Here is a 103,479-nt window from a genome sequence, read left to right on the forward strand (position 1 = left end):
CATCATTATTACAAGAATTTCAAAGATTATTATTAAATGCTTTAGAGATGAAAGTTAAGGAAATCATGGATTTTATTTCTAACAAAAAACCTGTTTCAAAATTTATTTATAACTGTCAAATCCTTAAAAATAACACTTGATTTAACTGATACAGTCACTCAAAATATTAATAATGTCTTATTATTCTCAGAGATGTGGACGGATGATAATCAATAACTGGAAATTCCTAATTTCAATTGCATGGCTAAATTTAAAAGAGAAGAAAATTCTGCTCCAGGAGTTGCAATATATCAAAACAAAAATGACATTACAAAAATATGTGATAACCTCAAAATTTGATATAGCTATGACTACAAGTGAAATAAGTCTACTAACTTCAAATATTACAGATTTTTGATCAGTTACATGTTAACTTGGAAAGTGGCATTGAATTGGTTGTAGCAGTTATATACATTTCACCAAATAAAAAACTGATGAAATAATAATTTTCCTTAAGAGAATACTAGTGGATTATAATGAACAAATTGCTCAATGGATGGGGCACAAACACCATGAATTATGTCAATTTTGCTGATGAAAAATTAAAAGAACTTACATAGTTTCTTTTTGAGATATTCAATTTATCGATGAATAGTCATCGGTGCAAGCTACAACAAAGACAAGCATGGCATAACAATTGGTGCTGTTTTTCCAAGATACTTAAACAAAATAGAGTCTCAAACATTTGTATCCTACTTCAGCTACCATAAACCAATAAATACTAAGATAAACACATTGACAAACTTTATCATTTGTGTATACATAATTTTGCACCATTAATAATTCGTATAATACTGTGTAAGAAGCTTTGCTTCCATTCAAGCACTGACACACTTGCTATTTTTTTTGTATTGCATCTCCTCTGACGTATTGTCTTGCAATTTGGAATTTTTGTTTAATTTTATTATATTACAGGTGAATTAATAAGGAATTATTTTTATTATTCCCAAATTACATTAAAAGATGTCATAGAGAAAAAAATGCAAACACAAACAATCACTGGACGGTGAAGTCAATGGTTCTGATATAACAGCTCAGTAATTCACAAATTATTTATTTCTACAGCAGTAAGGTCTAAAATTATTAATTAAATCAATTAACAACACACTGCAGCATTAATCAGTATAATAACTATAAACCTGAATGATTTGGATAAATCAAAAGTTATTGTGAATAAAAGTATATCAATACAGTTCATTTCTACAGAATTCATAAATAAAAGAGTGTACTGGTCAAAAGAATGAGGTAGTAATACTGAGAATGGATATACTGCTCCCTATAATTAAAATAATATTAATTTTAATGTTTTCCTCATGTTTTGTATTTTAATTATCTGATAAGAAAAATCAGAATGAAAGTAATTTTTTTTTTTTTGTTGGGGGCAAAAAACGCCTGTGCGTTATCATCGCCCAGAATTTTCTTTAATAAAAAGGTAAAATAACTCTAAAATAATAAAACTTAAAAGGTTTTAAATTAATATAAATCATATAATAAAAATTTGTTAAAACAAAAGTCAAAAAATTGAAATAAAAGTCAAAACTAATATCGCAGATGGAATCTTTAAAATATAAAATTTAAAATAATAGAAAAAAACTATATAAAACTTACCTAATTCTGATAGGTTGTGCAAAAGGCTCCCTTCTTGGATAATAAAATTAAAGACATAGAACCAAAAAAAATCAAAATTAAGAGTAAAGGAAAAAATTATCAAAAACTCTTCTAGCATAAAAATATTAAATTTTTTGCAGTAACCTGGTACTACGCAAAAACAGAAACATCTGGTTCAAAATTTCGTTATTATGCAATATACCACGAATGTTTCTGGGAAGATTAAATTTACAACGCAACGCCGCATAACATATGTAGTCTATGAGAATGTGGTGCACAGTCATGCGGCAGTTGCATCATGTGCATAGGGGTGCATGTCCTCCTGACATTAGGTACTCGTGTTTGATCCTCCTATTCCTATACGTAATCAGCAGAGAACTACTTCCTCACGACAAGTTTTTCTGCAAGAGGAGTCCCATGGCAACACTGAATCTTTAATACGTCGACGTTTATTATCAACGGTAGTCGCCCAGTCACTTTGCCACCTTGCTCTCAGTGATTGTTTTACACGATTAATAAAATCAAAGGTAGTACCTTAGGTGGTGAAAGGAGGGTGAATACACGCTTCTTTGGCAGCATAATCTGCTTGTTCATTACCTGGAATCCCTATGTGGCTAGGGACCCACCAAAAACTTACTTATGTGTTGCGATTACTCAACTCAGCAATTGCATTGTAAATTTCAATGACGACAGGATGTTTGAAATAAAAGTTTTCTAATGCCTGGAGAGCACTACACGAGTCACTGCAAATAATAATATTTCTATATTTAGGGTTAATGATATTTAGAGCCTTATTTATAGCGAGAAGTTCAGCGGTGAACACACTCGTAATACCGGGTAGGCCAAACATATAAGTTCTTTCATTGACAACAAAAGCAAAACCAACGGTATCGTCTTGTTTTGATCCATCAGTGTATATCATCACGTTTGGGTTCGTCTTGGTGAGAATACACTGAAACATTTGTCGGAAAACAGTAGGTGGTGGTGATTGTTTATCGTATGTTGTAAGGTCAAATGTAAAATTTACAAGGTTTATTCTCCACGAAGGATATGAACATGGACATGATTGTGTAATAATTTGTAAACATCAATTACCTGTTATGATAGTATTGTACATTTCAATCATTTTTAAAAACTGTAAAATATTTATTAATATACTATTTTTAAGCATTCCTTTTTAATATTGTAAACAAATATATTCTAATCTAAAAAATAAATAAAATGAAGGCATTATAAAAAGTAATTTAAAAACTTAACACAAAGTAAACAAATTATTATAAAACAATTCGCAAATACTCTTTCTACTTTTTAGTTCATCTGGGTATAAGAGTAATTGTTTCTGTTCACTCTCATATGCTGCATGAGAAATAGAATTGTGGATGAGAAATAAAATAAAATGTCACAATATTTCCTAAATCTTTTCATTAAGAATCCCAAAATCTTTCAACTAAAGTTAACTTACCAATACTAACCAGTAGATGAGTTTAGTTTTATTTAGTAAACATAAAATTTAAAATGTATCAGTTGCTACTTCTGCAAGTTAGCAGGGAAAAAATTTTTATTTAGTAAACATAAAATTTAAAATGTATCAGTTGCTACTTCTGCAAGTTAGCAGGGAAAAATTATTGTATAAAAGGATAACCCAACTGTATACATATAACGCTAAACAAGAATACATAACAATATTGTTTATTCAACTGTAATTAAGACTATCAATTAATGAGGACACAAGCAACTTTCAATAATACTTCTTTTTTTTAATTATCTCATGATAGGTTGGTTAACCAGCATTTTACCTACTGTCCTCATCCAGAAAAAAAGGTGATCACTCTTGATAAAGCAGATTCCTTAATTTGAGTGATTAAAAAATCTAATTATTTTAATAAAATATTAGCCACTATAGTCGTATTTCATGTAAATTTAAACTAGGTTTTGTCATTATAAAAATTATTTACTGATACTATAATCTACTACCCATTTGATGGGTTAGTGATGTGTGAAAAAATAAATAAAATTTGAATAAAAATATCATTAGCTCTAAACTAAAAAAAAATCATAAAATAATTTTATACATCTAGAGTATTATCTAACTTTCTGTTAAATAAATTTGACACAGGAATTATAAGGCCCTAAAAATATATGAAAACAAAAGTGATATGTACTTTATTAATATCTCTTCTTATAGAGAAAAACAAAATACTTTAAAAAAACTTTTTTAAGAAAAAAAATTTCTCATAAATGTAGAAAAAAACCATACAAAATATAAATAAAATAACTTAACTTTCAATCTCTGTACATATAACAAATGTACTTATCAGTAAAATGAATTTAATTTCTTAAAAATCTTATTATAAAAATATAAAATGAGGTTAAACTAATTACTCTAACATTAATATTATAACTACACTGTTGTTAAAAATTTATTGTTTTACCAATCAAAAATCCCAAACATGAATGGCTGAAACAGATTAAAAATAAATTTTTTTAATGAAAGAAAAAATAGATAACTAATTTATTCCTTCACATGTTCAGTTTTTAACAGTTAATAAAAATCATGCGTTATGCAAACCTATATAGTTATATAGGTTGCATGCGTTATGCAAACCTATATAGTTATATAGGTTTGCATAACGCACAGGTTACTAACAATACAAATCTCAGCTGAAGCAGAAAACAATGATCATTCACATTGTTCCACAGCATACTTTAAATTATTCATTAAGATTTTAGAATTTAAATGGTTATAAACCCTCTATCTCTTATTGTACTTAATGATAATAGTTATTTCATTGTAAAAATACAAATAAAGTAATAATAATTTAATTATAATAAAGCAAATGGATTAAATTCAATGAGAATAATAAAAATATAAAAGTATGACATATTAGATTAAGAAAGTAAAATGTCAAAAAATATTTTTAACTACATGTTTGCAGCTAGTTCAATAATTATTAAAAAAATGATTGTCACAATATTACATAAGAACACTTCTCATAGGAATGGGCATTAGCATCAAATGTGAGAATATTATTCAGAGTATTAAACATATAGATGCAACAGGAATACAAATGAAAGTATTTTCAGTTTGGGGAGGATGAGTTTTTATGCAGGAAGTATAATTAGAAAGTAAATTCTAAGAATTATACATATATAAAATAATATACACCAACAGATGTATAAAAAAATATATTTCATAAGAATAATAAAAGGTAGCCACAACTTGAAACTTAACGTTTCAGTTATGCCTTAAAAATAAGGCATAAAAATAGTGAAAATTTTGCTTTTAAGCAACACATTTGCTTTTGTCCCAAAAGGTTCAATAAAATTGGACAGTTAGTATTTTATATTATTTGATTGCGTCTATTAAACTTATGTTTTAAGAATTTATAACAGTAAATAATTTTCACTGGTAATCTGTTTATATCTTGTGGAACAAAGATTATTATTTGTTTTGTGGATGTTGGGAATGGCCCTGTTGTATAACTATCATGAAGAAGCAAGAAGGTAAATGAGGAAACACTTTCTGCAAACTTGTTAGAAAATGGTGCTACTTTTTACATTTCAAAACAAAGATAGAAATAATTATGTGACAAGCACAATACCCAAAGCTTAAAAAGACATAATCAAAGGTCTATCTCAAATGGGTATTTCAAATAAAACTGGCATCTTAAATGGTGTAAAAGTAATTTTATTAGACTTTTAGTCGAAATGTCTGTAACAATGCTGTTATTAGTTGGATAAATTATCTCTGTTAATGCTGTAAAACATTCAGTTCCTAAAATTAGACAAGAAGGAATTTTAATAATATCAAAGCCACAATTTTATTATACTTTTAATGACAGAAGCAATATCGGCACACTTTTAAAGAAATGTAACAATTTTTTGAAGAGATTGTTTTCTGTTACTATCACCTCAACTAACCATAGCAATCAAGAATTAATTGAAACATGGTTAAAAAGTTAATTTCTAAATATGATTAAAATAAACGTGGCATATTCCCTCTTTTCCATGCTTTATTTGTTTTTCATCTTACATTTTCTGCAGAGGAACTATTTCAAGTTTAAATAACAATGATCACACAAAGGACAAACATAAATATGATTAAAACATATCCCAAAGTTAGAACCTCCTCTCAATTATGCTGGTATTCATTTCTGTAACTACCAGTTCAGTGATTTAAGGTAATTGGTAGTTTTACAAATGTGCAAAACAAGAAACTAGTGTTCTGTAAAGGAATTTCAATGACAGATTCTTCCCACTGTGTGTAAATTTGTTAATTTATACACAATGATTATCATTTTTTTTTATCAAATCTTTTTTTATTGTTCAATTCAATATTGCATTACCATATATGATGTATTTCTTAGTATTCATTGTAACTAACAAGTCACCAGGGTCATGGGTTTAAGTTTAAGTGACTGTGATGTGGAAAAAATTAAGAATAAATAAATTCAATGTTAAAAATATAGTTTTCTACATTCTTATAATAACGTCATATGTAAAGACTAATACAGGTTCTACAAGTTAATGTACCACATCTTGTTTAAGGTCTAGATTTCTAATATTTGACAATGGGTGAATGAGTTTAATGAAAAAAGTTATACTAAAAGAAGAAACAATTGTTTAACTAACTTGAGAATAGTGATACCACAGTAGAATAATCACTCTCAATCTCAGTGGGATAATCTATGAAATATCCATTATATTTTATGAAAACATAAGATAAAATGTAAATATATAAAATTATATTTTATGAAGTATCCATGAAAATATAATGAAATTGTAAGAGCTGATATACCATGTTTAATAATCTGGTTCCTGCAGAATAGTGAATTATAGATTTAATCACGACTGGTGATTTCATATTGTGGAAACTGCCACTCACAGTAAACTGTCTAATTAATAAAAATATGATGTAATGCTTAAAAAGTAATGCTTAAAGTAAACCACAACAAATGAACAAATGTAGCATTATCAAGATGCATTTGTAGAACAAATGTAGCATTATCAAGATACATTAGTTATATGGGTCAGGTTCAATAAAGGTAAAGTCTAGAATAGTTATGAAAAATACATATTAATGAAAGGTCCATAGCAGATATACGAGGTGCGACAATAAAGTAATGAGACTGATTTTTCTTTGCAAGATGTGGCAACCCTAGAGCTTGCATAGGCACACCATCTTTGACCTTGGTCTATAAGCTACTTCTAGTCCAAGCGGCACATTGATGCAACTGCTCAGTTGTGAGTTGTGCTGTAATAAGTGAACACGTGTTTGTGTCTCTCGTTACAGAAATGAAACCGCAAAATATTGCGCAACGGTATGCCATTTCTTTTTGCGCTAAATTGGGTGAAAATGCGACAACTTATGGTTAGCTTCAGAAGGCTTTTGGAGAGAAGGTTATGTCAAGAGCTCAAGTTTTTCGGTGGCATAAAATTTTTAGTGAAGGCAGAATGAACGTTGAAGATGAAGACCGCAGTGGACAACCATCAACCTCACGGACAGATGTCAACTTGACCAGGGTGCGTGAAATCGTACGATCTGATCGAACATTATCCGTGAAAATGATTGCAGAAGAACTCAACATCAATCGAGAAACGGTTCGTCTAATATTAACTGAAGATCTTGGTATGAGAAAGATTTGTGCAAAAATGGTCCCCAAAAATCTCACACAACAATAGTGAGAAACATGGAAAAATGTGGCAGCCGATCTGTTACAGCAAACGGAAATCAATCCAGATTTGTTGAGCCGTGTTATCACTGGTGATGAAGGTTGGTTTTTTCAATACGATCCAGTGACAAAACACCAAAATTCACAATGGTGCTCAAAGGGATCACCCAGACCAAAAAAAGCTCGCATGTCAAAGTCAAAAGTGAAATGCATGCTTGTGTGTTTCTTCGATTCCAAGGGAATTGTTCATAAAAAGTGGGTGCCTCCTGGACAAACAGTTAACCAATATTTCTACAAAGAAATTTTAGAAAGACTTCGTAAACGAGTTCGTGTCCGTGCCAACATTGCTGATAATTGGATTCTGCATCACGATAATGCGCTATCCCATACTGCTCTGTCAGTACAGCAATTTTTAACCACAAAACAAATTTCTGTACTACCACAGCCACCTTATTCACCAGATATCGCTCCGTGCGACTTTTTTCTATTTCCAAGAGTCAAAATGGCGGTCAAGGGACACCATTTTCAAACAACACAAGATGTCCAAAAAGCTGTCACGAGGGTCTTGGAGGATATTACAGAAGCTGAGTTCCAGAAATGCTACCATCAATGGCAGAAGCGCTGGAATAAGTGTGTGCAATCAGAGGGGAACTACTTTGAAGGAGACAACACTAAACATGACTAAAACGGTAAGCAACATTTTTTTTCACATCAGTCTCATTACTTTATTGTCGCACCTCGTATAGCTTGCTACTCAGCCTAAGTGCTACACAATACGAATGAAGATTTTACTAACTTAATAAGTAGTTTTCTAGTGCATTCATTTATTCTAATAACTGACTAACTGTTCACTAGATCTGAATTAAATTAAGATTTCAATTTTAAAGGTTTTTTTAACTAAAAAAAATGACTTTCAGCAACATTTTTAAAATACCTTAATATATAATATGGAATACATAATAGAACATCACTACATAATATGGAAGTAAACTTAAAAACCCATAGTAACAGAGGTTTATTAAATTATTATTATTACGCCTAACTAGCAAGGATAGAAAAATAAATAAAACACGCTCATACAATAAATAACTGGTATAAATGTTATTTAATAAAAACAAAATAAATAAATAAATATACAAAGAGTATATATAGTATTTAATGATACATTTTTTAAATCTATAAAACTCTATTCCTATATAACAAAAATATTAATATAATATTGGTTCTGAAAATAAACAGATTTATTAGAATATACAATATATTATGTTATGCAATAAAGCAAATTTATAATAAAAAATACATAAAACAGGCTATTAACCCTTTCACTGCCTGCTTCTACGGTGAAATATGGTAATTGAATAATACTTTTTGTGTTTAATTCAATGTAAAAAAAAAATCAATATAATGAAAGCAACAGTATTTGAGAATAAAAATAACATTAAAAATATTTTCATCTTCATTTTCATTCTTTGAGCATTTGTTTAGTTTCAATAACTTTTTAATATGAATATAATTATACTTCTTTCCTACTCATGCACACAAAAACACATCTAATTTAAATTCTCACACAACAAACATAAAAAAACATGCACTTTAACAGTTACAAAATATGCTTTCTTTTTGCCTAAATTCTAGACAGTACAAACATTTTTTTAAATATTTTAGGTAATTCATGTAAGAAAAAATAGGTGAATCATCTATTAAAAAATATCAACAAATCAAATCCAACCTTAGGATTCATATGTACTGGAAGTAAATAGGATTTAACAGATTTTTTAACAAAGATAATTTCTTGGTTCAACATTTTTAAATACGGCAGTAAAAAGGTTAAATATGATACAGGTGTATTATGCATATGACTGGAATAATTATGAATTAATTGCTAACAAAGATTTTATAGCAAAAATTATTTTACAAATATAACAATATACAATACATAAAATATTTTCATGCAATAAACTATGTTCCAACATTTTTTTTTTTTTACTTTTATTGAATTTAAATTGTATTAATATTTTATTTTAATTCAATCATACAATGCTTACTATTCACTGTCGAAATAAAAAAAACAAAGAGAACTTCCTGATTCTAGGAAAAACATTCACTTTTCCTAGACAATAAAGGGGTTCTTTTTTTTTAAAAGAAACATCAATAATTAAATTTACAAAAAAAAGAAGAAAATAATAGATTCATATTTTATACACATTTTATATACATATTATTAAAATGCTGAAAGGTAGTCAATATCAAGATACCAATTTTATTTTATTTTTTAAAGAACAAATATTAAAAATATATTCAATTATTATACTTTTTACCCAATTCTTTTTTTTCTAACTTCACAAATCAAATGTACAAATTAATAATTAGATTAACAAGTCTATACACAGGTTCACCGACAATTTTAGGTATTAATAATAACTTGTGCTACGTATAAAAAAACTCCAGGCCTTGAACATTTATAAAGATTTCATTAAAAAAAGCACATTTACCTGCAAATGTAATACATAATTTTGGCAAATGAAAATCAACTAACATGTTTTTATTTAGCTTAACTTTACATAATATGATACACTGTTTGGATCTAGTGAATCATAGACTAAGAATATTCTGTTCATATACTCCAAGACTGTTTATAAACAAATTGAAATAAAAGAAAATATGATGTGGTTTATTACAATATCATATTATAATCAAATGCTTAATTTCATTAGTAATTTATACTTGTACAAAATGCATTAAAAACAAAAAAAATAAAAATAGAATAAATTGGTTAATGCAACTCGGGTCTGAACCTGTAATTATTAAATTAAACATTATGAGTAAAATTAAGGCAATCAATGGAAGCCTACTTTTTCTTCAATCATAGGAGTAAGTACTGGTTAGAATCAGTTTTAAAGCAATTTTGGTTTTAAATAATTCAAGAACTAGATATGGATATTATTAAATTTGTGTTTTTATTAATTTTTAATGGTATATTATTTTCCATACTTTCATTGAAACAAAAAAAAGAATTCCTTATATAAGACTTTATTTTACTTTATACTGCACCTAATTTACAGATTGCACAAAGAAAAAACAAATCTACAGGTAGTGCACATTAATCTAAGGTGAAGTGTTATGATAATTGTAGACAAACCCATTAAATGTAAACACATGCAAATCAATTAAGGAGAAGAATATTTAAAAGGTATGCAGTGTTTTAACTGATTATTTTTAATTTAGGAACAAGATAATGGCAACTTTAAATATAAATAATCACAGTAGAAAAACAAACACTTAATACATTTTCTGACAATCTGAGCTTCTAATAGAGTAGATGATTTTTGCTGACTGACAGATATGACAGAAAGGTAAACAAAAATCAATCAATTTACCAATGTAATACGACAAGCTTTGTAACTTACACTGTGTATACTGACATACTAGTCTTGGATAGCTAAATATTATCGTTCAGTTTGCATGAATTTTAAAACTGAAAAATTTATTAAAATCCTAAATTATAGATAATGCATTCCCTACCTTCTTTTTAAAAAACAAAATATTACAAAAAACAACAGAATCTACTTAAACAGTTCATAATATTAATCATGAACCTTTAAAATATTTTTAATAAAAAAACTACTGATTATTTTTTTTTATTCTAGATCATTATTAATGATCTATTAATGCATTTTACTTCTAAATCATAATGGTGTCCAGAAGACAATTATCTAGATATATTTACATTAACCTAATAAAATAAATCTGGAAGCAGTTTTATAAACTTCAAAATAAAAAAATTAAATGAAATTTATATCAAAGATCTAACTTTAGGCTATTTTGTAACTGTTTTATTTACACATTAACAGGCATTTCTTAAAAAAATATTAACAATTTTGAAATTGTTTTTTTTTCCAGAATAATTAGGAACATATAAAGTTTAAACCTATATTTATTTTTAAAAAAAGAAAATAAATCTTAGATAATAAAAATAAATGAAAGAAACTAATGACTAGAGGAGTTTTAATAAAAAATCAAATAATATTCTACATTATAACATTAAATATATAATATAATATATCTGTATATAATATTACAGATTACATTAACCATAACCCTTCTTTCCAAGAAGTTGCTTATCAGAATATAAACACAAAGCTACCTGGTTTGTCGATAAATTTAGAGCTATCAAATTACATATGAATGATGGAAAATGGGTCTCCTATGCAATATATAATTCATGAAATAATTTTAAATTCATGAATAAAAAATTGCAAATAACTAGACAGTGGAATTACAATTTTTGTTGAACTACAGTAGTTAAATCAATAATTGCTCAGATTATCAGAATCTTATATTTTTTCTTATTTAATTTGCTGATGACAAAAGAATATTTTTGAAAAGTACAACTAACATTAATTAAAATAAATGCCAGTTATATCTAAATGGAAGATACATGACATTTTTTCACATTCTAATATTCAGAAGTATTACTTATTATTTACACTTTATAAACTTTCTTTCCTCCTGATAAAAGTAATCACTAATACTGAATGGATCTCGTCTCTAGAAATGTCCAACAAAGTTGCAATGAATTAATAAAATACCAAATCACACTATAAACATTTTTCAGTAGTTTGTTGGGTTTTTAATTAAAAAAAAAATTGAAACTGAACTGAAACAACTGTCAACATTTTTCTTTTAGTTTTAATTTTTCAATGTGGAAAGAATACATAAAACATATAGACATACATTACAAAATTAAAAATGTGTTACTGGACCATACTGTAAATTAAGATAAAAATACATACTAACAATAGTTCACATTAAAATTCACAATATCAGGAACACACACAATTGTAAATAACATGTAAGAGGTGCATAAAATTTTAGTTAAATAAATGAGAAAATACAGCATTATAAAAAAATACTTTGATACTAGCTGTTCAAATAACAATAAATTAAATAAAGTAATTAAATAAAAGAAGTTTAAAGAGACAGAAGAAATTATTAACAACAAAGCTACCTCATACAAACAAAATGCAAGTCTACCTAAAATTATTATTATATTTATTCCATTCTTTATATTTCATATAGATTAGAACAAAATAACTGCAACTTCATAAGGCATCTTTCTATAATACTCTTAAGTTAAAAAATGAAGAGCTCAGTATAAATCACAAATTTAATGTGGTTACACATGCATGCACAAACACATGCGTGCACACATTTGAGGGTCATAGATACAAAACTCAATTTCTTTTTTTTTTCAAAATTGACTTAGCAAGTGCTATCTTGCTCGTTGAACTCACCCATCTGATATAAATAAATGTTTCACAATTCACTTTATTTTTAATTACAAAAACTAATTTTTTTCAAAGGTCACATTCTCATAAGAATAATGTCATAAAACTCACAATTTCCACATTTACTGTTAGTAAGGTATTGCATGAGAAATCCAATACGGCTGACCTACTGGAGAATTTTAACATTGTTTCACTGGTATTATTGTGTTGTTTATGAGAGTACTTTGTAAGGAAAACATATTCTTATTTTTTCTGTTTAGCCTCCAGAACTACCGAAAGGTATTACTTCAGAGGATGAATAAAGATGACATGCATGGATGTAAATGAAGTGTAGCTTGTACAGTCTCAGGTTGAACATTCCTGAGATGGTTAATTGAAACCCAACTACCAAAGAACACCGGTATCCAAGATCTAGTATTCAAATCTGATAAAAGTAACTGCCTTTAAAAGGATTTGAACCTTAGAACTCTCAACTTTGAAATCATCTGATTTGCGATGAGTTCACCACTAGACTAGGTGGGTTTGTGTAGAAAACATATTAGTGTAGCTTTAAGATTACCTTTTTCATTTAATAATATATTAACTTTTTCTTTTAATAATATTAAAATGGAACAACTTTATACCATGTAAAGATGGTGAACCAACAAGAAAGAAGAGAAAGACCCACCCAAAAAATTGAAAGAGAAACAAAGGCAAGGTTCTGAGGTAAGTATGCTTAGTTAACTTACTGTGTATCTTTTATTTATAATTGTTATTTACAATATAAAACACTCACTATTTGATTTTGTCAGTGGCTATTCCAGTTATTCCCTTTTGTTAATAATTTAGTTAAGAAGCTGAAACCATCATATAGAAATCAACTTTGTAAATTCCAGTGTCATGAAAAGATCAAAAACGATTACTAACATGCAGCCTGCATTAATGGAAAAAAGAAATGCAGGCAAATCAGAAAAGAAAGAAAATGTTAGACTATTTATTTTTAAAAAAAATTATGGAAGTAATTGAAGGGAAATGGAATCTTTACAACTATACAAGGTGATTATTGATGAAACAGCTGTTGGAGGTAATGATGGTGAAAAGGAAATAATTGAACAATGATTTGAAATACCAGCTTTAACAACACCTAACAACACAGAATAATTCTAATTTTTTTTTCTTTAATTAATGTTGATAAAACAAGTGCCACATTTTAAAAATATAGCTTTACTTATTTAGGTACAGTTATTGATACTCTTTGACTAGTTACTAGTTACTAGTAGTATGTAAAAAAATTACATAAAAAATAATTTATTTTACAAGCGTCACATTGATTGTGTATTATTTGCCGCACAAAACTGACTAGTTGGTTAACATTACATTGTCCAAGATTTTTATAATATTATTTCTGGCAGTATAATTGACACCGGTCTCTTTAAGACCGGTTCAAAATATTAATGCTCTTCAGCATGTAACAGTTGGTTCCTGTAGAATCTGATATTTTTCTTCTCGATTTAGGTAATGAATGATGTTTGAGTGAATGCCACCTCACCTCTGCATCCAATATTATTCAGTTTGTGGATTATCAGTAAATGCAGAAGATTATTCTGCTGTTATCTGACTATTATGTCCTGTGCTATATGAGCCAACTGTTGTTATAACATCACAGTCTTGTTCAGCATTTTGTCTAGATTGTTTCACATTCTGATTAGTTACAACTAGCTGCTGTCCAAATTCAGGGTTTGGTTAGTGACTATCAGCAGTCTACTGAAATTCTCCCTTTTGTTTTTCATGATCAAACACTGTCCAGTTTTACGCAGTGATGGCAAACCAAGTGTGTAAATTTCATTGCATCTGGTTTTTTTAGAATGCAAATTGGCGCATATAAACCAGGTTAGGAAATATAAATTGCCTACAGCTGCCAATTAGATGGTATTTCAAGGAAGTCTATGGAACAATGTCCTTTAATGTTTTCCAAATATACTTCTGTTCTTCAGCTATGTTAACTAATACTGCTTGGCAAGAATTTTTGTAATTTAAATAGTTTGCAACATCATGAGCTTTAAACCAAAATTCATCTGTCATTCTAGAACTCAAGAAATAAATCAAATTGAATATATTGCACTGCATAAACTGTTGGAGGGTACTGATTGGAAAACAGTTTTTGAGCAGGTAAATTTGTCAGGTGCATATGATGTTTTGTCACATATTTAAAAAAAAAAAACATTGTCAATCTGTTTATGTAAAAAGAAAATCATTAGGTATAAAGTTAATAAAAAATTGAAAAAATCACCCATAATATTAGATTATTGAGGCATTTTTATCATTTTTCAAATAATTTAAAAGAGGATATGAATATGTATAAAGATAGTTATTATTTGAATTTATTTAGTGAAAATGAAAGTGATGTTATGAAGCAATGGTTAACTGTTAATAAAATTCTAGGTTTAGAGTCCAAGACTAGGCAAATGAATAAGATACGAGCTTACGAGAAGCCCTGTGATTTTATATCTGATTCTGAAAAAATTGCTGAAGAATTTAATGCATTTTGTATAAGGGTAATTTCTTTATTAAAGAATAATTTACATCATGATATAAATTTTGATGCCGAAGAATTAAAAAGCGTTTTTCCTAGAGTAGAAGTCAAATTCTATTTTCCTTGCACCTAAAGATATTACTGAAATTTCTGGAAAAATAAAATCATTGAATTCAAATAAGAGTCCTAGAATATTATTTTTGGAATCTCAGCATTTTTACTTAAAATCATCTGTAAACACATAGCACCTATTTTAACGTATATTACTAATTTCAGTTTTGAAAATTTCTCCAATTATTGAAGACTGCAGTTGCGATTCCATTATTTAAGAAAGGTGAAGATGCAGATATAAATAATTATAGGCAAATTTCATTACTTTCACGCTTTTAAAAATTATAAAAAAACTTTCAAATTTTTTAGTTAAAACCAATATGGCTTTATTGAAGGTAAATCTACAAAGGATGTCTGTTAAATTTTTTTTTCCAATGTCTTTGACTGATTAAATTTGGGTTCAACTGTTGCTGGAATTTTTGTGAGTATTGTAAAAGCATTTGATTATGTTAACCTAATATATGCTGCAAAAATTTATGATTTTGGTATTATGGATATAGCACTGGACTGGTTTAGAAACTATATATATCAGGTAGAGCGCAATGTGTAAGGGTAAAGAATTATTTGAGTCCATGTTCAGCTATTTCACGTGGTGTGTGACAGGGTTCAGTGCTTGTTCTAATTATGTTTATAATACATATAAATTATCTTTGTTCAGAAAATCCATTTGGACTTTTTTCATGTTTTGCCGATGATACAGCATTGTGTTATTCAGCTAGAAATATCGATGAACTTAGATTTTGAATGCAGAGTGATTTAAAATCATCAAAAACTGTGGTTTGTGGCTAATAGGATGGCACTGAGTACAAAAACTAAATTTATTCATTTTAATTTTAGAAACAAACAGGAACATTTTTGTAATATCTATTATAAGGGTAAAAATTGTCTTCAGAAAAGGGTTGATGGAATTTGTATTCATTGTAAGGATAGAAAAGGTTTCTATTATTAAATATCTGGGTGTTTATATCAATGAGAATTGTACTTGGAAAGAGGATATCAATTTGGTTAAGATGCATGTGTACAAGGCTTTTGTGTAAAATTTATTTTTTAAAGTTTATTTTCTCAGTTTCTGTTCTGAAATTACATTACGCTTTGGTAAACAGTAAATTGCAATATGGAATAAGTGGGTAACTATTGCTCAACAATAAAACCAATTGTGACTAAAAAAAAAAAAAAAAAAAAAAAAAAATAATTAGGGAGATCTGTAGAGTGAGAAGCTGTCAACATACTTTTCTCCTGTTTACAGACCTGGGTATAGTTCTACTTAGTCATCTTTTTATTTTCCATGTTATGCATACTTTCTTCATTAGGGAAGAGCAGACAATTGCAAATTTCCTTGTTTATTTGGTCAGGTTGCGATCAAAGAATATGTTAGTTACATCACAGCAAACTTTGAGGTTTATAAAAGATTTTTTACGTATGCCGCACCAAGCATTTTTCAATAAACTCCCCCTGTACATTACAATTAATTTGAAGGAATTCTTTAAGGAGCTTAAAGTTTGGTTCTTTCTATTTGATGAAGATTTTAAAGATTTCTTGTGGCAGGTTTGAGTTGAATTTAGGAATGCGGGGAATTCATTGTGTGGTAGTCAGGAGCTGAATTTTCTTATAAATTATGGAGTGAGTAATGCTAACTTTATTATTAATTTCTTTTTGTATTTTTTTTCATTTGCCATCTACCTGCTCTTTGAATAGTTCTGAATGTGCTTCAACACAATTTTCTTCATTCATAAAGTATCTAACCACCTTTTTTCACTAATGGCATGACTGCTTATTTTGCTTATTTTTTTATTTAAATGTTAAACTTTTAGCATTATATTGTATATTTTTATTTATGAATACTAGTTGTTATAGAATAATGTATAATAGTTGTACATGTAAATTTTAGTGGAAATAAAGAATTTGAATTTTCAAAAAACTTCCACAGAATTTAAATAAAACACATTGAAAGATGCATTCTTTGACTAAATTTTAAGAATATTTGTTAACAACCCTCCCAAAATCTGAGCTTTATGAACACTTTTCAACAAATAAATTAACGTTTTCATATTGTTTAACTTAGCGACTGCTGTACATTGTTTTTACGTCACACTCAGAATCTCAGCATTTTTTTGCTTAGTCTGAATTTTTTGAAATTTTAATGTGAAAATTACTTCTAAAAAAAATACAAATTACAAAAAAAATTAATTTACTAATAAGACAAAATTATAAAAAGTTACACATACCAAAATTTCTAGATGAAAGTAAAAAAATAGGGAAATTACATACTGACGAATATCTTAAACTGTACTTTCAGAACTAAAATTCACAATTCAAGATTTGTACTGAGCTCTTAACAGACAATTAATAAGGTAGTAATAATAAAAATAACAATAATAATGGCACAAGTTAAATTTACATAACATCAACAAAGAACTCACAAGGATTCCCCATTGCCATCCTGAATGACTGCCTGCTAGCAGAAAGATCATTATCACCTGCTGGTTGTGGAGGTGGTGAAGTAGTAGCTGTGGCACCAGATGATCCACTTGACCGTGAGCCTCCTGATCTACTGCGGGAATTTGATGGTTTTGCAGGCATATCAACACCACTCTCGCTAGCTCCTGAGCTGCCTCCACCACCAACACCACCTGTACCTCCAACAGACTTAACAGGCACAGAAACAGCTGTACATACCCTCGAGTGTTCTGATCCATTGCTGCTACCACCTTAATTAACAAAAAATTAATACACATTAATTAATAAAGTTTCATTTTTACTAGCAATAAAATTCTAAATGAATCTTCAAATTCAAGCAAGGAGAATAGGATTTTATGAATTTAACTTAATTTTGAGATATCAGAATCACACTATCTGTCCCTAATAATTACCTATCTCTTAAGTTTCTTTAAAACTCATTCTGTAAACATCACACTGAAAAAAATTACATGAACATAACGTAGTATTAAAATAACTTTCTTCAGGAAGCACTGGTTACAAATGAACTTTTGTGCTTACTGCTAAACAGTATCTAGTATTCCCAGTATTTTTCCCAAAATAATAACTAAATTTCAAGATCAAGTATTTCTCAAAGATTTTATCAGACACTAAATTAAGTTTAATTTTTACCTTACTAAACATAAACTATTTTCTACTGGTAAATTCCAAAGTATTTAAAATGAAATGTAAAATTTATTAATAAATTACTTTATACTCCTGAGCAAGGTAAACTGTATTACAGCACCTGTAAAGTGCTGCTCCGTGAGACATTCCTGGTATTGTATCTCAACACCAGGTATGTCTAAGGGAACAGCATGTCACAGAAAACGTGTAAAATAAATATAAATGTCAAAGACCACAGTAGAGTTCAAGAAACTGGTCCCTGTGCAAAATCATAACTACATAATTCTGGGTGAAATTTTATTTATTTACTATAAATGCAAGTATTTAAAGTGACTAATGAACAAAGAAATCAAAGTCTTATTACACACATTAGGGTTGTCCTGAAGGAAAACTTTATCAGAGTACATAATGACTCCACCACTGATGCAGTCAGTTACCTTCCTAGAGTATTTCTTTATTAGTCTGACTGAAGTTTTATAGAATCAACATCTATTCAGCTTCAAAAAAAAAAAAGAAAAAAATAACTTCAGTAATAGCATCCACTGAGCTAAAAATGAATAAATTTTAAATTAATTTTGATTAATCAATTTGGCTTTGTACATTTAAATTGTTTTAAAAAAAATTAACAACCACCTATGTTAGGTTTAACTTGAGATACACAAGCAACAGAATGCTATAATAGAATACTGCTTCAAACTGTGATAAATTAAAAATGTAGGAGTTGTTAATGAGGAGATTTTGAAAGTTACAGCAGATGTGAAAATCTAATCCTCAGAAAAAGTAAATTGCATAGGCTACAGTCTTAAAAAAATTAATTGAATTAACATGTATAAATCACAAGAATATAAATTAGAGATAGGCAGCAATATAAAAAAAAAAGCAATAAAACTTCAGAAAAAGGCTATCTAATTTCAAGATCTGAAAAGTTTTCAATTTCAGACAAACATTACCCAAAACTGATCACATTATTTTAACTAATTTAATCACATTTTAATTTATGATCACATAATTTTAACTATATGCTAGTTTCCCTAGTATGAATGTTTGTTATGTGCCACGTAACATAAAATTCCAGTAGAAATCAATTAATCCAGTAATTATGCAGTAGTTATCCAAGATGTATATTGGAACATTATCAAATCATTGTCATGAGGAATTCATGCATTAAACAAATACATTTTAAAAGTAACTGATAAAGAACAAATTCTGAATATTGAACAAAGACAGTGTAGGTGATTTAGGCAATTTGCTAAATTTAAAATGACACAGCTTAGGTAATAACTGACATTCACTCAATCTGCCAAACTGTCTTCAGCTGACATTTAACAAACCATATAGCATCAGATTAAAAAGTATTCTAAAAATTGATTTAAGCACAAGCTTCCTCAGTAACTGACATCAGCTTGTTCATTGTCTGGAAATCCTGCATGGCTGAACTACACAAAAATGACATTAATAAAGATTAGAAAAGAAACTAAACAATTTATTTGTTCCCAGCCAAGAATATCACTTTGACTTTAGCAGTAGTGTACACAAAGTGTGCTTTACAAATTGTTGTGAAGCAACACAATACCAAACTGAGCACACTAGTCCTGGTCTAAAAATTTAAAGGTCTCACAGTAGGAGGCTGCACTTATTGTCAGCATTATTGCAAAATTTTCTACCTACTTCAAAAACTAGGACACATCTGATTCCTGACATCTTGACTGTATAGTTATATCTTGCATTAAAAAAAAGAAAGAAAAATCAGATCATATTTCACAGTGACAGGCATAAATGAAGTTAAGGTCAGACACATGCATGATGATTGCAGTACTGCTGTGACATTCACAAATGATATTTAAGTTCTAAATATGCCATGCATTTACTGACTAGATGTAACCAACAGAAACAGGAGGTAAACTGAAACTTCCACCTGTTTAAAAAGTATTTCAAGGGTTTATGAAATACTTACAATACACACTAACGTCTAGCAACAACAAAATAACAATTTTGCTGTTAAATATATTAATCGACAATAAAATGAACTTTAATTTGAAGAAAATTGAATGCAATACTAAATAAATATACTTATGAATATAAATCTTGTCTTCAATGTATTTTTCAATAATAAAGGAATTCTATTAAATACAAGTTGAATAAATATTTTTGACAACAAGATAAAAAATACTGTACTAAATAAATATGAACAGACAAATACAATTTAAATTTTCATTTAATACCTGAACCACTGTGAACACTTTCTTCCCTATTAAATCCATAACTTGGAGGTTCATTGGTGTAACTAAATGGCATAGGAGCATAACCAGCAGCTGAATGAGGAAGATATGTACCAGAGTATGGCATATGTTGTGGCCAGGTAGGAGGAACTGTACTCCCACCTGGTGGAGGTAATGGTCCCACAGTATCTCTATCCATTGAAACACAATCATCATGCAGCTTCAATGTAGACATTGCTGTTTTAAAACAGAATATACTCTTGTAACATATATATACATTTTACACTTGATGTTAACTACACTGATATTTATAGGTACTATTCTAAAATTCATGTAAAACCTATAAAAATAATATTAAACATTAATTTTTTAATTTACCTTACATTTACTTAAATGATATTGACACCAACATAGACACACTGAGTAATATAGTACATAATATAAATTTGAATACACATTATTACGGTATTGATTCCAGTTATTAATTCCTGTTTGCCATTTTATGACAATTATTAATCCAAATGCGATCCTTTTTACCTGTTAAATCTATTCTTACAGCATAATTTTAAAAAAAAGATCTTTAGTGACATGGATTTGAAACAGAAACAAAAAGTAATTATTAAATCATTTTGTTAACATGTAAATAACAGTTCTTTTCAATAACTAATCTTTGGTGAAGAAAGAAGAAAAACATAGCGATGAAAGAAGTTTTCAAGTGCAATAAGTAAATTGTGTGACATGGTTAAAGATAATGTGTAAAAGTAAGGAAACCATTTTAAAGAAAAAAAAACAGAAGGTAAAAACAGAGCTTCAAACCAACTATAAAACAGATCACCATTGACAGCAGTCATCAAAGAAAATCATAACATACCTCATGATGCAACACTTTTTGGATTCTGAAGCATCAATGTTGGTAAGATTTCTGTGGTTGTAAGTTGTCACGATTATCCACAACCTAGATTGAAAATGGGCTCTACCTCATCAAAAACACCCAGTTTGTGAAAGAATTTGCATGTTTTTTTCAGAATCATAGGCAACATTCCAAATTAGTGGGGCACTTTACAATAATAATGGCACTACACCTCCCAAATACAAAGTTCAACTATAGATCATCATATATATGATTGTCTTTTAAGTTATTAAAGGGTGATTTTACTTGATTCCTTGAGTACACAACAATAAAGAACAACAATCAGTACCTGCATCAAGAAAGAAGCCATGTATAATAAAAAGGTCACACAAGCGAATGATATTTGAAGGCAGAAACTGTCAGCTTGAGGAATGAAAAAATGTGAAGAGATGGATAAAACAATCTGATTTTCCAAGTCAATTGCTCTTAGATAAACACATGCAGATGAGCACACAATGTGCATGACACCAGTAATGCTGGGAGAAGGCCAATTACAAATTATATGTGTTCCAAATTCTTGGGACACAGCACATTTGAAGTTCTCTCACTCTTGACTGACTACCCTGAAGGTATGATAATATACAATATTTTATGTAAAGTTGATGCTTTACTCTGTTTATAAGTTCTAATAAACAACACAACCTGGCCTAGTCATCCACGGATATAAAAAGTTCACTCATTACATGAACAAGAAACACCTACCTAAGAAACACCTAACTACCTTCTAAAGTAACAGAGCTGTACATGCTGTTTATAATAAATATATATTTTATGAGGTGTGTTCAAAAAGTAACGAAAATTTTGAAATTTTACGAGTTGTATTAGTCCGATTCTTGGGATTTTTTGGTTGTATTGGTAAACATGTCTGAAAAGTATAGTATCTGTACACTTTTAGCTATACTGGATGGTTAGTCTGTTGTCAGTTGTCAACAGGATAACACGTGTTTTGGTATGATAGGCAATTTTCTATTTTAATAAATAATGGATCTCCTTCTATGAATCATAAGCCTTGCCGCTGATGAGGGCTCAGTGATACGGAGTAGCTGGACCGAAGGTGCAACCAAATCGGAGAGGCATCTGTTGAGAGCCAGACTAAGGAATGATTCCTGAAAGAGGGCAGCAGCTCTTTCAGTAGTTGTTAAGGGCATAAGTCAGGACGACTTAAACGGCCATATCAACATCACTCGGTCCTCTGAGTACTGCGCAGCTGAAAGCAATGGAAAACTACAGCTGCTTTTTTTCCAAGAAAATGTAGCTCTGCATTTTCATATAGCAATGATGGAGGCACCCTCCTTGATAAAATATTCTGGAGGTAAACTAGCCCTCCGTTCGGATCTCCGGGTGGGGACTACTAAGGAAGGGGTCACCAGAAAATTAAAAAATAACATTCTATGAGTCAGAGTGTGGAATTGGTAGGTTAGAAAATTTAAAGAGGGAAATGGATAAGATAAATGTAGATGTAGTAGGAATTAGCGAGGTTCAGTGGGAAAAGGAAAACGACTTTTGGTCAGTTGATTTTAGAATAATTAACTCAGCTTCAAATAATGGGCAGACAGGAGTAGGTTTCGTAATGAACAAGAAGATAGGGAAGAGAGTAGAGTATTTCAAAATGCATAGCGATAGAATCATTGTAATAAGGATAAAATCAAAACCTAAACCGACAACAATTGTTAACGTCTATATGCCTACAAACGCCCATGATGATGATGAGGTAGAGTGTGTATACAAAGAGATTGATGAAGCAATTAAACACGTAAAAGGAGATGAAAATTTAATAATAGTTGGAGATTGGAATGCAAGCATTGGAAAAGGCAAGGAAGGAAATATAGTGGGTGAATACGGGCTGGGCAAAAGGAATGAAAGAGGGGACCGACTTATAGAGTTTTGCACGAAGTATAATTTAGTAATTGCCAACACCCAATTTAAAAATCATAATAGAAGAATATACACTTGGAAAAAGCCAGGCGATACTGCAAGGTATCAGATAGATTATATCATGGTTAAGCAAAGATTTAGAAATCAACTCGTTGACTGCAAAACTTACCCTGGAGCAGACATTGTTAGCGACCATAATTTGGTGATAATGAAATGTATATTGGGGTTTAAAAACCTAAAGAAGAAAAGATGTCAAGCTAAATCGGTGGAATTTAGAGATGCTTGAAGAGGATGTAAAGAAGATTTCTGAGGAGGACATCGCAAGAGGTCTGAGTAAAAACAAAGTAGAAAATGTAGAAGAAGAATGGGAGAATGTTAAAAAGGAAATTCTTAAATCAGCAGAAGCGAACATAGGCGGAACAAAGAGAACTGATAGAAAACCTTGGATTTCCGACAATATATTGCAGATGATGGATGAATGTAGAAAATATAGAATGCTACTGATGAAGAAAGTAAAAGGAACTATAGACAATTAAGAGATACTATAAACAGGAAATGCAAACTAGCAAAAGAAGAGTGGATTAAAGAAAAGTGTTCAGAAGTGGAAAGAGAAATGAACATTGCTAAAATAAATGGAGCATACAGGAAAGTTAAGGAAAATTTTGGGTTACATAAATTAAAATCTAATAATGTGTTAAACAAAGATGGTACACAGATTTATAATACAAAAGGCAAAGTTGATACATGGGTGGAATACACTGAAGAGTTATATGGAGGAAATGAATTAGAAAATGGTGTTATAGAGGAAGAAGAGGAAGTCGAAGACAATGAAAGGGGAGAAACAATACTGAGATGTGAATTTAAGAGAGCATTAAAAGATTTGAATGGCAGGAAGGCTCCTGGAATACATGGAATACCTGTAGAATTATTGCGCAGTCCAGGTGAGGAAGTGATTCATAGATTATACAAACTGATGTGTATTATTTATGAAAAAGGGGAAGTTCCACCGGACTATAAAAAGAGTGTTATAGTCATGATATCGAAGAAAGCAGGAGCAGATAAATGTGAAGAATACAGAACAATTAGCATAACTAGCCATGCTTCAAAAATCTTAACTAGAATTCTGTACAGAAGAAGTGAGAGGAGAGTGGAAGAAGTGTTAAGAGAAGACCAATTTGGTTTAAGAAAAAGTATAGGGACAAGGGATGCAATTTTTGGCCACAGAATAATATTAGAAGGAAGATTAAAGAAAAACAAACCAAAATACTTGGCATTCATAGACCTAGAAAAGGCATTCGATAACGCAGACTGGAATAAAATGTTGAGCATTTTAAAAAAATTAGGGTTCAAATACAGAGATAGAAGAACGATTGCTAACATTTACAGGAACCAAACAGCAACAGTAATAATGGAAGAACATAAGAAAGAAGCCGTAATAAGAAAGGGAGTCCTTTTTAATCTTTACATAGAACTAGCAATTAATGATGTCAAAGAACAATTTAGATCCGGAGTAACAGTACAAGGTGAAAAGATAAAGATGCTACGATCTGCTGATGATTTAGTAATTCTAGCTGAGAGTAAAAAAGATTTAGAAGAAACAATGAACGGCATGAATGAAGTCCTATGCAAGAAATACTGCATGAACGTAAACAAGAACAAAATGAAAGTAATGAAATATAGTAGAAATAATGAAGATGGACCACTGAATGTGAAAATAGGAAGAGAAAAGATTATGGAGGTAGAAGAACTTTGTTATTTGGGAAGTAGAATTACAAAAGATGGACAAAGCAGGAGTGACATAAAATGCCAAATAGCACAGGCGAAATGAGCTTACAGTCAGAAATATATTTTGTTTACATCAAAAATTAATTTAAATGTCAGCACAGGCGAAATGAGCTTTCAGTCAGAAATATAATTTGTTTACATCAAAAATTAATTTAAATGTCAGGAAAAGATTTTTGAATATATATGTTTGGAGCGTCGCTCCAAGCATATATATTCAAGATATATTCAACATAGATCATCCAAGTTTCACTTCCTTATTTTTCATCGAAGGAAGTGAAATTTGGATGATCAGAGCACCTGAGAAGAAAAGATTAGAAGCTTTTGAAATGTGGTGCTGTAGGAGAATGTTAAAAATCAGATGGGTGACAAATGAAGAGATGTTGCGGCAAATCGATGACGGAAGAAGCATTTGGAAAAATATAGTTAAAAGAAGAGGCAGACTTATAGGTCACATGTTAAGGCATCCTGGAATAGTTGCTTTAATATTAGAGAGTCAAGGAAAAACCTGTAGGCAAGCAACATTTAGAATATGCAAAACAAATTGTTAGGAATGTGGGATGTAGTGGGTATACCAAAATAAAACGACTAGCACTAGATAGGGAATCTTGGAGAGCTGCATCAAACTAGTCAAATGACTGAAGACAAAAAAAAAAATAATGGATCTGAGAATTTGTATTAAATTTTGCTATAAGAATGGATAAAATATAGCAATGTTTTAAAAATCTTAAATATTGCTTTTGGTGAGTCTGCTATGAGTAAAGCAAGTGTTTACGAATGGTGTAAGTGTTTCTAAGGTTATGAAGACGATGAAGATGACGAACGTCTGGCATCCCAGCACATCAACAACCAATGAAAATGTGGATTAAGTACAGAAATGATTATGAATGATCGCCGAATCACAATCAGAGAGGTCGCTGATGATGTTGGGATATTAACCGGCTCATAACAAAATTTTTTTGGATGTTTTGGGTATGAAACATGTGACAGCAAAATTTGTTCCAAAATTGTTGAATTTCAAACAAAAACAGTGGTGAATGGAAGTTGCTCAGGTGTCGCTAAATTAAGTAAATAACGATGCAGAACTACTGAAACATGTCATAAAAGGTGATGAAACATGGGTTTACGAATATATGTTGAAACTAAGGTTCAATCATCCCAGTGGAGGCATTCTGGATCACCAAGACCAAAAAAAGCTAGAGAAGTACGGTCAAATGTGAAGGTTATGCCCACTGTGTTCTTTGATTTTAATGGCCTAGTGCATCATGAGTTCTTGCCAAAAGGTCAAATGATCAAAAAGGAATATTAAATAACGCTGTTTCTGTGAAGCAATCAGAAAAAACCCTGGATTTGTGGCAAAACAATTCATGGCTTTTTCACCACAATAATGCACCTGCTCACACTTCATTGCTGGTTTGTCAATTTTTAGCCAAAAAATAGCACTGTAATGATACCCCAGCTGTCATATTCGCCAGACAAGGCCCAATGTGACTTTTTTCTATTGAATTACAATTTATTTATGTAAGTAGGCATTTACCTGGGTTCACAAATAAGCCAACTCCTCTAGCCTTCTTAATTAAGTCACGAGTAAATTTTATATACGCTTCCTCCTCATTATTAGGTGTCACGATAAATCAGCAGATCAAAATGATTTAAATATACCCCATCCATTCAGATTCCTAATCCTGATTGATTCAATCCATATAATTAATGCAATATCTTGCAATACTCAAGTAAAAATCTTTGGTTAACCAATATCCTCCAGTCCCTTATTTATTTTAACTACCACTCTTTCCATCATGTTTACTTGATTATCTTGAACACTAATAATGCACAATATATCTCATGTCATCATCATAAAAAATATATTATTATGTGAACGCCTGTAGTTATTATATTGATAATAAATAATTCAACTGGCTAAAAATGTTTCCCATGCTAACATGGTTTAAACCTTTCAGTTCATTACTTTTTACAGGAATTATTTTAATAAAAATTATGCATTTAATAACAAATAATAATAATAGTAATAAATATACAAGTTTGTCACATTCAACTTCTGGTACACGAAAAGGCTATAAAAACCACTCTCAGAATTGTTAATAGCTTTCAACAATTCTGTACCACTTCGTCGTTTCTTGGTTACTACTAAATACCTCATGTACTAAATTAACTAGCAATGATCACATAATTTTAATATAATTATTATATAATAATAATATAAGTATTATATATTAATATTATTATTATGGGATGTTAAGAAACAAAAAAACATGCTGAAATTATAATTACCTGATGACAAAAGATCACCAAAAACATAATAACATTGCTCAGAAAATGTAATTTTGTTAACAGTGTGCCTAATGTAACCAGCCTTTAACATATGAGAAGCATATTTTCTTGCATCTCTTCTATCTACAAAGCCATCCACATGTCGATCCAACCAATCTACTACATCAGCACCTAAAAAAACCCAATAAAGATATTACCCATTTAAAATTTCTTAAGTTTAAATTAAAAATTAAAACACGTTACATAAAATAACATGCAATCTGTATGGTTAATAATACCTGCGTAAACTAACTGAACCACAAATGTGAAAGTTATTGGCCACTACTCATTTACAAGAAATTAATTCATCCGTTATATTATACTGGCTGACTGAACTATATATATAGATAATATCTGCATTCAGTGACTGAATGCAATCTGCAGTATAGTAATAAAGCGCAGTAATAAGCACCCAGCAATAACAACTTACTATTATGCACACAATAGTTTTACACATATTTAATTACTTGTATGCATTATAGATTAATTATGTAGAACATTGTACGATATTATTTTATTTATTGTAGAAAGACGTTTCTTTTCTGTTTGTTTATTTCTTAATATAAAGGTACAGTACATTATAAAAATAGAATAAGTAATAAACAATATTCAGTAATAGCCAATATTCATGGCAATAATAACGCTTAAGCCCTCCCCCAGCTTAAAAAATACTGTTTTTCTACACACAAAAAATCTTGTTTGCAACAAAATCTTTTTTTTTTTATTATTTATAGTAAATTTAAAGTATAATGACATACAATCCATAAGTGATATATGAGTAATTAAATTGCCTTCATCTGCTGTACAACTATAAAATTTTTATTTAAAAAAAGTTAAACAAAAAAATGTAATAAAAACTTTGAAACTATTTACTTGCTACTTAACGAACAATCTTCATCATCACTTTTTTGTTGAATTCTTCTCATGAATCTTCATGGCAAATAACCAGCTGCTACTTATTATTTTTTTATTTAGTTGTTCCTAGTATTTCAGTTTACTTCCATTGTTTTGACCATTACGCTTATTTCAGTCTTAAATTTTACTATCTTTCACACTTCATACTTTCTTTTTTAATCTTTTTTCTGTAGTTACATTTTTCATTAAACTCCAAATGTATCTGACAAGGTTTGGATCACAGATATGTGGGAGTTATCCCCTTATCTACTTCACATTGTTAAAATTCATCAATGTTCAAGACTAAGGAGAATCACTTCAAGACAATGTTATGAATTGTTCTCTTCACCATCATTAAAACAATAATATATAGAAAAAAAATATGCAAAACAATTAAAAAGATTATAATTAAAATACGATGTATTGCCAAATGTTAATAATATGAAATAATTTGTATTAACAAGATAAATTAAATATCAAGAGAGAGAAAATTGTCTCTCATTGAATATTACAATAAAAAATAATATTGAAAACTTACCAATAAAAGCATTTGGTATTGTAATTTTAAGCCACATCCTGTCTCTTATTTCTAGTCCAGAATCTGGTCTTGCCATAGCTCTAACAATAGTTGTCATATCCATGTTAACAGTAAGGTGCAATTCTTCAAATGGTCCTAAAAAATATTAATAATGAACAATAAAACATTAGCAAAAACTACAGTCAACAATATAACTGATTATGAATAAACCAAATAAAACTAACCTTAATAACTTATAACAGAAACTTATAAATCTCAGGTTTTTATTTTTTATTTTTTCCATTTGAATTTTTTATACTTTTTCTACAGCATATCAGGAACTAAGACAGAGCAAGTAACTTGTGAATATAAACATAAAACACTAAAGGCAGTAAAATGTTCCAGTAACAAACATCGATCTCCTGGCTTAGCTAACAAGATCGTATTAAGATGTTACTGCTGATGAAGAAATTCATATTGATGAGATTAACAACAATGTGTTTCATTGATAAAATGGAAAAACTGTAAACATACATCAGCAAATAATTTAATCATTAAAATCAATTTTATTGTAAGATCAAGAATATAAAAATATGATCACTAGACAAAGAATAATTTTGTGTCAATTCAATAATGAAAAATAGTTACAATAAGACCGGCATATTAAGCTATATATTGCTTCTCAAAATCTGAAAGAGATGCCTGTCTGAATTTCTAATGCCTAAATCACATTTATTTCCAAATTTTTTTAAGGAAAATTAGTTAAAAAACTTCTTTCTTTGCCTCTAATATGTTTCAGTAACAAGGTTTTATTTAAAGGTGTAATTATATTAATTAATTACAGTACATTGAGGTGTTGATGGCAGAATATTAAAACACAAATTTATACAGAATACACAAAATGCACTGAACTTATACATGTAGACTGAGACCAGAATTGTGAATACACTGCCTGCTGGTTCCAAGTGGACTTACAGTGGAAATCTTGTTTAGTCTATTTCTTTGTGTTTAACTTAAAATTTCAAATTAATAATACTAGGTATGGTTTCTAAAGTCTAGCTGGTAAATCTGTTTGTGAACTTCCTTCCAGTCTGAACAGTTTTTTACATTTTTATTTTGAATAATTTCTGTTAATTACTTGGTTTTAAACTATCAATAGTGAAACAGAACTTTATGAATTTGTTTATAATAATATAAAGATAATGACTTTCGTATTCTGGCATGGTTGGAAGTGGACGAGTCCACACACAGTGAAACTGATGACAAAGCAGAAGTTGTTGAGTTACAAGCAGAAGTTTTTTCTTACACAAATGCTGAGTCCGAACATCAGGGAAGAAAATACAGATTCAGATGAAGAAGATAATCTACAGCGTGCCAACGTCTTGTCACACCAACAAGCTGCAGGTCCACGCTCAAATCAAGGAATGAATAGTAGCGCTGGTAGTCTGCTCTACCATGGTAAGGATGGCATAAGAAATTGAGATGCACGCAATACAGCATTGTCATACCTACCCGAACTGCTACAGAAAATATAGTTACTAAATTTCCAGGCATAAGAAATGTGGCTAAAAGAAAAAATACAATTATGGATAGCTGGAGTTTCTATTTTCTAGATGACATAATTGATGGTTTGCTGCATGAACCGGCAATTGTTTTGCTAATGAGCCACTCATATACACATGGTGTCAGGAATGTACTGCAAACTGACATAACTGAATTGAAGGCTTTCTTGGGCAAACCTTGTTTAGCTGGTGTTAAAGAAGAAGTTAGTCATCTAAATACTGACAAGTTATGGTGCGATGCTGGAATGTGTCCAGAATTCTTTTTAGCTGTAATGTCAAAGAGATGATTTCAAACATTGGTTCAAGCTATATGGTTTGATGAAAAAAATTCTAAAGCTGTTAGAATTTTTGTTGGGATGTTCTGGTCATTTGAAAAGTGGGTATGATGTTTCTAGAATCAGTAATTGATGGCCTCTAACTTTTTTCTTCTCTCTGTTGAACATTGGTTCTATAACTCTCAGATAGTGTTTATATTAAACACACAATAAGCCATGTCAAGATGAAGTTACCTCCTCCAACTGGCAAAATCCCTGATGCAGCTGCACCTCATGAGAAGGGCAGCCATCCTACACCTTCATGTGAGTCTAAAGCAAAAAATATAGTGGGTAGCACAACTTCCCCCACCACTGCCACCAAACCCTCAGCGACTAGATGGGAGATCACGCGTGTCTACTGCCCTGTGCATAAAAAAAAAACCAGATTTACGCAGTATCAATGTGGCAGCTGTTCATTCCCTATATGTAAAGAGCACACAGCAAAGACTGTTCTCACTTGTTTCCAGTGTAATGACCATGTAGAAAATGAATGAAATAAAAAAATCCCTTTCGGCACGCTGGAAGGCAGAGGGCAGATTTCACAGGTGCTAAGTACAGAATAAAAAAGATTTCTACCTTAAAATTAAAAAAAAAAACGTCAAATTTACTCAATACGACAATGGTTGTATGTAAAAGAAAGTTTCACATGTTTAACATATGACAAGCCCCATCTTATAATTCCAGCAACATTTTGGTCATCCCTTGCCGTAAGCGTTGGTTATATCAAAAATTGTTTCAGACAAAAGTTTTAGGCAATGTTTAGAGAACTAACAATCATTTTAAACCGATCTGATACTGTGCCTATTAACAGAGGTATTTTTTTTTTGTCTTCAAAATCCCATTTTCTACCTCCTGGACCAATGTTTGGTGATATCAAAAAACTTTACTTAGATAAGTTTTAGGCCCTTATCCAAAGAATAGTAGGAACTTTAAACGAATTTGATATTTTACTTAATAATAAATTTATAGCAATATTTTTTTTCGAAAAAGCCCCCCATAGTTCGATTTTGCCCATTTATGAACTCTGAGATTTTGGGTCATTTATTTTACGTATAAATTTGGAAGTGATTGGCGCAAAATTACAGCAGTTATGATGTCCCCCAAGAAAGTGTAATATATATAAATATATAAATGCATATATAAAATTTTGAACTGACGGTGGTATTGGGGTTTGCAGGATGTGAAACACGAAGATATGTCAAAATTTTCTGGAAGTCGAATCATGGTACCCATTACAATTGGTAGTTTTCTTATGAAATCTACCTAAATGGAGCATTCAAAATATGTTGCAATACTGATTCAGTCAATGAAATAAATATTTAAATAAACAATAATTATGAATTTTATTAAAGTTTGTTTTTAGATGCCTTAAAATGACACTAATCATTCTGTTTTCATGATTATAAGAACACAATTAATTATGTTATTTTGAAATCTTCTTTAAAATTTTTTAGTATACTATTTCTTTTATATTTATAAATATAAGTATTGTACGATTTAGCCAGTTTACAATTACAGAATATAAGCACTAAAATATAACTTTTTGTCGCACATGAACATAAATAACCTCAAACATGACAAAAAACATCCTAAATATAAGAAAAAATTAAAATTAATTTATTCAGCACAGTAAATATATTACAGGAATTCAACACACAGATTCAAAACATGCAAAATTAATAATAAAAAGTCAAAATGACTTAAAAAACGTAAGTTTTAGAATATAAACATTATATACATACAAAAAAAAAAAAAACATGAACTAATATTCTGTTTATTTTCTAACTAAGAATAGATGCTACCTTGTGAACAAAATATGTACTAATGAAGAGTGGTGTAAGCTTTTAAACAGCACAAAAATTATCTCTGTAGGTAACATAATTCCTAAGGTAATCGCATTTAATTTTCAAGTTTTTGTGGGGAAAAAAGAACATTTCACCACGGCATCATGCAAATAATTTTTTAATAATATTTCTATCCATAATTCTTGGGAAAAAATGATTCAATGAAAAGAGAAAGGTATAAACTATTAACAGAGCAAGTAAAATGGCTTTGTTAAAAATTATTATTTTTTTTTTTCATGGGCAGACTCCCCTCTAATTAGAATTACAGTACCAATAATTACTTAAGACCCTTGAAACATAATAATATACTTACTATCTGTATCTGCAATACTTGAAGAAATGGAAGAACTAGTTGATGTAAGAGTAGTCACTGATGGTGGTCGTAATGGATAAGTCTCCCCTGTACAATAAAGCATATAAAAAGTTCATTTAAAAACTTATTTGAAATAATGAAATATAGCAATATAATTCTGAATTCATTTATCATTCTAAACCAAAATAAATTAACATAAAGCTTGATTACTGTCTAATTATGCATAATTAAAAAACAGAACTAACTTTTAATAAAACAAACAATCCTGGTCCTTAAGTAGATTAAATTCTTACTTAAAATATTTATATGGAGTTTTATCACGTTCATTTGCAAAACAGCTGTGCATTTATAAACTTGACATTAATTTTAAAAAAGGTCAATAAACTTTAATTTCTCTTAACAATTTGTCCGTGGAATTCCTTTCCAGTAAAAATAATAAAAGATTGATACAAGTTTCCAGATTACAAGTTTAGAATTTCAACAAATTGAAATTCTACTACTGAAATGCTTTTGACGAACAAATTTGGTAAGTAACATTTTATTTTAAAAAAAACTGATTTTTAATATGCTGAAAAAAGTTATAATGATTGTACAAATGATTGTAGCAAAGATATTATCAAGCAAAATGTTAAAAATATTTTATCAAAATCAACACAAGCAGTTAGGTGCTCAGCCAAGATATGTTTGGTTGTAAAAATGCTTGTGAAATGTGAGACATACAATTGCTAATTTGGGATGGTTATCAACTTAATGGGGAAAAAAATATGGAAATTAGGTGTACTTGGTTCCTGTAAAGGAAGGACTTCTTAGATAAGTTAATAAAATAGAATAATATCTCCATATCGAAGGTTTACTGTAGCGTTTCTCAACCTTTCAGTATTTGCAACCTAATTTTCATTGTGCACCCCCTTTCATACAATAACAATGTATACAAGTATAATGAATTTTGATGCTAAAGCTACACTATGACCTTAATTACAATCCTTACAAATTACCAAGAATAAATAAATTTATTGATATTTGGCAAGACCATTCTGCTGCATTAACAAAACCAGAATCGATGCCTCTCTATTGCTCTCTATCTTACATCCACCATACTAAACATTTCTGCAATTTTGCGAGAAGAGGTTTCCAATTTGTCTTAAACACTCTGGAACATCTGTGCAAATGTATATACATTTTGCACCTCATTCAATTTCAGCAGTCTCAGTCAAGTCAATCCTTCTATCCTATCAAATCTATCGTAAATGTGTATGTTGTAATTTGTGAGTTAATTGCAATTCACAGTATTAAATATTTATGGCAGTACACTTATACAGAATCATGTATAAATTTTTTATACAGAATCATGGATAAATTATACGATAGTGAAAAATCAACAAGTGCACAGATGAAGGTGGTTCCGAAAATAAAATCAAGTATACTTAAATTTTGGGTTTACCAGTACTGAAGTAAATGAAGAAGAAAGGCCCCTGTGTGTTATTTGCTCAAAGATTTTGTCAGCAGACAGCATGAAACCTAATTAACTAAAAACGACACTTGGAAGCACTTCATAGCGAGTACGTTAACAAACCTAGAGTATTCTTCAAATTAAAATTTAAATCATATGATAAACAAACATAATTTTAAAAAACAAACTTTGTCTGTGAATGAAAAAGTTTTACTTGCCTCTTACAAAGTTTTATACAAAATAATCAGATGTAAAAAGCCTCCACTGATGAAGGAGCTTATTTTGCCGGCTGCAATTGAGATTGAAGAAACTATGTTTGGAGATAATTTTGCCAAACAATTACAGTCCATACCTCTATCTAGTGATACTATTGACTGTCAAGTTGGTGATATAGCTGAAGATGTACAGCATTAGCTTCTTGGGAAGTTGCATGAGAAATTGTTTTCAATTCAGCCTGATTCAGCAACAGATTGCAATAAAGAAGCTCATTTCATTGCCTATGCTCGATTTTGTGATGGTATGTCAGCAGTAGAAGAACTACTTTTCTGCAAATCAATAGAACTCAAAGCAATAGCACTCGCATTATTTGCTATCTTCAATGATTTTATAAAAAAGGCAAACATAGAATGGGAAAATTGAATCAGAATATGCACCGATGGTGCTCGTTCAATATCTGGAAGATTCCAGATTATACAAGCAGTTGTGAAACAAAAACCTCCATTAAATGTTCCATAGCAAAGCTCTACCTTCCAAAGAAATGAGTCCTGGCCTGAATATTGTGCTAATGACAGTTGTAACCGCAGTAAATTATATAAAAATGCGGCCCCTAAAATCAAGAATCTTTTTTGCACTTTGTAGACATGGGTGCACTACATTCAGCATTACTATTTTACTGCGAGGCAAGATGGTTATTACATGGGAAATTTTTGCAACGTGTTCATGAATTAAGAGATGAAATCATCATTTTACTAAAAGAGGAAAACCAACTGGAAGCTGAGAGGTTTTGAGATGGTTTATTTGTGATGGAATTGTGCTATTTGGTTCAACAAATTTGAGAAATTAAATACCTTGAATCGTCAACTCCACGGAGCAAATACACATATGTTGGATACGAGTGATAATGTTAATGCTTTTTGTAGAAAATTGGAATTGTGGAGAATCATTTGGCCATGCTATCAAAGAATTTTAAAAAGTATTTTCTAGCTGACAACTTAGTTGCAAGTTGCAAGTGGGTTAGGGATCAATTTCAAAATACTCAAGGGCTCTCAACTGTCAAAGAAGAAATCTTCATAGACTCCACGGCAAGTGTTGAAATCAAAAGTCAATTTAGTAATAAATCATTCTTGAATTTTGAGCAGGGGTGGATGACGAGTTTTCTGCACTGAAAACAATAGCATTTCGTATACTATAACCATTTTCAACATCCTACCTTTGCGAAACTGAATTTTCTGCAGTGGCTGCATTGAAGACAAAATATAGATTTCAGCTAAATATAGAAAAAGAACTCACAAGTGTCTATTTCTAATATTAAACCTTCCTTCAAAAAACTTTGCTCTGCAACAGGCCCAAGGGAGTCACTAATTATTAAACTAGTTTTTAATTTAGTATTGATAAGTTAATTAAATACATTGTGCAGTACTGATACAATCCTATTTAAAAAGTGTATTATTATCAGTGTAAATGTGTATTTTATTATTTATTATGTCAGAATGTATTTTGTTTTGCTTTCCTTTCAGTAAATTAATAAATCTTTTTAATAATATTTTCTTTTTAATATGCTCGCAGCCCTCCATTTAGTGTTATCACGCTCCCCTACAGGAGCGTACCCCACAGGCTGAGAAACACTGGTTTACTGCAACTCAAATATACACATTATAAGAACACTGTTTACCCATTATACATACAATGTGTTTCAAAATGATCATCAGGATTTTAAAGGTATGTAATAATTTTCAATTTTCACATACATTGATTAATTACACATGAAATGCAAAAGCAACAGTTTTAGTTGTGCACAAGCTCATAACTGTTTCGAGTAACTTTCGCTTGAAAGCGCTAGTAGCAACTCTCCCCCCCCCCCCGCACCCGCCAACAGACAGCATCGTGTGCTTTGCAGCATGCAAAGTGTGAATCTGTAATTATCAATAAATATGTGTTCCGTTTGAAGTTCTTTTGTGTTCCCCCAAGTGACAATAAAATTCACAGATGATACAAACAATTTGAAACCACTGGCTGCTGTAATTCCAAAGGGAAGACTACAGGGACTACTGAGTGTATCCAAAGGCAATGTTGAATGTGTAAGAGTTTTTGTGCATAGTCCTATGAAATCTGTTAGGAACGCTAACTGTGAATTAGCAATTCCAGTGATTGTGTGAAGGGTTTTAAGGAATTCCTTACAACTGCGTCCACATTGTTTACAGCTGTTGCAAGCTCTAAAGCCTACAGATTACAGTTTGTGTGGTAGCTTCACGAATGACATGATAAACCATGATGATGAAGACTTTCTTTATCATGTCGTATTCAGTGATGAATCAATGTTTCATGTTAATAACATGGGTTGTTATTGGGCGCATGGGTGTGTAACACCCATGTTTTTTGTGTGATATCCTGATAATAAGTTTATACGCCATTCTTTTTCGTAAAAGCAAGTTTGTCTGGAATGAACTATCTTGATATGCTACAACTATGACTCTTTCCTTAACTGCAACATGAATCACAGAACTTTATTTGGCAACAAGATGGTGCACCTCCTCACTAGCATAAGGCTGTAGGTGATTAGTTGAATGAAATTCTCCCTGATTGCTGGATTAGGCGCTGGGGAGCAGATGGCAGGACTTGTCTGCCGTGGCCTCAATGTTCATCCGATCTGACCAGTGTGATTTTTTCTTTGGGGGTATATAAAAAGTCAAGTGTACGTGCCACTGTTACCAGTTGACCTACGCGACTTCAGACAGGATTGAAGCAGTACAGGATTGAAGCAGTTATTGCATCAATTATTCCAGACTTACTGATTAAAGTACGGGATGAACTCTCCTATCAACTGGATGTGTGCCATGTGACGAATGGTGCTCACATTGAACACTTATAGGAAAAAACTGTTTAAATTGCTCTTTAATTTCATATATAATTTATGAACATAAGTAAAACTTAATAAATATTAAATAATTAATTTTTTTTGCAGAATAACTATTTTTTGCTAAAAAACTAAGTAAAAAAAAAAAAAAAACAGTTTTAATAATTTACCTTCATATACAGTAACTGTTGTTTTAAGCTTACTACTTGTTAATGACTTTTTTTTTATGGCTCAAACAATGAAGGGTTGTTATTACCGCCCAGACGCTATGCTTTTAACATAAGCAAATAAGTCTCAATGTGTGACAAGAGATAAAAACTAAATAACAATAATAAAACAATTAAAAGTACCAGTCAGAACACACATTATGACAGGCAAATTTAAAACACTAATAGATATATTACATTAATTTATATATTTGAATACAGTTGCATGGCTTTTAGGAAATAATTTAGGAAATAAATAATAATACATTCACTAACATTGTCATATTGTTTCCTAGAATATTTTGGATTTTAGCCCCTAATTTAGATCTCAGCCACAATACCACATAACAGACACAGTCCAAAAGATGTGGTGTACCGTTAGTTAGCAATCACAGCGAACACAAACGGTGTATCAGTCTGTTTCATGAGGTATCCATGAGTATGTTTAGTGTGCCCTATTCGCAAACTGCCAATATAACCTCCTCTCAACAGTTATTGAAAAGGTCTTTGTAAGGTTCTGTATGTGCGTATAAATGAGAGGTTAACCTCACAAAGATTGTTGATGGAGAATCAGTAAAGCTTTCATCCCGGAAAGGGTACGGAGAGGATGCCATACTCCGTGTGATGAATGTGGTAACAACTAGCAGGACGGAATATGTCCTGGGGATTTTCCTGGACATTTCCGGAGCATTTAATAAACTATGGTGGCCTTCTGCTATTTACCAATTCCAAAAAAGAGAATGTACTGTAAGTGAATTGCAAGTTATGCAAAGTTACTTCAGTCATCAGGATGTGTTGCTCCGTGAGGGCGGCCATGAGGTTGGCAAGATGCTGTCTAAAGGGATGTTCCCAGGGCAGCATGTTGGGTCCATTATTGTGGGTAGTGGAGTTTGATTCTCTCCTGCAGCTGAGGTTGCCCAGCGGCAACCTCAGATGTTGCATCGTGGCTTATGCTGACAATGGGCACCTGCTGGTAGAAGGAAGCTCACGGAGGGAGGTTGAACTCCAAGCCAGTCGGGCTTGCAGGATGCTTAAGCTGTGGGGTAATCAACACAAGATGACACTTAGCCCAGGAAAGACCACAATGATGCAACTCAAAAGCCATTTGGCAGTGAGTCGGTGTGTCTCTGTTCCGATGGCAGTCCAGTGTATAAAGTATGTTCACTTTCACAAGTACCTCGGGGTGTTGCTTGATGAGAAACTGCAATTTAAAAAGCACCTTCAATACGTCACGGAGAGAGCCTGCAATACTTTCTTGGATATTTGATGTGTAGTCAATCCTGATTGGAATCTTAACTTAAAACCATGAGCATCCTGTATACAGGCATGTGCGAGGCTATTATGCTATATGCAGCACCTGTTTGGACAGATAGGCTAAAATATAAAAGTTATCGGGACATATTATTAAGGGCTCAACGGTTAATATTGTTAATTGTAACGGGTGGTTACCATACTACTTCAAGGGAGGCAGTCTTGGTAATGGTAGGCATGAAACCGATAAACTAGATTGCATCTGAGAAGCAGCAGCGGTATGTTGCTAAGTAGTCCGGTTAACTTCGGAAAAAGTTTGAAAAATTGAACAACATGGCAATGCCTTGTGGTGGCCAGATGGGATGAGACAGATGTGGGCATTATACGTATGATTTCTCTCCAAATGTTGTTGGTTTGTGGGACGCCTATTGGGTATACCCTATCGTAAAGCACCATTAGCACCTTTTAGGGACAAACTACAGAAATTCTGCCTGGTAGATTCTGGGATGTGTCCTCAGTGTGGACAATTTGACGACACCTACCATGATCTTTATGAATGCTTGAAATACAAGTTAATGCGTAAAGAGACCATCTGTCGGCTTGATCTTATCGGGATGGTGTTGGACCTCCATGTAAACGGGAGAAGCCAGGCCAAATGGGAAATAGTGGAGAGTTTTGTAATGTACTTAGCAAAGGAAAGGATTGCTGAGGGGATCTAAAGCTCTGCTTGGATATCTCTTTTATTCTATTTTTGTTGTTTTGTTTTATAAATTATGTTTTTGCTATTGTTCTTGTACTTTGTTTTATTTTATTTCACTGTTACTGTGTTGTTCCATGTAATATTTTTATGTTTTATGTTGAACTAACTTTTCCCTTCTCGGGTAGGTAATTCAATTCCTTTTTTAGTTAGGTACTTTCAGTCTTGCTTAAGACTCTGTGAGATGTGTTTTGTTTTGAGTTCATTACTAGTAGTAATACTGATGGGAATGTCACTTGTGGCAATCGCATCGGTGGCATCCTGGCTGAGGTGGGCTGGAATATGTTAAAAGCCAAGGTTTCAAAGATGACCTCCAGTAAAGCCCATAAGGACTCGGAACAGAGGGGGTGGTGGAGGGTGTCTTTACCTATGTAGGTCAGGATATTGATGGTAGCATTCCATTCACTCTGCCACTAATCACAAACTACCCTCTTCAGAAAACAGACAAGCGTTCAAAACAATGCAATTTGTGAGATGAGGTTGCAAACAAGCCTCTTTTGTTGCACTATTAGTGTATTCATTGTCTAAGATTGTAATACGGCTGGGATCCAGCAGAAGCTCACAATTGTGTTATGCAGAGTCATTTTTACAACAAGGTGTTTGGAGTATATTTCACTAATCACCTGCAAGAAACCCATGGAATGAACAGACTAATATGTGTCGATAAGTTGGCTAATTATATTTAAGGCCTTATTAGTAGCATACAGCCACAACAAAAACATCGACAATGTTGCCAAGGCCAACATATATGCTCTACTGCCATACTGCCAACCACAACCAACAAAATAATCGTGTTTTTGTATAAACATGAACCATTTGTATAAAAAGACAGTATTACAGAGCTGTCTGTATAAACAATAGAATTAGAACTCAAAATATTTACAACATTACAGAATATTTCTTATAAAATAACCAGATTTGTGTACTTTTTATGATACAGACAATGACTACAGCAATAATTTATGGGATAAGACTGCCACGGGAGGTAATTTAGAGAGAGGGCTGCCTAGGGAGGTAATAACATTGAGTAACAGGAAGAACATGATTAAAATGCATTACACTTGCTAACAAACCTGAGGGACAGTCATGAATTTTAGTAATTAACAAACGTTTGGGCATAAATTAAAATTTTACTACATTTTATTATTTATTTTTAATTAAGACATATAATTATACATAATTGATCAATTTAACTGAACCATATGAATAAATAAAAATAAGCTTTATATTTATAGCTACTTATGCTTTAGCTTTAGGTTATCATAAATCAACTTCACAAGGTTTATTGCAGGTAAATCAATCCAAATTTTTTTATTTAAGAAATTGTTTTGCTATTTGTTTCTAGCTGTTTAAAGTGAATAAAATAAATATATTATAAAATTAACAAATTCAACTAATTTTAAACAGAATAAATCAAAAGCTTACTCCTAAATCATAACCAACTTGGTTTAGAACATTTAATAGTTATCCTCCTTTGTAGAAAAGCAAATTACTAATACTTCTCTTTCTCTATCTCTCCCTCAACTGTAGCAGAATTTGGTTTTCCAAGCAGCACGGTGTAACTACACCATATAATGCTTGCTCATTTAAACATTCATTATATTTTTATTTTATCACCACAATTAATTATATGCAGTATTTTTGCAGATTACTATAAATAAAACATTTTCTTAATTGTTGATTATGATGGAACACCATCTTGTTATAAGATACTGCTCCCTTTGGAAGCAGGTTCAAACAGTTTGTTAATAGAGAAAAGGGTGTACATAATTTCTGTTCACAGTTGATAACAGATTGTTATTAGCAGACCTGTACTAGTTCACTTCTATTAACCATTCATTATTTTCATCCAAAAATTAATTAAACCGCATTTCAACATTTAAATTAAAAAGATTTTTAAATACATAAGATCCAAATATAAAAAATAAACTAGTAAAACTTTAAAAAAAAGTGAATACATCCAAGTACAGATGTTACCAATCTGTTCCATATGTCACAAGTAGTAAATAATTTAAAAGTAAAAATGTTTACTTTATAAACCTACAAGTTCTTTTATACATAAGTAAATTGAAGTTTTATATACATACATACATACATAGCGTGGTTTTGACAGCATGGATAAAACTAGTAATACAATTCACTTGTTTAGGAAATATAAAAACAAAACTAGGTTTGATCATATAAAATGAAAATGAAATTAACATTTTATTACTTTGTTAAGAGATTGTATTATATAACTTGTAAAGAAAAAATTAGGTTTAAATTAATAAATTTTTTTAAGGTAAATTAAGCACACACTAACAAAATTAATTGCATGATCAAGAATATTACAGTTCAATTTTAACTGAATATCTAAATTTTTGAGTTACACTCTAACAATCTCACTAAGCACCACTTTAATTAAAATTTAAAATGTTCACATTAATATCAAAATCACTTTTTTACAGGAATTAAGACTCAGGAGAAAAAGTTTATTTGTTTAGAAATTAAGTTAAAGAAAGTCTAGATATTGAAATGTTATGTGCTAAAATATATTTTAAAACATTTTTCTGTACAACAGAACAAAAATATGCTACATTAAAACATGGCTAATTACAGTGTCCCTTTACTTATGCACCCTTTTTAATTTTTTATGTTATTTTTTTGAATATCTCTATGGAAAGTAACAAAGCTTTTTAAAAAAAAAAAGAATCATTTGAAGAGTTAATATTCATGTAAGAGTAGATTTTATACAATATTAACATTAAACTGGCATTTATACATATCAAACTACAAAACATTTCATAAAAAAATACTCCTAACAAAATTAAAAACCACTACTGAATTCATTAATTTAATATAAGGAAAGACTATCTTAACCCAAACACAGATAAAAGGTTTTTGAATTTAGACCCTATGCGGAGTAGATTATTTTAATATGCTTATAAAACTTATTAAGATTTGTTAATGTTTGAAATCAAGTCACTTAATAACTTTTCTTGTAATGGTGGTATGCGACACAAATTAATAACAATAAAAGAAGAAAATGAATAATATTAATTTAATAAGTTTTTTCACATTTCATCTATGTTTTTTAACTTCACAAATTAAAAAAAAAATATGAACTAAGTTGTCAAAAAAAATATATAAAACAATACTTGGAAATATTTACCTCTGATTGCAGCAGTGTGCGCTACCCAGGCTCCTGGATCAATTGGTCTTACAGGTTCTGTTCGAGGTATAGTGAAATACCCTTTTGGATTTGGATCCCAACATTTGGCAACAACTAATTTAATAGGACTGAAACATACCCAACAATTAATGGAATTAAGTTCCTTTTTGAAACTAAAAATTTTAAAAAATACATAAAAAAAGCACAACATATATGAGGCACATTCATAAAGTAAGGGCCATCAACTTACATTTAAATATTAGCGGGTTTGAACACAGTTTCACGTCATGCAGGGCCATCTATCGGCTATTTATGAAGCCACTGAAGTTCTTGTTTGATTCAGTCATTTACTTGCTGGTTAATACAGATCGCAATGTCTGCGATCTCATTTCTCCCGTCAATTGTGAAGTGTGTGCTGTAATTCAATTTTTGTGTGCAAAAAGATCTTCAGCTGCTGAAATTCATCAGGAGTTGTGCCTAGTGTATGGACCTACAGTAATGAGTGAAAGAAAGGTTAGACAATGGTGTAGAGACTTTAAAAATGGCCACTCAAATGTGCATGATGAAGAGCAGAATGGCAGGCCCAGTATTCAGACCAACTAAAATCATTGAACAAGTGAACCGAAAACTGTGATGTGATTGAGGTGATTTGACAATTAGTGCTCTGGCTGATGAATTTCCGCATGCTGGACATACCTCTATATACACAACAGTCACAGAAAATCTCAGTTATCACAAATTGTGTGCAAAGTAAGTACCGAAAATGCTCACCAACCAACACAAAGAGCAAAGAATGTGCAGTGGACAAGCGTTTTTGGACCGCTATCGACAAGATGGAGATTATTACGAACAATGAGATGTGATATCCTACACCAACGCAGAATTGAAACAAAAACTAATGCAGTGATGATGTTCAAGTTACCCAAAACTGAAAAAGTATAAGCAACCTCCATACTTGAGTCGAAAAATGTTGGCTACAATTTTTTGGGACAAAAAGGGTGTCATTTTGGTTGATTTCACGGAAAGTGGAACAATTACAGTTGACATCTACTGCAAAATGATCACCAAACTGAGATGCGTGATCCAAAATCGACGATGCAGGAAACTGTCATCCAGCGTAATCCTACTTCACGACAACGTACATTCTCACATCACTACCTTAACCAAGAAGAAAATTCAAGATTTTTATTGGAAACTTTTTGACCACCCTACATATAGTCCCAACCTTGCACCTAATGACTACTTCCTCTTCTTGCATATGAAAAAGTGGCTTGGTGGACAACAGTTTGAAAATGACAAGAAGCTTAAGACTGTTGTTGTCAACTGAATCAATTCCCAGGCGGCAAACTTCTATATAGAGGGGATAGAGAAACTGGTGTAGCATTATGAAAAGTGCTTAGAACTGAATGAAATCTCTCCAGGAGGGGCAGAAATCCAGCTTATTTCACTGATTTTCATTAATTCTATGCAGCACACATTTTTTAGGTATACTTAATATAAAAAAGATAACTGTATTAAAATGATGAACTAATATTTCTGATAAAATTTGTTTACTTTTTAAAATAGATGAATAAATTGAAATATAAATTATGACCTAATATTTTATGATAAAATGGTTTTTCTCATAAGTAATTAAGACTGATAATAAATGTTTGGTCCATACAAATTAATAACACATTAAATGAAAGAATCACAGGCAAAGTATAAAACCAGCCAAAACTGTATCCACAATAATATTTTGAAGTAAAATGTAAGTAGTTTTAGCCATTTTATTCTATAAGATTTAAATCAGATGGGAATTCCATGCAGAAAATAAGAAAAAAGCAAGGTTTGCAAGTAAGAATTTTGTTTTGCCCTAAAACTTAAAATGCTTCAAACAGCATTAACCCTATTCATGCATTCTTAACAGGATCAGATGTGGTCTGGTGAACTAAGAGATCATAACAGCATAATGATCTCTGTCAAAGCATAATTATGCTCATCTGGTCTGTGATTACACGTAAAATAAAAAAAATCCTGTTTTATGTATGTATAATAAAACTACCCTCCTCTATGAATCATGAGACCTTGCCGTTGGTGAGGGGGCTTGAGTGCTCAGGGATAGAGAGTAACTGGACTGAAGGTGCAACCATATCGGAGAGGTATCTGTTGAGAGCCAGACTAAGGAATGATTCCTGAAAGAGGGCAGCAGCTCTTTCAGTAGTTGTTAGGGGCGTGAGTCACAATGACTTAAACGGCCATATCAACATCACTCAGTCCTATGAGTACTGCGCAGCTGAAAGCAATGGAAAACTACAGCTGCTCTTTTTCCAAGAAAATGTGGCTCTCTGCATTTTCATATAACAATGATGGAGGCGCCTTCCTTGGTAAAATATTCCGGAGGTAAACTAGTCCCCTGTTCGGATCTCCGAGTGGGGACTACTAAGGAAGGGGTCATCAGAAAATTAAAAAATTACATTGTACGAGTCGGAGCGTGGAATGTTAGAAGCTTAAAAAAGGTTGGTAGGCTAAAAAACTTAAAAAGGGAAATGGATAGGATAAATGTGGATATAGTAGGAATTAGTGAGGTTCGGTGGGAAGAGGAAGGCGACTTTTGGTCAGGTGATTTTAGAGTAATTAACTCAGCTTCAAATAATGGGCAGGTAGGAGTAGGTTTCTTAATGAACAAGAAGATAGGGAAGATAGTAGAGTATTTCAAAATGCATAGCGATAGAATCATTGTAATAAGGATAAAATCAAAACCTAAACCGACAACGATTGTTAACATCTATATGCCTACAAGCGCCCATGATGATGATGAGGTAGAGTGTGTATACAAAGAGATTGATGAAGCAATTAAACACGTAAAAGGAGATGAAAATTTAATAATAGTTGGAGATTGGAATGCAAGCATTGGAAAAGGCAAGGAAGGAAATATAGTGGGGGAATACGGGCTGGGCAAAAGGAATGAAAGAGGGGACCGACTTATAGAGTTTTGCACGAAGTATAATTTAGTAATTGCCAACAACCAATTCAAAAATCATAATAGAAGAATATACACTTGGAAAAAGCCAGGCGATACTGCAAGGTATCAGATAGATTATATCATGGTTAAGCAAAGATTTAGAAATCAACTCATTGACTGCAACACTTACCCTGGAGCAGACATTGATAGCGACCATAATTTGGTGATAATGAAATGTAGATTGGGGTTTAAAAACCTGAAGAAAAGGTGTCAGATGAATCGGTGGAATTTAGAGAAGCTTGAGGAAGAGGAGGTAAAGAAGATTTATGAGGAGGACATCGCAAGAGGTCAGAGTAAAAAAAATAAGGTATAATAAGAGAAAATATAAGAATGCTACTGATGAAGAAAGTAAAAGGCAGAAAGGCTCCTGGAATAGACGGAATACCTGTAGAATTACTGCGCAGTGCAGGTGAGAAAGCAATTCAGAGATTATATAAACTGGTGTGTAATATTTATGAAAAAGGGGAATTTCCGTCAGACTTCAAAAAAAGTGTTATAGTAATGATACCAAAGAAAGCAGGGGCAGATAAATGTGAAGAATACAGAACAATTAGTTTAACTAGTCATGCATCAAAAATCTTAACTAGAATTCTATACAGAAGAATTGAGAGGAGAGTGGAAGAAGTGTTAGGAGAAGACCAATTTGGTTTCAGGAAAAGTATAGGGACAAGGAAGCAATTTTAGGCCTCAGATTAATAGTAGAACGAAGATTAAAGAAAAACAAACCAACATACTTGGCGTTTATAGACCTAGAAAAGGCATTCGATAATGTAGACTGGAATAAAATGTTCAGCATTTTAAAAAAATTAGGGTTCAAATACAGAGATAGAAGAACAATTGCTAACATGTACAGGAACCAAACAGCAACATTAACAATTGAAGAACATAAGAAAGAAGCCGTAATAAGAAAGGGAGTCTGACAAGGATGTTCCCTATCTCCGTTACTTTTTAATCTTTACATGAAACTAGCAGTTAATGATGTTAAAGAACAATTTAGATTCGGAGTAACAGTACAAGGTGAAAAGATAAAGATGCTACGATTTACTGATGATATAGTAATTCTAGCCGAGAGTAAAAAGGATTTAGAAGAAACAATGAATGGCATAGATGAAGCCCTATGCAAGAACTATCGCATAAAAATAAACAAGAACAAAACAAAAGTAATGAAATGTAGTAGAAATAACAAAGATGGACCACATTCAGTGGTCCATCTTTAGATGGGCTCGTCTAGCACAAGCTAGACGAGCCTTCAGTAAGAAATATAATTTGTTTACATCAAAAATTAATTTAAATGTCAGGAAAAGATTTTTGAAAGTGTATGTTTGGAGTGTCGCTTTATATGGAAGTGAAACTTGGACAATCGGAGTATCTGAGAAGAAAAGATTAGAAGCTTTTGAAATGTGGTGCTATAGGAGAATGTTAAAAATCAGATGGGTGGATAAAGTGACAGATGAAGAGGTATTGCGGCAAATAGATGAAGAAAGAAGCATTAGGAAAAAATAGTTAAAAGAACAAAGTATCTGTAAAATTTCACACAAATAAAGAAATTAGATAAATATGAAATTTCAATGTATGACAAAATGTACTTTATTGTTCATGAACATAGTAATTAAAATTAAGAGTTTCAAAATTAAAATATAATTTTTAATATGTATTAAAAACTATAAAAGATGATTATTAATGCAAGTAGAAGTACTTGTATTAAAATTTATTGTTTCATCAAAAACTTATTGTTGTTTATTTTCCTTTGTCTTGTAAAACTTTCTTTATACAGAGCCAAAGTACTTTTATTTTACAATTCTTGACTAATTTTTTTTCATGTTTTCACTTGATTTTAGTCATACTTCACAAATTTCATAAACTCTCTCTTGGCTTTAACAATTTGTTAGACAGTACAGAAAATGATAAAAACCAATTCTAAGATTGTTTTTTATTGGATAAAATAGCTTCACTTTGTCACCCATTTTGTTCTTTTCATTATCAAATTCTTCTTCTTAACTCTTTAACTTCCTTATGTTCAATCTATCAATCTATACCATCTAATATCAATCAGTAGTTTGTTTTTCTATCTTTCTGGTTGTAACTCACATGATCTTCTCCAACTTTTTCCTTTTCCAATTTCAGATAGTTTCTTCATAAAGCACTTTCAAGACATAATGTTTCTTCTTGTTTAAATCATCTTTGGCCACAATTTATCCATAGATTAGGAATTTAAAGTTTTGGACTGTAATTTGTTTAGCAATTGTTTCATGTTCACAATCGTACTGGAATTAAAAAATTCTTTCAACACTTGCTTAATGATAGTTTTTAAAACTCTCTGTACTGTCAAACAATTTATATGAAAAGAAAAATTAATTATACTACAAGAAACAAAAATACAGTATAAATAAAATTTTCATCACATCAAAAGGCAAAAACATATTGGCCAGATGTATGGCCCTAAGAAATCTTACGACATTCGACAATATCGATATATTGTTGCCTAAGATACAAAGTATCTTAGGCAACCCTAAACTTGTATCTTAGGCCCTTACTTTAAACTTCTGACACAATGCCGCATAACAGATACAGTCCACAAGTATGTGGTGTATTGTCAGTTGGCCGTTGCAGCAAACATAAACAGGTGCATCAATCTGAGTCATCATATATCCCAGAGTAGAACTAGTGTGCCCTATTCACAAACGGCAAATAATAACCTCCTCTCAAAAAATACTTTTGTATTATCATCGCCCAAGTACTTTATTTGTTCTACAAAAACTAGACAGTTGAAAATTAATTAAAAACTAAAAACCCGACAGGAACACATCTTCAAAATAAAAAGCCTGTGATGCATGTTAAAAGCAAAATAATACAAAGACCAATCACATTACATATCTCGAAAAAAAAATAAAATAAAAAAAAATCGCAATCAGCATTACAACAAATGTTGTGAATATTTAGAACAAACTACTGTAATTTATATATTTGGATATAAATGGAAGGTTCTAAGAAATCATAAAACAAAAGATGATAACACTTCATTATCCCCAAAATGTTTTGCAAGTTAGCCTCTAGTTTAAACTTGTGACGTAATACCGCATAACAGATACAATCCACAAGGATGTGGTGCATTGTCAGCCAGCAGTCACAGGAGCACAAATTGGTGCATCTGTTTGATTCATCAGATATCCATGAGTGAGTCTAACATGCCCTACTCGCAAATGGCAGATAACCTTCTCTCACTCTCAATGGTTATTTCTGCATGAGAAGCTCCAAAGTGGTTCAGTGTTTTCTAATTGGGTGAAATTTATTGTTCATGGTAAACGTCATAAACTACCTTCTTCAGGAAACAGCCAAGATCGTTAAAGCAACACAACTGGTAAAAGGAGACTGAAAACATGCCTTTTTTGCCGTACTGTCTGCATGCTTATTGCCTGCAACTCTTACATGGCTAGGGATCCAGCAGAAACTCACTGTATTATGACTAGTCATTTGCAAAATAATACACTCAATCTCACAAACAACAGGTTGTCTGGAGAATATGTCACTAATTGCCTGTGAGGTAATCAAGGACTGAGAAAACAAGAACATGTCAAAATTTTGGGCTAACCATGTATATAAGGCCATATTAATGCTATGCATTAATATGGCCATATTTTCATCGCAGAACTGTATGAGTTCTGCGATGAAAATACTGGATGCTGGGAAGGCCAAACATGTATGGGGTTGCCAACTATAAAACCACAACCAATTGAATTAACATTTCCAGAGACATCAGTATAAACTATAACATCAGGATTCATGCTATTTCTAATATTATCAAATTTGTTTAGTACAATAATCGGATTTGTGTTCTTTTTATTATATAAAGATCAAAGTAGTAATTAACCGGACAGTGTCCTCAGCTGGTCAAAGTTTATTACTGATTGCAGCATTCCATTCCCTCTGCCACTTATCACAGACCACACACACTTCAGAAAACCGACAAGATCATTCAAATCACCAAGATTAGTTACAGAAGGCTCTGCAAACAAGGCTCTCTTTTGCCACATATTCAGCGCTCTCACTGCCTGAAATTCCAAAATGGCTGGGGATCCAGCAGAAGCTTACAGTAATATTACGTTGAATCATTTCAGAGATGATAAGACTGTATAACACAGACAACAGGGTGTCTGAAGTACATATCACTAATGGCTTGCAAGGTATTCATGAATACTAGATCGTGGATACCAGTGTTCTTCGGTGATTAGGTTTCAATTAACCACACATTTCAGGAGTAGTTGACCTGAGTTTGTCCAAGACTACAAAATTTACTGTTACAGTTACATTACACTGATAAGTTGCTAATGACTAATTGTTGATGCGACTATAAATAAAAGTATTAAAAAAAAATTAAATCTGAGCAGACAAGTATGTGTCGGAATGGTAGGTGTTAAGTACATTTAAGATCTTGTTAATTGCAAACAGCTCCAAAATTAAAACACTGAATTTTCAAATAATTCATAATCAGCTGAGTAAAGTTAACTAAAATGAGAATTGAAGTCACCTCCAATCAAATAAGAGAATTGGAGTAATATACATACATACATATTTTTAAGTGCTTAGCAAAATAGTCAATAATATTATAATCTGACAAAGAAGATTTTTAGTAAACGACAAAGATGCTACAACATATACAAAAAAATAATTTTCACAAATCAAAATATTTATATTATTAAACCTTTCTTTAATAAGTAATCAACCTCCCAAAAGCCCTATATTTTTACTTTCCCATAAAAAGGGAAAATATTATAATCGGTCCAATTTGGACACAAGTGGTTTTCACCGGATCTTCATGTTTTGACACCTAAGGAACCAAAACAAAAAATAAAATTTCAAGAACACTATTAAAAAGTGTGTAAAACACTTATACTACAGAGAAATAAAAATACCTGGCCAAAACTTCTTTATTATTGCCCAGAATGTGACAAAACTTTTGAGCAATTTAAATTTACGACGAAGGCCGCATAATGTATACAACCCACAAGGATGTGGTGTACAGCCAAGCAGCACGTGCACTGTACGCATACTAATGCATTTTTTCTGACATCGTGTACCCTGAGTAGCTCTCGTACATCCTACTCTCAAATGGCAGAGGACCACTTCCTCTCAGTGAATTTTTCTGTGGGAGGAATTCCACGACAACACAGTATCTTTGACATAGCGAAGTTTGTTACCGACTGTGGCAATTCAGTCATCTTGCCACCTAGCACGAATTGCATGTTTGACATGGTTAATAAAGTCGGATGTATAACACGAATAGTGAAGGATGGTTGACTACAAGCGAATTTAACAGCGGAATCTGCATGTTCATTACCCGGAATCCCCACATGACTAGGGATCCAGCAGAAATTCACTTGTGTGTTGCAATAGCTCAACTTTGTGATTGCATTGTAGATGTCGGTGACAATAAGATGTGTCGAATAAAAATTTTTTAAGGCTTGGAGAGCACTGCACAAATCGCAACAAATAAGGTTATGACGGTACTTAGGGTTAATGATATTCAAACCCTTATGAATAGCATATAGTCCAGGAGTAAAGACACTTGTAAGACCAGGTAGACCAATCATGTAGGTTTGATCATTAACAATAAATGTGTATCCAACGGTACTGTACTATTTCAATTCATTTGTGTATACTACTGTGTCTGGGTTTGTCTTGGAGAGAATATGGTGAATCATTTGCTGAAAGAAAATAAATGGTGATTCTTTATTGTATATTGTGAGGTCACACATAAAATTAATAAGGTTGATTCTCCACGGAGGATACGAACACGGATAAATCGGAAAAATTAAATGTGCGCCAACATCTATAAGGTTTAGTAAACACAGGATATGAATACCTTTTTTTTTCTTCAGTCATTTGACTGGTTTGATGCAGCTCTCAAGATTCCCTATCAAGTGCTAGTCATTTCATTTTGGTATAACCCCTACATCCTACATCCCTAACAATTTGTTTTACTATTCCAAATGTTGCCTGCCTACACAATTTTTTCTTTCTACCTGTCCCTCCAATATTAAAGCAACTATTCCAGGATGCCTTAATATGTGGCCTACAAGTCTGTCTCTTCTTTTAGCTATATTTTTCCAAATGCTTCTTTCTTCATCTATTTGCCACAATACCTCTTCATTTATCACTTTATCCACCCATCTGATTTTTAACATTCTCCTATAGCACCACATTTTAAAAGCTTCCATTCCAATGTTTTCTTCTCAGATACTCCGATTGTCCAAATTTCACTTCCATAAAAAGCGACACTCCAAACATACACTTTCAAAAATCTTTTCCTGAGATTTAAATTAATTTTTTATGTAAACACATTACATTTCTGACTGAAGGCTTGTTTTGCCTATGCTATTCGGCATTTTATATCGCTCCTGCTTCTCCATCTTTAGTAATTCTGCTTCCCAAACAACAAAATTATTCTACCTCCATAATCTTTTCTCCTGCTATTTTCACATTTAGCAGTCCATCTTTGTTATTTCTACTACATTTCATTACTTTCGTTTTGTTCTTGTTTATTTTCATGCGGTAGTTCTTGCGTAGGACTTCATCCGTGCCATTCATTGTTTCTTCTAAATCCTTTTTACTCTCAGCTAGAATTACTATATCATCAGCAAATCATAGCATCTTTATCTTTCCACCTTGTACTGTTACTCCGAATAATAATGAATAATGAATACCTACAGGTGCAATATAACATGGATGGTTATCTTCAAGTCAACAAGGATGCTTTCAACAGGGTTTGATCGAAAGGCACACATGTAGCAAGCCAAAGGAAAGCATGATGTACAGCATCCAGCAATTTAAGCATGGTATTCCATGCTGAAGAGTAGGAGACACAGCCATAATCTAAATGGGAACGAACTAAGGAATAGTAAAAAAAAGCAACACATTTTATTTTTAATTCTTTGATGTGTTTGACCCACCATAAGGCGGCTAACAAAAATTAACCCTAAAAATCTGACATCAGGAGAGATAGCAATTAGCTATCCACTGAGAAAGACTTGCAGAATGTGATAAATGTGCAGAAGATGTTCGTATGGCCTCTTAATCACCTTGTATCTCCAGAACTACTGGAAGATTTTTACCAAACTTTGTCAGATTACTTCTTTTTATATGGGGCAATGATGTTATTAAATTTTCAACTTAAAAGGTCAAGGGCAGTGAGGCTATAGAGTAAGGTCACCCTCAGCATCTCGAGATTTTGACTAATTATGGTCATATTTTTCTTAGGCACAACTGTTAACAATTAATAAATTACAATATTTGCAAAAATAAGTTTTTTCAAAATTGTACCCCCACCCCAAAAAATGCTGTTGTAGTCATCTACTATATTGTGACATCACAAATGAGCAGCAGAATTAAATAAATAAATAATATTTAAGTGTAAAAAAGTAACTCAGTCTGGTTGGTCTCCAACTTGATCGCCTGATTGACTCGGTACCTGGTGCATTAAGATTTGCAGCTACACCAGTCTGCAAACTGTAAAGTGAAATTTGTACTATGTAATTTGTGAAATTACATTAGTTTAGTTAGTGCCAACTGTCACCGCTAGTACCGCCACACCCGCACAAATTAAATTCAGTATGTGTGCTTACTTTAGTTAAAATCATTGAATTAAATAAATGAAAAAATATTATATTTAAATAAAATTATTAGTATTTTAAATTAAGTTGTGGATGTCAGCCATGCATTAGAAACAACCCACAGTTGTAGGACTTTTCTTACACACGGCTTTAACCGCATGATGGGAAAGTCCTACATCTGTGATGTCAGCTTTTTTTAAGATTTTTGTGCACATGAAAGAAGTATCATAATCCATCAGAAAATTGGAAGAAACAAATTTGTTGTAGAGCCAGGTCTCACAAAAACATAACATATAAAATCTTGCAGATTTGTAATTTTCTCACTATCAAATTAGATAAGTCATTAAGTTTTTTAATATACCAAAATCCGAACTTAATGTAATAAAAATTCAAAAAAGAATTAGAGAATCTTCTTCTGAAGCTAATTTGGTTTCTTGAATAATTCAGTAACAGAAGCGGAATAAGGTAACACAACAAGTCATGTTATTTCCAGCCTGTACTGTTCAGTATCATTGATTTTACAGAGGCCTCAGAAATAACAAATCCTCTTTGCACTGATCTCTTGAGATTATCATTATTATCATTAACACCAGACAGAAACCAAAGAGCCTTAGTTTCTTATCTCTTAAAATAAATTATACATGATAAAGTAGGGAGCTCTGTAATGAAAGATATTTCAATTACTCTATGTACTCTTTATTTTTTTATTGAATAAACAAATTTAATAATGATGGAAAAGAGATTTGCTTCGGCAAACCTTATCAGTAAATGTAGTCTTATTATCCTGCATCAAACCACTATCTTTTTAATTTCTTTAAAAATATTCAAAACAATTTTCTTTTTCACTTTAAAGGAAATTTTCAATCTTAATTCCAATAAGAAGCTTTAAAATAATATAGAACCTTCTGACTTAAAAAAACTTTTATTTGATATATTAAAGATTTATTCCTATTTTCCAAGAATGAAATAATTTTCTTACATAACTTTTGATAAATTGACCAGTAACTTATTTAACTCTGTTTTAAAACCTTTTTAAATCTACCAACAAGACAAGACATCCCTCGTTCAACTGTTACAATTATTGGAGATGGACTCAAAATTTAATATTTAAGGTTGTCAAATAAATTTTTTGCATGGGCAAAGGATCTGTTAAAATTATATGAAATACATTTTTATCCAATCCTGTTTTTTCTGCAATCATCCTGACACTTAATCGGCAGTTTTTTGCCATCACAACTTGCACCACTTTCACATTTTCATCGTTTGCTAACAAGACCCTCGCCTTCCAGAACGAGGGTCTTCTTCAACATTTTCTCAGCCCTCTTTGAAAGCTTTGTGCAATTTAAAAACCACAGTTCTCGATAGAATGGCATCTCTATACGCTTTGGTCAAAGAATCAAACGTTTCTGTGGCAGACTTGTTGAGTTTCACATAAAATTTGATAGTGTAACGTTCAATATTTTCTTCCATTACAAACATAACAAGGTTATAAAACACGACCATACACGAACAGCAGTAGCATGCAACTGACTCAACCGATCCAGCTGAAACAAGTATGCATATGCAGCCAACATCACACTACCTATGTCTTATTATACTCATAGACATTTTACATTACCTGTTTGTCTGTAGGAAAATCAGTACACTTACTTTTTGGACAAACCTCGTAAATCACAAATTTAAGTGGGAGGGAGTTAAAGGGCTTCCTAAAAAAAAATAAAAACAGAAAAAAGTTCCACCTCAGATTAAAGTCTTTACTTTAGAAATTAAAAAATCTTCAATCTTGGCCATATCACCCATTATATAACCCATCAATTTCCCAAATACTTACTAATTCTTCAATTTTGACACATCACTAATTTTACAACACAGCTACTTCTCCACTCAAGAAAAATTTACCAAGCCATCACAAGTGAACTTATTCTCAACCTACACTTTATGAAACGTATAGCTTGTTCAATCAAATTAAAATCTAAATGCCCTTAAAAATCCTTCTCTACGCAACCCCAAAATTTTAAATGAAGGAAATCATAAACTTATTATGAAATTACAATAGTTCTAAACTCACCCTGGTTTCTGAACAACTTCTCTTAAAACTCTGACAGCTTCATCATTGGACATATTTTCAAAATTTATGTCATTTACTTGAAGTATCATATCTCCTGGTTCAATACGACCATCCAATGCTACTGCACCTCTGAAAAAAATATCAATATTTAGATGACTTATTTCATATGTAATTAAAAAAGAAAAATTATACTTTCTTAAATGTTATGGATATAATGATAGAGATATATTTAACCTAGGAATAAGCATCATTAATTTAATACTTGCTGCATGTCAGCTGATTGAGTAGAATTGCAGGAACAACAAAGGATATGGCCATATTATTCATTGATATTTAAGTTATGATTCAGGAAGGGAGTTCAAAAACTCAACAAGAACTTTAAAGCGGTCTGTCTGGAGGATCCTCAAAATTATTAAGAATAAGTGTACATATGTTGAAATGGTTTAATATAAAGAGTACAGCTGTGAATTATTCTTATGTTCCAAAGTTTACTACTGAACACTCTGGATCTGAAGTAACCCCAGAGAAAAAAATTCCACACTGATGTCTGTGGGAATATGCTGGCAGCAGACCATCTTCTCCTCTGGAAATTACATGGTCTGGAAACACCACTGACATGGATGCTCTAGCAGCGAAGGTTGTTGCCCCATCCTGGTGGAATTACACCACATTCAAGTCGAGACCTCACAGTGATGCAGTTCAGAAGCAAGGAATTACTTAACATTATTGCATGCTGACGGTGACTATTACCACTTGCCATTTTTTTAAAAAAAACATTAGGGCCTATTATTCCAAAACTTGCCATAGCACAATAGAGAGTTAAAAATGGACTGTGACGAGGACATATGAGGCTGTTGTAGATTCAAATTTCAGAACCTGCAGGATCATTCCATCAGTAAAGAAGAAAATTTTCACAGAATATTACCCAATTAGTTATGTCATGCTCACTTGGCTCCTAATCATTATCATTTTATATGAATGAAAGTTCAATTCCTTCTGCAGAATTCTTCTGAACTGCTGAGGGATAAGCAAAGCGTTACAGTGTACTTCTATTAACCAATGAGGGCACCACATTATTGTCTGCCCTCATGTATGTCAAAAAATGTAGATCATAGAGAATCTACAGATTTAAAATTCCTAGAGCACTCTATGAATGTCAAATCAAAGAAGCAATCAACATAGAAAATAGCATTATTTTAGTTCAATATCTTCACAATAATTAGCTCTTCGGAATGATACAGCCAAAATTTACCCAATGATTTTAGTGGACCAGATATTTTAATTAACATTAGTCATGAAGGACCAATTATAATTTTTTACATAAACTAAAAGAAAAATAATGCACTTATAAAATATATTATCAGTTATCGTTCCTGATATTTCCTTTAACACAAACTAAAATACATACATCAAAATGTACAACAGAGCTACAGTGACAGCCACTTTCCTAATATTATATTATTCATGTCAAAAACATTCCCATCTGACCGAGAGGTAATTCTTACAAAACTGTTGATGGTTTATTCTTGAAATTGAAATTATAACAATAATTTCAGTTATATATAAATTTTATTTATTTCAGTTGTATATTATTTTATTTATCATATAAGATTATCCTGCTTATTAACAAAGTTTATCCTGCTTGTTGATTGTTAACAATAACAAAGTAATTGTTAACAAAAAGTAATTTTTAATTTTTTCCAATTTACGATTTCATTATAGTCTGTAAAATGTATATTTATAATATTTAGTTATAAGCTCCACTTTATCATTATAGGATACAATAATAATAATATATTCCAAAATGTTCTGTAAATAACTGAATGTGGGGTAATCTATTTGATCTAAAATTAATAATTCTTTTAAAAATCAATTCTTTACATAAAAACTCTTCAAGAATAGTTAAGCTTTAGAGGTTTAATAAAATATAACAATAGTAACACAATTAAAAATTACCAGGAATGCATACAAATTATCTGAAGTTCTTTTACTTTGCTGAGCAAAGCCTCCGTGATGTACTTCCCTGCTTCATTATATTAATAACAATGGAAACTAAGTTAGTCTCTGTAACTGGCGCCTGACTCCCACATAACTGTTCTTCACATGTTCACACTGAGAAATCCAATGTTATTAAACTCAATTTTTCCACATACATTTTTTTATATTTCCTAAAAGTATTGAGTTACACATCCCATTTCTTGACAGTTTTTTTCTGTTAGACTAAATTAGTTCAATTGCATTTAAATCTCAGGACAGCAGCCAGAGCACATCATGATTTTCTTTTTAATGACATAACCCACTAGGTAACACATACACTTAGGTTTAATTAAAGAATACCAGCTGAAGTTCAGAAATTTTCATCAAACTTAATTTCATTTTTATGTAACCAACATAATATTTCTTTCTTTCTTTTTTGTGCTGTTTTTTTGCAGCTGGTTTTTTTTACTAAGTATTCTAATGTAGTGCATTATTGAAAATAATCACAAATTTGGGTTTAAAGCTGGAAAGCAGATTTTTAGTTATCCATTTCAAATAACTGCACTGTAATCATTATATAATTCAGTGGAAATTATTATATATTTCCAGGAAATATTACCTGTTCTCTGATCAGCTAATCAACTAATCCCTTTTCTTCACCAGTATGAATTATTATAATGCATTTTCATTTTGTACTCAGAACACAGTGTTCTGCTATAAGAAAACATTTTCTTTTACATAAAAATTGTTCACTATTTGCCTTATAACACATTAGTTAAATCATCCAGGACTGTTATTAACTGTATTTTCTCTGTTCTTTTTTTCATCGAAGAGAATGTAGTATTCTATCTTTGGAGTCCATTTCTAATATACACTGTAATTCTTTGTTGATTCTTAGTGTTTGCCACATTGATATTCTTATAACTTGGGTAGCCCTTTCTTGGGCCTTAGTCACCACAATAATTACATTAATCATTACAGTAATAATTAACTTTAACGAGCAAATTTAACCACACTGTCAACATTTGAAAACTAAGGCAGAAATAAATATTTAAAATAGTCCTATCCATTTGCTATTACTCCTTATTCTGTCTAATTATAAGGCCTAAAGTACACTTCTTTATTAATCACAGAATATATAAATATTGTATAAAATGATTATTAAATGCATAATAAATTATTCTGTGCAAAAAAATAATTATTATAAATAAATAAATGATTTCTTAATTATTATTAATTATAAAATGTTTTAAAGGTAAAATATAATATACATTATTAAATTAAAGACATTATTATTAAAAGTAAAAAGTAGACATTATTAATTTTAAATGTAAGACATTAAATTTAATAAATGAGTAATTACCCTGTATATATAAAATAACTTGCTTGTTTTATTTATAAATTCTGTCTTAGCTAGTTTATGATACAGAAAATTTGAATTAGTCATTCAATGTTATTGGAATGGGATTGTTTGGCTACCCCTGCCATACCTCTCCTCTTATGCAACTGCCAATCTACATGATAACCACTGAACTTTTACCTACAGAGTTATTCACATATAAGGGACAAACATAACACAAATGTAAGAATCTATGAAAATATTTTAAATATTATCCCAATAACAATTTATCATCAAAACGATTTTCATATAATAAAAAAAAATAAAAATAAAACCATAAATAATTTTTCCCTTATTAATTGGAAACAATGTATATAACGCATTGACTTCCATATAAAGAACATAATTTTGCTCTTTACATTAATTCAGGATTTCTTATTCTAATTATTACAATTCTTATACAGGTAAAGCAACTGAATTTCTAGCAGAATTTAAATAAATGAATTTATTTCATTCAAGTTATTTTTTTTTAACATTTAAAACAAAGATTTCCCAGTAGTTCTTACCCTTTCATAATGGAACCTACATAGATTCCACCATCTCCTCCCTTGTTGCTCTGCCCAACAATACTAATACCAAGAAAATTGACAGTATCCATGTTAAGCGTAACAGTAATAATATTTAGTGACATTGTGGAATCAGTAATAGAAGAAAATGAAGATGTTCTTGACATTGCTGGTGGCTGCCGGTGTCTTCGTCGTCGCTGAGGCCTTCTACGTGACCCACCATGCACCCTTGACATTACACTAGAATCTGGAATAAAAGACGAATAAATACATAAAAAACACACTACACGCAGATGTTGAAAATACAAAAAAACCATATCCAACAGAAAAAAGAATAACAAAAAATAAACATACATAGTACAGTTTTTTTGGACACAAGTTCTCAATTTTTTTTAAATTCTAATTTTAGAAATATTCCTAATTACACACAAGTGCATAATGTGTGCGTGTGCATGTGCGTGTGCGTGTGTGTGTGTGTGTGTGTGCATGCGCATGTGTGAGATACTTTAATGACAGCATAATATGGTATAGTCATCAAGTCGTTCGGTAGAATGACACCTTGTCTGATGGCGGAAACACCGAAGACTTATTTACTCTGACCAACTCACAAATCAACATTTCAAAACTTTAAAAATTGTTTAAAATATAAACAAAAATAATAATTTTGAAAAAATAAAAAAAAGCTACATATCGCAGAAATAGATGTTCTTAATGAATAAAGATTTTTTTTTTATAAATATGTAATAACTTTTTTAATTTCACGTTTTTTAATTTGAAAATGTGAAATTTTTATTCTCCTAACCCATTTACAAATTGCATTGCTAGATAGCAGTACTTGATAGTACTAGGTAGCATATACCTGAAATAATAAAATTTAAAAGAGATTATACTACTTTTATATTTTTGCAAAAAAATGAAAAAAAAAAAATTTTCATTCATGAAGATCGAGTACTGTATTCGATGAGAATTTTGAAGTTGTTTTTTCATAAAAATAAGAAGAATCTTATTATTAACAGATGAATAGTTATTGATTAGACTTGATATATCACCCAAACAACCAATTGCATGATTTCAGACTTAGTACATTCTTGCTGTTCTAATTGAGTGGAATCTTTCTCTTTAACTTAGGTTAAATTTTTTCAACTTGATCAGCTACATAATATTAGTTTCATAGGTAATTTGAACTATAATTCTGTTGCTCTAATTCTTAACAATATTAACACAAAACAAAAAAACTTTTTAATAATAGCTTCAGTGCAACATAACCTATCATTTGAAGTTTTTACCTTTGAATAAATAAGTAAATATTAACAATGAGTAATATTTAATGTATTTTAATCAGGTCTATTAGGTTGATACTGTACATAGTATACGTGCAATTCATATTTTTTCAAGTAAAAACTTGGATTATAATTTTAAAAATCAATTTAGTGATATAAGGCTAACTAAAACACATTCTTAAAATAACATAATTATAAAATGAAATACATTCTAGCAAATAACATATAATTTAATTATAAAGTATAATAAATATTTAAAATAACATACAATATGCTTAAAAAATGTCTGAAAATGAATGTAAATTTTACAATTCTAATGGTTTTATAAATAAATAAAGTTGGATAACTTCATAAACGTTTGATAATTTTCATAACAATTTCGGAACACTTTCATGACATACTGCTTAACAGAGAACACCCTAAAAATTTAATCTTCCTCAAAACTTCATTGAAGATGAATTGACTTTTTTTCTGGTATATCTTAAGCATTTGTTAGTCAAATAAATAGAATAAAGTTTTTGATATTTATATTTTAATTTAAAAAAATACTTTTGTGTCTAATTTCAAAATTAGAAAAGCGTTGAAAATTATAATTATCTTGAAAATTATATTTTGATTTCAATACACTTTTCATTTTTTTTTCAGCTCGCATTATTAGCTACATTTTTGCTCCAATTATTTTGCATATGTATTCCCGCAAAGCAGTTGTAAAACTTCTCTGTTTTGTATACGAATTCTTATTTAAGCATAATAATCAATGCTCCAAGATTTTCAGCAGATTCTCGTTGAAGCATTGATATTTTTCTCCAGAATCTTCAAAATTGTTTTTAGTTGAAGCAATCAAATTATACTTGCTCCAGGTTTCAAGAGATCTTGTTTACCAGTTGATTTTATTTTTGATATATTGATAAGGAATTTAAGTGAACAATAATCCATTTTTAAAATGGAGAACAATTTTCTCACTACTATACTACATCATGATGAAAAAAGCACTCTCAATAATCCAGCACTAACGGAAATGCATATCAATCTTTTTAGGTGTTTGATGGAAAAAAAATGTCAATTTTTCTTTTCAGTCCGAACATATGTGGATGGATGACCTTCAAGAATTATTCCTGTATTGAAAGATACTGAATGCATTCAGATTTTATACACACCTGGACATTATGTTTGTTGCTACTATTTATATTTATAACTCGATTAATGCTTGTAAACTGAATACAGAATTGGAATTTTGCTTAAGACACCTCTTTCTACACATTGATTTGAAAACTATAAAATTCCCAAGAGTTCAAAATCAAAATAATTGTATTGACTGCAGAGTTGTTTCTACAGCCTTTGCAGTTTCACATATATGTGGTAATAAGCCTGATAAAGTCAGATATAATCAACCCTATTACTGCGACCACATTTGATTAAGACGTTTCAAACATCTACTATTGAACATTTTCCTCAGGATCCACATTTTTCTATTCAAAAGATCGTTCTGTTAAATGAAGTTTCATGCCAAAGTTGTAAAGCAATCAGTTTGGGTTCTGAGAAAACTTTGATTGAACATAAATTTTCAACTTTTAAACAATCGATAACTCATGATAAATTAAACACAAATGATATCAAATAACATTACGAAACTGAGTTTCCTTCTTTACCATCAGCTCGGTATTTAAGATTTCATGCTGATTTCAAGAATTCTAAAGTGAAACATTTTTAATATCTATTGTTTTACCTGACAATCAAAATTGTTCTGATCGTTTTAATAATTCAAATTGAAAAATGAACTTAAATTGCCTAAAATAAAATCAGCCTCTTTTGCAGGTACTAAACATGTTTTGAGTACCCTAAAATTCATAGCGAAGTAATGAAAAACAAATTTCAGCGAGTCACAAAATTCAATCATTTGATGAACCTGTAAATTCCATGAATATTAATATAGTTGGTGATAAGCAAAGGATTTCTCGGATGACTCTAAAACTGTAAAAATCAAGAGTAGACAAGAAATAGAAGCTAAAAAGCTCCAAAACAGAGAGAAAGCACAAAAATCTTATGATCACCACAAAGAGAAAATTTTATCTGCTAAAAAAAGTAGCATATAACAATCGCAAAGAAAAGGTATTAAAACACAAAAAAAGATACCAAAAATAAATAATTGAAACAGATTCTTTATTAAGCACTTTCAGAATGCAACAAAAAATAGTCATAGGATGGTGATAAAGATCTGTGCAAAACAAATGATTTAAATTTAATAAATCATTGTGAACAATTTTTGCATTCTACAGAATCTATTGGATCGTCACAAAAATTCTTTAATAATCAAAAGAAAAAACAAATGTTTATCAAATTTCTTGGACGACAGTAAAATTGTGGAAGCTAAAAAGCTCCAAAACAAAGAAAAAGGAAGAAAATATTATAATCACCACAAAGAGAAAATTTTATGTACTCGAAAAGCAACATATAACAGTCGAAAGGAAAAGATATTAAATAACAAAAAAAAGCACACCAAAGAAAAGTAACTGAAAACAGAATTTTTAATAAGCATTTTCAAAATTCAACAAAAAATAAAGTTGTATGTCAAAAATATTTCGAAAAAATTAAATATCTGTACTGCAATAGAAAATACAATTGAAGCTGAAACAATAATAAAATGGTGTATGGTAGGTCGAAAGGAATATTTTTGTAGATTAATTAGAACATTACAAACATTGAATGAGAAATCAGAAAAATTTATTGAAAAAGCTACAGTTGCAAGTTTTAATAATATTGAAGAGAAAGTATTAGCCTTATGTGGAGTCTCAAAACATAATGCACCATCTGTAGCTTATTTCATGGACACAGCTTATAGAAATTGTCACATACTATCTATGAATATTTATCCAATTCATCAGGTAGATATTAAAAGGTCGACGTGCTGAATGTGGAAACACATATTTCATACATAGAATGGAAATTCATTCTTTAGGAAAACTGTTGATCATTCAAATAAAATTATTTGAAAAGAATGCAGTATATGTTTACACAAAATAACTGAAACTAAAGGAATAAAATAAGTGTCTAATGTTGCTTGCAAACAATTCCGGAAAAAATATAAAGTTACAAGTGCAATATTTCATCACAGGAGTCAATGAAAGAAGGACATTATAGTAACATGATCAAAATCAGGAAAAATTAGATTGAAGCTAATGATTTATTAATTGCAAAAAACGTTGGCCACGAAATTCCAAAAACGTTTATGTTTTAGTTTTAGAACAAATTTGATTTTTTATTAAATACATGAATACAATCGACAAAGTTATTAGCAAACACACGACAGATACAATTTTTAAAAATATAAAAATAAAGACAGTTTCAATTTAACCAATGAACACAAAACAAAAAAACAGATGATATCCAAACTCCCAAAACAATGAAATTGTTAAGGTATCAGCGAGAGTGTTTGCTGTCAATTGAAAACATCAAAAACCAAAAATCAAAATTCAATAATTTATTTATAGTTTTCAAAAATACATTGTCTGAATCAAAAAAGTACAGATATGTATGAAAGGTGAGATAATAATTATATATTTTTCCTACTTCATTTTCTCAAACAACAATATACATCGTTAATATTTTATTCCAACATATTGAATATTAAATATTCATAAATATTAAATATTTTATTCTTCTAGTAATATTGTAACTAAATGATAGAACTTTTTTAATTCAAAACAAATATGAAATCATCGAGAAATAATTGGAGATAAACTATTTTTTTAAACACTTATACTTAAAAACAGAACTCATATAATAAAAAATTCATCAATTTCCTCAAATATGTTGACTGAAAATGCGAAAAATCTTGCTGGCTCAATTTCATACTTTTAAGAATGAATTTGAATGAAATGTTAGTATTTTACGCTTAACATTATTATTTATCGTTCTATGGAATACATTACGATCTTAAAAATAAGTTCAACTTGTCGTTACGGCAAAAAAAGTCTATAAAAAATTAAAATTAATTTCTGATTTCAATAAAAAGATTACTTAATGAACAGATCAAGTGTTGGTAAACAGTAGGGGCAGTATGGGTCGTTGTAACAATTTAAAGTGAATGTTATACACATTACGTGAACTAATTATCATTTGTAAGTTTCTATTGATATATTTATCATATGTTCCTAATGGTTAAATCACACAATATTAATCAAATGTAATTTTACCTTTAATAAAATGTTTCCTTGATATTTTGAAAATTCAAAGTGACAAAATCATTTCTAATGTCACCTTCAATCTAAAGTATCATACTACCAATACTGCTTCTAATTGTGTATTAATTAGCTAGGAAAAAATTAACTTAGTGAATAAAAAAATTATTAAAACATATTTCAATTTTGAGAATGAAATTTAGCTATTTTGAAATTATAAAACATTTTTTCTAGAATAGAATTAATTTTTGAAACAAAGAAAATTACAAACCGTTAATATTTTTTCAGCTAATAATTATTTTCAATCACTGAATCATTTGATACTGTCATGCATTAAAAATAATACTCAATTTTTTTTTTCATTAATTTTAAACATTGTCAAAAATTCAAGGATAAAAATAAAAAATATGTATATTTTCAAGAAAAATTTGAAAATAATTATATAATTTAAGATGCACATTATTTTGCATGATACTCTCGAATTGAAACAAATGATTTTATACCATTCTTATAAGTGACTAATTACCATTTAGAACTAGAGAATGATTACTCATATGATTTGCATTGGGAATTATCGTCTTTCAAAAGCAAGTAAAGAGGTACAAACAATACTCACTTACGGATCATGAATAATTAGGATTTATGAAATTGTTTAAAGTATGAAATCAGGCTGGCAAGAGTTTTTGCATTTTCAATCAACATATTTGAGAAAATCTGACAAATTTTTTATTATATAATTTGTGTTATTAAGTATATTATATAAAAGTATATAAAAAAATTGTTTATCTCCAATTATTTCTTATTTGTTTTGTATTAAAAAAGTTCTATCATTTATTTAAAATATTACTAAAGGAATAAAATATTTAATATTTATGAATATTTAATATTCAATATATAAGAATAAAATATTTAAGAGTGTATATATTTTTGTTTGAGAAAATGAAGTAGGAAAAATATATAACTATTATTATCTCACCTTTCATACATATCTGTACTTCTTTGATTAGGACAATGTCTTTTTGAAGAACTATAAATAAATTGTTGAATTTTGATTTTCAGTTTTTGATGTTTTTTAATTGACGGCATACTCTCACCGAAACCTTAACAATTAAATTGTTTTGGGAGTTTGCATAGATACATATAACAATTTGCAAAACTTAACAATTGTTTCAAAATACTGCTTAATGCTTCAAAACTAAACATAGTTTGAGAAAACTAATCGATTTAGTCACCCCATCAAAACTTATCATTAACTAGACACCCAATAATTTTACACTTTTTTGGCAACAGAAATACTACTTTCATCAATAAAGGATATCATCATATGTATGTAATTAAAGTAACACTTCTCAAATACTTCTTAAGTATTTTTATTAGATTCTTCCTTATCCAAATTATTTTATTATTATTTTCTTTTATTAGTTTCTATTTGGTACTCACTTAGGTAATATTAGTATTTCAGTACTAGTACTGTTTTATTTGTTTAATTTCTGTTTTCCTTTGTGAACAGAATTACTGTCTACTCTTCTCAATATCTTCCTCAATTACTTTCTGACATTCATTTTCACAACTTATGTTATCACAATTTTTTTAATTCTAAACCCAACTATTAAATATCCTTGATCTCCTTAAAACAAAAGTTATCTGCATATCTTTAGCCTACCCAGCATATTAAGCCTTTTCCATACACTGATCCTTTCATATCTTGTAGAACATTTTTTTATTATATCTTCAATATACAAATAAAAAACATTGAATAGAAATAGCATCAATGCATTACTCCTCTTCCAAGATCAAACTATACAGTTTGTGCATAGTGGTTTTCTGATTCAGGTACAATTATTAAACTGATCTTTTATTTTTCCAATATACTTTGAGGCTTTTTAATACTTCCATTGGTTTATTACGTTTAACAAAGTCGAATGCTTTTCCCATTTCTATAAAACATACATTTATCCTTTACTTCTTTTATGTATCTCTTACCAATAGTTATTACTACAGCCCTATCAATTATGCATTTTCGCCTTATTGAATCCATACTGTTCTTCTGCAATAATTTCTTATTTTTTATTTAGTCTTCTGATCATCAGAATTCACAGAAGAATCTTTTATGAAATGAAATGAAAAGAAATTAATTTAAAAATATTAAATCAACTTTTATTTGCTGTAAACTAATAAAAAAATAATCCTAGCTAAAATATTCTATCATTCAGCTAAACAAACAGGACAATTATCATAAGTCTTTTTATATATGATCGACACTTGCATGCCTTCCTACATCTGTATACCAAAAAGTGATTAAAAATTAAGAAAAATATAACATTAAATTTTTTTTTTTTTTTTTGAAAATAATAATTTAATGGCCTAAAAAAATTACTATATTCTAAAACTTTAAATAATCTAATTACTTAAAACAAACAAAATTCAAAAAGAATTGAAAAATAAATGCAGTAATCATACCATATGAAATATGTTCAAGTTTTAAACTTTAGAAATATATTGTGCTACACAGCAACAGTAGATTAAACATTTTCAAAAGTACTTAATACTCGATTTTCAAACTTTAGTAAAGATAAAATTCTCTTACCTATTTTAAAAACATTTTTTCAGTTACCAATGATAAAAAGATATAAAAAAATTAAATAATACCTTATTTAAATTTATCTTGTTTTACTTGCAGTGGGTACTTAACTATAAGATTTCGTATCTTAAAAGTAAATGCTACAAAAATTTCAAATATTTTAAATGTTCCTTTTAAAATAAAACTGGGATGATAAATAATAAAGAGCACTATCAACATTAAGATATTTTATCTATTTATCTTACTGGTTATACGTAAACATTTTGATTTTGATTACATTTTTATAGTTAAAACGTTTTATGTTATACTGGCCTATCTTACATCCACGTCAAGCTGAATGTTTAAATGTAATTTTAAAGAGCCCTGATAATCAGTAAGATGACATTCACTTTCACTAATGTATTGAATACAACAGTTTATAACATACGCCACCAAAGGTTTTCTCTATCCTCTGTACAATTGTTCAGAAAATTCTACAAATTGATTTACTACACCATTTGAGTTTTACAGAAAATTCATTCACGTGAAATGTGCAACTGTTTTATTTAATCATATCAGAAAAACTCACTTCTAGTAAACAGGATGTGTTAACAAACACAACGGTGGGGATTAGTCTTCTAAATAAACTTATCTTGTGCGTGATCAGCCCCTATGTAATGAAAACTAATTGTTTGATGTGAAGTGACAATATTTGAAGTTACATGTGTTACATATCCATATTGCAATATGTAGCAAATCAATAACGGTTACAGTTAGCTCAATTAGCTGATGCTCAATTTTTTTGACCATTAAAGAAAGAATTTAAAAGATGAATCAATGAGAATTTAAAAGAAAGAAATTTAATAAAGATGAATTTATAGTTCTTACAAGATGGTGCTACATTATATGCTACAAGAATGTCTGCAGGTACTAAATGAATAATGTTGTAAATGGTCAATTTCTCAGAGAGCAACATTAATTAGGCATTAATATTTCAAATATTTTTATGGGGGTTAAAAAAGAAACATTTTAAGAGAAATCAGATTGAACTGTAAAATTGAAAATAATCAATCACTGAGAAAATCAGAACCATAAATGAACAACATTTTGGAATTTGTTTGAAATTTTAAAAATTGAATTCAAGAATTAAAACGTGATGAATAAAAAAGTATGGTAATAAAAATTAAGTAATAAAAGTATGGTAAATGAAACAAACTGCATTAATCTGTATATTTTATCCCCCTCCCCCCACTCTCTCTCTATCTCCCTCTCCCCCCTCACTCTCTCTTGCTGTGTGTGTGTGTGTGTGTGTGTGTGTGTGTGTGTGTGTGTGTGTGTGTATGTGTGTGTGTGTGTGTGTGTGTGTGTGTGTGTGTGTGTGTGTGTGTGTGTGTGTGTGTGTGTGTATGTACAGATTTTTTTTAAGTAATTTTTTTAATACTTTCATTACTCCTAATTCAATCCTACAATTTATGAAGGTGGTTCTGAATTTGAAAATAGTCATATTCTTGTGTCCCACCTATATATTTTTCTGTTTCATTGTTAAAACTTTAATGACAAGAATAGTAAAACAAAGAAAAAATTATCTACTTAGAACAAATCCACTGATAACATAACCCTGTTCATAAATAATATCCCGTTCACAAACACATTCCTGGGGTTATATAAAATCCTGTATTCTAGAGCAATATGTCATTATTTTAAATATTTACATATTTAATTAAACAAATGAAATTGAAATCAATAGCAATAAAATCTGCTAGTAGTACAATGAAAAATTTTAGTACCCGTAAGATGCTGTAGGAGATTAACTGCTAGTTAATTAATCGTTAGGAATTTAATAAAATCTTTACATTCTACTAAAGAAAAAAATATTCCTCAAGACAACTGATATTCATTAACTGATATTCCTCAAGACAACTGATATTCCTCAAGATGATGAAAATGATTTTAATTTATTCAGTCCTTACAAAACTACTGAATAGAACCACTACAATTGTAAAAGTCAACTTATAACAATGGGCAAATGATTTAGGACTTTAACAGTTATATAGGTAAAAGACATGCTGCTGAAACTGTTATTGTAAATAATGGATACAATGTAAGAAAAGCAAGGAGTCAAAAAATGGATGATTTTTATCTTGAAAATGGACTTTATGTTATGAACATCTTTAAAAAAAAGTGAATTTGGAAGTCTATTGATGGCTACAACTAAAAAAAAAAAAAAAAAAAAAAGATTTAAATAACTTAGTACTGTAGTGTCCACCAAAGACTATCAAGACTGAATTAAATAATTTTGTCAAATTAACACCTAAGACTAATAATGTCACAATAAAATATCTAATATAATGTCACATATGATCTTTTAATACAGTTCTATTATCAATAAATCAACTGATTAAAATCTTTCCTTATATGGAATTTCACTAGTATACATACTGAATTTAAGCTTTTTTCAATTTTTCTAATCTTTTTTTTTTGAATTGATTTCTTTTTCCTTCACATAATTTCCTGTATCCTAATATTTTGCAAAATATTTTTTTAATTGATAAAAAATTTTGATGTCTTACACTAAGATTAATAAGGATAGACTACCCAAAGAGCTATGGAGAGTATGTTATAAATTACTTGGAAGGATTAGATAGGAATACAACTACAAAGTAACAAACAAGAGTAAATGGCATCATGTGGTGGAGTTGGCCAGATTGAAATGAACAGGTCGCATTATGAGAATTAAAGACAGTTGAAGGTGAGCTGGTTTAACCTGAGTTAAAATGGCAAGAGAGAGGGAAGCATGAAATATAAAGGAAGAGGCATTTGCCCAGAAGAGGACCTAGTTCCAAAATTATATTTACATAAAAGAAAGATATCAAGTAAATGTAAAAAGTTATGGAAACATATTTACTTGCATTTAAAATGAACAAATTAATCTGTTATTTTATATTTACCAATTAGTCAAGACTTACTTTGGTCGTTCTTAGATAAGCAAGTCACTAAAGTAGGTTTAAGTTTAGCAATAATGGAATAACTCATTTTAATTAAATCAAACCTAATGCAAAAATACAGTTGATACCAAAAGGAATCATCAAAAACAACAGCATAGATGAAAACAATTAAAATTCCAATAACCCTATTTCCTCCAACCACAGTATTTAGCAAATACTGTGGTTTACAATAATGCAGCTGAAATCAGTTAGCTTACAGTAGTGGCCTCCTTCCTTAAGTTCTAATGCAACTTTACCACTAATTTGTTTTAATTTCCATAGAATAAATATTTCAATATTGATAGAACATAAATTGCCAGATAAATCCAGCATAAGTTTTTTTACAAAACTTTTGAGAAACAAAACCCTCAACTATTTATTTATTTTCTTTATAGCACTAAATCTGCCATTACAGTGTATATGTAACTTACCTAATGTATTTCTATCAATAGATAAATTTGTAACACGTCCAGTAGTTGTTGTTATATGACTTGAAGCATCATCATCAGATTCAAGGAAGCTAGTTGTCTCAAGATCAGAACTAACCATTGATGAAGATTCATACACATGCCCCTGACGTCCATGTAACTTTGAATGACCGTTTATTCTATGTCCTACAAAGAAAAATTTAACATTAGAAATTATAATTATACACAATTTAATCTGGTTTATAGTTTAGTTTTAGCCAGATATGTTGTTTACAAAACTGAAAATAATGATAAAATTATAATCTCTTCGGGATTATAATTAAATACCTAATTATTATAAAATGAAACTGTTAAAAAATTCCAACACAAGGGGTATATCATGCTAGTTTAGATACTTACCTGAATTTTCCTTAATTTTGAGATGTATCGATTGAATTTTTTTGGTACTATTATATAGTGTCAATAATAAATTTTTCAAAACATGTGTATTGGAGATAAATAACATGTAAGTATATTGGGTGTAAAAAAAAGGTGTACCTGACTATTAATTTTCAGATTCCATCATTTTCATTTTAGCATCCAGATGGAGATCCCCTCGTTCATTCTGACCTTGCCCCCCATTCTCCTTCTGTCCCGATTTTTTTTTTTTTTTTAAAGAAAAATTAGCCTCTCATGATCAGATTCAGGAATTATTAAATCTGGTATACATGTTTGCATCAACTTTCTAATAAATATAAAATTATGGTATACACATTCATAAATTTCAAAATGCAGCCATATCAATTTTTTTATAATATTCTTAACTGAAAAAAGTTATAAACCATTATAGCTTAATTTTATTACCTAAAATGTAAAACACTAAATGACACCTTTTAATGAGAATTAGTTGACAAAGAACTGAGTTTTACAGATAATTGATGACATAATTTTCAGCCAGATAGGAGCTTCATCACTATTAAAATTATAATTTTAATAAGTATGAATTTTTTCACATTTTAAATGCTAAATAATGTCTAATTACACCTACACCAAACAAACAAACTTCTGAACATTATTTATATTGCAAAATGGTGACCTTTTCACTTATCTAAAAATAATTAAATACATTAAAAGTATTTTATTAACACATAGTTTTTCACATTTTACACAATCTGTTTTTAACAATGATCGAGTGGAGATTATCATTATACGAAAAAAATAGGATTAATTATATTCCATGTAAAAGTTTGGAGTGTAGCTTTATATGGAAATGAAACCTGGACGATCGGAATATTTGAGAAGAAAAGATTAGAAGCTTTTGAAATGTGGTGCTGTAGGAGAATGTTAAAAATAAAATGGGTGGATAAAGTGACAAATGAAGAAGTGTTGCAGCAAATAGATGAAGAAAGAAGCATTTGGAAAAATATAGCTAAAAGAAGAGACAGACTTATAATAGCATCAAGGCATCCTGGAATAGTCTCTTTAATATTGGAGGGACAGGTAAAAGGAAAAAATTGTGTAGGCAGGCAACATTTGGAATATGTATAACAAATTGTTAGGGATGTGGGTTGTAGGGAGTATAACGAATTTCTTCTTGTACTTTTCTCTAGATTTTTCTCAATATGTTTCAACACCCATTTCTCCAGGTTATCATTCTTGCTATCATCATTGTGCGGTCTTCCTTGATTAAGTTCTAGAAGAAAATTTCCTTTTCTCTTAACCCTCATAACTTACAAAAAAAGCTTTTCGCTGGGCAAACTGTAATTAGGAAAGTAAAATGTTCTGCAAACAACCGGCATGTTTAAAATTTGATGCAATCTGCCAGTTCATACATAATATGAAAATATGGCATTCCAACAGAACAATTTTCAAATAGTTAAACACATATACAAAGACTAGTATAAAAACAATTTAATAAAAAAAATTTCAAAAAAAGGTAAAATATGTAAATAGGAACTGATCACTGTGAAACAGATTTTAACTTTTTTCTGCTGTCTGAATGAAAATAGGTGTTTCTTATAGATCTTTTCTCCTGAATTCAAATTTGTTTTCAAAAATATTCTTCATGTAAGGTTTGAGAGAAATAGTAATTTTACTTTTTATTGAATTTAGCAATATTTTTAAAACTAAAGGCTAATAATTTAAAACAATAAAAATAATTGTTTAAATAAAAAATTGTTTTAATAAATTAAAACAATACAGTACTGTTTTCTTTTTGTTATATATGAATTTAAAAAAATTAATTTGTGTAAAAATAGAAATAAAGTTGATTATACTCTTTTTACATTATTTTAAGGTACAGGAATTGAAAAATTTACATCTATAAAACGAACTGGATTTTTTAATTCTACATGCCTAGCTGAATTTATTTCATTCCAAAACCTCCAACCAACCAATAATTGCCTTGGCCTTAGAATGACCATTCTGGTCATTTGCACAATGTTTGAGATTGGTGAAATCTCTCACCATGTTCATCACTAACATCTGCAAGCTTCTTGGAAAAAATCTACATGGCTAGGCAGAAAATATGTTTAAAGACATGTTGCATCCTATATTTTTATATGCCAATTATCTCCTTGTAATTAGGTAGTTTGTGTTTTCCAATGACAACTGATTTAAACGCTTTCCCAGCTTCCCATTCTGTTTCGTGAAGCAACGCATCAAAATTTACATCTTTCATTAGTTCTCTTATCTGAGGCCAAATGAAGATACCTTCCTTGATTTTGGCATCACTCATTTTAGGAAATTTCTACTGCAGGTGTAGGAATCCCCTTTGCTCTTGATTCATGAACTTCACAGTATTTTATCAAACCAAGTTTGATAATGTAGTGGAGGCAAGAATACCTTATGTGGATCTTCAAGTGGTTCATGTAAAATGTTCTTTGTCCCAGGTTCATAGTGTTCACACACAGGCCATTCTTTCACAGTATAATGGGATTTTTTTGCTCTGCTATCAAACTCAGATAGGAAACAGTTATGCTTTGTATAACCAAGCTGCATCCAGCAAGCATTGATCTGACTTAAGTCACCACATATATTCCATTGGCAAATATTATAATTCACAGAAACAAGTAAAAGTTTCACTGTCTCATACAACTCAGTCATATTTATTACATGGAAAACAACCACACTTGGAAGAACATTTCCTATATGAAGTAGAACTCCTTTCAAACTTGCCTTGGAAGTATCTATAAACAATCGTCATTATTCTGGTTTGTTCACATCCCAGAAATTTCATAATTCCATCAATATCTGTGCAAAAGGCCATATATGCTTTGAAGAAAAGAATGGTAGTAAATGTCTTTCATGACCGCAATAAACAGATAGATGTTTTGCCATTTTCCTGCAATAGATGCCATTTCTGTAGTCTGGAAGCTAGGAGCTCTGCTTTCTTTCTAGCTAAGTCAAGATCATGAATAAGAACATTCAGTTCCATTTGAAAAATCAGGTGCAGACCTGATACTGGTGGCAAATAGTCCTCAGTATTTTCAGTAATTTGGTCAGTTTCTAAATTCTCTGATCCTTCACTCTGGAGATCATCTTCTGTTGGCCTTTTTGGAATAGCTAAGGTTTCATGTGATACAGGTTTCGAAGATGACGGTATATTGGGGTATGTGATCAAACATTTTTTTTGGATGTATGACCAGCAACCTGAGTGAGACAAAAGTAACAATCTGAAATGTGATCATGGGGTTCCCTCCAGATCATAGGCACATCAAAAGGTATTGAGCTTCTTTTTCCAGTAAGCCATACTCTAAGGTCATTTGCACAAGTTGAAACACACATATGTGGAGCCCACGGTTTGTCTTGGTCTCCAACTGAGCAACCAAAATAAATTTTATAAGCTTTCTTAATTAATGAAGCCACTGACCTCCTTTGAGATTTCAACATAAATTGTCCACAAATATAACAAAAACCATTGCCGTTATTCACATACTTTCACGAACACATGTTGAAACATATGTCATTCAGTGATAATAATATCAGCTGATGAAGTTGTTATTTTCATCTATCACTCCAGAAGATTCTTTCTATTCTCTAAAACAGAGAACAGAAAGAATAGTATTACCAACATCGCTTTTTATTATTTATTTATAACATTTTGTGAAACATCATTGTGCATCACAGGTATGAATTACAAAAAAAAAAAATATATAAAAATTTATTTCTTGAAACTGAGGGAGAAGAGAATAAAATTTAAGGATTTTTGACATTTAGCAGTTATGTTTTAATTATTTCAGTTGTTTTTCATGAAGCAAAATCATTGTTCCATAGTGTTATTGTTACTAGTACTATCACAACACTACTCAATACAATAACTAATACAATGTAAAACAAATTAACAATAAACATTTATACAACTGTGTTACTGTTAATGCTAAATTTAATTTAATATATTTTATTATTTACACATATCACACAGAAAACAAGATCTCGATATAGTTGAAAAATATGAAATTTGCACACAAAAGTTTGACAAAAGTGACATATTAAATGAACACATCATAGGCTGAATGTATTATTCAATTACATACTCAAAGGGTCTCCTCCTAACCTTTTTAACATAAATACTGCTAATGATAGTGCTAATACCGTTAATAATAGTTAGATTAAAAAAGCCTTTATTAAAAAAAAGAACAATCATCATCACTTAGAAAGTGAGTGGATAACTATTCAGTAATTTTATAATATTGTGTTTTATGAAGCTGTTACATAGTCAATTTCTGATAAATTAAAGTAATTGAGGTCAATCAAATAATTCAGAGGAGCAGTTTGAACATTATTTTGTTAACAAATTTACACACAAGCTATTTTTAGGGGGTAATTTTTAAGTTTAGCTGAGGGAAATTTAATCAAAAAGTGATTTGCTAATAAAATTGGAAAAAAATAATTTGTAAATTTTTATAAACCGATCAAAAGAAAATAAGTATGTATAATGCAAGTAGGGGCAAACATAATAAAGAAAAAGCAATAATACTGGTGAAAAAAAATGGAATTAATAAAACCGATTAAAAGATTACATAACTGCAACATCCCTGATTACTATGATAATCAGATGTAATATTTTCTTTTAGATAAAGATGTACTTGAAAGGAAATATTTATATTTTGATCAGTTCATACACATTATGAGCTAGCATAAGATTGCATTTATAAACTTACCATTATATTTATGATATTTTTCATATTTATCCACATGCGGTCTAGGTTCTTTGTGCATATTATGATGACCTGAAAAGAAATAAACAAGTTATACTGACTGAATAAGATCTTATAAAGGCAAAAACTACTCTTGACCAAATACTTGCATTAAATAACTACATTCATGAGATATTCTTGAAGAATTGAATTATAACCAATCGCTAGCCACTAACATTATTATTTGTAACAAGTTCTTGAAATGTCATGTACTTAATTACAGATCTGAAATGCAACGTTCTAAATACTCCACCACCCACAAACATAATTTTTATAGATAGACATTCCAAACTTGTAACAAGTAGAAATACTTGTGCATTCATTCACAGATGAAAACTACATATGTTATACATTTCAAGTATGCACGCTAAGAATTCTGTCCAGTTTAAAATATTAAATATAAGACATGTGGTATTTTATTAGATGTTTTAAGCTATACCATCAGCTTATTAAGTAGTAAAAAGAAAACAGCTTGGGTTTGGAATTTTTAAAGTCAGATAATGATAAAAAAAATCTGTAAATCAAAAGAATTGATTTAACAAATCAGAAAGTTTTACGCGTAAAACATTAGTTACAGGAAGTTAACCCGAAGATTTTAAAAATTACTTGACAATGAGCAGTGCTATTTTTGGCAATTCATTACAGTTTTTTGGTGAAAAGATATAGAATGAGAACATCCATTTCATAAATTGACTGTTTTACCTTCTTAAATTCTTTATGAAAACTGTTACATATCGCCTGAAATTTTTTTTCATAACAAAATTTTTATCTGCTTTATCAAATACTATTCTTACATTATTCCATAAATTCTTTATACATTGGCATTTTCAAATTACAGTTTTGGTAATATTTAACGACTGCTTTTCATAAACATGGATGCCATCTATAAAGTCGAAATAAACAATTTATGATGAATTCTTTAATGTAGTATTACATACCCAAAATTGAAAGGATATTTTATATTCTCGTGTTTGCATATATGTAATTTAACTCTGTTAATTATAATATTGAAACCACCAAATATTAAGACCAATATTTCTAATCTGTAATGAATTGAGGGATGCCATTCGGAACAAGAATATTTTAATCAAATATAAAAATATTTATGTTCATTTACAAGCTACATTGTCATCTAAGCAAAAAAGGAGAATCTCCATGCACACTACTTTTAAGTACATTCGAAAAATTTTGAGAATTTTTTTTTTACAGCATTTTTTTCTATGTGATAGCATTTAAATCTTTTCTTGCTTAATGTGCGTAATAATTTATTAATTAATGGTTTTACTATTTACTTAAAAAGTTAGGTTGTTAAAGTTATACTTGAGATGAAAACCGAGATAACATTAAAAATATGCAATTCTTGGTCTAGGAAATTCTTTAACTGTTATGTGTTCACTTAATTCAGTTTTGTGGCATTTACTACTACAGTTTATTTATTACAGAAATTCAACAAATAATGAATGAAATTAAGTACAATAGATGTTGAACATTTTATTATTTACTTATTTTATTAATACAACTATTAAATAAAATAAGATATAACCTTTTTCTTTTGAATCTACAGGCCACAAAAACACCTTTGAAGGTGGATTTAAGACTCCTGCATTATATCACATCATCCTTCATTGACAATTACTAAGGGGGATGATTGAAAAAAAAACCACAAAAAAAGGGGTAGGCTGGAGTATTAAAAATAGATTATGGATGATATAAATTCTTTAAGCCAGGAACAACTATAGAGAATGGCTCAAGAGAAAAGGCTCTAGAAACTCTATCTGGTAAAAGAAATCTGAAAAGAGAAACTACTGGGCTTTAATGTAATTTCTATATTTTACTTACAGGAACCACACTTGAGACCAACGTTTTTAGCCAATAACTCGTTACACAAAAAAAAATGTAACTAAGAGTTTTTACAGCTGCAACAAAATTATATTAAATTATACCATATAGTAGCAAAATAATTATTCAGAATCTGTCTAAGTGAAGTTTTAGGTGAACACATCTGTAAAACACAAGGCTATTTTGATATATTTATACAGAGTGCAGCAGAATTGATTAAGCAGTTTTGAGGAGAGAAAAAGTAATGGGAGTATATACAGGAAAAAATTATTTTTTCTAAATTAGCAGTACATACCATTTAATAATCAAATTTTGAAAATAATATCCTCGATATGGCAGCCGTTAACAGTAACACACTCTTGAAGACAATCTGAAGCTTTGTACAGCTCGTTCACACATATTGCGGGGTTTGGCATTAATTTCTTCAATAATCTGCTCCCTTTGCTCTGCAAGAGTGTGAGGGCAACATTTAAACATCTTTTCCTTCATATATTCCCAAAGAATGAAATCCACAAATGCTCAAATAAGGTGACTACGTACGCCATCCAACATTACTCCTCAGAGAGACTAGACATCTGGGATAAATTTCTCTCAATACATTGAGTCAATTTCAGGGTATGTAAGCTGAAGGCCCACCCTGTTACAACCATAAGTCCTTCCAATCCCTCTTCTTCAACAATTTCTGCCATTCTGGGCTACAAAAAAATTTGCACTATTGAGATACAGCACACCATACTGTTTGTTGGTTTAGGGGAATTAACGGTCTTTTGTAAATAATTAAGGGGTTATTTTCAGCCCAGTAATGAAAATTTTACTTATTCACAGACCCACTGAAGTGAAAAGTGCCTCATCGTTACTGAAGAAAGCTGTCTCAGGAGTAACCTGTGCAAGCATTTGCTAATAGATTTTGATGGTTGGCATAGTCTGCTGGGCTCAATCTTGGGATATCATTATTTTCAAGAGTTGAAAATTAGAATTGAAATGCAGAATCCTACTCAAATTGCAATCTGACATCCACATGGCAGCATGCTTTCCAGCAAAACGTGTTAGTGACTGCTGAATTGCTGCTTTGACCAGCTGCTCCTTTTTTTGTTGTTCTGATGGACCTGTGTCAACCAAGTTTACCTCTTTTTAGGGTGATACCAGTTTCCTCCAACTAACAACCCAGGACTGAATTGTATGCAGAAATAGCACTGTTGCGCAGAATGTTGAACCATTGCAGAAAACCTCTTTGCATTGTGGTTACAGATTGGTTTTCAAAATACACGCACATGGCAAAACCACAATGTGCCAATGTAAATCATGTTGGCTACTGAAATGCAGTCACTAACAGAATGGAGGGAGACCACAAGCATCTTTCTTTTTCTTGTTTAGCCTCCAGTAATTAACATTCAGATAATACTTCAGAGGATGAATGAGGATGATATGTGCGAGTGTAAATGACGTGTAGTCTTGTACAGTCTCAAGTTTGACCATTCCTGAGATGTGTGGTTAATTGAAACCCAACCACCAAAGGACACCGGTCTAGTATTCCACGATCTAGTACTCAAACCCGTGTAAAAATAACTGACTTTAGACTTAAAGCTGGAACTCTCGACTTCCAAATCAGCTGATTTAGGAAGTCACGTTTACCACTAGACCAACCTGGTGGGTTGACCACATGCACCTGCCTACCACCACAATCACCCAAGCATTGATCCCCCCACATAACCGCTTAAACAATTCTGCCACACCAAGTATATACAGGATAATATTAAAGTACAGAAATAGCTTCATACTAAATTGAAGGATACTAGGAGGTAGAAACGCATGCAGACCTACATAGTTACAAAATTACTATTTATGGTGTGTGAAATTCATGTCAACCAATCTGGATCTCATCCTAACACAGGGAGACCAAAAAACTGCCACTAATGATGCAAAATCATTAACGGCAATTTTGAACATGTTTGTTGAAGACCCTCATTCATCGATTAGGAAAACTGTTATCCAACATGATATTAGTTATAATACAGTTAAAAAGATTCTGAAAAAAACAATAATTTTCACCTTTACAAGCTACACCTTGGGCTTTTGTCCAAGCTACACCTTTGTCAATTTCCCCTCTGTAGTAATATCTCAAAGACAAAAATATAAAAACCATTTACAGATGCCATTCTATACACGAGTACAGAATTTAATAATGCTTCTTACCTTATGCTTATTATTTTTTAACAGTGCTTTTGAGATTTTTTTATCAAAACCACCTTAGACAGCAGCACATTTATATAATAAATGCAAATAACTTCAGTACGGTACTGTATGTGTGGCTAGCCACAAAATAAAAAATTTTGAATTTTTAACTTCATATTTTTAATATTCTGACTACATATTTTTATATACTGTAATTTTAATGTTTGAATTTAATGTTATTTGAGAAACAAAAGAAAAGTTTAGCTGATGAAGAGGGAAAACCTCAAAAGCGCTATTAAAAAATAATAAGCATAAGGTAAGAAACATTATTAAATTCTGTACTCTTGGTGGTAAACGGTTTTTATGCTTTTGTCTTTGATATATATTATATATATAATATATATACACATACATACACACTAGGGACATTCAATAATCAATGAGATAAATAGATGTAGAGAAAAACCCTTTCATTCAATGACAATGAAATTTTTGAGGATCAAGTTAGAAACCTTGGGAACATATTTAATCAGCTGTTCGATCGTAATACTAACATAAACTCTTTGTTTCAGAATGTCAGCTCTGCTTGAAGCATGTATGCCGAAAGAGCAACATTCAGTGAAAAGATTTCTGCTCTCAGGTATAAAACCATCAGAAATTTACTCAATAATGTTGAAACAGTATGATGAAAAGTGTTTAAACTGTAGTAACATGTATAAGTGGGTGGAATAGTTTATTTCGAGCAAAAAAAATGTGACTGATCTCCACTCTGAAAGACCAGTTGAAGTTTAGACTACCATGCTGCAAAATTGCATAAATGATTTTATTCATGGAAGCAAAATTTCACAAATTGCCAGTTTGTGTAATATTAAGTGTTGGAACCGTGCATTCAATCATTCACGACATGCTGAATTATCGCAAAACGTGTATGAGATGGGTTCCAAAACAGTTGACTGAAGCCCATAGACACTTGGATTCACGTCTGTTCTGAGCTCAAAGAACTTTCTACCAGCCCAGACCTCACCCGATCCGATTTTCATTTGTTTGACCTATTCAAAGACTTTTCATCTGGCAAGAATTTGATGACAGTGAAGCAGTCATAAAAATGGTTCAAACAGCAAGGTAAAGCTTTCTATTCTGCAGGAATCAGAAAGCTCACAGAACTGTAGGATAAGTGTCTAAATGTTGCTGGAGACTATGTTGAAAAGTAGTGAGATAAAGTTTCATTGTCATTATAAATAGTTTTTTCTCTACATCAATTTATCTCATTAATTATTGAACGTCCTTCATATTATATATATAGTATACCAGATGGTCATTTAAAAAGTTACCACATTTATTATTCAACAACTATCAGTCTTGTCGTATTTCTATTTGCAGGCATGTACACCATTCTTGAAGGGAACCTTTTTCAATTACTTTTAAAGGGTGGAACTCACCCCCTCAACACTAAACCTATCCCAACTCAAAAATCTTAAATGGCAATGGCAGTATTTAAATACATTAATTGACAACCTGAAAAAAATAACAAATTCTGGTGAAAAGAAAATTAAAATCCACCCATCCCTTTGATCAGTAAGTACAAAAAACCATTTCGGGTAGTTTATTTTTTAAATTTCAGTCCAACAAAAATAACTTTAAATTTATGCGTATTACTTTTTAAATCATTTGATGAAATAATCATAATACGTGGATTAAAACTATGAAAATTATTTTTTAAATTACAAACACAAAATTTTGCCCATAAATGTTTTTTTTAAATTTTCAAGGGTCAAAAATTTATTTTTTTAAATGAGACTATGTAGCTTGTAACACGTCATTGGAAGGCTCTTTGAATGACGAGTAATTTGATACAAATAAAATAAAAATTGGTTCACTGGTATTGAAGTTGTGATTAAAAATGTGGTACTTTTAGGTTATGTTGAGATACAGTGTTACTGACACAAAGCATTAGATCTGAAATCATCTGTTCTTCTTAATTAATACACATCTCTACCTCTTCTCAACCAACTGAATTCCGAGTGTAGGTTTATATTTAACCACTGGCCATTAAACAGAATCTTTTCAGATGCCATTTAAAAGCAGTTATTGGCTAATATAAAAAAAAATCATGGCGTTTGAGATAAACTCCAAGAAAACAGATAAAAACCTTTAAATTTTTCAATGGTAACTTTTTGTTAAAATTTCACCACGAAAAAATTAATTGCAATTTGGAATATTCCTCTTTTAATATAAGAGAATAATTAGGGAATGTAAGTAAGAACACGACATGTTAATGGCTGCTTGATACACACAGTTGTAATGTGCTGGACGATGGGGGTCACCATTTCCTGATGCCGGAAAAGTATTTAATATATCTAAATAAGAATTTAAAAAATACTTTATTAATAACATAATCTTAATTCAGTTACAAAAATACAATTCTCTGAAATTTTGTGCAATTTTTCCTAGTTTTCCTGATTTTTTTTCTAACAATTCCTGACTTTTTCTGACTAAATTTATATTTCCTGACTTTTACTGCCTGTAGGAACAATGTTAGTAGGAATGAAATGAAAAGTTTTATCTTACTGGACTTTAAATCACAATGAGAACAGCACTGAGTATTATACTTTCCAAATAAAAGCAACAGTCCCAACAAAGAAAACAGTTAAATAAGTATCTTATAGATCCAGCGTACTGGTAATTAAGAAAAACTGACTTTCAAAAACTAAAATATTTTTTTAACTCTTAATGGCATAAGTATTGATTAGATACATAAAACAAAACTATATTACTCCACTTTAAAACCAGTGTAAACAACTAGCCGGTCAAGGTGCTCTGCCCCTGGACACTCAATGCATTCGTATCCTCATGTCTGTAAAAATATTAAGTATTTTACAGAAATATTTTAAGAAAAGAGATATTAGTGCATAGAGAATATTTTCTGAACATTTTGGTGTTTTTATATTTAAAATAGGTTTGAGCGATAGCGAGATATATAATTTAATAGTTCTTAATAGAAATATAATGTCTAATGCTATCCATATTGATAACAGGGAGTTGGCTTCTTCATTTAGTCTTGTGTGTAAGTTGGTGTGAGATTGTGTTAGCTGCCGGTCCAGCTGCTGATATTTACTATTGGCACAGAGTGGACCATGTGATACAGTGGCTAGATGCATGCCAAAAACTCTATCCTGCTAAATAAAAAATATTTTTTTTGCTGCTAAATATTAACTAATAATCCTTTCTTTAATAAATAAAATTAATAAAACTGCAAATGTAAGATACAAATAAAAATAATATATACACTTAGAAATTAAATTAAATAATCTGTAAATTAATTGACAACAGACTCCTACTAACGGGAGAGAGTCTGTTGAGAAAGAGTCGCCAGGCGAATGCACACAGCGCACCAAAATTGGTCAATCAAATTCTGACACCGTAGTGCTGTATTGTCATCGAAGTTACATACGTGTACCAAATTTCATTGATTTTCATACGATAGATCAAAAGATATAGCAGTTGCAAGATTTGATTATTCCTAAAGAGAGTTAAATAAAAACTTTTAAAAAAAATTTACACCAAAAAAGTAATATTCTTATAATAAAACTCAATTACTGAAAAATATGAAAAAAAAACATTGTGATTATTTACATTGCAAAATGATAAAAGTTTGAAATACTAAAAACTTGAGAAAAATTCAGAAGTTCAAATTTTAGTAAAAGTTCAAAGATTATAAAAATTTGAATTACTAATAAGCAGTACCTGGCCTTGAACTAATAATCGATTCAGTTTCAGTACATGTGAGGTCATCTGGAGGATTTGTGCGAGGAATGTGCGTAGAATTAACCAATCTGAAAATTACACAACTATCATATTATAAAAATATCATTTGTATAATTTTGTCAACTACAATTAGTGATCATAAAAGTTATTTAAAAATAAAAGCTTTCTGAAATAAACTAAACAAAATTTTAATAAATACAATATTTATAATATATAAATGATGTGATATTTATATTCAAAATGTTTTCAGTCATCTCTTTTTAATCTTCAGCGACTACAGCTGTACTCTCAAAAATTAAATAAATCAATACACAATTAATAAATCAATATTCTCAACCTCATTATAAAAGGTGAAGGTTACAAAAGGTGTGAAAAACAAACTTTCAGAATATGCAAAATCCATGAGAGATGATTTATAACATCTCAAATCACTCAAGAAAGCAACTGGTTTTAGAAGAATGATTGAGAAATTACTCATTACTTTACGTAACCTGAAAATCAATAAAAGAACTGCAAAACTATAAATAATAATTGACTATAGATAATAATAAACTTGTTTCAATAATTGAAAAATCCGAAGACAATGTGGACATATTCACAAAACCTTACACTCATGCACACACACACACACACACACACACACACACACACACACACCACACACACACACGCACACACCACACGCACACACGCACACACACACACACACACACACACACACACACACACACACACACACACACACACACACACACACGCACACACCACACGCACACACACACACACACACACACACACACACACACACACACACACACACACACACACACACACACACACACACACACACACACACACACACACACACACACACACACACACACACACACACACACACACACACACACACACACACACACACACACACACACACACACACACACACACACACACACTGTTCTACCATTGGTCAAACAGAACACTTCTCTTCAATCACTAAATTTTTTTTAAACGGTAAATATTTGAGTACAAAATAAAATATCTTATCTTATTGTTACTTCATTACGCACTGATTGCTTTAATTTGTTAACATATTTATTACTTCATCTACTGGAACAGCAGGAATTTCTTCACTCTGCAGAATTATAGTACTGATGTAGTTTCTTCTGTTTAAGATGTTTTTCTTCCTAAACATCATGGAAGATTTTATAATGTTTTTGATAGTATAATTTCCCTCTCCCATCAACTTGCCTTCTCATGTTAGTTAATATGACCTATAACTGGCCAGTTAGCTATGTCCTGGAACACCTTTCTGAATCATTATTCAATCTGTAAGCATTACTGCATCAGTCCAAACAATTTCAAGGAGCATGTTATACTTACATTCAGGACTCAAAAGATCAAAGATTCAGAAGGTAAATTTTATAGTATAGTATGTCTTTACCGTTTTACAATATTTTCTATTGTTCTTCTATTCTTTATCAAACCATTCTTTATAAATAAAGATCTCATAAAAGAAACCTTTTTTATATAAATAAAGAAGTTTTCATTGATAAAAATTTTCACATTTTTTTTCTAAAACTGCTCATTGCTAAATTTTAAACTAAATGATTTGGTTTTCATGAAAAATGATAATTTCATTAATTTCAAAATTAAGTCTTTTTCACAATGATTTAATTTTATCCTTATGTAAACAACTAGAAAAATTCTGCTTTACAGATTCCTAGAAATTTATTTTTATTTAGTAATCATTTCTATTTCAAATACTTCAAAGACTATTATTTAAATTTCAAATCAGCTCGACCTAATCAACAATTTTATTTTCAGTTCATTATACTTTTATTTTATTCACAAAGTTTCACTTGATCAAAAAATGTGATTTACTCAGAGCTACTAAAACTTTAACATGATACATCATGCATCATACTATAAAACTGATGAAATGAATAATGCAAAGTACATTTTCCATTACAGTTTTATTAATATAAATAATGGAAAACCTTATTTCATATCAATTTTATATTTTATGCATTGCATATATGATGATATTTTAGTTAAGGAAACAAACCACATATTTCAATGGAAGGCTTAACAAAATTAGGTGATTGAGACGTTGTCTTAGAGGATAAAACAACATACCAACTTTATAATTTATATCTCTATCACTAGTACCTATTAGGTAAATAATTGCTTTATCAACCTGTCATTTGGCTACCTCTTTAACCATTAGGTTGCACAATCTGAACTACAAACATGAAGAACATTTATAAGAACAATTAAAATTAATACAGAATATATTTTAAGCATATATTAATTTTACTTTTTAAAAATGAAGTGTTTACAAAGGTACACAAAGAAAGTTTTACACTGTTTACAAAGATTTTTATTTAATATTCATATCATATTTTTTTTTTATTTTTTAACGAGCTTTTTCCCAATCATAGTATTTTAAAATTCTTTAATTTCTAGTCTATAAGTAATGTAAGTTCATCAATAACCAAAAGGTTCCGATTTTTTAAGTTCAGTCACTCAAAAAATTTTGCCATCTAAAACTGATGATAAAAACACTACACAAATTAAAAAACCATTTCCTTAAATGGTCCATACACCATAAATAACACGTTACTGCAGTAACAAATTATGTTGCAAGCCTAAACCAAAACAAAATTAGTTATAAATTAATACCTATTAATGGGCTAATCATTACACATTTAAAATGTGTTGTGCAACGTCTCTAATATGGCCTTCAATCACACCGCTTCAGTCACTTCATTTAGATCTGAACACGCAGCTAGCACGTAAACATGTCTACAACAATAGCATCTCCCGCCAAGTGTGAAGTGAGTGCGGTAATTCGATTTCTTCAGGCTGAGGGATGTAATGCAGCTGAAATTCATCAATGAATAAGTAATGTGTATGGTGAAACTTCAATGAGTGACAGCAAAGTGCGACAATGGTGCAGGAACTTTAAAGCAGGACGTGCAGATGTTCATGATGCAGGCGGTCAGGGAAGGAAGCAAGTGTCAACCGATGATCTCGTTGAGCGAGTGGATTCGAGAAAATCGTTTCACAATTTCTGTATTAAGTGATTCGTTTCCTGAAATTTCAAGGTCAGCTCTCTACACCATTGTGAGTGAGAGACTTCAGTCTTTCTCCATGACAATGCTCGGCCGCACACTGCAACTGTAACAAAGACAAAGAAGCTCCTGCAGTGTTTTCATTGGGAAGTGTTTGATCACCCACCATACTGCCCAGACTTGGCTCCATCTGATTTTCACCTCTTTGTTCACATGAAACGCTGGCTAGGAGGACAACATTTTGGCACAGACATCGAACTGCAGACCAGTGTAAAATAAGGCTGAAAACACATGCTCCATTCTATTCTATGACGAGGGTATTGGAAAGTTGGTACCACGCTACGACAAATGTCTAAATCAGAGTGGCGACTATGTAGAGAAATAGCGTAACTATGTAAGTACTTGTTACAAATAAAAAAATTTTATTTTCACTGTGGTTTTAATTTCATGACCGATCAGACCTTTAAAAACAAAATAACCCTCAAATGAGACAATACTCTCTTCTTTGAATATTCTGTAAAAAATTCAAGAAAAGGTTTCTATTCCCAAAAATAATAAATTATACCAGAGGTCATCAAATACTAAAGAAAAGGCAAGGTCACCACCTGACAACGATTGAACTAACTCAACTGAAATCTATAAATAAATATTTTCTGCCCAAAATACAATTTTTTTTCTTTAGACATCTGATTGGTTTCATGCAGCTCTCCAAGATTCCCTTTCTAGTGCCAGTCATTTCATTTCAGTATACCCCATACATCCTATATCCCTAATAACCATATTCCAAATGCTGCCTGCCTGCACAATTTTTCTCATCTACCTCTCCCTCCAACATCAAAGCAACTATTCCAGAATGCCTAAAATGTGGCCTGTAAGTCTGTCACTTCTTTAAGCTATATTTTCCAAATGCTTCTTTCTTCATCAATTTGCCACAAAAACCTCTTCATTTGTCACTTTATCCATCCATCTGATTTTAACATTCTCCTAGAGCACCACATTTTTCAAAAGCTTCTAATATTTTCTTCTCAGGTACTCTGATCATCCAAGTTTCACTTCCATATCAAGCTATGCTCAAAACATACTTTCAAAAATGTTTTCCTGATGTTTTAATTAATTTTTGATGTAAGCAAATTATATTTCTGACTGAAAGCTTGTTTTGCCTGTGCTATTCAACATTTTATATAGCTCCTGCTTTGTCCATCTTTAGTAATTCTACTTCCCAAATTAACAAAATTCTTCTACCTCCATAGTCTTTTCTCATCCTATTTTTATATGCAGTGGTCCATCTACTTTATTTCTACTAATTTCATTATTTTAATTTTGTTCTTGTTTATTTTCATATAATAGTTCTTGCATAGGACTTTATCCATGCCATTCATTGTTTCTTCTAATGATTTTTTTACTCTCACAGAATTACTATATCATCAGAAAATTGTAGAATCTTTACCTTTTCACCTTGCACTGTTACTGATCCAAAGATAACCTCATATAACTTGAATCTTACACTCATAAATAATACCTAATAACAAATGTAAAAAAAACAAAAATACTTTTTTACTTTAAAAAAACATCCTTCTTTTGATGAACTAAGCAACCCTAATAAAATAAATAAAAAAATAAAAAACGTGATAAAAAGGATAACCCTACGTTTCTAAAACAAACACATAAATATAGTTACAATTGCAATTGAGTACCCTTATTTTTAATTATCTAATTTTACTTTTTTTTTTTTCTAATTAAGATAATAAGTTATATTTTTGTTGTATGTAGATAACTTGTAGTTTTTATTTACAAATACAAAGCTATCAAAAAGTGTAGTTAACATTAAAAAAAATAAATAAATAAAAATAAAATACTAATTTAATATGCAGTTTCAATTTTTTCTGCTTGGAAATGTAGTCTTCACAACAAAATTCTTGAAAATTATACAACCCATACATAATTTATAGACATTAAAAAACTTATGAAATGAAATGTCTCCAACAAGAACGAATACACAAATATTAGCCAACTTCTTACAGATAAAGAAAGAAAAACCAATTTGAAAGCTTGTAAAAAAAAAAGTAAATAAAAACAAACTACTCAAAAATAAGCAAAAATGGTATACAATACTATTATATGAAAACATTCATAACTACCTAGTTTTTAGCAGGGTTTCTGCATTACAGATGTGTGGTAGGGATAAATGATATACTAACATGATAAAGAAAAATTTTCTAAATCTACAAAAATAATTATGTTACAAAATATAACTCACGGTGGTTCCACAGTTCGCTCCTGTTGTGGTTTATTGTCAGAATGTCCTGCACTCTCAGTACCTTGAGAAGTACCATCTGATACATTACTTCCCTCAGCAGAAACCAACTGAAAAAAAGTCCTTAAAAAAAGTCTTTTAATAAATAAAAAAAAGAAAGAAAGATTTTCTTATAAAGAATTCCTTTAGTTAAAATGCCTTAAAAACCTACTCATTCCGATATATATTTAAAAAAATAAAATAATACTATCCAGAACAGTATAAAACAAATTCAGTTGATAAATCAATTTAACAAAATAAGCAACCTTACATCATATCACTGTTTCTCAATCTTTCAGTATTCATGACCCAATTTTCATCATAATTTTCATCGCCTCCCCACAGGATCATAAGCCATAACAATAATTATGTATTTTGAGTATTTTGACGCTAAAGCTACACTACAACCTTAATTACAAACCTTTCAAATTATCAAGAATAAGTAAATTTATTAATAATTGGCAACACTGACCTGCTGCATTGACAAAACCCTCTCTATTCCTCTCTTATACCCACCATATTGGACATTCTCACAGCTTCACAAGAAGTTCCGATTTGTCTCGAACATTCTGGAACATCTGCACTAACATGTATAAATGCTGCACCTCATTCAATTCCAGCCAGTCTCAGTTGAGTTGATCCTTCTATCGAATCTATGGTGAATGTGTATGTTGTGTAGCATGTTAATTGCAATTCATGGTATTAAGTATTCACAGCAGTAGATTTATAGAGAATCATGGATAAATTTTTACATCAACAAGTGCCACAGTCAAGCATGGTACTAAAAAAATATTCTTAACTACTTAAAATACTTAACTTTTGGGTTTACCTGTACTGAAGTAAATGAAGAAAGGCCCTGTGTGTCAATTGATAAAAACCTTTAGCAGCAGACAGCATGAAACCTAATAAATTTAAACAACGTTTGGAAACACTTCATAATGGGTATGTTAACAAACCCCGAGAATTCCTCAAATTAAAATTAAAATCATATGAAAAACAAACAATTTAAAAAAAAAACTTTTGTGAATGAAAAAGCTTTACTTGCCTCTTACAAAGTTTTATATAAAATAGCCAGATGTAAAACGCCTCACACCATGGGTGAAGAGCTTATTTTGCCAGCTGCAATTGAGATTGTAAAAACTATGTTTGGAGATAATTTTGCAAACAATTGTAGTCCATACCTCTATGAAATGATACTTTTGCCTGTCAAATTGGTGATATAGCTGAAGATGTATAGAATCACCTTTTCAGGAAATTGCGTGATAAAACTTTTTAATTCAGCTTGACATGGCTGGCATTTCCAAAGAAATGAGTCCTGGTCAGAATATTGTGCTAACAAGGCGGTTGTAACCATAGTAAATTATATAAAAATGAGACCCCTAAAATCAAGAATCTTTTCTGCACTTTGTAAAGGTATGGGTACAGTAGATTCAGTGTTACTATATTATTGCGAGGCGAAATGGTTATCACATGGGGAATTTTTACATCTATATGAATTAAAAGATAAAATTTCCATTTTTCTAGAAGAGAAAACAAGTCGAAAAGTTTTGAGATCGTATATTTGTGAAGAAATTGAGCTACTTGGTCAACATATTCAAGAAATTAAATAATACCTTGAATCTTCAACTACACATATGTTGGATACAAGTGATAAAGTTGAATTTTTTGTAGAAAATTGGAATTGTGATGCAGAAATTTAAAGTAAAAAAACCTACAAATGTTCGAAAATGAGGATGAATGTGTTAAAACTTAAAAAGTTGAAGAACATGTGAAAGTTGTTTTTGTAGACATTGAAAATTATTTAGCTATGCCAGCAAAGAATTTTAAAAAGTATTTTCTTATTGATGACAACTTGGTACCAAGTTACAAGTGGGTTAGGGATCCATCTCAAAATACTCCCCGAAAGGCTCTCAACAGCCAAAAAAATCTTCATAGACTTCACGACAAGTGGCAAAATCAAAAGACTATTTAGTAATAATCACTTGAATTTTTGGCAGGGATGGATGAATTTTCTGCACTGAAAGCTATTACTATTCTAAATCTATTCACATACTATTACAATTTTTAACATCCTACCTTTGCAAGACTGGATTTTCTGCAGTGGCTGCTTTGAAGACAAAATATAGATCTCAGGTAAATATAGAAAAAGAACTCAGAATGTTTATTTCTAATATTAAGCCTTCCTTCGAAAAACTTTCCAGGACATACCCAAGAGAGTTGAGTTACTAATAATTATTAAACTTTTTTTTAATTTATTATTGATAAGTTCATTAAATACACTATGCAGTACTGATATAATCCTATTTATAGGTGTATTATATCAGTGTGTAAATGTGTATTTTATTACCTATTATGTCAGAATGTATTTGTTTTCTTTCCTTTCAGTAAATTAATAAATTTTTTTTATATTTTCTTTTCGATATGCTCGTGTCTCCCATTTAGTGTTATCATGACCCCCTAGGGAGATGTACCCCACAGGTAGAGAAACACTGCATCATGTAACTTATAACTAATTAAATTACACAGCCAAAATTATTATATATGCCACTCTCACAACATTAAAAAAAAATTTCAATTAAATTTCTAACATTTACAAAATGAATTACAAACTTTATAAAACAAAAATTAAAAGAAAGTTTATATTATTTTTTAAATTACATTTGTGGGAATCATGCAGCTACCTGCCACAGGTAGTAGTAGTGTTAAACAGGTTTTTTGTAATAGTTGGTAAGGCAATATTAAATGTATTTTCTTTTTTTGAATATTAAATATAAATTACAAATTTCACATCACTGTAAATTCTTATTCTAAGTTAGTAAAATAAAAACAATTGGTTAGATACAATTATATCTATTCTCAAAGAAGTGGTAAAACTAGATTCTGGCTGATTCATTTGCAGCATCTAAAATCCATAAATGAACAAGAATAAATAAGTATCTACTTATCTATTATTTATTTATTTATTCTTGTTACTTTATGGATTTTAGAAATTGGTTAAATAATTACATATTATAGCAATAATTATAAGTTATACTTTACAAATACTTAATTAGAGGATCTAAATATTTTTTTGAAATAAATAGAGATTTGTCTATAACAAATTCTCAAAGCAAAATTTACTTAATGTCAACAAACTGAAACACTGTTGTTTTGTGACTGCAGTAGAACTAATTAATGCTACTATTACTGGATTACAATCATAAACTAAACTTCTACAATAATGTTAATTCATGTAATGAACCTGTAAATGAATGCTAGTTCAGTTTGTACTTTCTCAAAGCTGCTGAAAAAAGATTAAAGGAATACTGCTTCTGATTGAGTGTCAGAAGAGCTAGGATGAACTCTGCAATAATGCAATGCTTATTTGTATCGCCCATGATTACCTGTAATCTTATAGTGTAAAAATAGCAAACTGTAACATCTAATAAAAAACCTGATGTGGACACAACATGACTTCCTTTTACGCCTACTAAATAACATATACACTTCTTTAAATGGAAAAGTACATAACATTTTATTTCATTAATCTGATATTTTTTCATATTTTTTTTATTATTATTCAATTATTAATTATTGTAATTTTTTTTTTCTATCAGAGATCAATTATTAATAAATCAATATATTTAAAAAGAAACAGTTAAATTCGAACTAATGTGCCCTCCCCTTGTAAGATCCAAATACTTCATTAACTAAAATTTTACTTGGCTATAACTCTGGAACAAATGAAAATAAGTACCATTTATGAAATATCGTTGAAAAGCTCTCAATAAAGGCTTATTACTGCAGTTAAGAAAAAGTCTTTTGATCCAGTCAATCGCAATCAGAAGGGGAGGTGCACAACTAGATGTTACAACAGTCCTAAATCCAAAATTTCAACGTCCTACAGCTAATCATTTTTGAGTTCTGCAAGAAACATATGTACATACAGACATCACACCAAAACTAGTCAAAATGGATATTTCCATTGAAATCTGAAAACCAACATTTTTTGCCATCACAATACTTCCTTTACTTCGTACAAGGAAGTAAAAAAGAAAAATGTATAAATACCTCATGACAACTGAAATAAACTAAAAGAAAGAATTGGTAATTAATTTTTAATAATAAATTTATACTTTTAACTACACTAAAAACTCAAGAGTCTATCAAATGATTATATTTTCTAGTTACTAAAGTTACAGTACTTTGGTACTGCTATTACTGCTGTAATATAACACTACACACCATATTTATACTTCACTCACCCAAGATACAACTCTTCCATTAAAACATGGTAAATGTGCATCATCATCAATTATCTCTTCTTTTACAACACTGAAATACAAACATTATTAAACATTAAAAATTCAGACAAACAAAAATAATGTGTTATTCCATCTTAAAAATGAGCATTAATAAATTTATTAATTTTAGAATACTTAAACTTATTTATATATGGTCTTCATATGATGTAAATCAGTGAAACCTGCTCCACCCAATTTGAACTGTTGAAGACACTCATAAAAGTTTACATGATTACTACAATTTTTACCATACTGTTTTAACATCTGAAAGTGAATTTTGACCAGTTTTATATAATCAGAAAATAAAAATCTTATTACACATGTAATCTTCCATGGTACATATTTCAAGTTTAGTCTATTTAATATTCTCTACTTACACTGACAGTCAAAAAAAACTTTTTTTTTTCTCCAAGTGTGATATGATTTCTTGAATTAGTTGTTTGCATACATTACAGATCTGTAAATACAATTTTTTGATCACCCTTAGTTTTAAATAAATTACGCTTCAAAAAAAATTAAGGGAAAATGTAGTTAAAATCTGTAAAATTTATAATTTTGCATGACCATACCTGTGTTAGAATGATTTCACTGATGCTTTTTTTTTAATAAATAGCTTTAGGCACATTCCGAATTAATGTCCAATATTAATCAGCCAGCATCTTAGTATTCCATTTCCCTTTATAGCGGCTTTCCATCAATCAAATGTCTTGGTGGAAATGTTCACCATGTTCATCACTTACATCTCCGAGGTTGTCCGGGAAAAAATTCATTTCTGAGTGGAGGAAATGCATTTTCAAAGACATATTACATCCCATAGCTAGTTATGAAGTAAGAAGAAGTTGATTAACAATATCACAGTAATTGTCGGATTTTTATTTGCTAAGAAATCTTTTGCAAATGTCTTTAAATGAAGCCCACTTCTACATTATTTAACATTGAGTTAAACAAATCATCTTTGACCAACTCTCTTATTTGAGGACCAACAAATATTTCTTCTTTAAATTTTCGTTCACATTCAGAAATTTTTGCCTGATGTACAAAAATCTGGGACTACCGTTCTTCATTGCTTTTACAAAATTTTTTTATTAGTTCTACGGAGAGGAGGTAAAAATATTTTTTGGGTTCAACTAAGGGCTCATGAATAATATTTTTTCCATTTGGAGTTAAGTTGTCTCGTTTGTTCCACTATTTCTTTGGTAACAATGTTTATCCCTAGCTCAGCTGTCCCATTCGCAAAGAAAACGCATTTGCTTAGTATAGCCTAACTGCATGCCAAAGTAAATATAACTTTCAAATTATCACATATGTTCTAGTTATGTTTTTATAATTTATTTTTTTAAGAAATCTTTCATCATGTCATATGTCTCTTTCAAATTATTACCATAAGCAATTTGTATCTAAAGATATTTGTTACCGTTGTGTAGTAGAGCCACTTTTAAATTATACTTTGACAAATCTATGACAAGGCACCAGTCCTCAGGTTTATGAACTTGTCTTCTGTTAAGTGCAACATAAGCTCATCAATATTAGTGAAATAAACCAAATTATTTTCATCAATAAAGTACTGAAAGTTCTTTTTGTTGGCTTTGAAAGCCCAAAAATTTTGTATTTTTTAAAAATAATTCCAACCTTGCAGTTTTTAAATCCCTAACCAAGTCATTTAATTCATCTTGTGATATAAGATGAGGCTTATTGGAAGATAAATCAAAATCATTGTCGTCTTCTTCAATACTGCCCGATTCTTCATCGCTGCTTTCGAAACATACATTCACAGGTGGCTCAGGAACTGGAATAATTTCACTGTGAGGTACAGGCCTGATTGCAGATTGCAATGAAGCATATTTTACAGTATTTTTAGATTTTTTATAAATTTTAGACACACTTGTTAAACAAAAGTAACAATCTGTTACTTGGCCATTTGGTACACCAAATGGCAAAGCCTTCCATGTACCTTTCAGCCATCCTCTTAAATATACAGAACAATTAGTGCATACTATATGAGGAGACCACGTCTTATCCTGATCACCAATTTTACACTGAAAGTACAAATGATATTTGATTTTATGTCAAATTTAGGATTCCACAACATTTACACAATTTCAAGGCATTATGACACTGCACTGTTATACTGAAGACAGCAATATTACTGAACAAAATTAATTCATTCCTAAATTCAGTGCTTAATACAAACAACACAGCTGTGTTTTTCAGCTACATCTTTTGACCTGCACAGACATAATTAATCTTGTCCATGAAGGCTCACTCTTCAATATTACTTATAATGTCATAACATGTGACTATGATATGATTTAATTCTTTGTCTAGTATTGTTTATTTATAGCTTACAAACTACATCAACAAAGTTAAAAGATAAAAAATGAGCTAAAAAAATACAATATAGTAGCTTAAAATGCTAAAACTTTACGATGAAAAACGAAAAAAAATCCTTTAATTAAAATTTAAAAATTTTTAATTTTTTATGAGTTCATATTTGTTTTCAGTATCAAAAGACAGATGAAAATCATATATCGCATGTTAGGTTTGTCTGTTAATGAACTACCATACATGTCTCTCTCACTGTGTGTCTGTATGTGTGTGTATCTGTCTGTGTAAGTATGTGTCTGTGTGTTTGGGGTGGACATCACATGCACACAGTGAATTATATAATGTATGTAATTGTAATAATAAACCACACTCTTCTATATAGACACAAGTGATAAAATTAATAATTTTAAAAACCCATAAAACCATTTTAAGAAACATACCTCCTAGTGGAGCACCCGCCGACAGCTTAAAACCGTAAAACTAACCTAAGAACCTGTTCTGATGTGATACCTACATAATGCAAAAACTATCAGCCCAGCTGTTTTCAACAAACACATCTACTTCAGCGTCCCCTGGTGGCCTTTAACCATAAAACATGTCTATGAATCTGCTCTGAAGTGATACCTATGTAATGCAAAATACCTCACTGAAATCAGTCCAGTAGTTTTTGAGAAAAATGGTAGCATGCGTGTACACAAGCACACACAAAAACACTCACACAACCCCTAAGCCCAATTGCACATACAGTCTCATTTCACCATGAGTAATAAATAATGATTACAGGAAGTTCTCAAAACTTCACAAAACCAATCAAGAAAAAACTGATAGTTTTTTCCAGTATCACTATTCATTTTTCCAAACACTGAATCTGTTTGTAACAGATTAATTTTTTTTGTAAATCCAATATTCAATATTATCCATAATTCAATATTTTTAGTATTAATCCAAAGCCATGCGTCATCAAAGCAAATGAACAAGCGTAGGCTATAGAAAATATAAATTATAGAAGAATAATCTACAGTAAATGAATATCCGTAGGACATCAAGATGACTGAGGAAGTATATTTCAATTCCATTTTCAACATGTAGGGCTGAAATACTAGGCTAGTTAGTTTTTATATTTCAAAGAATATATTTTGCCAGATGCAACAGAAATAAACTGACAATCCTATGGATTTGGGAATCCAAAGGATTTCAAGATTTAGCAGTGAACCGTAGATATAAACTGACTTATCCAGACAGGTGGTTACACCCAAAATAATTCAAGGTTTTGGCATGAGGTATGTGGTAGTGGGAATTATGTAAAATTATGGCCTAACCCTCTGATTCTGATGAATTTGGAAACAATTGAAATTATTCGTCAGAAATGCCTTTCACCCAAGTTACATCCCTCATCCCTCATAAGTTACACAATACCCTCACCTAATATTATGTAATTATTTAATTTACTTTAGTTAGGTTTAAGTCAAGGTTAAGGTTAGGTTAGTTTAGGTAACTATTATTTGTACTAAACTTCATATACCAACATAACCTCACACTAGCTTCACTTGCTAACCATGAACAATTAACCTTAAATATTATATTGGCAGATTGTTAGTCCATAATTACAAACAATAACCCATTACTTGGAAATAATTTACAATACACTACTACAATGCTGAATTTCAAAATTTTTCATGACTGTACTGTGTAATTTACGAGGCACATAACTCGAATGAAAGGCACTATCAATGAATAATTTCAATTGTAATGAATAGCTTAGGTCCTAATTACAGCACATTTCAAATTTCATCAAAATTGGAGGCGAGTCCCTAATTGTTTGAATTCATAATTGTTTCACACAAGCAGCAAATTATACAATTGAAAAGTACCAGCAAAATTACAGAGCTTCTCAAAAGACCAATCTCAAACAAAAGTAATTTTTGTTCAGACCTTAAATAAGCTCTAAAACTGAAAAAGAAAAACAAGAATTAAGAAATATTTTCATTTGAAAAAATGTAATTACTAAATGGCAGTAGTGAATAAATACTATAAATGATTGTAAAAAAAATATTTAATGAAAGCACAAAGCAATAAATTAACCCACACATGATAAAATAAGACAACATATTTCATTTTTCAGCAAGGACAACCACCAGATGACCTATCATTAGTCAATTCTCATAATATTACAACTGAATGTCTGAAAAACATATGGCACATTAATGGGAAAAACTAAGCTTTCAAACCAATTGGAAAGAAACAGTGTATAATTAAATGTATTGCATTAACTAATGAATGGCCAAAACTAAACTCTTCCACTTAAATGACGCACTACAATTTATCATAATGAAGCTTTGGCTAATATAACCATTCTGAATTTGAACTATTCATCAATTTGTTAGCAAACTTGTTCAAAAAAAAAAACATTGTTTTTCAGGCTCGTGTGAAAAATTTATAAATAGATATTTATACTAAGACTGCAAATGGAGAAATATAAGCAGTTTGGCAACTCTAGTAAGATTCTACAATAAAATAACACAAGTTAAGGTTAATTCTCATAATCAAGCATATAGATATAACAAGGCATTCAACCACAGAATGTCATTAAAAAAAGCATTTCACTCTAAAAAAAAGTATTAATAATAAAATTATCAAAAGCACTAAATACACTTTTCTAAAGATGCAAATGACAAGAAACTTATTAAACAACACTTGTTTAACTGTCATTTATGGAAGAACCAGATTTTGATAAGCGTCTGCACTTACTGGAAACTGCAAATTTGATCGAAAATTAACATATTAGTCTACGAATTAACACACTAATTATTCATTATACATATCATAGAAGCAACTTCCTTAAAATGTATAAGAAACATAGAAACAATACTGTTTATCTTACCCAAAATCGTCATCCATAGACTTAAAAAAGTACTTGTAGTTAGGCCGGTTTAAAACATTTTTGAAGTCCGCTAACGTAACTCTTTCAGGCGCGATAGCAAGTTTCACTAGGTAAGGAGTTTCTTCATCATCAATATGATATATTACTTTAGTTTCTTCCATAATTCTACATACAAATAACACCACAACCTAGACAGTAATCACGAATTTCAACATGGAGTCCATCATAACATCAATTAACTACGTAGTACAAAACACCACCTAAATATATGTGTAATTTCTTTCCATTTACCTTTTAAAACTTTTTCACGTAGTTTTTCACTAAATAAATTTTCTCAGAATTAACCCACTCACAAAATACTAGATACTCTCATGGATTGGAACATAAGTTGAGATGCGATTTGTCTTAATTTTGCGGCAAAAAAATCTTAATGTCTGAAATACGAACATGGTATTTCTCAGTCGCTGTATTGTTACTGCACTATCTTAAATTACTAAGTCTAAAAAATGTTTTGTGATATCCCTGTTCCATCAATCATAGTAGCATAATGGTACACCATATTACAGAAACAGAATAATTATAGAAACACGTTTGTTAAAACACAAAACAAATTTACAACTGAAAAGCAAACATTTTCTAATAATATTACAAAACTTTTCTAAATTTTAAGAACTTGCTTTATACTTTTCAGTCATACTTTAATCAAATTATCATCATACACTGAATGAGTTTAATTTGGATTTCAAAAGATATATTGAATCATGCGGAGCCGAGTTAATCATCAAAGCTCTCTCTCAACATACTGCCCGCCAAAAATCATCTGTATATATGACGAAATGTCAAATTCGAAATCGCCATTTTTTTTTATGTCAAATGGCTATCGGATTTGTCATCTGCGACCCCAAAATCCTCGCTTAGCCGTTTCGCAATTTTTAACACCCGCACCCATAATTTCCACCCTTAAATTACTCGGGGATGTTTGCAAAAGTAATGGTGGAATATTATATTGACACCAGACCTTTGTAACTGAAAAATTTTATCAGTCAGCAATGTCAGTTAGTATGATTAAAGATTTTTTACACTGATTTTTTTTTTTATGTTTGTACTCAAATCTTGCAAGTTAAAGAAAAGTAAGTAACAAAAGAAAAACTACAAAATGTGACAACCTGTGGTGTAAATTATGAGTATAATGATAGCAGTGGTATAAATTCATATTTGTTCCATGACTTAATATAAATTTTATAAAAGTATCCATTTGTTATTTTAATTGGTAACTTGACAAGAATCAAAATCACTCACTCATGATGGTCATAATTAGCAAACATCCCAGAGAAACCTGGCATTTACCTTTCTTTTCTTCACCGAGCTAAATATACAGTTGTACAAAAGCATGCCAAACCACCAGGGTACAGTAGACAGTCATTTCTATAAGTTATTACTTCATCCCATCCACGGTAAGGATTAGCTATAACACTGAGAACATTACTACTCTCTAAATAAGGCAAGGTTTGACTGGCGCTTATAAATATATCTCAGAAGATTTATGCCATGACAGACAGAAATACTATAATTAAAAATTAAAAATCTATAAATCCCACTTAATGTGTATAATGCCCTTCTGATCAGCGAGACAGAAAAGGTTATTTAAACAGGTTATAAAAATTATGAATGTAGTATAAACATATTTGCATGTTAATGATTTGTAATGGTCAAAATCTAGGGGGTCACAAAAAGGCAACAAAATTACAAAACTAAAATGAATTCTAGTATACAGTATGTACTGATGTTAACTTAAAACAAGTGCCAGCATTGATAACAGTGACAAATATTTAGACACCAGTGCAATTTGTTTCACTTCAGCATCTACTGAAAATTATCATGGCAGCTGCTTTGAAGAAATGTTTGCACCTTTATCAAGTAACAATTTTGATATTTAATAATTCTTTAAAAAAACCAGTGTGCAATTCTCATATTCTTTTTTGTTATTGAAATTTTCTATTTGTTTTCATGTATATATAGCTGTATTGATTTAAGGAATAGTGCTGAAAGTCTGACTTGCTTCATTTTTCCTTTACCTGTAATAGTAGGTTAGTGTTTACAGGAGTCAACCAAGTATGAATTTAGATTTAAATATTATTTTGAATTAACTGATGGAACGTTATAAATGTGAACCTTCTATTTTAAGATTCTGGCTCAAAATATGTTATCAGAAACTGAAAATACAGGTAGTTTTTAATAAAATATTTTGACAATTTATTCACTTAGTTGATTAGCCGATTCTCACACCCACCCGCTTACATCAATGAAGATATGATGAGTGAGAGTTTAAAGAAAAAAGTTTCAATAATAATATGCAAAAAACTATTAATTTTAATATAGGTTTTATTACAGTATTTTGAGTCAGTAATGGATTTAAAATATTTTGAGCATCTGTATACTTACTGTCATTATCACTGTATCAAGTGTTAATAATCAAGTCTTACGAATTAATTTTAGCACCCAAACTACTGTATTTTAATTTTACTAAAAGTTATTTAAATAAAAATCCTAACAGTGTTTATTGAAATCTGTAACAATTTTTGTTACAGATAATGTAGAAGACGATCCAAATGCGAAGAGCCGAAAGCAGCAAAGAAATATTAATGTCAAAGAACAGTGTAAGCGAAAACGTAATTCTGATAAAGAGTATTTTACTTAAAGGAAAAATAGTTTGTGTGAAAAAATGTAATTCATCATGCCTATGTAAACTGAAGTGCAATGAGAAAATTACTGAAGACCAGAGAAATTCGTCATTTAACATGTTTTACAAATGAGAAATTTTCATGCTCAAAATGCTTACATTTCTGGACTTTGTCATCAGACTTTGCCAAAAAAGCATCGTTCAAGAGATGGTAGCAGAGGTACTAAGTGATTAGTGTCAAGTACTATCTGGAGAGTACTTGTCATCTGATACTAGCAGATGACAATATAAATCACACTATCAGTCACACTATAAAAGAGTTCATAATCCATGTATTGCCTGCCAAATCCAGATAGACAATATCTGCCACAAAATCTGAACATGTGGTTGATGGATAAACTATAACCAAGAATACTGTGCTAGTATTAATGTAAACCAGTGTCTATCGCCGAACTTTTTAATTTAGATTTTAATTTACATTTTTACAGGCCTAATAAAGATACATGTATCAAATGTTATATTTTCAAAATGAAAATGATTCATCTAAAGATAATGAAGAAAAAAGAGCTCTTTAAATCATCAGAGATTTGCATTTTTGCAGAGCAGATCTTACTTAGCAGTCCTAAATTTATAAACATTTACATTTGATTTTCAGAAGGCATTACCCATAATATCTCACACTTCTCAGTGGCATATTGTAAGCACAATATGTATGTTTATAATTTTGGATGCCATGAACTTTCTACAGGCAATGGTTTCATTATGTCTGGGATGAACGTGTAGCCTCAAAAGGGTCTCAAGAAGTAGGTTCCTGCATTGTTAAACATTTACAACAAACAGCCTTCAACAGTGTAAAATGTGTTGCCATGTTTGATTGTTGCAGAGGTCAAAACCAACACATTAAGATTGCGTTAATTTGTGTACATTATGTGCAGCAAGAAATTAATCATAAATTAATAGTGATTTTGATAAGAGTTGAGCAGTTTTCTATATACTCAAATATGTTCCTAACAACTGGTATTCAGCTATTGCTCAGTCAAAGCAAAAGAACCATTTCATGTTGAAGTGGAAGACTTTTCTACTAAAGATCTTTGTAAAGACTTTTTAAAGAAAAATTAATGAGATTAAAAAATTAAAATTAGGTTTTTATGAAAATTGTTTACTCTTTGATAAAACAATATAAACTGTAACACCTTGCAATGGTTCAAAAACTGCTAACATCTCTATTTATTTTTACATTATTGACAATAATTAGAATTTTTGTTTACTTTCTTAATTTTTTCCTTTTTTTTATTAATATTGCTATTGTCAGTGCATTTAAAAAAATGCAAACCATTTCTATTGAATTGGGATAATGTAAAAATAAGTAACAGTAATGTAAACCAATGACAAATAACAGTAATAAAATAACAGCAGATTTGACATAATTAAACAAACAAGTAAAGCAGATCCCTCCTCTTAAATAAAATGATTAATTTTCCTCATGATTATACATACCTAGCTTTAATGATTGGCAAAGTCATAATTTTTTTTTGTTGTGGGGTTAAAACAAAAAAGCATTCTGCTGTATAAATAACTAAAGTGATATCAACTCTTGCATAAATGTACAAAGTTTACCCATAATTTTTTTCCACCCCAATTTTACTGACAGTAATGATAGCACAAAAGGAAAAAAATACTGCATAAATAATTTTAGCTCTAGACAATGGATGTAAATTTATTATATTTTACAAAACTACTAACATATTTTATTAATTTCTATTGTTAAATAAATTACATTAATTTATCACTGTATACTAAAAAAAGTACATTTAAGTTAATAAAAATGTCTGTACTCTATGAATCTAATTCTTTAGAAATAAATCTTAAAACATACTAGTAGCCATGAAGGCAGCCAGAGTGGATGTTCAGAGTATCTAGGCTATTTTCAAACTATTGTTATTGTATGTTTAACTTTTGAAATCATAAGTGATAGTTGAAAATGAAAATGAACATAAAAGTTATGAACAACATGTGTATCATTCTTTCTTAACATTAATGATCACACAGTTTTATTATTAAGTACAACTTAAAACCATATTACAACTTAATAATACAAGCACTATTAATTTAATTGTACAGGGGTTCCAAAACCCCTGTAGAGAAATAGTTCTCTACCCTCCATTTAAAAGCATAGTTCAGAACCCCTTCCCCACTAAACTGGCTGTCACAATAA

General features: G+C 30.4%; 1 protein-coding gene across 2 annotated transcripts; it reads right to left on the reverse strand.

Moving 5' to 3' along the window:
* Positions 1-4,048: 4,048 nt before the first annotated feature.
* On the reverse strand, positions 4,049-98,806 carry dsh (Segment polarity protein dishevelled). 2 transcript variants are annotated; one of them, XM_075366319.1, is made up of 15 exons: positions 98,585-98,806; positions 93,340-93,409; positions 89,060-89,166; positions 83,705-83,793; positions 75,914-75,982; positions 70,776-70,958; positions 59,343-59,589; positions 55,461-55,589; positions 42,782-42,909; positions 32,894-32,980; positions 28,882-29,016; positions 27,411-27,581; positions 20,555-20,788; positions 17,651-17,938; positions 4,049-4,105 (listed from the first exon to the last, which is right to left on the reverse strand). In XM_075366319.1, exons 1-15 carry the CDS (start codon positions 98,743-98,745, stop codon positions 4,083-4,085), a joined length of 2,121 nt encoding a protein of 706 aa, XP_075222434.1. In that variant the 5' UTR covers positions 98,746-98,806; the 3' UTR covers positions 4,049-4,082. The 2 variants fall into 2 exon arrangements, with proteins under 2 accessions (XP_075222434.1, XP_075222425.1); XM_075366310.1 differs by lacking the exon at positions 4,049-4,105 and adding an exon at positions 8,406-9,811.
* Positions 98,807-103,479: the final 4,673 nt, after the last annotated feature.

Source organism: Lycorma delicatula, chromosome 1 (genome assembly GCF_047948215.1).
Source record: "Lycorma delicatula isolate Av1 chromosome 1, ASM4794821v1, whole genome shotgun sequence".
NCBI lineage: Eukaryota > Metazoa > Arthropoda > Insecta > Hemiptera > Fulgoridae > Lycorma > Lycorma delicatula.

What these genes read in the sequence shown, in the direction of transcription:
- dsh (XM_075366310.1), bottom strand. Translation starts at nt 98,745, where the DNA reads ATGGAAGAAACTAAAGTAATATATCATATTGATGATGAAGAAACTCCT. An exon ending in AAAATATCATAAATATAATG is followed by an intron (nt 70,959 to 75,913) that starts GTAAGTTTATAA and finishes TTTTCTTTGTAG; the next exon opens with GACATAGAATAAACGGTCAT. An exon ending in AAGTGTTCACAGTGGTTCAG is followed by an intron (nt 17,939 to 20,554) that starts GTATTAAATGAA and finishes TTGTTAATTAAG; the next exon opens with GTGGTAGCAGCAATGGATCA.